The 142,988-nt window shown below is 39.8% G+C and overlaps 18 protein-coding genes across 24 annotated transcripts in view; 11 read left to right on the top strand and 7 right to left on the bottom strand.

The window, feature by feature from the left end:
- Nucleotides 1–10,757: 10,757 nt before the first annotated feature.
- RB195_016820 (uncharacterized protein) lies at nt 10,758–14,677 on the top strand (the record flags this gene model as incomplete). The annotated part of the gene is made up of 3 exons (XM_064183530.1): nt 10,758–10,964; nt 13,989–14,261; nt 14,318–14,677. The coding sequence occupies 3 exons, from the start codon at nt 10,758–10,760 to the stop codon at nt 14,675–14,677; spliced, it is 840 nt and encodes a 279-aa protein (XP_064039411.1).
- A 4,575-nt stretch (nt 14,678–19,252) lies between these two features.
- Nucleotides 19,253–20,351, top strand: RB195_016819 (uncharacterized protein; the record flags this gene model as incomplete). Of its 2 annotated transcripts, none has more annotated exons than XM_064183529.1 (3): nt 19,253–19,480; nt 19,621–19,902; nt 19,992–20,351. In XM_064183529.1, the coding sequence occupies 3 exons, from the start codon at nt 19,253–19,255 to the stop codon at nt 20,349–20,351; spliced, it is 870 nt and encodes a 289-aa protein (XP_064039409.1). The 2 variants fall into 2 exon arrangements, with proteins under 2 accessions (XP_064039409.1, XP_064039410.1); XM_064183528.1 differs by having other exon boundaries at nt 19,274–19,480.
- Nucleotides 20,352–23,421: 3,070 nt separating this feature from the next.
- On the top strand, nt 23,422–23,685 carry RB195_016818 (uncharacterized protein; the record flags this gene model as incomplete). Its single annotated transcript, XM_064183527.1, has 1 exon — nt 23,422–23,685. One exon carries the CDS (start codon nt 23,422–23,424, stop codon nt 23,683–23,685), a length of 264 nt encoding a protein of 87 aa, XP_064039408.1.
- Nucleotides 23,686–29,332: 5,647 nt separating this feature from the next.
- Nucleotides 29,333–29,753, top strand: RB195_016817 (uncharacterized protein; the record flags this gene model as incomplete). The annotated part of the gene is made up of 2 exons (XM_064183526.1): nt 29,333–29,462; nt 29,533–29,753. 2 exons carry the CDS (start codon nt 29,333–29,335, stop codon nt 29,751–29,753), a joined length of 351 nt encoding a protein of 116 aa, XP_064039407.1.
- A 4,320-nt stretch (nt 29,754–34,073) lies between these two features.
- On the top strand, nt 34,074–35,016 carry RB195_016816 (uncharacterized protein; the record flags this gene model as incomplete). The annotated part of the gene is made up of 2 exons (XM_013449859.2): nt 34,074–34,280; nt 34,372–35,016. The coding sequence occupies 2 exons, from the start codon at nt 34,074–34,076 to the stop codon at nt 35,014–35,016; spliced, it is 852 nt and encodes a 283-aa protein (XP_013305313.1).
- A 5,864-nt stretch (nt 35,017–40,880) lies between these two features.
- Nucleotides 40,881–47,622, bottom strand: RB195_016815 (uncharacterized protein; the record flags this gene model as incomplete). Its single annotated transcript, XM_013449861.2, has 12 exons — nt 40,881–41,111; nt 41,642–41,783; nt 41,845–41,948; nt 44,037–44,163; nt 44,220–44,347; nt 44,418–44,547; nt 44,653–44,783; nt 45,461–45,541; nt 45,835–45,989; nt 46,068–46,152; nt 46,211–46,277; nt 47,504–47,622. 12 exons carry the CDS (start codon nt 47,620–47,622, stop codon nt 40,881–40,883), a joined length of 1,500 nt encoding a protein of 499 aa, XP_013305315.2.
- An 8,638-nt stretch (nt 47,623–56,260) lies between these two features.
- Nucleotides 56,261–56,593, top strand: RB195_016814 (uncharacterized protein; the record flags this gene model as incomplete). Its single annotated transcript, XM_064183525.1, has 1 exon — nt 56,261–56,593. One exon carries the CDS (start codon nt 56,261–56,263, stop codon nt 56,591–56,593), a length of 333 nt encoding a protein of 110 aa, XP_064039406.1.
- Nucleotides 56,594–59,990: 3,397 nt separating this feature from the next.
- RB195_016813 (uncharacterized protein) lies at nt 59,991–60,958 on the top strand (the record flags this gene model as incomplete). The annotated part of the gene is made up of 3 exons (XM_064183524.1): nt 59,991–60,090; nt 60,769–60,869; nt 60,920–60,958. The coding sequence occupies 3 exons, from the start codon at nt 59,991–59,993 to the stop codon at nt 60,956–60,958; spliced, it is 240 nt and encodes a 79-aa protein (XP_064039405.1).
- A 220-nt stretch (nt 60,959–61,178) lies between these two features.
- RB195_016812 (uncharacterized protein) lies at nt 61,179–61,502 on the top strand (the record flags this gene model as incomplete). The annotated part of the gene is made up of 1 exon (XM_064183523.1): nt 61,179–61,502. One exon carries the CDS (start codon nt 61,179–61,181, stop codon nt 61,500–61,502), a length of 324 nt encoding a protein of 107 aa, XP_064039404.1.
- Nucleotides 61,503–65,831: 4,329 nt separating this feature from the next.
- RB195_016811 (uncharacterized protein) lies at nt 65,832–79,662 on the bottom strand (the record flags this gene model as incomplete). 3 transcript variants are annotated; one of them, XM_064183522.1, is made up of 15 exons in its annotated part: nt 65,832–65,855; nt 66,500–66,522; nt 66,573–66,582; nt 66,719–66,796; nt 67,039–67,086; nt 67,198–67,271; nt 67,348–67,484; nt 70,008–70,061; nt 70,238–70,283; nt 70,365–70,421; nt 71,715–71,735; nt 72,411–72,842; nt 72,930–74,897; nt 79,505–79,547; nt 79,606–79,662. In XM_064183522.1, 15 exons carry the CDS (start codon nt 79,660–79,662, stop codon nt 65,832–65,834), a joined length of 3,072 nt encoding a protein of 1,023 aa, XP_064039401.1. The 3 variants fall into 3 exon arrangements, with proteins under 3 accessions (XP_064039401.1, XP_064039402.1, XP_064039403.1); XM_064183521.1 differs by lacking the exon at nt 71,715–71,735; XM_064183520.1 differs by lacking the exons at nt 65,832–65,855; nt 71,715–71,735 and having other exon boundaries at nt 66,508–66,582; nt 72,411–74,897.
- A 1,271-nt stretch (nt 79,663–80,933) lies between these two features.
- RB195_016810 (uncharacterized protein) lies at nt 80,934–81,860 on the bottom strand (the record flags this gene model as incomplete). Its single annotated transcript, XM_064183519.1, has 4 exons — nt 80,934–81,062; nt 81,129–81,254; nt 81,510–81,614; nt 81,693–81,860. 4 exons carry the CDS (start codon nt 81,858–81,860, stop codon nt 80,934–80,936), a joined length of 528 nt encoding a protein of 175 aa, XP_064039400.1.
- A 4,740-nt stretch (nt 81,861–86,600) lies between these two features.
- On the bottom strand, nt 86,601–92,857 carry RB195_016809 (uncharacterized protein; the record flags this gene model as incomplete). Its single annotated transcript, XM_064183518.1, has 10 exons — nt 86,601–86,675; nt 86,803–86,880; nt 87,123–87,170; nt 87,280–87,311; nt 87,388–87,524; nt 87,648–87,707; nt 88,112–88,157; nt 89,941–91,665; nt 92,700–92,742; nt 92,801–92,857. 10 exons carry the CDS (start codon nt 92,855–92,857, stop codon nt 86,601–86,603), a joined length of 2,301 nt encoding a protein of 766 aa, XP_064039399.1.
- A 1,271-nt stretch (nt 92,858–94,128) lies between these two features.
- Nucleotides 94,129–95,040, bottom strand: RB195_016808 (uncharacterized protein; the record flags this gene model as incomplete). The annotated part of the gene is made up of 4 exons (XM_064183517.1): nt 94,129–94,257; nt 94,324–94,449; nt 94,705–94,809; nt 94,873–95,040. The coding sequence occupies 4 exons, from the start codon at nt 95,038–95,040 to the stop codon at nt 94,129–94,131; spliced, it is 528 nt and encodes a 175-aa protein (XP_064039398.1).
- Nucleotides 95,041–95,100: 60 nt separating this feature from the next.
- RB195_016807 (uncharacterized protein) lies at nt 95,101–95,463 on the bottom strand (the record flags this gene model as incomplete). Its single annotated transcript, XM_064183516.1, has 1 exon — nt 95,101–95,463. One exon carries the CDS (start codon nt 95,461–95,463, stop codon nt 95,101–95,103), a length of 363 nt encoding a protein of 120 aa, XP_064039397.1.
- Nucleotides 95,464–95,685: 222 nt separating this feature from the next.
- Nucleotides 95,686–96,959, top strand: RB195_016806 (uncharacterized protein; the record flags this gene model as incomplete). Its single annotated transcript, XM_064183515.1, has 2 exons — nt 95,686–95,893; nt 96,865–96,959. The coding sequence occupies 2 exons, from the start codon at nt 95,686–95,688 to the stop codon at nt 96,957–96,959; spliced, it is 303 nt and encodes a 100-aa protein (XP_064039396.1).
- A 1,148-nt stretch (nt 96,960–98,107) lies between these two features.
- On the bottom strand, nt 98,108–112,683 carry RB195_016805 (uncharacterized protein; the record flags this gene model as incomplete). 2 transcript variants are annotated; one of them, XM_064183514.1, is made up of 37 exons in its annotated part: nt 98,108–98,288; nt 98,593–98,690; nt 98,780–98,944; nt 99,010–99,112; nt 99,203–99,318; nt 99,378–99,502; nt 99,604–99,705; nt 99,759–99,891; nt 99,949–100,034; nt 100,087–100,207; nt 100,262–100,339; nt 100,504–100,602; nt 100,718–100,811; nt 101,365–101,510; nt 101,683–101,856; nt 101,969–102,052; nt 102,125–102,292; nt 102,355–102,439; nt 102,523–102,667; nt 102,727–102,855; nt 102,923–103,024; nt 103,267–103,483; nt 103,548–103,670; nt 103,727–103,822; nt 104,066–104,245; nt 104,367–104,479; nt 105,371–105,455; nt 105,553–105,709; nt 105,806–105,931; nt 105,992–106,123; nt 106,187–106,287; nt 106,394–106,483; nt 106,548–106,718; nt 107,656–107,742; nt 109,948–110,073; nt 111,698–111,819; nt 112,623–112,683. In XM_064183514.1, 37 exons carry the CDS (start codon nt 112,681–112,683, stop codon nt 98,108–98,110), a joined length of 4,521 nt encoding a protein of 1,506 aa, XP_064039394.1. The 2 variants fall into 2 exon arrangements, with proteins under 2 accessions (XP_064039394.1, XP_064039395.1); XM_064183513.1 differs by lacking the exon at nt 107,656–107,742.
- A 306-nt stretch (nt 112,684–112,989) lies between these two features.
- RB195_016804 (uncharacterized protein) lies at nt 112,990–123,773 on the top strand (the record flags this gene model as incomplete). Of its 3 annotated transcripts, XM_064183512.1 has the most annotated exons (22): nt 112,990–113,010; nt 113,880–113,918; nt 114,241–114,344; nt 114,415–114,550; nt 114,648–114,830; nt 114,968–115,118; nt 115,576–115,728; nt 115,883–115,950; nt 116,025–116,143; nt 116,204–116,286; nt 116,584–116,735; nt 117,226–117,315; nt 117,653–117,807; nt 117,898–118,054; nt 118,384–118,544; nt 118,599–118,744; nt 118,808–118,939; nt 119,014–119,177; nt 119,242–119,366; nt 119,469–119,595; nt 120,226–120,307; nt 123,688–123,773. In XM_064183512.1, the coding sequence occupies 22 exons, from the start codon at nt 112,990–112,992 to the stop codon at nt 123,771–123,773; spliced, it is 2,634 nt and encodes an 877-aa protein (XP_064039392.1). The 3 variants fall into 3 exon arrangements, with proteins under 3 accessions (XP_064039392.1, XP_064039393.1, XP_013300320.2); XM_013444866.2 differs by lacking the exons at nt 112,990–113,010; nt 113,880–113,918; nt 114,241–114,344; ... (7 more) ...; nt 116,584–116,735; nt 123,688–123,773 and having other exon boundaries at nt 120,226–120,381; XM_064183511.1 differs by lacking the exons at nt 112,990–113,010; nt 113,880–113,918; nt 117,226–117,315; ... (8 more) ...; nt 120,226–120,307; nt 123,688–123,773 and having other exon boundaries at nt 114,256–114,344; nt 116,584–116,759.
- Nucleotides 123,774–142,023: 18,250 nt separating this feature from the next.
- RB195_016803 (uncharacterized protein) overlaps nt 142,024–142,988 on the top strand; it is a gene marked incomplete at both ends in the record, with an annotated part of 5,409 nt that continues 4,444 nt past the window's right edge. The window contains one exon of the mRNA XM_064183510.1: nt 142,024–142,360. Within this exon, the coding sequence (XP_064039391.1) occupies nt 142,024–142,360 (337 nt within the window). The remainder of the gene's footprint in view (nt 142,361–142,988) is intronic.

The following is a 142,988-nucleotide window of genomic DNA, read 5'->3' as shown; positions in this document are numbered from 1 at the left end:
TCCCAAGCGGATTGATTAACGCCAAATACTGTATACTTAATATTTTATGTCATACTATATCAGTTTCGGTCCAGTTTGTGTTTGTCTAATCCTCTATACTTGGAAGGCAATTGTTGAGCAATGACAAGAGGTTTTCACAGTGTCGATGGTTAGTCCGGAAGGATAAGAAACTGTCCGCCAGCCAAGTTTTTTATCGCCCGATGCTAACCAAGTTTTCTATCCTTCCGGACTCAACAAGCTGCTATCAGACTCATATAAGAGGTAAAGAGCACTTATCGGTGGCGGGGACATCGTTACTAGTTACTACTAGCGGCGCAGCTTTAAAAACTGGTGGTCCGCTAACATCACGATTTTGCGGCTATCAAGGTGAGCGCTATGGTGGTCTGCTTTTCTGACGTTGCCTTTGAATAATCTGTTTGCTAAGTCATATCTTGTGGGTTGACGAGGCGTTTGAGAGAGTTGATCACAACGCTGAAACGTTAGCCAGAACAAGGATCAATAACAATCTTGGTTCTACTCAAAAAGTAGTACACAATCAAACTCTACAATGCCAAGATTCAAAGAAGGTTGAACTTGGGACCTACTTATCTGATACATCTGATACCTCGGTTGGTAATGGCAGATCCTTTCACAGTCGTGACCATAGAACATCCAAAATAGAGGAGCAAGATCTAGTGCACTCTTGCTTTAGAATGTTTAGGCAGAGATCAGTCGAATAACGAACAATCTGGAAGAGTTGCACTCTCGCGCAGTTGGCACATCTCCTGTACAAAAATGGAAGAGTTGTGTTTTGCCGAGTGCCGAGTTCAGACAAAGAAGTTTGGACAGTATTGAAGCAGTCTAACAGTGTTTAATCCTCATTCAGAGCATTCTCGTGCATCGATGCTCCTAACATCAGCGTTCCATTTCACCATTTCAGTTTGTACTCGATCTTAACGTGTTAACTTATCTTTGTCTTAACTTATCCTCTCGTTACTCTGTACTCACTTATATTTATTACGTGTTTATGTTAGCACTGTATTTAGTACTGTATTACTGTACTGTACTGTATCCGTGCAGTTTCAATAAGGTTTAATCACTCAAGTTTGAGGCATTCTTGCGTGGGTAAATCGTTTACATGTTCCAAAACCTCTACGTTTCTGAATTGATGCCGGACGTATTGGTGCATCCTAAGGATTCGTCAACAGCAAGTACTCCATTTTTTTGTCTTCCCTACCACTAAGGGCGGGTGTAGTGTAGCGGTTAGAGGTTCCTCCCCCTGCACGATCAGAGGTTCGAATCCGCCCTAGTGCTCACCAAGCCTTTCATCTCTCCGGGATCTGTAAATCGGTACCAGACTTGTCTGGAAGGACAAAAACACTGACTTGACACATCGGCTAGCCACTGCAAGTCACTGTATGGGCCAGTTACACGTTCGTGAACCCCAAACGATTCTGAATCGAAGTGAACGTGGGTGCGCATTCCAAGCGGATTGATTAACGCCAGGAACTTTATCCTTTATCCTTATCCTACCACTAATGTTATGTAGCTGAAAACGTGAATGACTATAGTTCCTAAGGATTTCTGTTCCACAAAAATCTAAGCGACAAGAACAGAAAGAAAAAAAACTAGGGCAGTGATATCAAGCAAAAAAAAGAGGAGAAACGTCCTAACTTTACCAACTCTTAAGTGCCCCAATCTTATTCGCAGCTCCGTTAATGAGCTGCCTGATCAATGTATGCAGGATCAGTGCACATAAACAATAAGTAACTCCGTATCTGATGAAAAATATGACCTATTGATTGTTTCTAAAGAATCTCTATACATTTTGCACAAACTATGGAGTAGGTGCAGTTATTGAAACCATTTGAAAGTCTCTTTAAAGTCTCTGGCGTATAAATCCACTTGGGATGCGCCGACTCCTTTTACTGTAATTCCTATTCGTTTTGGAACCCGTGTTGGCCTATACAATGACTTACAGGGGCTAACCGGTGTGTCAAGTCAATGTTTTTATCCTCGCAAACAGATCTAGTAGCAATTTAGCGACGTAGAAAGGATGAAAGGTTTAGTTGGTACTGAGGCGGTTTCGAACCATCGACGATGCGGCTAAAGCGAACCTCTCATCGATTGCGCTATACCTGCCTCTCGAAAGCTATCCTCCAAAACCTTTGAGTGCCCAAAAATACGTGATTATAGGTGGATACGAGAATTATTCATATCATACACTTCACTTTTCAATTCTTCTACCTGTTTTATTGTTTTTACCAATAAAAATGGGGTTTACTAAAAGTTTCAGGAGAATTAAAAAATCTCCTAATATCAAAAATTGCCAAATTTTGGCAAAATTTAATTTCATTCAATCTAAACATCAATCTGCAATCAGATGCGGCTTACGTAAAGAAGTTTTTTCTTTGAAGAAAAGAAAATGCTTTACGGAAGCTGCATCTGAAAAGAAAGAAAAAAAAGAAGAAAAAGAAGATGCTCTCCCCATTACCCCACATGATATCTCACTCTTACCAACTTCAAACTTGAACTATGCTTCAAAATTGATAAATTTCAGAGCGAGCGACTCTTTTTTTTTCGAAAGCGAATAAATCTCGAATCTCGCAGTTTCCGCACATACAACTTGCGAATTTCAAACGAACTGAAATCGAATAGAGGCCACACATGCGGTTGTCTTTTTCTATAAAACTTTCGAACTTTCAAAGCAACATTGCGATTTTCTCGATTTTTCATAGCTTATGACGGTGATTTTGAATCGGCAGTTGAACAATGACTGGAACGGATTGAAGCTAGAAATTCGAGTTTCTCGTCGCTATTTTCCCGGGTACAATGGACAACCAGAACATTCCGTTCGCTAATTTGCAAACGGGTGAAAGTACGAGAAATTTTGATGCAGGGATTTGATTTGCGTTAACGGCACGAACATCGGGGTAGGCGCCCTTCATCACAGAAAATGCGATCGAGACCGTAAAATGATGCACTTCGCGTTCAGATAGATGGCAAGGTCATCGAACGCGTGTCACTTGTCAATTTTTTTTCTGTTTGCCAGTTATGCAACCTCTTTTGCGGTGACTTATGGAAATTATCCGCAATGGAATCCCGTTAAACACTGAATTTAAAGAATTAAAATGGAAGAAATCCGCAAAGTTGTACATTTTGACGACCTTGAAGTCATTCCTTCTCCGGATCAGTGGTGCTAAACAAATTTTCCAAGAAAAAAAAGTAAGCAACCAAGTGAAACGTATATTTATTCACCCTCCCTAGCTTTTTTTTCTTCATTTTCTTTTTTCTTTCTTTGGTTTCTGGGTTTGTACTCTTCCTTCCTTTAGTTTCCGGGTTTTATACTCGTCTTTTACTTCATTTTGCGTCATTTCACCTTTCTTTCGAGAAATAATAACTTTGCTGAGAAAAGCAACCTAATTTTGGTTAAAAAAAAACAGAAAGAACAGCTCAATTTTATTGTAAAGTATTAACTTATTAGCAAAACCTAATTTCCTTGAATTAGCAGGTTCACATTACAGCTGAACATTCCTTCTAATACACGTAATTATTCTAAAAAAGAAAACTAATTAGCATAGATATAATTAGAAATATAATTAGAATTATAAGCGTAATTGTCCTGAAAAAGAAATTTATACTAATCGTAAAAAAGGTGGATTTTGCCACAGCATGCCACAGAAAGATTTTTTTTCCAAAACTCACCACTTTTTATTTGTAACGAGAAAAAATGGCACTACGCTCTGATCTACTTTTAAAGGGCGATCTCAGGTACAGTGCTAGCACAAATTGCAACATTTGTGGAACTGCCACCTTCTTGGTGGCCTTTGAATCTACAAGGAATTAGAAATTCATCGTTTTTTGAAAATATCAACTTCTTTTCAATGCATACTAAAAAAACTGCATGCTAAAAAAAAGCTCAAACACTACTTTCCACGCCAACATAAAATTAAATACAAAGTCGAAATTTACAAAAAAATGTAAGCAATTAAGTAAAAAATAGTAATTAAGTACATATAGATTGAAGATATCCTGAAAAGATATGAGACCAATATTCTTATAGATAATCGTTCCACGTACATCCTCGGGCAGCTATAAAGGACAGTGTTTGACGTCAATCAATCCGCTTGGGATGCGCCATCGCGTTCATTTCAATTCAGAATCGTTTGAGGTTTATAAATGCGTAACTTGCCTGTACAATAACTTGCAAAGACTATTTCCAGTGTTTTTATCCTCCAGGACAAGTTTTTTTTCACCAATGTATCGACCCGGGAGGATAAAAGGCTTGTTTCTCAAATGGAGGAAGCGAACCTCGGAATCAATCGGATTTCATCCAAACTGGAACCGACTGCGCAATCGTTTCGTTTAGATCCTAGATAAAGCTACATGATATCAAAATCTTCAGTTTTTCCAATGTTGATTTTTTTCTAGGAATTGAATTTGCTTGCGAAAATTTGGGTGTAGTCTTTTGAGATGAAATTGTCGATAAAATTTCCTTTTTTTTCAATTTTCAAAAGAATTTTCGGACGCTTAATTAGTTCACACATAATTAACTAAAAATAAAAATTAACTAATCAACAAAGTAACAAATAATCATAATAGTAGTATAATTAACACAAAAATCCTTACCATAAACTAACATGCGTTTCATATGAGATTGAACAATGGAAATAAGAGAAATGACGTATCCATTCTTCTATCGATCATTGAACTCACCTATTAAGGTTCTTTTCAGGAGGAATCCGAACCAGAGAAGAGCAGAAAGAGAGGAAAACGTCCGGATATGTGAAATTTATAGAAATTTTAAGTTAAAATGCAAAATATTGCTCTAAAGACAGAGACTATGGTGACATAAACCTTTTTTCACAAAATACAGCTAGGTATACATCCATGCATGCAGGCGGAAAGTGAGATATACGTCGGATACAGAGATCAGAACGATGTAGAGTACTGTAGCGGCTGGAACCTAAGTCAAAAATTATATACACCTACACAGCGGTGCAGGAATTCAGTCTGTTCCAGGGAATAAATTCAAACATATAGAGTTAAACTATATTATTGTTTTAATTTTGACAACGACAACCGTAAGAGTCGTGGATAAATCCTTCTTGGTGATCGTGTGAAAGATCGAAGCGTTGCGATCAATCAATGGCAGTGAGACTCACTGCTGGATGCGACGAGTACTCATTACAAAGCGTCGGTGGCATTGAAAAGAGAGTTTTTCCGAATTTTCTTTCAAATTCATCCACTATATCCAGTAATGTCTCTTATCCACACTTTTCTTAGCTTTCCTCATTAAGAAAAGTTTTATTATTACTTGTTTCCGACAATTAATTTCCCTCAGAATTTTTTCCATTCTTTTTTCTTCCCTCTATTCGTTCTATTTATTTGCGGATAAAAATTTCTCATTTCGATTTCTGAGTCGTCTGAGCTGGAGCTCTATTACTCTCATTTCTTTCATGTTCTATGCCCCATTTTTTGGTAATGCTTCTTTTCCGCCTTGTTTTTTTTTATTTTCTTATTTATTTCTAATTTCTTTTTAATTTGTTCGAAATCTCATCCTGTATTGTCCAGCAACAACTATAACGATATGATACCTGTTTTTTTGAAGAATGGATTTGCTGCGCGGATTGGCATAAAGCTATGAGCATGAAGAAAAATTAATCATTTCGTTTTCCTGAGAATTATTTCGAAGGCAACATTTTGTGACTATCAAAAAGCGCTTAATGCCTCATAAATTGATGTCATAAAACTCTTCCCATTCCTCAGCAACCGACAATTTCCTGAATCCAAGGCATTCCTTAGAGCCTTGCAGGGTTTTGTCATTAGAGAAAAAAATCTCAAGGTAGTGCTTATGGGAAAAATGATGTAAATTTGCTTATTTTCTAAGCTTTAATGATCTTGCGTCTCTTTTTCCTTCTTTTTCTTCTTTTTTTGGATATATACATACCTGCAGTTCGTTCTCTCAATTAGGCATATTAGGATTCCATAGTATCCAGAGAAATTTTCCTTAAAACTTGTGGCACAGAGGATAAGAAAATTCCGGAGAAACCAAAATGAAAATTCCACAAGTGAGTTTTATGACTGAATTTACGGCAACGGATGGATTTAAAGGCATCACCCCACGAATCTGAGGTGGTACGGATTTCAGGTGGAGTATTCGTATACGGGATAGCAGATAGGAGAGGGGGGATGATTCCGTTCATTTCTTCCTAATCGCCGCAGAAAACGGCCCGGAAGACGCCGCACAAGGCTGGCGCGCTCCAGTCGAACTCCTTGTAAAAAATAGTGCGCCAGAACGCCGAAGCCGTATCTTCCGGGCCGTTTTTACGGCAAGAATTAGGAAGAAATGGACGGAATCACCTCCCTCGCCTTAATCTACGATCCCGTATACGAAAACTCCACCTGAAATCCGTACCAACTCAGATTCGTGGAGTGATGCCTTTAAAGCTTGTAAAGGTTTGAAGGATGGGTTAAAGGATAAACTTATATTTTTCTTTGGAATCAGACGACTCAGATTTAGGGATATTTTATATGGGCGTGCATGCTTTGTTGGGAAAATTTCGAGGCTAACTACAAACCCTGATAATGTTGAGGTGAAACGAGTCGCATAAACTTCCCTCTACATTCTCTTCGAAGTGAAATTAAGAAAATGCATCAAGAGTGTCTTCATTTAACGGAGTACATCAAACGAACGCATTCGAGTGCATTCATTTGAAACCACGTATGATTGACTTGGGAAAGTGTTAACGAGAAGCAGGTTTTAGAAGAGAACGTAAGCGTAAATGACCTCCTGGAAAAAAAAGAGAAACCTGGCATTTCGCCATCGTAAACGTGCCACAATCATCTTACAACCGTTTTTATTTCCCTGCTGATCTTGTAACCTAATGTCTTCTTTTATAGACGACATAAAACGTATGTTTTCTGGAAACGATACAGAAGTTTGAAGCCAAAACACAATTTAATGTAAAAGCGTAAAATTTAACATACAAATTACGTTAAAATAGACTACTTTACTACCTGAATAGGAAGTTTGTTTTATTCAGAAATGCATAGAAAATAATGTTGGATAAGGTACATTTTTTCTCTAAGTAATACAGTCTTCAATTTTTCCCAGTGGACGCGAAAAAATAGTGCCTCCTTGTAATTATGTGCGACCTCAAAACACATAAACAGTTCTGAGTGTTGAAAAGTGAGCCAGAATCACATAGTGCATCTGTTCACAGCTTATAATCTGTATGATTTCTGGAAAGGCGATTTTTTTTAGGAGTTTTAGGCTTTCTTCTACAACTTCAGCATATTCTCACGGTAAAATCCTCGATCTTGCTTGTTTCCGTCTTTCTCAATGGGAAAATGAAATCATTTTGCTGCCCAAAGACTTCCAGGATAACATCGAGGATGGTCATCCATGGCTGGGACCTGTATAGCCTTTTAGACTTTTTGCAGTCTTGCATTTTGAAATTATTAGTTATGATTTGTTCTGAGACCAAGAGTAGCAAATAATTATTCGGGTCTCCTATAATAATAGCTCACATGAGGTCGACGAAATTGGCAATAATTAAAGATCAAAAACATCAAAAAAAAGAAAGAGCAAAGAAGAAAAGAAGAGAAAAAGAGAAAAAGAACATTGTACGATGGAACCACATGAGAAGTGTGGATAGTGCTAGTGAAATGGAAATGTTCTGATACAAAAAATGCAAAGAATTCACAAATTTATTCTAAGAAAGAAGAAAGAAGAATGAAGGAGTTTTCTTTTTATGTTTACGTTGACGAGCGACCTTTATGCAAGTGATTTGATTACGTACTGCGAAGTACAGTGCGCCGATACGAAAGGCTGTTGGTACGAAACACGAATAGATTGTTGAAACATCATCGAGTATTCACATTTAGTTTCCCATTTTTTAAATAGACTACAAGTAGATATCACTTTCTTGCTGTATCCTAACGTTTCCTGGTTGTAAATCCAGTGGTGCAATCCATTTGGAATGCAGAAGAACAAGAGAAGGTCCCGCACCGCGATCGCTACCACATATATTGCGTTGTTTCGAGCGCTGTCGCCTATGCACCAGTACCAGGCTTCAGGTCGTTTTGACCTGATTATGGCAGCACTGTGAGGTCTAACTGGAACGAAAATGAATCCACAAGGTCTTCGCATGCTTGTCATCTTATGTGTCTTGTTGCTAATAATGCTGAGAATGCCTTGAGGCCGCTGATTGCTACCTGCTCACAGTGTAATAAGGCATTTGAGTACACGCTCTGGGCACGTACGAGCTATATAATTTGCATGGTTATGTGGCAGAAGTTACTCAAATATTGTGAAAACGTGCTAACATCAGTATCGTTCAGATACAGTACCATAGCGTGGCACAAATGGATCACATTCCCACAGGGAGTGTGGTATCTTTGGTAACAACGATCCGTTTCGTTACGCTAAACTGCCGGACATTGTTGTCCTAAGGTATTTGAGTCACTCAATGTCGGGTGGCTGTGGCGCATTCGGTTAGAGGTCCGTTGTAGCAATATGGTCGCCCTAGTGCAAACCAAGCCTTTCATCCCTCCGGGGTCGGTGAATTGGTACCAGACTTGTCTGGGAGGATAGAAACACTGACTTGATGATCGGCTGGCCCCCGCAAGTCATTAGGCCAACACGCGTTCCAAAACCTCAACGATTACGAATTCGAGTAAAACGCGTTGGTGCATCCCAAGTGGATTGATACGCCAGTGACTTTATCCTTTATCCTTTTAATGTCGGTAGCACAAATTTCGCAGGATATCGAACAGTGACAAGTGGATGGATTCTGTGCGAGCTCTTTTTGTAGATCGAGCAAGTTGGGTAGAGCTGTGTTCAAGGACGACACGCCTCAGCGAAGATGCATGCAACAGCGTCAGGCAATAGTACTGCCGATTAGGTCAGGGAAGTCATGACTTTATACATTAGTCAGACACGTTCACATACCTCAGACGATTCTGAATGAAGTTGAACGCGAAGGCACATCTCTGTATGAAACGATCAGCGCCGTGCAATCCATCTCTTCAAACATTAATGCCTAGTTACTCAGAATTAACCGAAAGGCCACAATAGTTCATTCAGAGGAGGGAGCGCTCACAAAAGGTTGACGGCAGACGGATCATAAAACACACATTGTTAGTCATAAGGAACCCCACCACCTACCAATGATTTTGTACTAAGTTAGTCACAGCAGTACTTTTGTATTTCACACCATATTCATTTTCTGAAATGAATACACTCTCTTAATCTTGGTGAAAAATCTATGCGGTATTCTGTGCTGCAGTCAGTTTGAAACGACTCGAAGCTGAATGCTGTTAGGGGAGCGGCTTCACTCAAAGTAAACAAGAAGAAAGTAAATAAAATAAGATTTGAGGTGGAACCATCGTTTACTTTACTAGAACTAGAGCTGTGAGCACTGACCTTCAGGTCATTTTCACACCAACTACGGTGAGCCTATCGCACACATCTATGGTTTAAGACGTCTTCTTAAATTCTTCACTCGAATCTTTTGTCAACAATCACGGCTGTTCGGGACTGTACAAACGGCATGCGAATACGAGAAAAAAACCTTCAGGATGCACAAGGCTCCACGGGTTATATGTTCATTTCATATTTCTGCTATCTTGTTATGCCGACGAGGTTTGGGTGCTTGAGAATGAAGCACGATGAGAAGCATGATGGAAATGAGTTTGAAAGAGAGTGTACGATTTTACAGAAAAGAGAAAGAAATATGTGCTAGGAAGGCATCGGAAGCATTCTGGATTTCCGTCCGGATTCCAGTTACGAATAACAAAAATGAGCGCTTAACAATTACAAATCACTTCGTTTCGTTCGTGGCGCTCTGTGAGCTTGTGGTTGTCCCGCATGCAGTTCCTTAACGTTAACAAGACATCAGTACTCAAGAATACTGCATAGTGCGTAGATCTCATTCGCCTTGGCGACAATCTCTAAGAACGCGGTGGCTCAGCAGTCCCGGTAATCGGTAAGACTGGTCAGTTTGCTTTCCTTTTGGAGGTCTTACGTGGCGTACTTAGAACCATATCGAGCCTTGGCAAGGAGAAAGGAGGGCTTTGATGAGATAACATGACAAAGCATGACAGCAAAGACCTCGAACGGTTTTTAGGCGTTTGATAAAGAAGAAGTTGTCGAATAATAAATAATAAAGTTTCATTAAAACCTCGTTGGCATAGCAAGAATTTATAAATACAATTCCCAATGCTGGGGTCTGAAGAAGAGATTCATTCTTCGGTTATATTTGCTCAAACTGTATTGATTTGAATTTACATGCTATAATTTCGGTAATCGGTCTTTAGTTGTAGCTATTTATTCCATTTTTGTTCTCTTGGTTAAGATGCACCTTTTTAATCCACGATTAGCACAAACGAGCAATAGCGATTCTGTGAGTTGTGATCCTGTGAGTGACTGAGAGTTATTATGATGACCTATGGTGAGACTGACGTTAATGTTCCGTAAAATGAGATTCAACTGATCGGCAGCACATCATGGTAAGTGCGTTATTTTGCAAGAAATTACGTAAGAAAAATTTCGTTTAAACTGTTGCAGTTTTTATTCGTGACGGCCTTTTCATCGATTTCTGCATCATTTTTTATGCAAAAAAAGTATCGCCGTAGAAGTTACGCCCACATCTTCCGTCTCGCAAAATTGTTTGCCTATAAAAGTGGCAGCTAACAAGAACAGAAGAACAGTCAGTTCATCTTCACTATCCTTCCGTCTGACGTTGAGTCGTTTTTGACATAGGCACGGAACAATGGACGAGAAACGGAAGTTGCTCGAAGCCGAACAGCTCAGACGATTCGCCTTTTTCGGAATCGCTGTGACGACGAGTGCAATAATGACGGCCGTGTTTGCGGTACCAATGCTCTGCGTCTATATGCAAAACGTTCAGTCTGGGATTGAAGAGGAACTGAATTATTGTCGGACAAAAACCGAGGGGATACGTGGACAATTCGTAAAGGTACGAGCTGCTCTTACAATTTGCTGTTATTTGAAATCAGAAATTTTAAAATTCGACTTTTCTCTGGGTAGCCAGTTGTCACAGAAAATGAGTTCGGAATTCGAAGTGAGTTTAGATTTTTCCAATCTCATCAAGGGTGTACCTTGAAAGTAGTGATAGTGTTCAGTTAGGCCTTGATATGAGGAGAGTTGAGTCAACAGCATAAAAGGAAAAGATCTGTAGAAATCTGGTGTAAACTGCATTGAAAATTTTCAACAAAAAGCACCTGATAGTGCTGTTGCAATTTTTAACCGTTTTCAGTGGACACCAGAAATAGCATTCTAAATATTACCATGAAAAGACAACTGCAGTTTTTCATATTTTGCCTTAATTTCATCCTTATTGATATTTATGAGCATTGAGCGTTGAGCAATCTCCATTTAGATACGCCCACGCATCTGACTTCAATTCGGAATAAGTTGAAATTGTATGCATTTGTGTGCAGGCTATACAGTGCTAGCCAATGTTTTCATTGAAGTCGGTGTTTTTCTCGAACCAGATATGTCTGGTACCAATTTATTGACCGGTGATAGGCTTGATCACCATTAGGGTGGTCCCAAACCATCGACAGTCCACTCAAAATCGAATGTCTTACCGACTGCCCCACAGCCGTCCTTCGTTTGAACTTTCTACTAAGGTACTTAGTAATCATAGCGCGTGGTTACGTACCAACAGGGCTAAGTCCCATATAGTTGGACTGTAAAGAAAAATGATTCTTGACGTGAATCGGTTGCTTGAAGAGTAAAGAATAATATATTACATTCTTAATGTAAATACTGTTGCGAATATTTTTACAACTCTCGCAGCTATTTTTCTGGAACTTTGGAGAAATTGAAACCTTGACTGCAATGTGGTTGAGTCAAAACGCTGTGATCCTCGAAGCGGTGCGGTGGAGCGTAGCGTACCGATTTGAAAATGAGACGCTTGCTAGCTCCACACATCTCCACAGATCTACTCGACACCGCAACAGCTAGCTTCATGGAGCCGCTTCGAAGGCTGCTGCTTACGCAACTTCAGATAGTTTTGACCCGATTAGGCCATATTCCAATTTCATTAATGACTGGCATTAGTAGCTGAGAAATCTTTTGAAGTTTTCGTTTCTGGTTCTTCAGAGTTCTAGTTGCAGAGGATCTTCTGCTTCTTCCGTCTCAATCTTTAGCTTCGGTGTTTCTTATTATTTAGTGCGATTTTTGGAAACTTGCACACGATAAAGGAATGAGATATGCCTTTTGGCAGTTCCTATGCATTTTAGATCCAGTGGTTGTGGCTGAAGTGGCTGTAGATTAGTTCTGGGAATTTGTAACAGAATAATTCCCATATTAAATTCTCCGTTTTGTTTTCTCTGAATTTTGTTTGGGAAGAGTAAAGTCCTTTTTGCCAAATGATTCAAGCCACCATTTGAGTTATTTTTGCGACTGATCTGTGTCAAGGTCACGAAATAATACTTCAAGTCTCAAGTTTTTTTTTGGATGGGGGAGAATAAATGAAAAAATATCAATTCGAACGACAACACGAAATTATAGTCAAGAAAGGCATCTCGTACACAATATCAGTGCACACAACAATAGCGCTATTAAATACGAAATGTAATAGATTTCATTTGTTGCAATGACCAGAAATTATTTGTAAGATCACGGTGAAATCCTTGTCACTGTATAAGAGTGAAGGGTGGGTATAGCGCAGTCGGTGAGAGTTTCGCTGTGGCCGCACAGTCGATGGTTCGCAACTGCCCCAGTGCCAACCAAGCCTTTCATCCGCTCGGGATCGATAAATTGGGACCAGACTTGTCTGAAAAGATAAAAACACTGAGTTGATCATCGGCTGGCCACGCAAGTCATTGTATAGGCCAACACTCATTCCTAAAATCACAACAATTCTGAATTTCTGTCAAACACGCTGGCACATCGCAAGCGGATTGATGCGCCAGAGGTTTAGATTTTCGCATGGGACCGTGGAAAACCCATATCCATCGTTTAAATAAATTTTCACATACGTCTCTCTTCTTCCTATAGCGGTCTTAGTCTTTAAAAGCAGCATACCACTAAATTGATAGTGTTGAGACCTCTCCACGAATAGACAAGGCTAAAGGTGTACGCGTTATCGTTATCGATCCATTGGTTGTCCGCTCGCTCGCAAACGCGGCGCGTACGCTTGCTCTTACATACGCTTCACGTTATTAGGTGCCTTGTAGTGGGATTCGACGCGACCAGGTCGTTCCCTAAGCAGTTTTTCTGGATAAAAAAGCGTGAGCATGCTTACACTAGTGATCTACACACTTAGTCCTATCTAATCCTAGAGAGGCACTCTCAATTTCGTTGTATGCAGCCTTTAAGGATCGTGGGCGATGATCACCGTTTGAGCAGCATAGCCGCGTGATTGACCACGTGTACTAACCAAGAACTAGCAACAGTTGTAATTGTTGTAGTCGACCACCTTCACCGAAAAATGAAAAATGGGTGGATTTGAGGACCTCTTAGATGAACCGACCGGTGGAACCTTGAAAAAAATATACGATCTCTGAATCTTAAGAAACCAGAAAAAATCCCATATGTTTCATGCTTTTTCACTACGCCGTTTTGAAACCGATCAAAAGTTGACAAACAATGAATACATTCACAACACTATGGTACCTTTACCAAAATCTGAGAAAAATTTATCTAATTCATGAACTTGTGTTGCAGTGTAATGTGTAAAACAGATTTTTAGCGTAGCTATTTGTAAAAAGCCACTTTTTTCTACGAATCCCTAACACAAAGGAGAGAAATTTATAGTTTGCGACAGAAAAATGTTTTCCAGATATCCAAAGTCATCCCAGAAACCGGTAATCCTTTTTTAAATCATTTCAAACATTGGTTACATCTACCTTTCACTACGATGAGCCTAGAAGTGAATTATCGGATTGTGCTTAGATGATAATAATGAAGAAATCAGAAGAGTAATCCGTTATGTAGCAAAAGAAGTTGCGCAGAAGAAAAAAAAATTTAGATGGAGAAGGACCGAATCAAGCGCCAAGTTGCTTACTCCTGTTGTTCTTGTGGAGCAGGAGGTCCTGGTCCAATGGGTCCACCTGGTCCTGATGGCGATCCAGGTCCCGATGGAGCGCCAGGCAGGCCTGGACGACCTGGCATTGATGCAGGAGATCAGCTACTAATCCCCAGTGAGGACGATTTCTGCTTCACATGTGAGCCTTCTCTTCCCGGACCGCCAGGATTACCTGGTCCCAAAGGTCCGCCTGGTCTGACAGGTAAAATCGGAGAGGTAAGCGTTAACAACCATAAAATAAACGAAAGATGCAACTTTGCAACTAATTCCAGCCGGGACCAATGGGACAAGCTGGTTCCAAAGGACCACCAGGATTGAAAGGGCCACCTGGTCGTGATGGGGAGACGGGTCAACCAGGACAGCGAGGACAACCTGGAACGTCACGAACGCTGCCTTCCCCGAAAGGTGAACAAGGTCCACGAGGTCCAGCAGGACCACCTGGTCCACCTGGAAGCGCTGGCGCACTGGGAAAACCAGGACATCCAGGGCCACCTGGGCCTGACGGTGACCCAGGATCAGACGGAATTCCTGGACGGGATGGAGAAATAGGAGCTCCCGGCAAACCTGGAATCGATGGTATGAGGGGGTCATGTGATCATTGCCCTCCTGCACGCACGCCACCTGGATATTAGCCTTCTTCATATTCAATAAATTTTTATTCCGCTTTCAACTGAATGAACCTTTACTGCTCCCGGAAAAAATGAGATGTTTTTGCAAAGTTAGAACGGACTGGTCCGCTGCTTCTAATATATCAAGCAGTACTCTTTATGATTTAATGTTGTATGTACTAACGACAGCTTTATATTCTTACATGATCGTTACTACAAAATGTTAGACTAAAAACAAAACGAAACAAACTCTACGAGAACTCAATTGATGGCGAGCTGGAAGCTGTGATAAAATAAAAGTAAATAAAAGTAGTAGAAGTAAATGCGCAAATAAAATATTCCCATCGGTTCTCATGAAGAGACATTGAAAACCCTTTCGCAACATATTTGGCGAAAATCAGTGCAAAGAATATGTTCCAAACCTCCGCTGGATATCCTTATTTGGAAAAAAGAACGAAAAAGTTAACAATAACTAACATCTTAAATAGACTACGTCTTAGTCAAGAAATACGAGTTGATTACTGTAGCTCATATTACGTTTCAGAATATATTGTCAATTCCGGTGTTCTTTACCAAAAACCATCGATGTATGGGCCCGCTCCGAGTAGGAGCGGCGGGCATCGGTAGTAGGACCCGGGGAAAACATCCCGGATCCGGAGGGACTTGCGCTGGGCTAGCCACCGAATAGCGGCCTAGCCCATGCGAACCCTGCGGGTTCGCGACTAGGGTCCCATTTCCCTGCCCCGATTCCCCTTCGGGGGCCTCGGGACTGCCCACTGACCCCGCCCGCAACCTAATCTCTTGTAGTTCTCTTGCGATAGAAGTGGTTACATACGTGGTTTATCCTTATAACGACACTACACGGCAATGCACAAATATACGACATAAATGGCGAAATAATATGTGGGCCTGTCAGCTGCTCAATGGTTGCGGTTCTCGGCGGCAGATAGTATGTGGTTGGGGTTCGGGCCCAGGGGCAGCCAGCCAGGGTTAGATGGCGCGAGATGGCATAATGCAGATGAGTGGCGACGTGGCTATCGATCGAAAAACACGAGCATAAAACATGACACCATAAAAACGGAGAAAAGGAAAGGACTGGAACACCGAGTAATCGGTGTACAGCTCTTATATATGCGGCGGCGTGGGAGCGTTACCGTAATACATTGCCAGTGGCAATGTTCCCCGCACGCCGCGTGAGAAAGGGTGCCGGCTGGCTGAGAAGGTCGTGCCGGCACTACAATTTCTCCCTTTTTACTCTTAGTGAGCACTCGGTGATTATTTGCCTATTAACAAATATTACTGCCCCTGAATCACTATCACTCCATAGGCATAAGCCCAATCACACTACCATTAGTGCAAAAATAAGAAGTTAATCTTTCTTATGCGCCACTATAATTGATCACTAGGAATATTCCTGAATCGGAGATGCAAAGGCCGTCCTGATGTTGGCGCACTGATCACGCTCCAAAAAGTATTCTTTAAACTCTCTATGAGTGGTGAGCAATGTTTCAGAAGCGTAGAAGTTCGACCTTTTGACCTTCGTTGAATCTTGACGTAAGGATACGACTTGTTGACTACCAAATTGAAGCCTACATCACGGCAACGCGACTACTTAGGTAAGGACTTGGGGTAAGGATCTCATAAGGATTTGAGTTCTTTTGGTTTGGAATGTAGTAGTATCTTATGGAATGATGACTTGTTCTGGATGAGGCATTTAAGGGGGTATGTTACAAATGATCTGACTCTCCAGCCTTTGACCAAAACAACGACACCGGAATATTAGTCGGAATGGAGTGCGTCAACATTCTTGGCTCTTGCTTAAGTTGGTATCAACCTATAATATAACATATTATATATAATATGTAAACATATTTTGACATTGGATTTCTTGAGATTGCCCTCCCTGCCATACTGAGGAGCCTCAAGGGAGGCTAACCTAAAGTGGATCGACTAGCTTGAGGCGAAACGATCCACCTTTGCATTTTAGTCTCTATCTTCTTTTATTTTCTGATCCATAGGACTAGGCGGTAGCGCCACCGTTGCGTAGCTCTCCAATGCGTAGCAAAATGCTGAAAGGGCTGTGGAGTCAAACTTATGAGAGTGGTAACTTTCCTCATAGCATCAAAAACAAGTCTCATTCCTCCGCAGTACCTCCGCTTAATAATTTTTCGAGAACATTCTTCATGTTAGCAGATGCACATGAAGGATGAAACCTCTATTATTCGAAAATCACCAAGATCTTTTCCTTTCTAACGATTTTTTCATCATGCGACAACGTTCTGTCCATTCGCAGTGTTGTTTTCTTTCCTGCTTCGTTAATTTCTAAGATCATCATTTCTGCTTCAAGATTCACAAATGAAACCGTCGACTAAGCTAATTTCTAAGACGGATATTCGAATGAACGGTCTTTTGCTCCCAAGCTGAAATAAAAACTGTAAAACGGATTGACGGGAAAATCAAGAGAGTCAAACATTCTCGACATCTGGAGGATCCTTAGGAATATTGCAAAGAGAACAGAGATGAGTTTTTCACCACCATCACAGTGAAGCTCTTCCAGAGTATTGTTCCTTGTGTCATTTAAGTGCTAAGGTATTCGGTTCACTCGGCTATATTTGAGCTGAATGCAAAGATTTGCATTCGCAATGAAGCAAAGACAGAATACAAGTACATTTTAAGGGTTTAGAATGATCCCGGAATGATCATCTATAAGGGTCAACATCGGGTGTACACACTGTCTCTAAGCAACACAGTACGGCAAAGTATCTCGGCAAACTCTTAGATTCGGGTCTGACAAGGTGAGATTCTTTATACATGATAGAGTATAGAGGATAATTTTATAAACAGTTTCATTCCATTTGCATTTTTTCGTCTCATTACCATCGTATTTCCTTACAGAAGTTTTTAAGAAGTTTACTAGTACTAGTTTACTAGTATTTTCTAAACGTTTATGGTCAACTACTTGACGACGCACTGAGAGTATTTCAGCCGACGAGCTTAATGCGGAAAATTCTAAAAACGCCCAAACTAGACGAGCGTTCTGGACTGGGGGAACAGATGTAACAAGGGGATTGTTCACTTTCTGTCGCAGGAGACCAATATGTTCGACATCTTCTTATCCGCCAAAAACAGGATTGCTCCAGCTTCCACTGTCAATAACTTGGATTCAAATATCTTTTCAAAACGTTGTAGCATACAGAGATTCTTTTTTTCTCTGTTGCACCATTGCTTCAAGTAAAAATAAATAAATAAATGGAAATAAATGGAAATAAAATGAAAAATAAAGGTGAATAAGTTAAAAAAGTAAACTAGCCATGAAATTCATAGTAACAAAAAATCAAACGGAATTTATCAGTCTACGAACTCCGGGACTTTTCGTGCAGAGAATCATTCAGTTTCTATTTTTTATTCTGTCAAAAATTTCTATCGTCTAAAATATCAGCTCCGGGACCAAGGATTTATTTGTTAGGAAGATAAATGATAATCATCAGTGCTATGGATTCACTCATGGATATCAAAGCAACACTCATTATTTCGCCAGCAGTTGGTGGATTGTTAATCCAAACCTTAGGGTTAACCATGCACCCAGGTTGACCTTGTTGACAATACAAATAAACAATAGTAAAAAAGAAAGAAAATTTTTAAAATAGATTTTAATAAATGAATAAATACATACAAAAGTAAAATAGTACAATTTGGTAAACAATTTCCTTCGGCAGCTCAGATGTGTACTTCTAAATATTTTGGGGAAATTTTCTGAATTATGTATGTGCTTTAATCGATTTGTTTTCTATTTTACTATCGTGCCGAGATTCTGTGAGGTTGTCTCGGGCATTTCTTATTCTATTAAATCGAATTTCGCGTATCATTTTCTCATTTTTATGATGAAAAGATACTTTTCTAGCCACAATAAAAGATCTCGTGGTGTGTTTTCATGTTTCCCTTCTCTCTAAATGTGAGAAATTCCTCAGTTTTTTATTCCTATTTCATCAACCACGTATCAGCAAGTTCCCGAACTTGTTGTCTAGCAGCAAAAAACTTCTTCCTCTTGCAAAGATTCACTGTAAAATCTCAAAGTATAAATCGTCCTTTAGTCGATAATATTGCTGGTTATCACAGCAATCGTCGTCTGCAATTGCAAGAGAACTCCTCTTTTTTTTTGAAAAATGATCAATCAGCTAAAAACTGAAAGAACTGTTTTAAAATACATTATCCCATTACCGCATCTATCACTTTTTTTTTGAAAAAGTAAAAGCGATACGAGCGTCGTCCGCCAAAATGCCAAGCTGTGTGTCCCTGACACTTCAATAAACACATCAAATTGCGTAGAATTGGTCGTTTTCGCTGGGACAGGCGATATCGAACCCTGAAAATATCGCTCATAAGTATGAACTCTAGAATTAAGCTTTTAGGTGGATTTCACATGTGTTCCGGAGTTCTGGATTGAAATACTTGGTTAGCAGTATTACTACTATAATAATAGGCATGAAAGAATATGTTCCACCCTAAGGTTTTTTTCGCAACGAGATTCTCATTCGTCCAGCGAGACTTAGTTGGTCACACTGTGACCCAACGATATAAAAGTGAACGTCATTGAAGTGGATGTTACTCTCGTTGTGCTACATGGACGAGAAGCAGAAGTTAGTATACGCAGAAGATCTGAAACGATTCGTCTTCTGCGGTATTACCGTATCAACTGTGGCCGCATTCACTGCTATAATTGCTGTTCCTTTGCTATGTCTTTACCTACAAAATGTTCATTCTAATGTACAAGAAGAGATTCTCTATTGTCACACGAGATCCAGTGGATTAAGAGGAGAATACGTTAAGGTGAGAGCAAATTATTTCCATTTTAAAATTGTAACGTTTATTAAAATACCATCGACATTTTTACAAACGTTCATTCCTAGCAGAAGTTTTTGATTTATTCACTAGAAAATTTCATAATTCCTGAACGTTCCCCGTTTTAGATTGAGAATAACCAGATAAGAAGAGCTAAACGTCAAGAACCTAGTCTCTGCTGCTCATGTGGAATCGGTTCGGCAGGGCCTCCCGGACCTCCGGGCGAAGACGGTGAACCAGGTGCAGATGGTCATCCGGGAAAACATGGCGCTCCTGGAGCGGACGCTCCTAGCGGCGTAACTGTACCTAAGGCTAGTGACTTCTGTTTCGAATGCGAGCCATCGCCACCGGGCCCACCAGGTGCACCTGGACCAATGGGTCCTATGGGTCCGCCAGGATCAGTAGGAGAGGTGAATGCTAAAGTACCATTATTATTCTACTTTTATAATTTTTCCCATGAACAAATCTGAGATTACAAGCTATTTCCTATGTTTTCTAGGCTGGACCAATAGGCTCTCAAGGACCACCTGGAAGCGTTGGACCACCAGGACGTCCGGGAAAAGACGGAGAATCAGGCGAGCGAGGACCTGCTGGAATGAGAGGACTTTCGCGGACAATGCCATCACCACCTGGAACTCCAGGTGAACAAGGACCTATGGGACCTCCAGGTCCACCTGGGCCAGCCGGGAATCCCGGTCGCGACGGAAGTCCGGGTATGCCTGGCCCTCAAGGAGATGACGGACCCGATGCTCCTCCTGGCAAGGATGGTGAGAACGGTGCACCCGGAGCACCAGGACAGGATGGACGTAGGGGATCGTGTGATCATTGTCCTCCACCTCGTACTCCTCCCGGTTATTAGCGTGAATTTTGTATAGACGGACTGCCCTAATTCTTATCCTCTTGATCACTATTTTTGCACACTGCCACTTTTTGTTGTTGGAAGTATTATTGTACTAAAAAAACTCTTCGTTAACGCCGATTTACGCAGTAAAGATGAACGGTGGTGTTGTCCTCCGCACTGTGCCGTTTTTGAACAATTTGAAAATTCAGGTTATAGAGTTTTTGAGTTCCCTAAAATGTCACAGGCTGAAGAGTACACGTTAAATTATCTTCTGAAGATCAGAATTCCTCCTTTTTCGGTTTTTAACGGCCAAATATTAACTTGCTTAAGATGTTAACAAGAAAACGTTGGCAAATAATAGTGACATGGACTCTCCCTACTTAAAGAGGTCTGCGTTGATCGAATAAATGACAAAGTTACTTCTTCTGTTATGTTACTATTGCTGTCCTACAACTAGGCTAAATTTTAATTAATTTCATAAAAGAAAATTAATAAAATGAAGAATATTAATAGAGAATTAGTAGAGAACAAAAGAGAATTAATTTAATGAAAGAAAAATAAAAGAGGTAATTATTTATTTAATAACACCTTAAGAGGTAGCTATACCTATAATTGCACAATTAAACGAATATTTTCTCTTAGCTATATCTATAATTGCCCAATTAAAAGAATATTTTCACTAAAATTATGTATATCATAGATTTTTATAATTCTTTATGCTGTCATAGACTGAACTGTACACATTAAACAGTCGCTTTCTTTTCAAAATGAGAAAATGTACTTTGAAATAAAGATGAAATACTCTTCATGGCAAATCCGTTGTGTAAACAGTTAAGACGCAGTTAAGTTACGCGATAATTTTTCTACTCGAATACGAACAAAAGCAAAAAAAGCAAGAAGAGTCGAGTTCTGGTTTGATGCTTGTGTACGACCAATCTTATTACAGTAACATCCTTGTTTTTTTTTTCTCCAAACAATAAACGAGTATGCTTGGAAAGTTCTCGTTGCCATTTGTCATAGCGCAGCAGTCTGTTCTCTTGTTATTATCATTTGTGAACAGTTTGGAGAACACAGTAATTGAATTTCGTTTGCAAGTTGAACGAAATATGTATTTCAGAAACTACGTAACATTTATTAGATTCGCGGCAAATAATACCAAGAGATTTTTGATCACGTAGATGCTCTTTTATTCCAGGAAAAAGGAAAGTGCAAACGAGGCGATGATCCGTTCTTTCTTGAAAGAAAATCGTCCGTGTCCGATTTAAGAATTAAGACATTAGATTCGACTTTGTTCATATCATTACACTACATTCGCAACATTAGGAATTATTACTTTATTGAGACCTGCTTTTTTTTTCAACAATCAAACAAAAATAAATCTGGTTCCGTCTGACTGGTCACGAATAGATTTGATCAGTGATGCCGGAAATCGACTAGCCTCCCTCAACTCATTGTTTACGTTTGACACTCCACCGTTAACCCGAAACAGAAGTTTCCTCTACAGAAGTCGAACGCGTTTATGCTATCCTGAAGGGATTAACAAACTTTGGGTTTTCGTCTAATCCTTTAAAGATAGCTCACGAAATTGTCGTGCTTGGTGCGTAAGTCTGATGGAAGACATAGAGGTCGAAGTGCAGATTACGAAAACGAGCATGGCCGCACTCAATTCTCTTTAATCGAACCTAAAAAACGGTGTGGAAATGGCGTTTATTACTGCGAGGTACGTTACAACGCGCTTTTTTGTACACGCTATGATTGTGGCCTGGCGGGATGCATGTATTCAGTAGAGGTTGGTTAGAGACTTGGTAACAACTTGACGATCGGGACATGCTTTCAATTGTTCGCTGAAGGAATACATTTTAAACATTATTATTATTATTATTATTATTATTATTGTTATTATTATTATTATTATTATTATTATTATTATTATTATTATTATTATTATTACATTATTATACATACATCATTACATCACCTCACGAATCTGGCGTAGCATGGATTTCCGGTGGAGTATATCTATATCGGGTCGTAGATTATGAATACAGAGGTGGTTCCGCTCGTCTCTCTCTGCATCACTGTAAAGAGATGGCTTCGAATTGCGGTTTCCTACGACGTCCTCTATTGCAACACGCCACCCTTTTGCCCCGCCCTCGCTTACGGTTTGTGGAATGAAATGAACTGCATATCAGGGCGTCCGAATGGACCTTCGGCGAATCGCAGGCGGGGCGAGGCACAAGGGTCGGGTGTTGCAATAGAGGAGGTCTTAAGAAAGTAAACATTCCGAAGCCGTCTATTTACAGTGACGCAGGGAGAGATGAGCGGGCGGAACTATCCTCATATTCATAATCTACGACTCGATGTAGGAATACTCCAACAAAAATGCATACCACGCCAGATTCGTGGAGTGATGCCTTTAAACGATTTATTTTTTCATTACAAATTGCACTACAGCTAGACATGGTTAGGAGATATGGTTCGATTTATCTCGGAGAGACGAAGGAAAAAAGTTAGGTGCCCAGAGCCAGTCTTGAGCCTCGAGAGATCAGCCGGCGCTAGAGAGCTCCTCATGTCTTTTCGATGTAAAGCTGCAAAGATCTGATAAGCTGCGCGACCGCAACATTCTTGTCCTTTCAATTTTCCATGGAAGTGGAATATCACATATTTATTATTTACTGGAACTGAATACAATGCTCACGAACAAATCATACATATACTATATTCAGTACTAGATTGAACCAATACCTGCAACGTAACAATAAACAAAAAATATCTCTTTCTGGTGGAGTTTGGTGGTCATTAAACTCCGCAGTACCCTTGGATTAATTGGTTTTCTAAAGTTCTGCGAGCCACACTTTCAAATTCCTGTGACAGGATCGTAGCAGCTGTACAGAAAAAACCATTTTCACAGCATTGTCGGCGATGAGCTCCAAAAGGGTTCGCTGTTTCCTTTTCTTGGTGAACTTGAAGTAGATGTTCGAATCCCTTTCTGGATCTTCTTGAGACGTCACATCTCTTACAATGTCTCTTCTAGCAAATTTGTTCTGATGAAATGTTACTTAAAACAATTATGAATTACTAGAGCGTAATGCGGATGCTGAGGTGGACGATAGGTGTAACGCTAAAGGACAAAGTATCCAACGACACTGTACGCTCCATCTATCTCGGCGTCGTCCCGATAACTGAGAAGATGAAGGAGGCGCGACTGAGATGGTTTGGTCATGTCTTGCGGCGAGAGGAAAATTCTGTTGCCAAAACCGCTCTGAAGCTCGACGTTTTAGACGGGAGGTCAACGATTCGCTGGCTGGGCTATGTGAAGTTGGATACGATAGATGCGCGTTTCGAAGGCTGATGCAATGGATAGAACCAAATGGAAGACAAGAAGCGGAAAGGCGGACCCTGCAACAACGCGGGACAAACGCTAGGAAGAAGAAGAAGAGTGTAAAATAAACAAAAACAGCGACAGTATTGGAAAATATCATTTGACATTTGACGTACAGCTTGGAATCAATATAATAAATCTAGGGTTACTGGGCGCGATTTCTAACGGAAACATTCCTTATTCAACAATTAGGGTGGAACTAACCGCATCGTGAAAAGCACTTCCGAGGATAATTCAGAAATGTCAATTTTTGCTCATTTTTCATAAGCGATGATCTAAGTACAGGGATATGAGGTATGTAGTTTGAGAAGGCGCTTTTTTGAGGATTAATAAGGAGTTGTTGTTGGAATTGTTCAGTAAATCTCAACAAACAACTGGTTTGGAATAGAATTTACGATAATTCCGCCTAATTTTAAGATATCAAAGTATCGCAGTTATGCTCATTCAGCAAAGAAGGTGACTTAGTGGTTTCCTATGTGGTTTATCTAGTACCATATGTGACATATGAAGGATAGCAGAACTAAAACGAAACCAAAGTCAAAATCCCTTGAGTCACTCCTTTGAGTTCACAGCACATTAAAGAACAACTATGTGAAATGAGAAATGTGGACGTTACGGCCCTTCTCCGGGATCGTCGTGGAAAATGTCATGAAAGCTCTTTCCAATACAAAAGGCATGATTCTATCGTACGAATCAGAAGTACTGGATGACAAAACTTCAAAAAATTCTGAATAATTGCGAAAGGTTCAAAAGAAAAAGAATAGAATGGAGGAGTGAGTAGCAGTGACTAGGAGTTGGTTGTGTATGAAAGCCAATGCAGTTTTTGATCTACGGGATCATATGTGGGTTGAGTGTTAACTGCTGCGGAACCAGAATATTTGATGTGATCTTGATAGATAAGATAATTTTTTGTAAGGTAAAGAATAAGGAAAAATATCAGTGATATGTATGTATTTGATGCGGAGATGTGATGATTTTGCATTTATAAAAAGGATAAAGGATGAAGTCACGGGCATGTCAATCCACTTGAGATGCGCCAATGCGTTTTATTGAGATTCGTAATCGTTGAATGTTTTGGAACACGTATTGGCCTATACAATGACTTGTGGGGGCCAGCCGATAATCAAGTCAGTGTTTTTATCCTCCCAAACTAGTCTGGTACCAATTTGTCGACCCCGGAGGGATGAAAGGCTTCGTTTGCACTAGGGCGGTTTCGAACCCTCGACCGTGTGGTTACAAGGAACCTTTTGCCCCACACCCGCCCCATTTTTACCTATATGATAATAAGGAATACACAGGTGTCATCACATAAGAAGAGTTCTAGCTCCAGTTTTGCTGATATTACTATAACTTTTGAAAACAAAAAAAAAAACAGTTCAGAAAGTGCTTAAACAGATCACCCCACGAATTTGAGGTGGCACGGATTTCAGGTGGAGTATTCCTATATGGGATCGTAGATTATGGAGAGAGGGATGATTCCGTCTCATTTCTTCCTGTAATTGCCGTAAAAAACGGCCCGGAAGATGCGGCCCGTGCACAAGGATGACGCGCTCCAATCGAACTCCTTGTAGAAAATGGCGCGCCGGAACGCCCAAAGCCGTATCTTCCGGGCCGTTTTTTACGGCAATTAGGGAGAAATGGACGAGATCACCCCCCTCTCCATAATCTACGATCAACTAACATTTATATTTGCCATTTCTATAACGAAGCGTAAACTTTGCTCTGCTCAGCACTGAACCAGAGGCAAAAGATAGGAGGGGATGAATTTCATACTATTACAAAGTTTTTGGACATCTTTTCAAACGTAAAAAATCTTTAAAATCTAGTATTTATACGATTATGTGGATTGCCCTTCTCCAAGTGCCATAAAATTTCATCGGCGAGGTGCAGGCACCTTGTGGATGCCATCTAGCCACAGCGATGGAATTAAGCGAGGCAAAACATGGTCTCAGTAGTTCAGTTCCGAATCGTGGACTTGTGTTAAGTCCATTAATGCCATGTAACAAATGAACATCCGAGGAAATGAGGTAATCCGATGGAGCCAGTGGTCTGAGGTGTGGGAGTGACGGGAGAGAACAGTCCAGGTGTATTCTTTGAGTTTTGAATTCATTTCTCTTTTTTTTTTTTCGTGATCGGTGCCAACTTGCTTCGACTAGTGTAGGACATACCGATCCATCTTTACCATTCCCAGCTTATGGGATTTGTTTCGTTAGTGCCTTGAACGGTCCAAACGGTGTTTTCCCTCCACCTCGTAGATTGAAACGTATCTGCTTTCATTACACACCGCCAATGTGAAATTCGGTAGATGACAGAATCGAAGAAACGCCAAGCTGTAGAGGAAACAAATTTGTTGAGATAATTTTGAAATATTGGCTTATCGCTTCAAACTTCAACTAAATATGGATACGTCGGATCAAAAAGCCGATCTAGCATTGCTGTCCATTATTATTTATTATTTATTATTTATTATTTATTATTCATTAGTATGTTTTGCGATCTTACTATTACAGAACATTATCTGCGGTTGTCTTATTGTAGTCTCATACTCGTTCTTATGTGAAAAATGCTTATGAAACGAGAGGAGTAGTGATTTCGCAGTAATTTTTATATTATTTAGTTTACTGTAGACCCTTTTTAGGAGGAATTTTATGTATTACAGTTTGATTTATTTCCTCAAACAGTAGGTTCATATTTGTGCTGGCTGCACTGAATTCCACATGGTTCTCGTTTTCTCTTTACCGGGAAAAATATTTAAGGACATCACTTTCCTTGAAAAAAAAAAAATTATACAAAAATACATATCACCAGTGAAATGCGAAAGACCAACCTAGATGATTGCTAGATGACTTTTCCAAAGTGTCTTGGAATTTTTGTCATGTCATGAAAAAAATTTGTAACGTGTACGTGGAGAACTAAGGATGAGGAGTAGGTCACTTTGTGGAGGAAAAAAATGACAAACGTTGAAAATTTCCTCATGTTTTCTTCTTTTTTTCTCAGACAACCTCGTGGAAATATTTTATTGCGTCAATGTTGATTACATCAACATGAACGGACGCTTGCAGCACTAAACCCTTTCCCTCTCTTGTCGCTATCTCTTAGAACATACTCCATTGGTAGACCTTGACCAACAGCACTTTCACCTGCAGAAATGAAAATCGGCCACGAGAAAGAACGAGACTATCATGATGATTCTATGAAATTAGCGATAAATTAAGGATCTATAAAGGGTCTCATAAAATGAATTAGTGAACGCAGTTCTCATCGTTTCGCTATTTATGTAGAGGTAAGAAGTAATAATTATTTTTACTCTTCATTTCGTATTGAAATTTTTCTCTAAATTCCTACTGTTTCATATCGGCTTAACCTATTTTCTTTTCTACCATTTTATTCTACATATTTTCATCACTGTTTTATGTCTCTTCAAAGGGTTCATAGGAGTCCAAGGAGTGTTTTTGAGCGCTCATTGGGTTCCGCCCTTAGGATCTAAGAATCTAAGAATCTGCGATGAACAGTTCGTATCCATAAATCATGAATGATCAGGCCATATGCCTAAATTCACCTTTGTACCAGGTCATTTCTGGGACCACTCCGCCGATTTCAACCTGGTTGCATTGTCAGAAAATTTCTTTAGAATATTGTCGTGATTAGTAGCGAAGTTTAAGTGTTTTAATGGTAATGAGGTTACTCTCCAAGTAACGGTTGCACTTAATCAAAAGACTTTCACGCAATGTTGATAATGTACACATGTAGACTCAGGAAAATCCCGAATACCGAGTCCTCCGCTTGCTCTAATCCCGTTCAGTGCAGTTTTTTTTCGTCTCATGTCTAAAAAAGTCTCATATCACCTGAGATTTGCCAGTGTTAACTTTAAAAAACGATTTTCAGGCTTCACTTCTATAGCTAATTCACACTGATTTTTATAATTAAACTCACACCATCTCTATATTTTTAACCCTTCGCACTCGGTTGTCGCCTCATGTGCGACTTTGAAAATATCTATATACTTTAAAACCACCGTCGCCGTAGCTTAACTTATTTCAGCACTTCCAGATTAAAAAAAAATGAAATTCTTTCTTGCGATTTTCTGCAATGCATTTTCACCTTTCTACTTTTTTTTACATCGTATATTACGGAAAGGAACAAAAAGAGACTGTGTCGTATCCTCAAACAGGCAAGAAAAGGGAAAACTACGCGAGACACGCGAGTTTTGTGACGATCGTCCTAAGAATCCTCGAAGTTGTTTGGTTGACTGCTTCCAAAAGTATCATAATTTTAGAAATTTTAAGAAATTATTTATTTGTTACTGTTTTATATATTTAAATAAGCTAGTGTTGATGTTTACAACAAATAAGTAGCATTGCAATAACTAAATTTTCTGACTTAGAAACAGGGATCAATCAGGATTTCCAACATTTGTAACGAACGAATCCTGAAGTTGCTGGTGTTCCATGTTTCGAAAAAAATCCTCTCTGCTTTGAAGTACGAATAAAACATCCTGAAGGAAAGACCGTTGACTAAGCTTTTTTATATTTTATGTCTTCATTATCATTTTTTTTGGATATATTGCCACCACTATAAATGTGCTTGCTTGGCTAGATTGCAGCGCAATGAGTTAAATATTGTTCACCATTTTAAAATATGTGGAGTTTTACTTTTTTAAATTTAGTAACTTTAATAATTACTTTATCTTTATCTTTTTCTAGTAATTACTACTTTATTTTTGTCTTATCATTTACTACTCTATTTTTGTCTAACGGTAAGGGAAAAGGCAAATCCCTTACCGTTATCAATCATAAGGAAGCTGAAAATTAATTTTTACTCGGATTCTGGTGATCGACATTATCTCAAAATCATCTCTTTTTTACCTATTCGGTCTGTTGTTGCTCTTGAAAATATTATGCACTCACAAATGTGCGCTGAGGACCAGATTATCGTTTTAAAACTATCTTAAAGGCTGCTGCCTCCATCTTGAAATAAATCCCGTAAATAAAGTACTTTTAATAACCACTGTGGATGGATGGATTCAGGAAGAAAAGCTTTCACCTACAATATTCTATGCGTTTTATGGCAAACGAACGTTTTAATAGTAGGTATACGAATGTGCATTTATCGTGATATTATCCAGAGAAAAGAAATATCCGATGGGAAAAAGTGCATCCATTGAACATTTCAGAATGAAACATGATCTGATATAGTTGCAAATGCGCCTATTTCACCTGTCACATTAGTGTAAAGTACAGGTTTTATAGAAATCCATGACTATTTAACTCCATGACTAGTAAGTGTACTGTAAAGTGAATTTGAAGAAAAAAAAACTGCTGAAAGCGAGTACGATTTCGTATTTAACGGGTATGTTTTATTCTTTATAATAATATAAACTTCTCTATCTCTTTTTTTTTACTCCTCTACTCGGAATATCTCTTGAAACGAGTATGATAGCTTATGAAGAGAGTTTTCATTGAAATAGAATTTTTTTTCCTCTCATAGGAAAAAAAATTGAAGGATTCCAATCTGTGACTGTCGGCTGTGATTGTAGTGATGATATGGCTTCGGTGAAATCTTCTCCAGATAGTAACCAGATCATAATTTTTTAAATAATGACCTATTTCTATCTCAAATGTCAGTTCATCTTGTCTTGTCAGTAATCATCGATAGCGACATCATCCAGACAAGCGAGAAAGTTCTCTCGTTTATGTTACGCGTACGATTACGGTCTTTGAAGGACGAAATCTTGAAATTACAACATGGTAATCGTCTGGCGTCGAGCCGTTTGATAACCTTGACGTTCCCTGTCATTTTATGTCGTTACGAACGAAGCTGAGGAGGACGATAATGGTGGACGATCACCGACGAAGCGTCTGAGCGCTGACCGCATCGACCGCAACTCGCATGAAAAACTCGCTGTGGCCGGCGGCGGCGGTGGTGGCGCGGAATCCATTGGGTTTGATGCCGGAAAACTGGAAATGCTTCGCCGTCGTCGTCCTCGTCGTCGTCATGAGAAACGATTCGATACGAGAAGCTGCCGCATAGATGGATGAACGGATGGGTACCCACAATCGGAATGCAAATAGTTGAGGGTGTGGCGATTCAGTTTAAATGGTCAGTGATCCCCTAAGCTGAATCAGTGGAAAAAGAACGAATGGCAAGGATAGAACACATTCACGATGAAAACTAAACCTACACCACGGATCTAATAAACAAAATAAGTAAACAAATTCGAAAAAATGGGAACTAACACTGATTGATTACCGATAATTTCACGGATAAAGTCTTGGAGCATTGCTTCTGGTCTATCCATACTCGTGTCAGATTTTATCGTTTAGTCCCCGTAACGATACGCGAAATTTATCCGATTCGCGTAGAATCGCTAGCAATTGAGTAGAACTATCGTCGCAGAAAAGAAATAAACACTCTCGGCATCAAACACTGCTAATTATAATGATCAACCCGTTGAATCACTAAAATTCCCATGAATTTCAATGGAACTAATTAGTTGAAATCTAAAATTCTTAGGAATGTATGGAAAAATATCTTGAGAAAAATACTCACTGTACGTAACTAAATGCTTTATTTCTTAATTGTGTTCATATGTTGTTCCTTTTATCGATTGCCTTTACATTGTAGTAGTAACAATATATCCAGAAAAAAAAGATAATGAAAATATAAAATCGCTTAGTTAACGAGTTTTTTCGTCAGATTCTTTTATTCATACTTTAAAGCAGCCAGTACTTTTTTTTTTGAAAAAAAGTAGCATATAAAAAGAGTGTAGCTAAGCATTAAATGAGTATGTATTAACGGGAGCGGGATCGTATTCCAGCCCAGATTCCAGTCATGATGCCTATTAGTAAGAATAATGCACAGCAGTAGTGTGAATCCGGTCAATGGTTCAAAACCGCCCGAGTGCCAACCAAACCTTTCATCCTGGGATCGATAAATTGCTACCAGAGTCGTCTGGAAGGACGAAAACACTGATCTGGTCATCCGCTGACCCTCGCAAGTCATTGTATAGGCCAACACGCGTTCCAAAACCTCAACGATTACGAAGTGCAGTAAAATGCGTTGGCGCATCCCAAGCGGATTGGTACCCCGGAAAATCTATCCCTTATCCTTCTAATGGTGTGGATCTACTGTAGTCGGTTCCGAATATGTTTAACCAGGTGGACGCGATGCGTTTTTGATTGAGGCAGTACAGTGGGAGAGAGTGTGTGCTAAGAAGAGAGTCAGAGAGCGCACGCTGCAGCAGACGTGTCGCTCAGGCTCAGTTGAACATATTCGACATCGACTATACTAACTATAGTTGGTTCAAAACGACCTGAAGCTCGGTGCATTTGCGTAGGCGACTGCGCTCGAAGCGACGCGATGGAGCGTAGCAGTAAAGGGAGGGGAGAGTCTTGTTGGCACCATCCCCGACTGTCCCACCTCGATCCGAACCGCTAGCTCCACACCAGGTCGCTTCGAGGGCAGCCGCCGACGCAACGATAGCGAGGTTCTAGTCGTTTCGACCCGACTGGAACGATTACTGAACGAGTGTCGAGATAAACAAATGTACTAAAAATCGTCAAATATCCAAGAGAAGACTAGCTGAATTTTTTAAAAACATTTCTCCCCAAATACTATACGCGATTTCCTTTCTCTTCATTGGATCGGGTAATCAATTACCTAATAGTTCCGGTCTATGATTATTCACATATATGATACATAGAGTGTAGAGTGCGAATCATATAATATAATTCAATTATATTATGTAAGAGTGAGAGAGAACACGTTTGAAGTGCAATTATTTGAAAGTAGCGCAAAAACAAAAAGCGATTCTTATTTTTGCTGATCACATTCCCGTTCAACAAATGATCAGGAAAATTCACACTTTTAGCTGAAGTAGATAATAAACTCTCCGAAATAAACAAATAAATAAATAGTTCTACATAAATATTCGTTAAATAGAGGGTTAAACGAACAGGAAGAACACTCCTCATACAGTAACCATGCTAATTTGTGGTCAAAAATGAAAAATTTTAACTTTTCTAGAGTTCAAGATAAGCTAAATAACTGAAAGCGGTCATCAGAAAAACCAGAGAAAAAAGTCAGAGAGAAAAAGAAAAATAATTTGCTCATCATAAACGCTAGATCATCATCATCATCATCATCATTCTTGAAAATTTTGAATAAACTGAAGAAGATCATTCATTCTTTTTCTTCTAATGCGACAAATCTACAACAGTGCTACTGTAAAGCTAACAATAAAGCTAATAATAAAATAATAAGTGTAGTAAACTAAAAATAAGAATAACGAATAATAATGTAAAGCTGAAGAAAAATAACTTCAGCAATAAAATGAAGTGAAACAGAAGTTTCCGCCGATTTACAACGCGACGACTGCAACGTCGCATCGCGGCGCATGCGGCGGCGGACGAGTTGATGCGGCGAATGCGGAACTTCGGCTGGAGAATGAAATTATGCCAACACGGTCAGCGACCGCGAAATGTAAAGAGTAATGAGCTGGCGGTTAAGAGGTTTTTTCCGACAAGTTAATCTATGAAAACCGCCAATGACCTTGTTTTCAGTTTGCAGACAACAACAACAACAACAATGATGATGTAAACAAATATCAGGTCTAGAATAGCTATGTATTTCCTGCAAGGATCGATCAATAATTATGACCTGATGCCGTTAATGTTGTACTATCAGTTGTGTGCTAACAAAAATTACATGGGCCACTTTTATTTGTTTATTATTTACTAGTTATTTTTATTAATTTTTATCATTAATTACTAATTACTAATTATTACTTATATTTTACTATTAATACTCTTATTTTAGACCTACAGAAACTTAGGGTGGTTCAGGAAAGTCACGAATAAAGCCTGAATAAAGAAAAAATGGGACCTTTAGGATAGTGTCGACTGTGGATGACGTCAAGGAAATATGGAAAATCCTTGGATAAAATCTACAGACGTGGATGTTTATAGGAATGTTTAGGATTGCCCAATGAAGTAAAAATAAAAATTTTCCATAATGTTTCCAACAATGACTCTTTGTTTCAGGTGTGGACTGGCGAATTTCAATTCTTATCTCATCAATTTGTGTGTCTTTGAGTTTCTGAGTGAGTTTTAAATCCATGATTGTCCCGTAAATGTCTCAAGTTCGCGTGTTTATCAAAAATGTTTAATATTTTCTTTGCTTCTCTTTCTCTCTTTTTCTCTCAAATTTTTATAGGTTTTAGGCAAAATCCTGTAGAGTACAGTAGGTCTTAAATCATGCAAATTAATCGAGTCCAAATGATTGAGGGTGCGATCGCAGAAAAACGAAAAATTCCCACCAAATAAAGGAAAAGGAGAGTAAAAAAAAAGTGTTTGGAAACACTTCGAAGAATAAAAACTATTTTAGACGTGTTTTTCAGCTTTTTAGCTCCTCCAGAGCGATTCTCTTGGAATTTGTTAGAGTCGTACCTATTCAGGTATGTGCCTACTCCTTGGTCTCTCTATAAATCCCTGGAATCCTGAATTTATTCTTTGGTTAGCGCTTTAACCATTAAATACTACCTATATACTTTACAAAAGTGCAACAAGGGAATAAAAAGTGATCCTCAATGATCAAATCCAAAAAAATTTGGGATCAGAGAATCTTTTTCTCTAATCTCTCTTCATTTAGCAAAGCAATGTCATTATTCTGTTGCGCTCTTGTCCTCTTTTTTTCCGGAAACCGTTTAAGATCGCCACGAACGCATTGAAAACGCAAACTTTCACACATATAAGAAATTTTGTGCGAACATAGGGAAAAAACCAGAAAACTGCAATGATAATCCGTTTGGGGTTTCAGCGAAATTCTCCTGAATGTCCTTCCAATACTCTAAATATTGATTAGAATCCTTAAACCATAAACCTCGCTACGAAATCTACTAATTATGCCATCCTCCATATTACTGATTTATTGGAGTTTTGTAGAGTAACATAGTGTGTATGGGTCTCTTTGAAAAGTGTACTATATCGTAGTTGTCTAACCATATGCTACGCGACGGCGCAGGCGGGAGGGATCTCGTTGGCGCGAGTGGGCGTCGACGGTCAGCTCAGCGCGCAGAAAAAATGACTACGTCACTCGTGATTCGTATAAAAGGTGGCTTCTTTCCCACAAAGAACCATACACAACAATCTCAATCGCTTCTTCTTTTCATCACTACTTATCCTATCCAAAGCCTATCTCATCTGATCTCTTCTCGAAAATAAATCCGATCCAATCATTCCGGATAGCTTCATGAAAAGATGTTAATAGTACAGTTCGGATTGGGATTTTTTTCTCTGTAGTCGTGATTACCCGCTAAATTCTTTTATTCACACCTTTCTAACACCTCCACCTTGTTTTAGATGGAGGACAAGCTCAAGCTCGTCGAAGCCGAGTCGGTAAAGAAGTTCGCCTTCTTCGGCGTTGCCGTCTCAACTGTAGCCACATTAACAGCTATTGTGGCTGTACCAATGCTCTGCATGTACATGCAGAACGTACAGTCCGGTCTACAGGACGAGATCAACTTCTGCCGTACTCGTGCCGAGGGTCTGCGCGGCGAGTACACTAAGGTGAGTCCTACCGCTCCTCTTTATTAGTATTTTATTTTTCTTTTTTCCTTCCAACTTCATCACTCTCCCATTTTATTCCTGTCCCATTCAGATCGAGTCGTTCCGCAAAGTTGAAGCTCGTGAAAAGAGGCAAACATACCAATGTTGCTCTTGTGGAATGGGACCTGCTGGACCAGTAGGAAATCCTGGCCAAGACGGAGCCCCAGGAAACGACGGACGACCTGGAGCCCCAGGAGCCCCTGGACCCGATGCCCCCAACGACCATATTATTCCTCGTCCCGAGGACTTCTGCTTCGAATGCCCACCAGGACCCGCTGGTACCCCAGGTCAACCCGGACCCAAGGGACCTCCCGGAAACGCAGGAGCACCCGGAGAACAAGGACCCAATGGACGACCAGGATCTCCAGGAGCTCCTGGACCCCAAGGACCTCCCGGACCCAACGGAAACGATGGTCAACCAGGACAGCCTGGAGCACCAGGACAAGTCCGCACCGTTCCCTCACCACCTGGACCCCCAGGACAGCCCGGAGACCCAGGACCACAAGGACCACCTGGACCCGACGGACGCCCTGGAAATCCTGGAACATCTGGATCACCTGGAGCACAAGGAGACCCAGGACAGGATGGACCTCCTGGAAATCCTGGAGCACCTGGACAGCCCGGAGCACCTGGAAAAGACGGACTCAAGGGATCTTGCGATCACTGCCCACCACCTCGTACTGCGCCCGGATATTAAACGGGTGTTGAATTCTCCTCAAACGATCATTTGCATATCTGACCTCTTTGTGCGATTTAATTTATTTACTTTACTACCTGTCATTTTCTCATGTGGATGTAGATACAACAAAAAGTAAAAATACTATTTTCAACTATTTTTTTTACATGGATATTTGGAATTTCTGCAAAAACGAATTCCTCTCTAGAGAAGAATGTACTGTAACACTATAATCTTGGTCTTTAAGCAAGTGAAGGTGCTAGAAATGCGCTGAGTTCCTGCTAACCGTATTTGGTGAGTTTGAAAAATGTTCTCTGAAACTCAAGATCGTATAGAACTAGTCCTGCGAAATTTTAAAAATCAATAACGGCTTTTAGAAACCAAATTAATGTTGTGGATGCCAGAAAAGTTCTTGGCGCTTCCTCTAACATAAGTAGTCCATAATAACGAGTTGTCCATAAATCTAATACCAATTCTTATTCGCAACAACGTTCGTAGCTTGCCCTCCTCGCCTCCATTCTCATTCTCTCATCATCCGTTTGTTTCCTGCTTAACTGCGCTTAGATGATTTGAAGTTTTCCGGACTTTCTATCGCCATTAACATATAATCACCACCATCACCACCACCTCGGCGGCGCGAATCTTATCTCAATACGAACAATTTCCGGATAAAGACACTAGTGAGCTGATAGCAAAATCCTTCTCGAATATGACGAGAAAAAAACAGCGGGTTCATCCTAATGTACTTGGGCTAACTTTTCTTTTAGAAAAAAAATTTGAAATAGTCTTGATTGATTTGCCTGAGGTGTAGCCAAGATTGGTATTTATCTTCTTTATTCCTAAGGTTATAAAGAATTCCTTAAAGTGTTATACCCTTCACCAAAGCCTGTAAGAATCATGACCATCTGTGAACGATCCTTACAAACGCCTCATCATCCTCCAGAAAGCATTTAGACATTTTTTGCCTACAAAATAGCCAACATATCGGCTAGTGTTTACCTAATTTGTTGAAATTTTGTAACGTAACAGATCACCAAGTACCATAACTATGAATCAAAAGGGTTTTTCTTTATAGGACCCAATAGATCAAAACCGTAGAATTTCAAAATATATGTTACATAATCTAGGTTGAAGATTGTCACGGCCTTTCATTTATTAGCTCATCATAACCTGCTGTTTTTAAAATATATACAAGTATTCGGTTGTTAGTATGCGCAGAAATATGAGCTTGTAGGATCTCTGGACGAATATAACGAGTAGGAGACTGTGAGCCACCAGATAAGCAAGTCAACACGGTTTTCCTTTAAATCCACGGAGAAAGGAGAGTATTAAATGTATCTACGAAAAGGTTAAAGTTATCCATCTAAAGTAGCTCGTTTAAAGATAAACTAATGCACTTTCCTGAGAATTTTAAGCTGTGGATAAGGAGCATATGCGCAACAGGTTACTGGACAAATAATTTTTTGAAAATAATATGTAGCCGGCATCGGATGTGGCGCAGTCTGCAAGAGGTTCAGATATGACTTCACAACTTTCTATGATTCGGAACCACCCTAATTCCAACCTAGCCTTTCATCACTCCAGAGTTGATATATATTGGTACCAGACTTGTCTGGAAGGATAAAAACACTCAACTTGATAGAACACATCGGCTAACCCGCGTAGGTCAATGTAGACATGCGTTCATAAAATCCTCAGAGTTTCCGAACTGCACTCGCAAACTCATTAGCACATCCCCAGCGGATTGGAATGCAACAGACTCTATGCCTTGTACTACGATGAAAAACTTGAGATCATCACCTCTGCGCCCGGCGGATCCACAGTCAGTGTTTCCGAAGTGGGACTATGTGAAACTATTGCTAAATTCCGCTGCTAGGCTCGAAACCAAAACTTTGACTCCTTCAGGGTTGTAGTTCCCAATACCAGTTTCGTTTTTCAAATTCGTTACGAAAAAATTCCTGGAATCTGTGTTTAACACTACAAAGTTCACTACTACGTGAGATGAGCGATGGTATTCCGTTGTAATCAGACGATCTAGTGACCTTCAGCATTATGTGAAATAATATTGTCGAAAGTACGAAATGTGTACTTGTTAAGACGTCGAAAAATCTATTACTCAGTGAAAATAAGACACACACACACAAGTAAACTAGTTGATCGTACTGCAGTAAAATGTCATATTAGGGGAAGGAGCAGAAGATTTTCTTTAAAAGAATTTTAATTTTGGAAAAACTAAGCTTTGATATTATGTACACGTCCTATGTTATACTCCAAATAATTTATTTATTGTAATTACTGAGTTGTGCCGAGAAATTCTCTGTACTTTTAAAGGATAAAGGATAAAGTTGCTGGCGTTAATCAATCCGCTTGGGATACGCCCCCATGTTCACTTCAATTCAAGGATCGTTTGAGGCTCACGAACGTGTAACTGACCTATACAATGACTTGCGGTGGCTAGCCGATGTGTCAAGTCAGTATATTTATCCTCCTAGACAAGTCTGGTACCAATTTATCGACCCCGAAGGGATGAGAGGCTTGGTGAGCACTAGGGCGAATTCGAACCTCCGATCGATCGTGCCGGAAGCAGAACCCTTAACCGACTGCGCTACACCCGTCTATGTACTTCTAAACATCTTGAAATTAACATGGACCCAAATAGATGTGAATTAATGCACGAATTCTGCGCCTAAAAGCATCACTCCACAAATCTGGGGTGGTACGGATTTCCTGTGGAGTATTCGTGTACGGGATCGTAGATTATTGAGAGAAGGGTGATTCCGTCCATTTCTTCCTAATTGCCGTACGAAACGGCCCGGAAGATAGGCTTTAAGCGCTCCGGCGCACTATTTTCCACAAGGAGTTCGATTGGAGCGCGCCAGCCATGTGCACGAGCGCATCTTCCGGGCCGTTTTTTTTACGGCAATTAGGAGGAAGTAGACGGAATCACACTCCAGTCTCCATAATCTACGATCCCGTATACGAATACTCCACCTGAAATCCGTACCACCTCAGATTCGTGGTATGCTGTCTTTAACTTTCTAGTTACCAATACTCTACGAGTAAAACAACATGAGACGTAAGATTTTATTGTAAAAGAGCCTTGAAAGTTGCCCGGTAAACGACTAGCACATATATAATGCGTGCACAGATCTCCCTTTTGAAAAACTGAAAAGTATAAGATGAAGTGAAAACAAATGGAACTACAGCAGCCGAAATGTTAAATGAATGATATGACCAGTTTCTACAGACCTTCTATACAAATAAATTAAATAAGTCATAAATTTTTAGCTAACAAATGCGAAATTTCGTTTTTGTTATAATCAAAATAGCCAACAATTTGCAGAAACGAACTAATGCGTCACTGGATCCGGCGAGCAATTAGTTCTTGATTCTATGACGTCGTACTGTTGTACTTTTACTGACGATATCCTACGTATCAAACGGAAATTTAAATACATCACCCCACGAAACTGGAGTGGCACGGGTTTCAGATGGGTTATGCATATACGGGGTCGTAGATTGTGGGGGAACTTCAACTTCAGTTCACTTCAATTCAGGGATCGTTTGAGGTTTACGAGCGTGTATCTGGCCGATACAATAACTTGCGATGGCTAGTCGATGTGTCAAGTCAGTGTTTTTTTCTTCCCAGACAGGTCTGGTACCACTTCATCGACCCCGGAGGCATGAAAGGCATGGTGGAACTAGGGCGGATTCGAACCTCCGATCGATCGTGCAGGAAGATAGAACAGAGTAGAAACCATTAGCTGTATTTACACCAGTGTTGCACCATTTTTTTACACCACACCACTGACAGCAAATCTTCACCTTATGAGGAGCGTTTGGTGGTTGTCCCGCAAAATCACATCAAGATTTGAATACCAATTTGTTATCAGCTAAGGGATATTCACGTTTCCGATTCGTTTTAGCATTCTTTGCATGGAATTTCTTTGTCTCCAGGGATTTTCGAACAAACCTTTTAGATTCGCCCGCCACGATTTGGACTCTGCTTTCAAAATTGGCTCCGCCGTGTTTTCTTGTTGTCCTCGAAAATTCTGTGGCCATCTAAGCGTGTCGATTCCCGTGACCAATCCTTTCCATGGGTGTTCATGTTTGGTGAGAATATGTAGCGATCCAGACGTTCCACCTACATATTCATCGCTATAGCTCCATAGTGCAAGAAATCAAGTAGATTACATCGGATTTCAAGCAGTCGGTGGGAATGAATGCAAGATTGATTCTAACAAGGATATGCTATCAAATGTTTCTCGAGTGACAATATTAGAAACTTTAAGCTTTCTAAGAATCAGTTTTATCAGTTAGTACAGGTTAGTAAACTTGACCTCCTTGAGATGTGCGCTACAATCACACTCAGCTAATAGTTTCAGCTTATGTTGGCCTGTAGTATAAAAATTCATTCATTCCGCATGAGATCCAGGTACCATATACCATAAGATTCGGCTCATAGGGGAATTGTATGGTGTTGAATGTATTTGCAGGGGAAATGTTAAGAGGTTTACCGTTAGCCCCACCACAGTGGTTTCCAGACCAGTGAGAACGTGAAGGGGATTAGGATGAGGTGATCGTGAGTCAGTCACGGACTATGAGGTATTTATAGTCATCGAGTCCCTGAATACTACAAATACAGAAGGAAATCTATATGTGTACCCAACTCTAACTCTTTCTTCTTTTCTCTGCCAAATTTATTGTTATTGTACTTAAAGGCATCATCCCACGAATCTGAGGTGGTACGGATTTCAGGTGGAGTATTCGTATGCGGGATCGTAGATTAAGGAGAGTCCTCCTCACTATTTTCTACAAGGAGTTCGATTGGAGCGCGTCAGCCCTGTGCGGAGCCGCATCTTCCGGGCCGTTTGTTACGGTAATTAGGAAGAAGTGGACGGAATCACACCGTTCCCCATAATCTACGATTCCGTATACGAATACTCCACCTGAAATCCGTACCACCTCAGATTCGTGGAGTGATGCCGTTAAATTCAGCCAACATTTCTTCTGTTACAGTTCAGAACGTTATTTCTGCTAATCTTTTTTTTTTACTTTGTCCACCATTTTCTTCCCGATAACGCCGTCTAACCCTATTAAGCAGAAGATAACAAAAACAGTGACATTTTTCAATGATTCCAAAGAAAATTGAGTTGTTATGGAACCTGCAGCGAAAACAAAAGTTGCTTTAGAAGCGACAAACACTTGAATTTGCAGGAGAAAAAATTCATTCTAAAAGTGATAGGAGATATGTGTGGATCGGATCGATAAACTACTGTACAACAACAGAGAATGAGAAGCGTTTTTTTCTCACCAAAATGGCTTCGTTGTTTCAAATTGTACCGTACAATTAAACGACTAAAAATATGCTATATGAAAAGAAAACACGGAACAGATCAATAAAAATCGATCGTCAGTTATTTCATGAATTAATCTCATGAAAGTCATTTAGCTAAAATTTACTGCTAAGAATCAATCCCATTAAAACTCTAATTCACCAGTATAAAATAAAATGAACAATATGACGAAGAAGAACCTCTCCATGTCTTAACCAACGTTGGTTAATTCGGGGATGGATACCAGTAAAAACGTACAAATCACATATGTCAACATAGGAAAATGTAGGGGAAAAAATCCATAGAAAAAAAATCACATCTCCGCATCTGGCAGAATGTAAAAATGTCTAAGAAAAGAACAGTCATAAGTGTACATTAAAACTGTGAAATGATGATCTATCCACATGGGATCTCGTCGGCCGAATACGTTGCGCATTTGTTGATTGCGCAAAAACAGCAGTAAGACACCCCCCATCGAAAACCTCCACCGCTCCCGCTCACTCGTTATTTCAGCTGCACAAAGTGTGTGTATCGATCGGTGTACATCGCTCATTGCACAACTGAATTCGATGATTGTGTCGCAAAAATTTGATAGCCGCTTCGAACTCGTTGCGTGCAGTCTTCATCCTTAAGCGGTGACTTTTTTGCTTTCTTCAGCATCTCTTCGATAATTCCTTCAATCTCTTTTCCTTTTGATTCAGGTAGGTACAAGTAGACGAAGATGAGCGATAGAAAAGATGGAATTGTGAAGAGTCCCACGAAAATGATAGCACCGAATTTCTGAAAGTAAACAAAGTCTCAATTCCTAAAATTTCTAAGGGTCATAATTAAATACAGCATACCACGAATCTGAGGTGGTACGGATTTCAGGTGGAGTATCCGCATACGAGGTCGTAGATTATGGAGACTGGGGTGGTTCCGCTCATCTCCCCCTGAATCACTCTAAGCATCCGGCCCCTGAATGCTGTTTTTTTACGATGCCTTCTATTGCAGCGCACGCACCACCTTTGCACGCGTAGCGTCCCTTACAGCCTATCGGGGCAGTCCGAATTGATTTTCGACGAATCGCAGGGCGGAGGCGGGGCAAGTGGTGGAGCGTTGCAATAAATGACGTCGTACAAAACAGCATTCTGAAGGCGGCTGTTTGCAGTGATACAGGGAGAGATGAGGAGATACCTCCTTCTCCACAATCTACGACCCCGTATACGGATACCCCACCTGAAAATCGCACCACCTCAGATTCGTGGTATGCTGAACGTAGAGAATAATAAAACTGATTATGAATGACGTAAGAAAAAATAGATAAGAACCTGGAAGAGGAAGATCGCCAGAAAATCCGTGGCTGCTATGAATACGTTGTTAGCGCCGAAACACAATGAAAACACTAACGATTTGTGTTTCAACGGCACAAGCTCCGGTGCTACGAACCAAGAGACTGGTCCAAGTACCATACTGAATATAACACCTATTAGTGAATTTTCATCTCTTCATTCTCTACATTCTGGAAACATACCCAAATGATATACAATATAATACTGCCGATGCGATACATGCGTATTTTATATAAGGATGTGTGTATGCTAGCATTGAAAATACTGCGAATAACAGCAAAAAGATCTAAATAAAAGATGTTTGCCTTATTTTCGCCAGAGAAGTATATAAAATATAGCGTATTTTTACTGTAGATTCATTAAATCCGTTTAAATCACTATCACTGTAGCCTAGGGCGGGTGTAGTGTAGCGGCTAGAGGTTCCGCTTCCTGCACGATCGATCGGAGGTTCGAATTTGCACTAGTGCTCACCAAGGCTTTCATCCTTCCGGGGTCAATAAATTGGTACCAGACTTGTCCGGAAGGATAAGAGCACTGACTTGACACATCGGCTAGCCACCGCAAGGCATTGTATGGTCCAGTTACACGTTCGTGAACCTCAAACGATTCTCAGGTACAAGAGGTACACACTAGGGTTGATACAGAGGACCATGAGGACTGGTTCCACTAAATCTTTTCTCTGACAGTGGGACGTCTTTAAATCACTGCTGTTCATCTTTTAGTGTGTTCCGAACATTTGAAATATGACGTTTCTGTATTTGGTTTCTTTAATTGAGCCGAAACTATGATCCTTTTTTTCGTGGCTGATGTTTCGGCAATTTTACCTTCTTCAGTGCCTGAAATGGTGAAACCGAACCTAATTTCGCTCTGAAGAAGGCGATATTGACGAAACGTTAGCCATAAATAAACGATTATAACAAGCTCGTGTCCGCTCCAATTAAAGAAAGCAAATACTTAAACATCACCATGTCGAGGTTTACTGGAAGTCGTACATGGAGACTTCCTCGCAACAAATTATGACCGTTTACGATGTTTATGTTCTTGTCTACTCTCTGTATCCGATAGTATTGCAAGAAGGCGGCTCGACTGTTGGCCATCTTGTTGTTTTTGGCATACATCGCAGATGATCGGTATTTGTGAAACCTTTCTTGGTTTATCCAATAAAGTTGAACCATTAAACCACTCGCTACACTTCTATTGGGTTGAACACCCAAATGTCGTGAGCTCACACGCACACAACGCAGTTTCCACTGACTGCCTTTTCTATGTCCTTCCCACACCCTATACCTTACATCTGCTCAGCCTAGGTACAGTAGCACACATTTTAGGTCCCACAACGCACACTCGTGTAAGTATAAGCTCTAGTGAACTACCGCAAAAGTACGGTGTCAGTTTTGATGGATCACCTTGACGAATTTTATTCCTTTTGCTATCTCTGTCTCTTTAATGGACTTTGTTAACGGCATTCTGGATGTGACGGGTGGCTAAACTCCACTTCATCAGTGCACTGTGAGGAGAAAGTAGGTCCCCTATTCAGGAAGCAGCTCCCAGTAAAAAAAAAAACAATGCACTGGATTGTGTCAGAAAATCAGGCAAAGATGTAAGTAAGACAAATTACTAAATGAGAAAAATAATCTATTAAGAGAGAGGGGAGAGAGAAGGGAGGTACGGGGGGTGGGGCTTATGGCGGTGGTCCTGCTTGGATTAAATGCAAGCAGACATTTGAGCATACCCTCAGGGCACGTACGAGCTGTACAACTTGCACAGCTTTATAGGAGAAGTTTCCCAGCAATACAGGATCGTCCTATCGTCCAGCACTCTTCTAGATCCCACCCAAATAGGTCAACTACATGGAGAAAGTGTGGAATCTTTGGTAACAATTTGTTGTTGTTAAGCTGAACTGCCGGACATTGTCGCCCTGATGGTAGTCGGGTCAGCCAATGCCGATAGGCAGTTTAGGCAAGATTCCAATTCTCTGAGGTTACGGAATAGTTTGAATCTGTGCGGCCTCTTGCTGCAAATCAGGAAGGTTGGGATGGAGTTTAAGGACGACACGTCTTGACGACGAATATGCGAGCAACCGCGTCAGACGATGGTACCAGTCCGCCGATAAAGTTAAGTAAGGATCAAGAAGCCGCTCGAAGGGGAAGAAATGTAGGAGGAGTATGAGGAAAAGGTGATGATCCTAGAAGAGGCACCGGTGGGCGCTTGAAAGGTGGCGTAGAGCCCAATTTCACCATACTTACCTTTTAAACAGCAAAACTAGACTACTAAAAACTTAACTATGAGCTTTATGAGGTAGAAGACAAGGTAAGACTCCCTTTCGGTAAAGCAACGCATAAATAACTTCTTAAAATAAAATCTCTACACATACGTTACTTAGGATTCCCGAGAAAATAACGAGGAATCGTCGAGGATACTTGTCAACGAATGTCGCACCAATAACGGACGAGATCGTAAAAACAACCATCAATACAGCAGACATTAGTTCTGCTAGAAAACTAGAAAAAAAACAATAAAAATAAAACAATAATTGAGAAAATATACGCAGACGTACGGATGAATGTTGGAATCCTTGAAAAAGGAAGTGGATGAAGTTAACATAGGGTAAAATGACCAAGTCAGAAATAACACCGAACTGGCTAAATACACAGCTTGTCTGAGATTCCATGTACTAAAGATTTCCTGAAGTCGAGTAGTGTGTTAGAGAATTTTTTTTTCTGATAAATTATTCCGAACTCCGCCAAATAATTACCTTCAAGGACGACCGTTCCTGATTTATTTCTTGTAATTTCTCACGTTCATAATCATCCAGTAGACGTTCGTTCTCCTTTTCTTTTCCACGAAAGAATTCCAGAGAACGTAAAGCTTTCTCACGATCACCTCTGTGGAAAAATCAATAGTTATAATAGAAATGAATAAGAAATTGTAGTGAGTCTAATTATTGTTTAAATTAGAGATCTACACTTAACAACATTTGAGATCAATACCTCATAATCATTAGGAACTTTGGTGTTTCCGGGATAAACATTAAAAAGACCAGGGACAAAGTGAGTGGGACAAGCGGTACTAGCATAAGAATATCGAGTGCTGATCCAAGCACAGCTCTCATTCCGAGAACCTACAAAAAAATAAATTATGATTTGTATTTTATAATTTAACAGAACAAATCTGATTTTATGCTTACTTACACCAAGATTGAACACACGGGTACCGTAACACTTATAACAACGTTCTTAAAGGGATCATCCCACGAATCTGAGGTGGTACGGATTTCAGGTGGAGTATTTCTATATTTCATATATATACTCAAATATATGTCATATTATATTATATTCATATATATTTATATGTACTATTTTTATATTTTTATATTATATTAATTTTTTATTATTATTTATTTTTATTTATTTCTTCATTTATTTTTTTATATTACATATATATATATATATATATATATATATATATATATATTACATATGTTATATTCATATTCATACATTCAAATATTGATTATATATCTCGCCCATTTTTTCCTAAAAAACGGTCCAAAAGATACGGTTTCGAGCGTTCCGGGGCTATTTTCTACAACGAGTTCGATTGGAGCGCGCCAGCCTCGCTCCGCATTTTCTGGGCCCTTTTTTGCGGCGATTAGGAAGAAATGGACGGAATCACTCGCCTCTCCATAATCTACGATCCCGTACACGAATACTCCACTTGAAATCCGCACCACCTCAGATTCCTGGGGTGATGCCTTTAAACTTTAGGGGCTAAGGTAGCTCACTACTAAAAACCTACCATCCCAAGCACAACCATTGCACCGTATCCAATTTCACACAGGAATGATGCCATACCACGAATAGAAAGTGGAGAAACTTCCTGAAATTATTATTATTATTATTATTTTCCCGGAATTATAACTGGAGTAATTTCTTCTCTAACTACTTCAGTGAGAAAAATAGGATGTGCATCTACGTGATTCAGGAAAACTAACGGCACTGCTTGAAAATCAACTTGATCGCGGTGATTGATACTCGTAAGATGTCATTATTTGGTTATTTTCTTCACACTTTCAAATTCTCTCGTTTCGGAATTTCTCTTTCAAACGGAAAAGAATGAAAAATCAATAAAGTAAGAAAAAAAAACATACTGAGAAAATTATAACAACGAACCTGCAAATATAGTAAAAGACAAGCATCAGCCAATGGACTACAAAATGCAGTCATTGATCTACCCAAGATAAATATTTCAGGTAAATGAAATAGAACCGATAGATACTGTACGATAGCAGCTACAATAGCTACAACAACAGCAACTATGTATCCAACTAAAATCAGAATTGATAACAGATCAACGAATAGCGAACGAATACGGGTCCTACGATGAACTTAACTTAAAAACTTACTCTTTCTTCCAAATTTGTCAGTTACATACGGAGTGCATGCTGCTCCAATTACCATCACAATAAACCAGCAGTTGATCACAACACCCTGAGGAAACGTTTCGCCGTAAAAAAAATACGAATATTTTGCTATCAAAATTGCTCACCTTCACCAAAGCAACACCATCGTCTGTGATGTTTTGTCCACGAATATGATAAGAATCTCGAATATATCTGAATAGAGTTTCTACTAGAATTATGGATGTTCACTAGGATGATTTGGTGCAATAGTTGCTTGGTTCTTTCCTTCTTTTGGGTGAAACTTAATTATTTTTAATTATTTAATTATTTTTCAACGATTTGCGCACAACAATGTGAGTCCAGGGAATATATTAAGAATGTTCGGATGGAAATGCGGTTCTCGTCGTAGTCCTCAGCAGGAAATTTTTCGGAAAGATCCCGCGATAGTGTGTAGTGTTCTTTTTTCATCATCGCCTTTGTCGTGTTTATTTTCCTTTTTTCGCTTACTAAAATTCATTTTTGAAAAAAAAAATTGGAAAAAAAATTCGGTGAAATTTCTGCCTTAGAAAATGATGAAAAAACGTCGTGTGCGCGAACTTGCTTTAATCCTCGGATGTTCCAACTCCGAACACCTTCACTCACTTTGAAAGACCGATCGTTGAGGTAAACGGTCGCGTAGCAGCTGAGTGACGCGAACAACTTGCCCGCATATTGTGAAAAGATGAAGATGTGAAGATTGAGGAAATGGGATGGACGGTAGTGTCGCATCCGCCATACACTCCGGACCTTGCGCTTTTGGGTTACTACGTTCTCGACGCAATACGCGTTGGTAGAAAAGAAGTTCAACAACGTCGATAAAGTGCGCTGCTGGACGGTCAAAAGCTGTGACTCTCACTCAAAGGTTCAGCTCTGCAGTGAGGGCATCCACTCTCTACGTGGAGGTCAATACAGTGTTGCTGGTAGTTGTGTAGAATGTTAGTACTGACGTAAACATGACTTTATTCCACGGAATCACGGAATTTGCGATTTCTTGCAGGCTAGAAATCGAATTATCCGTCATACCATTAAAGGCATCACTCCACGAATCTGAGGTGGTACGGATTTCAGGCGGAGTATTCATATACGGGATCGTAAAGTATGGAAAGAAGGGTGATTCCGTCAATTTCTTTCTAATTTCCCTAATGAACGGCCCGGAAGATACGGCTTGGAGCGTTCCGGCGCGCTATTTTCCACAATGAGTTCGATTGGAGCGCGCCAGCCGTGTGCACGCGCCGCATCTTCCGGCCCGTTTTTTACTGCAATTATGGGGAGAAATGGACGGAATCACCTTCTTCCCCATAATCTACGAGGCATGACCCACCTGAAACCCGTACCGCCTCAGATTCGTGAGGTGATGTCATTAAAGCAAATAAAGTACTTTTCGAAGAAAAAACACTCACTTTTCAACTGATGTGACGGCGGTGTTCACTGTTGCATTTGTGTACCCGGATGGAAAGTTGGTTATTAATGATAGTACTGTACAGATTACAATAAGACTAAGGTTTGAACGTTTGGCCATATCTGAAAAGAAAACTGCTTGTAGGAATTCTATGAGAAAAATTTGCTCCTCCTTCAGCAATTTCCCGAACCCAAATCAACGCGTTCTTATGAAAGTAATGAAAAAGAGGCAGGTGGAAATCTGTACAACAATTTAAAGACAGACAGACGATTAATTTCCCCAAGGAATGAGTGACGGGAGGATGGAGGTGTCTTTATAGTAGGTCTAAAGTTCAGAACGGAATCGATGAATGCTACCAGGTACAGTAGTTTCAGAGAAAAAAAAAGAACAAAGAAAAAAAAAAGAAAAGGAAGGAACAAACAAGGACTAATGTATCTACACATAAACTAAGATATTTGTATAAAAAAAGAATTCCATAAGAAATATTTTGTTGACTTCTAATGCCATTGTTGTGGTTTTCAACGACATGAAAACCGGCGTCGCGTTCCGTTCTCGGTTATATTCTGCCGGAACTACCACTTTTTCGATTCGATGTCTCCCTTACTCGAAGACAGACACTGGTAAGGGAATGGTCTTGGATTACCCGTCCCTTTCACCAGAGCTTGACGACCGATTCTACTGGGAAATTATTGCATCTCTGCTTCATCATTTCCAGATATTTCCAGCTTTTTAGCTATAATTCCCAAATCCCTTATCTTAGGAGTCTAGAAGTCTCTCCACAGCAAAAATTATAATTTTCCCTGGAATAAGTTTCTAGAGCGGAGACAAATTTTAATCATGTATCACATTTAGTAGAAATCGTTTGAAGCATCATCGTTTTCAACGAAAACGCTTTTTTTTTTTGGTGTTTTTGGCCTGGTTTTTGATAATTCCCAAGACATGTTCTTAAATTTTCTACAAAATTTTCAACGACAGACCCATAGACAGTAAATGTGGCCTGAACCAACGGTGATTCACACTTGAGAGGATATATTAAAACCATCCAAGAAATACATTTAACGAAACTCCTGGATCCACATCTTTTCTAAACAAGTTGACTTCAACTGCTCAAATAAAACACATTTGCGAACGTCACTACTTTTGAAAATCATTTCTTTGCATCACAGTGGCAGCTGACGAGTGAAAAAAGAGCAAAATGAAAGAATTTGTTCTGTTGATGCGAAAAATCATTGATCGGTACTAACAACTGGTCTGACACCCTTCGTTTCATGGCACGTACGATTAAGGATTCAGTAGGATGCTGGCAATCTTGAAGGAAAAAAAAACAACGTAGGCTGATGACGTCGGAAAAAAGAATGCATTGTAGCGTAAGAAATTTGTTTCAGCAAGAAAAAAATTTAGACCGAATTACTTCCAAAATATCTGTTATAAACAATGTTCACATCCTAACATAAGTCTCGACGACTCCACAATATATAAGATATGGCGGGGAATCAGACCAAAAACAAAAACATATAAAAATTCATAAGGAATATATAAAAATATATAAAATAAATATAAGTATTACTTCACACAGAAATAAAACTGGGTGGGTTAAAAAGTTATGAATTCACAGGGGGCCAATCCACTCGGGACGCGCCAACGCGTTTCACTGCAATTCGTAATCGTTGAGGTTCTGGAACGTGTGTTAGCCTTCACAATGATTTCCGGGGTCCAGCCGACAATGAAATCAATGCTTTTATCCTCCCAGACAAATCTGGTGCCAATTTATCGACCCCAGAGGGAAGAAAGGCTTGGTCGGCACTAGTGCGTTTTCGAACCATCGACCGTGTGGCTACAACCGACTTCTAACCGACTGCGCGCAGCCGGGTGAAATACTTAGATAAATAGTAGTTGCAGGTTCGTTTCACACGAAGCCCTTAAGCCTCAAAAATTAAGTAAAAATGATCAGAATCATTTCTTCTCCTGCTACAGAAAAAAAGAAATGGAATGGACTAGACGTTTTCATGCGAAGAGTGATGCCTCAAGCTGCAAAAAGACTCAGTTCACCAAATAGGCTGTAGAGGTTCTTCCTGGATGAAACAGTACCGCAGAAGCTACCAGAGCTAGAGACAAAGGAAACTAAACACGATGTCGTCATGGGAGTTTCATATCTGTTTCTCAAAAATTTATCCGTTGACGTTTTTTTTTCGGCCCGAGAAGGGTACAGCTGGTAAAAGGCTCCCCAGCTTCTACACGGCTGTCGTGGGTCGTCGAAGCTTTCGGTCAGGCTTTCATCCCTCCGTGGTCGATAAATAGGTCCCAGAGTTTCCCGAAGCAAAAAAGCGCTGACTCGACTTTTTGGCTAGCTCCGGGAAGTCATTGTATAGGCTAGACATGCCTTCGTAAACCTCAAACGATTTTAAATTGGAGTGAACGCGTTGGCGCATCCTTGCCTCATTCTTCACCACCATGAGACTTCTACAGATATAGTTTCAGATAGTTTTATATAAATAGATGGAAAAATTTTAGTGATTATCTGAATGTGTTTGGAATTTTGGCTGGGGATCGTAAGAAAAGTAAATCGTAATCGAGAAGAAAAAAATAACAGACGCTTTTCCTTGCGTTCTAAAGGTCCCAAGCGAACCATAAATAATTCGTAAGACGCCTAGCCACGTATGTAATGAGCTTGTGTACTTGTTTTTTGTCCTATTACACTGCCACCAACTGCTTTGCATTGAAAATTAGGGCAGGAAGCGTTGAGCTAAGTCCCGAGGCAATAAAACTTCGTCTTGAAATCCCGGAATATGCTAAAAATTTTCACAAAATGCTGCGAAATGAAATGGTACAAAATCAATCAAATACATGACTATTTTTTCAAAAAAAACTACACGAAAAAATAAAAAAATATAAAATAAAATACAAAATACAACAAGAACATGTAAAATATACAAAAATATATTAAAAATATATAAAATATATAAAATATAAATATAAAATAAAATATAAATATATAAAAAATATAAATATTATAAAGCATAAAAACAATTTTTAACTTTTTTTATCGCCCAAAAACCTGCATAGCATAATATATATATAGAAAAACAGACCAACATCTAAAACATTGGTTCTAAAGGCAAACAATATATATCGATCGGTCGCAAAAAAAAAGTTAAAAATCGCGAGGTGAATGAGAGATTTCGTGAGTTGGGGAAAGACTACAGTATTCGAATTCAGCCGCGAAAAAAAATTGAAAGAACGATGCTTTAAATTAAATGACGCAGCTGTTGAAGCAAGCAGTAAAGTAAGTGGAGTGAAGTAATGGAACAAAGATGTGCTTACTATCGAAAGAAACGCATCACATCAACGATTAATTATAGTCATTTTACGTTTTTTCAAGGATTTCATTTTTAAATTCAATTTTAATGATTTTTATCTGAGAATTTCAGCTGAACATTGTCTTACACTGTCAAAATTCCACCCCTGAACTTCACACTCTGCAAAAAAAAATTCATGGAAGAGATCGGTTGAAAAACACGATGAAAACTGTCGTCTCAAGGAAATCAAGTTTTTTTTTCCGGATCTACACAACAGAAAAAAATTGTTTCTCTAAAAAAAATGAATGGAAAATTAAAACCGGTACAAATTCACGGTAGACGTTTAAAGCAGACGTTAAGGTAGACGAGAGTTATGGTAATTTAGAGGAAATTCGTAGCGTTTAAAGTACAAATTTAAATCTTTCAGCACAAATCAATGCATTAGTCAACAGATTATGTATATTTTAAAGAAGAAAAACATCATTTGACGGTGGATTTAAAACCCGCCCATTGCTCTCGTTTCGAGAAATCAATCTTTTGAAAAAAAAAGAAAACACCCGCCACCTGCTCATTTAGATACAGTAGAACATTGGATTTACTAAGCATTACTGCATCTCTTTGGTTTTCGATCCACGCAAATTACAGTGACCGAAAGGTTCGCGACAGAACCAGTACTCCACACTTATTTACGCTGCTTATTATTTATTTTTTATGGCGGAGATCAAAAAGAAATAATTTTGAGCATAAAAACACACGAAACAACATGTAACAGTATTTTGTTGTGGATATGAGAGAAGGGAAGTTAGTGAAATTTTCGCAAACACTCCAAAATACACGTGAATAATTCCTTTCTACAGTACTGCTGGCCAAAAATGTGAAGATACGTCTTATAAGTGGATATTTCTTCATGTATTCCTTATTTTTTACACACACATATTCTGTAATTTTATACCATGTAGAAACTTTTTTTTTAAAATTCATTCACTATGTTTTATTCACGTATTCCTAATCTTCTACATGTTCTCTTTGAGCTTAAACAAACCGCAAGGCAGTGAGGATTTTTTCGTGAATAAAATAAATAAAAATTATAAAATCAATTTTTTATGCGATAATTTACTCCTGCTGTTATGCGTGAATGTCGTATGATTCTGGGGGAATGTCTTGTTATCTCCACTTTTTTTTCTTATTTTCGGTGTACATGACGTTTTCTAATCACCTTTTGTTGTCCACAAAAATTATTATGGATGTCTTTCTTTTTACTGCCTTAGAAATTTCCAGTTTTCATTTCGAATCACATGGAGATGAGAATAAGACTAAAGTGCAAAAACTGCTCTGTAAAAAATCAATGAAATTTGAAATGCTTGCTCATTTCAAATCAATCAATTTTTCATGTGGACCATATAATCTGTCATGGAGGGAAAAACCCGATAAAGTTAGGGAATTCCACGTCCACTCAGCTAATTCGTCACTGAGTCGGGTGCCTACGCTCCCCTCACACAGTTAATCGAGCCGCATGTTTGCGGGAAATGGAGAAAGAAGTGATAATTTTTCCATCCACAATGATATCCTGTCATCATCGTCAAAGCTTATGTTATCGCTGATAAGATCTATTACTCTTTATCTTCCAGGATTAAACTTCTAGGATATTCTAGGATTTCTAGGGAAAAAGAAACCTAATTACAGTAACTGAGAAACACAAAATGCTCAGACAATATGCGTTTTACAAACTTTCGTAAACAAGGACAAGCAGGAGGGAATTTTCGATGATCTACAGGCATTCAAAACAATATTTCGGAGGAAAAAGTAGATGATCTTGGTAGGACAAAACCTAGCCAAAAAATCCGCTTCGTTGCTCGCTGCATAAAATTCTCAGCTAACGATGCTATGAGTAAACAAGAGAATCCATGTTGAAAAAAAAACACCAACGTCCATTTTCTGTTCTAATGATTTCATTTGTGCTCTTTTTCATTCAATTTGTTCTCTTTCGCAAAAATTGAAAAGCTCTCGAAATGAGGAAAATGGAAAGAAAGAGTTAATTAAAACCATGGTCATAGATGAAAATGATATCATTTCTGAGCTAAGCTCTGAATATACTCGTTTTTTTTTCATTCACGGCCAAGAGAGCAGAAATTCGTTAGGAACGTTCTCAGGAAGAATCCCAGTTGTTTGTCGTCTCACTTATTTGATGAAATAAATCTGGTTTTATTACACATTCCATTCACAGACCAGCTTCATTTATCACTTTTGAGAAAAAAAAACTTGTTGATATTGCTTTAGTTCAAACGAGAAGCCTTAGATTAGAAGATTGTTTTGAAAAGAAAATCTACCGTAAAAAAAAAACAAAGAGACACTTTTCGAAAGAAAAAGCAGATTAAACTAAGTTACTAATTTACGTCTTTGCCAATAATTTTTTTTTGTTCCTTGTTTTTCAGGAAGAAAAATCAGGGGAAAAAAACGTGATGTAAACTAAGAAGAGAAAACTAAAGCAGGACAGCACTGCAACGCTGTGAAATGTTGTCGCATTCGTTCAAATTAAGTGTTCACTGTTCAGAGCGAAGGCAGAGAGAGCAAGAAAACAGAAATAAAACCAAAACAACCCTTAGAGAGGGATAAACCTTCTAAACACTACGAAATAAGAGAAAAATGGATAGAATATTTAAGCGGAGTAAGGACAAATCAGTGGACGGGGAACAATTCTCGCAGGATTTGATGATTCGCCCACATTGCCTGTTCTTTTTCTGAATGATGAAATGAAAAAACATGATTTATAAAATAACCCTGAAGTAATAGGAGTGGTGTTGTTGATTCACGGCAAAATACAGTAACCGCTGATAGGAATCATTGTGTTTAAGCGGTGCTGAACTATGATGTCCAGAAATTAAAACCTTCGAGCACGCGCCGAAATAGATTTGTCCCGGGGAAGGGAGAAAAAAGCTCCAGTTCCAGAAGTCAGCATCATCCATAACGTATTGTTTGTCGCATTGGCTGCTTATCTAACGTATTTCTTGGACAACACCTATTCTATCAGCACTATTAAAATTCGTATAGCAACGAAATCGAGGTGGTTTTTCGAAGCGGCGAAAACGTGACATCCGAAAAAAAACCCCTCGCTACCAACATAACCCCGCTGATAAGATTCAGTAGAAACGATTAAACTAGGAGGAAACGGGGCAGTAAGAAAAAAAAAACATATTTTGATTTGATGAAAAGTGCATGAACGCACGCACAAAGCACAGCGTCGACACATCGTCGATCGACGACGAAAATGAGGAGGAGGAGGAGGAGGCATGCCTTCCCAATCCTCATAAACATTCCATGAACAACCAGGTGCAGTTTATGGTTTCCTTAAACTTAAATCACTTGAACTCAAAGAGAATCCCTTCAAAAATACAACTAAATCAAAATTTAAAATCACATTTTTTAACAAATATTAAAAGATCTTGCACTGGAACCGAGTTGCCCCGTGGATAATCGACTGCGGAAGTGGATCGATAGGGATTCATATTTAAGAAGCAGCAAAATCTCCATGAAAAGAGTCCAGAGAAGAAAAAAAAAGAAAAAAGGTAAAAAAAGAAAGCTGAGGGCACAGGCCACCCACCCATGGTGTGAATGGGAACATCTGTGAATAAGGCAGTCAATTGTTAGTAGATCAAAGAAACAAGGTCAATACTGGTAGATCACTCAGTCAGTGGAATTTCAACTTTTTTCACTTTTTCACTTTTTCAATTTCAATTTCAGTGGTGGTTTCCCCTTTTTCTTCTTCGGATTTCTAGGAATTTCTTGGAAAATAAATTTACTTGTAATCCTCTACTATTTTGAACTGATATGTTATAGGATTATAGATATAGGTATCATATTATATATATTATTATATAACATTGTATTATAGGTATAGGTATTATAGATTTGTTATTGGGACGTATTCAGCACTATTTTATAAACTAACAAATAACAAATAAAGCAATAAATAAAGAGAAAATTACATAAGAAAGAGAAATAATAAGAAGAAATAACAACAAATAGATGAGAAAAATAGAAAAAAATAACAAAAAGAATTAAGAATAATAGGAAAATGAGAAGATGGTAGAATATAAATATGAAGATGAAAAATGATTGATCTGAAGCGTTCAAGTTAATTTCACAGCTCTACCAGCTCTCAGAATAGTCAGCTCACTTCACCCGTGTTCTTTTTTTTGTTGTTGCACGGATGCGTTGATGATCCCAGAGTGCATTGGCTCAGCATGTGCTTATTTACACATTACATCAAAGCGGCATATGGCAGGATTTTCCTACGTTTGAACCGAATCCAACGTTGGGAAGCTCAATTTTATGATTTTTTCTGATTGGGTTTCTCGGATATGTCTTTCGTTCCTTGTTAAGGTTCATTTCGGGCGCATAAGAGCGTTCAACGTCTGTCTTTTGCGCAATCCACGGCGATACATTTTTGATTATGAAGGAAATAGAGCATGTATAATATAATTTTTTTTTAGTTTTGCATTTAAATATACAAGCAAGATCCTCTAACAGAAGAAAATAGGTTTAGAAAAAAGCTAAGGGAGATTTGCAGCGATATTTGTGATACCTTAGTGACGGTGCACATTTTCACGTGTTTCAAGGTCCCAAGAAATATGTGCTTGCCATGTACCAGTACAATTAAGAAAAGAAAAGAGAGAAAATGAGAGAAAAATCACTAATCCTTTCCTGTTTTGCGGTTGTGCGTTCGGGCATGCGCACCGGGACCGGAGTCAGTAAGTATAAACGGGAGTCGGTAAGTATAAACACCCTCGATGGTAGGCGTGTAATTGAAATTCAATCATTTTCACAATTTTCTTCTTTGACAACTAATAAAGTGTATTTCTAAACAAAAAAAATCTGTTTACTGTGAGTTTTCAAAGTTAACCACCAATACTTTAAGCTGAAACACAATGGGGAACATAAAGCGTACCATATTCTTGCATTATAAATGTCCAGAATTGAAAAATTTTAGCAACTGAACAATTTAATAAATTTTATAGCACGTTTGCACCTCAATAAAACTCCAACTTTTTCCATTAAAAACTGAACTGAAATTAAATATCAAATGTTTTAAATCTTAAATTTTGAAATTATAAACAAAAAACAATAATATGACTTACAGTACTATCAGAAATTAAGACAAATCAAACCTCCTTTATCGCAAATACCGAGCGATTGTCGCCCAGAAAGAAGCATATTTACTAGAAAAAAACCTTCCCATAAAAATCTCGTGATATTCCATAAACATGACAATTTTAAATTCCAATTTGTTCCACTCTTCTTTTTTCGTTCATTTGATTTCTTTCCATAAATTAGAGATAGCTCATGTTTAGCCAACGAAACAACAAATAAAATTATCAGTATATTGATTGACATTTGAGGAAAAGAGAAGCCGTTTCCATGGGTAGACTTTATCTTTGTGGTTATGAATTGTCAATAGAAAAGGAATGATGTGTAATAAAGGGAAAAAGTTTAAATGTTGTGTGTGTGCTCCTACTACACCCACATTTTGCGCTGAGAAAATAGAGAATATATTATTATTATTATTATTATTATTATTATTATTATTATTATTATTATTATTATTATTATTACTATTATTATTATTATTACTATTATTATTATTATTGTTATTATTATTATTATTTATTATTATTATTATTATTATTATCATTATTATTATTATTATTATTATTATTATTATTATTATTATTATTATTATTATTATTATTATTATTATTATTATTATTATTATTATTATTGCCCAGTCGGATCTTTGATTGACCTGATCTTCTTTGACTTTGTACTGAGGGTGAGCATATATGATGTCATTATAACTAACTTATGATAAAAATATTCTTTTATATTTTTTGTGAAGATTATAGTTGTCTGCTTATATGAAGTTATTTATTCATAAAAGGTTGTTCATATGTACCCGCAAATGTCATATCCAATGAAGTCAGGTATAGCGCAGTGGGTAAGTTGTCCGCTGTAGCCGCACAGCGGAAGGTTCGAAACCGCCCTAGTGAAAACCAAGCCTTTCATCCCTCCGGGATCGATAAATTGGTGCCAGACTTGTCTGGTTTGATAAAATCACTGACGTAATCATCGACTGGGACCCACAAGTCATTTGCGTAGGCCAACACTCGTTCAAAAATTACTCAACTATTATGAATTGCAGTAAAACGCGTTGGCGCATCCTAAGTGGATTAATACGCAAGAGAATTTTACCCTTTAGACACTTTCAATCACAGACAAAAAACCGAAATTTAAAATAAAAAATAAAAATAATAAAATAAATAGATGAATAAAATATATTATAATATAACCTCAACCCCTCTCTTCTTCAAACCTCGTCATTATGGGATTAGATAGCGGTAGATAGATAAGGTAATATGTTTAAAAAAAACTATAATGCAATTGTAAATAATTAAGCGATTACAAATGAATTAACTATATTATAGCTCCGAATTTATGTTTTCTTGTTTATATTACAGCTCTGAATTTATGTTTTCTTGTTTTGCAGGCGTGATTTTGGTGATTATTTTTTCTAGAAGACGTTTCATGGTGTTTCAATATGAACACTCGTTTTTATGAAAGATCCGAAAATGATTTGAGGTTTTTAGTGCTATGCATATACCATGAAACTCCTCCTCATTCCTTGCCGAACCTCAATATCTATTCCTTCTCGTTGTCCTTGTCGAGCCTCAATTTCGTTCCAAGTACAACACGCAAGAACTCGAAAATAAACCCGGCCAGTCTCACCGACTATCGGTGAGACTGGTGAACCACTGAGTTCTTACGGTACTGTGCAGTATCCTTATGTATTGGTGTCTGGATAACGCTAAAGAGCTGCATGTGAGGCAATGTCTCAAAGCTCAGAGAGTCTTATGGCATAAGAATGGCATAAGGTCATTGGAAATTGATGAGCACTCATTTCTGTTATTCATGGATGGGGATTCCTGGCGGATTCGTGACGGAAATTTGACAGAGTGCTCCCAGTTCCTTTTCAACGTGATGGTTCACCAGCATTGCTAGTCGATTAGAGTGGTCAATTTGTTTTTTTTCCTGCTTGGAATTCTTTCGTGGTGCAATCCGGACGATATTGAGTTTCGACAAGGAATGAGGAGGAGTTTGATGGGATATGCATAGTCTGAAAAACCTCAAATCATTTTCGGGTCTTTCATAAAGATGAGGTTGTTGAAATATGGAACGAAACGTCATTTTTTGAGAAAAAAAACCACCAAAACCTCGTCTGCAAAACAAGAAAACATAAATTCAAAGCTATAAACATAGTTAATTCATTTGTAATCGCTTAATTATTTACTTTAATTGCATTAAAGTTTTTCTTAACGTATTATCTTATCTTTCTATCGCTATCTAAACAGGACAAGTAATAGGTGATTACAGTCCAGATATACTCCGGTGATAGATCTCCAGCAGTGATAATATGACCATAAAATTCAGAAAAAAAAGAAAGTTTGCTGCAAAACGTTCGCGCATCATCGCATCAAATTCGAATATTCGAGACCATTCAACTAATCGTTTTCAACTCAAATTTTGAAATTTAATTTTAATTGTTTACTATTTTTCATTCTTTTTATTTTTTTTTATTTGGTAATTTTGCGCACTCATGAATCGCTCAACAATTTTGATGGAAGAGATTCCCTTTCCTTTAAAATAATTTTCCTTCAAAAATCAAAAAATTTGCTTTTATCAGAATTATATAAATTATTCAAGGTGGATATTTAAGCGAAACTAACCCCAGGTCCTCTCTCTCTCCGTGTTTTTTCAATTACGTAATTTCTTTTCTTTTCAAATTTTTCGGTTCTTTCTTGGCATTCCTTTTTTCACCTTATACAAAAGAACTAAAAATTCAAAAAAACATGACTTGAAATTTAAAAATCGACCATAAAATTGACAACACCTCTTTGCTCTTGCATTTGCTAACATTATGGATATTTTATCATTGTTCTACCGTAGAGAACAAAGAAACAAATTTTCCGGAGATATCAGTGAATCGTTTTTTGCATTCCGGCACTTATGTACACATTTAAAAGTGTCATTACAGCACGTTTATGTCAATCTGAAGGTAGTTAATTATTTTCAAGGACAAACGAGGACGAAACGGACAAAAATCAATCCGATAACTATCCTTGATTTTCTGGGAAATGAGGAAATTTATTACTTACGGTGAAACAATGCACGATTAGGTCCTTATATAAAATCACACACTTATATCTACCGTAACTTACATACTCCGTATGATTTTTGCTTCAGTTTATCTCTCAATTTATTAGCAACGAAACTGAGTAAGAAATCGTGTGAAAACATGATTTTTTTTTTTCGTATTTTCTTATTCATTCGATTTTTTTCATCAAAATTTTGCATTCAATTTTTCTCCGATGGTTATCCTGTCCACTCAAAACTCCAGGGAGATTCAAAACTTGACTCTTTTTGAGGCCAAATCCATAATTTCCACAGTAATAAGAAATTACCCAATACAGTGTAAGTTTTCAGTTCATATATCCATGAGCAAACCGAACTGAGGTAAAGAATTATGCTGACAAAAATGAGGAAAGTAGAACAGCTGAAAACTAATCGATAGAACTGATAAAATTGTCATATAACATATAAAACGTGCTCATCTATCACCATTTATTGTGTTCGAGAACAAATTTCAAAAAAAAAATTATTGACCGCTTTCAGATGAAGGCATGCGTTATTTCCATGAAAACGCTTTCCATGAAAAATTACCTATTTTATGGCTTAATGATAACAGTTTTCCAAGAAGCAAACATTTTGAATGAATTTAATTGGAATTCTATTCTCAGTAGCTTTTATGCCAACCCTGTGAGCAGAAAGAATAAATCGTTAGAAAATTATGCCTTCTGTTTAGTATTCTATTTAAAATTCTATTTTATTATTCTATTTACGCTCATTTTTTGGGGAGAAAATAACAATTTATGAAGGAATAAAGAAACTGTGACGTGCCGTGAATAAATCCACTCGGGATGCACCTACTGACCTGTGATCGACTTCAAAGCGGAATCGTTTGAGGTTTATTAACGAGTGTGCAACCAATAAAATGACTTCCGGGGGCTAGCCGATCAATTAAATCACTATTTTTAATCAACCAGACCTTTTTCTGATACCAACTCGTCCGGTCCTAGATGAATGAAAGCTTTGGTTGGTTTCGACCGAATTAGAACCATCGACTGTGCTGTTACAGCGAAACCTCCTAGTAACTTTACAAAGAAAACGATGACGAGGAATGGTACAGGTCCAACGACGTCCACATGGTACGTTTAGAAGACGGAGCAGATTTCAGAAGGGCGTCTTTTTCCACATAATAGAAAAATGAATGTTTGATTGCTAATTGGCTCTGCTAGAGTCTATTTAAAGGCCAACCAACGGGAATTCTTTGCTTCTTCTCAAGAATAATGTCGTCAATTCAACGATGATTAGTAGAAGAAATGCAAATTAGCCCATTTGTAGTCCATTTGTTCTTGCATTTCAAAGAAAATCCAACAAAAAACGCACGCTTTCCATTGCACCGTTCAAAAGACCACAAGAATTTTTCTCATTCCTTGACACAATTAATCATTGAATAAGAGGCACGTATTTAGTTCGACGAGGGAAAATTATCGGACTTGGTCAGTTAAAATATGAATAGTGTCTAATTTTCTCTGTGAACATGACCCGCTTCTGATTATTCTTGATACTTCTAGCAGTTCTTGCAGTTGTTGCCACTGAAATTCCACAAATTCTTCTCCCATCCCTTCCAGAATAAGAGCCATGTATACAGGGTGCGCTACAATCATAACGAAAGCATGTGCGCGGACAATTTGACGTCCTGTACGGAGCTTCTGCTTTTTTCTGTGCTTTTCTTGTTTTTATTGCGTTAACTTGATCATGTTTATCTCATTCAAGCATGAAAATATGTCATTTTCAGGGTGGTCCAACATCCAGATCCGTTCAGATCGATCATTTCCGGTTCTCAAGTTCTCCTGCCACCGCTCTTTAATCGCTGAGCTTCATCGCCAAAGTTTTTCGGCACGTGAGATTCATCAGTGTCTTGGAGTACATCAAAGTGTTACTTGTAGATCCATGAGCCGCTACAAGAACTTAAGAACCGAAGATGATCGATCTGGACGAGGAAGAGTTGTATCCGTGACCACTACGAGCGAGCTCAGACAGGTACGCGAATTCGCACGGAGCCGGCGCGCTCGGTCCGCCCAGTGTCACGAGAAATAGGCATCAGGCAGACTTTTGAAGGATAGATTGCTACCTTGAGCTAAAGCTCACTCTGGAATCCGTCCTTGGATCCACCAGCAGGACGGAGCCCCTGCTTACAAGACAAGAATGGTGCAGAACTGGTGCAAGGCAAACTTTCCCGACTTCATCAGCTTTGACGAGTGGCCGGGCAACTTTTCGGGTTTGATTGCGATAGAATACAGTGTCTGGTCGATTTTGGAAGCGAAACGTTGCTCGAAACCTCACCAATCTGTGGATTATCTAAAGAAACCTCTCCAGAGGGAATGGGACGAGCTCAACGCGCCATTCTTGCGTGTCACAGTCGATGCCTTCTCGAACCGCCTCAAGGCCTGTATCCATACCAATGGAGGTATTCTCAAAATTAAAATGTTCCTTTTGATTTACAATAAAGCAATAAATGTTGATACATAGTTGGTTTCTCAAAATTGTTACATTTTCGCTCCAGACAGTTGGAATATCTTTTCGCTATAAATATGGCGCATCCCGCACAGAAAAATAGAAAGTTTAATTTTTTATTTTTAAATTCCCTCAAATTCAAGAACATACACATTTTATCTCTAAGTTTCTGTAAGAATTCCTGAATAAGCGCTAGGACCATTAAAAAGAAAGAAGAAAGAAACAGAGCTTTACACAGGTTTTAGTATTTCAATTTGCAGAAATTGAAATAAAAAAACTTAGAATCATATAAATAAAATTTTTAAAAAAACCTTCTCACGAAAGATTATCAGTCAAAGAAGGGTTACTTCACAAAATATCTCCAACAGGTGGCCTCCACGACTTAGTTCAGACCGCAAATTTATGACTGCACTCTTTTTTGGTTTTCCTGGAAAAGCTTTTACTTCATTACTACTCCACCACTACTATTTTTTATTCAAATATACAAACAAATATAAGTAGAAATAAATAAAGGTACGTAAAATAAAACTGAACATTACAACAAAATTGTCCTAAAAACATAGCTATCTGATCGATACTGAGTTCAAGAAAAAGATCAAGAAGTCAAAAAATATGTATGTAGGAAAGGAATGAATTAGTACGGTGAAAAAAAAGGAAAAAGAAGTATTAATGTTTCAAATTTAAATGTAGAGCTAGTAGAAGAAGAAGAAGCAGGTTTTGTGGTGGAATGCCCAAAGACATGAATGATTATCTTCGCTTTACACAGTACACATAAAACATAGGACGATGGACTGGGACGATAGTGATCACCGTACATAAATACTATGTGACGAACATGATATGATCCTAACAATTTTCGATCTTTACAGCTCTTTTCCGCCTCGTCAAAACAGCTGAGCGATATTCGACGAACTTCTGTCGTGAATGACGTGTCAAAGTACAACATGATCGAAATTTTTCTAGTGAAATCCATGAAAAAACGAGGAAATGAGAAGTACGTACGAAAAAAAGAGTGATCCTACAGAAAACAAAAATTGTTAAGCATAAACATAATATCACTAAATATCGGGTTTTCGTAGAACTGAATGTATAGCTACATAGTGGAATGGGAAGTTTCTGAAATGAATGCGAATTGCCGCCTGATCGAAGATCATCGATCAATCATTTGACCACTATGTATAGCTTTTCGGATTCTTTTAGGGTAGTAGGTTATGTATGACGAAAATTACGAATAAGATACGAAAATTTGTTTGATCATTTAAAATTTTACCACTTTACCATAATCAATCAACATTTTCTCGCCTTTTTCAGCTTTTTTTTAACTTCGTAGTGAAACCAAAGAAAATATTTTTCAAAAAAAACTTTCACTAAAAAATTGATAGAATAGATCTTGGTAATAATAGGGCGGTAAGTTCAAAGTAGTGGTTTGTTTATGTAGATTTTTATTTTCAAAGGTAAACAGAAAAAATTTCTGGAGAAAAAAAAGGGATAATAAATAAAATTAAAATAAAGATTAAAGAGGAGAAATGTGAATAGAGGATAAGTCTGGGAAGAGGACTGAAGTGTTTGCGACAGTTTAATTACGGTATTGAGCAATATTCAGCATTCTGCCTCTAACTTAACTTCTAATCCAATCCAGGGTCATTTCCCAATCTGGATGCGATTTTTTGGAATTTCGCAAATCGATATCTGGTCTCGTTTAAGAGGAAAACTCTAAGGTTTCAGTAAGACACCAGTAAGTAAAGCTGTAACCTAGTTATTCATTACTAAATATTGAGACTGTATATCGATTTGAAATGCGAAGAAATAGTATCGATTAAGAAATGACCTTGGATTAGATTAAACTGAATTATTAGTTCAATATTCAACATAATGATTATTCACGGATCTATTAAGGAAATAAAGAAAAGTTCTGTTAAAAACCAGGAAAAACGCAAACGACATCTGATCTAACTTTCCACTTTCTTCATCGTTTTTTCTTTTTTTTTTTTGTAAACACATCACACTGACAAGTGTTAACCCCCAATGACGTAAAGAATAGGTCTTTGAAACTTTACATGTGGACAAAACAAGTAGGACGAACACCTACGACAGATGGAAGGCTACTGTAAGATGAATGAGGTCCTAACAAGCGCAATTGTCTGTATATGATAGAACTTTCGCCATTCACCCGACATTTCTGTTGTTCTAAAAATAAAAATAAAAAATAATCATCTCAAATAAACAAATTGCTCATATTACACCATTTGTTTCCATTAATTTGAAACAGTTGTAATATGTCTAAGTGCAGATTGCGAACAGTTTGTTTACTTCTATGTTGACTCATCAAAATATCCATGCTTCTTTCTGAAGATTTTTTGCTTACTTTTTTTGTTGACTTCACCCACCAATCCATCCATGTTTTTTTTAGATGAACTCGTACGAAGTCGTCACTCATTAGAAACTCTTTTTCTTTCTGCAGCATTATGCTTCCTTTGTTCTTTTTTTTTCCCTATTTTTCCTCATTAAATCTTTACTACTTTTTATATCTGTTATTGTACTTATTATTGTTTTATTATCATTTATTATTGTATTCATTGTTTTATAACAGTATCTATTTATTCCTAAAAGAAATAATTCCGCTGTCATTCAAAATTTCCGTTGTTTCATTCCCATTTCTCTGAGAAAAACAGTAAATCACAGCTCTCCATTTTGAAAACTTCGTCGATTTTACTAGTTTTTGGATCTGACATAATGAAAGAGGCGACAGACGATCAAAGCTGAATATGTTCAACCTGTTGACCGCGACGCGTCTACAGTCGTAGCGTCTACCTAAAAAAGAAATGACACAACTTTTTCTATATCTTTTTTTTCGTGCCGCTCGCAGCCGAAGACACTTCGTTTGTGGAAGTTCGTTGCTAATTATAGATGTAGTTATCACCTTCAATTCATGCACATAAAGCGACAATCACAAGAAGGTTTTCTCATATTGTTTATATTTATCTAGGGCAATTAGAGCGCATAAACACATGACATTTATGTTGACCCGTGAGACCGCGACCTGAGATCAAGTTACGCCAAAGTTTCGGGCTGAAAAAGGAGTGCGAATCGCACAACATTTATCAACCATCCTATCGTCGCAAGCGCAACCAATCCAATTAGGAGAATAGAAAATCAGTTATTTTTATTTCACTAACGAGGCCGGTGTGGGCGCAATCGGTTAGAGGTCCGCTGTGGCTTCAGTCCATCGGAGTTTCGAATCCACCGTAGCACAAACCATACCTTTTAGCCCTCTGTGGTCGATAAATTGGTACCATACTTGTGTTGGAGGATAAAAACACTGACGTGATCATCGACTGGGACCCGCAAGTCACTGTATAGGCTAACACGAGTTTAAAGGCATCACTCCACGAATCTGAGGTAGTACGGATTTCAAGTTGAGTATTTTTATAAGGGGTAGTAGACTATGGAGAGGAGGGTGATTCCATCCATTTTTTCCTAATTGTCGTAAAAACGGATCGAAGATACGGCTTCATGCGTTCTGGCGCACTATTTTCTACAGGGAGTTCGACTGGAGCGCGCCGGCCTTGTGCGGCGCCGCATCTTCCGGGTCGTTTTTTTACGGCAATTAGGAAAAAATGAACGGAATCACCTTCCTCTCCAATAATCTACTATCCCTTATAAGAATACTCCACCTGAAATCTGCACCACCTCAGATTCGTTGGGTGATGCCTTTAAAAACCCCAAGGACCAACGAATTCCAGTGCAACGCATTGAACCTCAACGCATTGACCTAATCATTTATTACTTTAAGAGACAAAATACCATAAGCATGATTATTAAGCGACGACCATTGGGTTGTTTGTACATAACTGACATAAACATCTCTTGGCCAAATATACAGTAACAGTACCGAAATTTTCTATGTCTACGTTCCCAGAAACTTTGGGCTTAGTTTTTTTTTTTCTTCGTTATTGAAACTCACCACTTCACGACAAGAGACTATTTTCGATACCAGAACTTCTGTCGAGAAAAACAATACGGAAGTTTTCTGTTGCGTTCTTTACAGAAATTTTATTGACGTTGAAGTAATCAGTAGCGTAGAACAAAGAAAGGGCACAATCATTGAAAGAATCAATGTGTGTGTTAAGCAGACGTCAAAAGGGGGCCAACGTAACCACGGGCGAAAGGAAATTTGGGTACTATAACATGTTATAGCGATGGCATTATTTCTAAGACTTTCTCTAACATATAACTACGGAAGCAACAGACAATTTTAAATGTTTAATATTTTATAAACTCCTATAAACAACTGAGTTAATAAAAACATAAGTATAATGTAACATAAAAACATAAAACTTGTAGCTAAGCTTCATTCTGGTCAGCACACTGAAAAAGAAATAAACAGATGTAAACGTTGTTATCGATGTTAGATAAATTTGCACCATGAGAACTAGGGGATTGGTTTGAAGGTTCGAAGTCGAACGGTTTTATACGAAAAAAAAATGAATAGAAGGCCAGGTGGGAAGAATGCGAAATAATTGCTGAATTTTTCTAGTATAACTTGTTTCAAGTTCAAAAACCAAAATTATTTTGAGATATTTGTATGTAGAGAGGAGGATATCTGGGATTTAGAACCAAATACTAACTCAATTCTAATAGTTTTGTTATCTATAAGTTAATTCACAACTGTGGTGGTGAAGGGATTACTTTAAAAGAGATCCCCCTCATTGTCCTACATCCTACATTAGACTCATCATCATGATGTGGTATCGTTTTTTTTTGTGAACAGGTCCCATTCGGTCCCAAATGTGTTCAACCGGACCAACGTGACGCGGCCGCAGCAAACGCAGGGAGGTGGTACCGTGTCTCTCTGACACACATGGCGATCAAGAGCGAAACACAGGCTCCTCGTGGCAGCCGCGTTCTCGGCAGGCACAAGCGACCCGACTATAAACAGCGCATCCTCAAGTCCCTTCACAACCTCCCTGCGTTTGCTAAACCAAGTAACCACTAACCCAAGTATTTTTTACCTGCATGCTTAACGATGTCTCCTCTTCATTTCAATGAGTGTATTTTCATCGCTGTAAATGTCAGTAGTATTACCATCAGATGCCTGAAATTATGGATAAAATTAAGATGATGTGAAGAACAATGTTAACAACATGACGCTTAAACAATAAAAAAACGAAAAACAAAAAAAAAGCGTTAGAAAAACGAAAAAAAAACAAAAAACATAAACTCCTGACCACCTCAAAAATTATATCCGTATTGCGATCCACGGAAGGCTGTTGGGGTGCAGGTTGAGGAGCAGGGTTGTCAATATCAATCTTAATAAGTTATGTTCTAATGAGAGAAACTTAGCAGATCGCTGAACTACAGTAAGCATCGGGTCCCTTCAATTGAGTTCTGGACCACGGCCGCGCTCATTTCCGCTACGTCAAATAAGCGTTTCGAAACAGAAACGCTGGAGACATTCAGCACCGTAATACAATATGATGAACAAGTGATCTTAACCAACTATGTCTGCCTAAATGGGTAATCGTTGCAATCGTACACTTTAGAAGCTCACCTTTGTGTCTGTTCTCTTTTCATCTTTGCCTTTCGAATCGGGTAAAACCTAAATCTTTTTTTTTTCAGACCTAACTTGGAAATACCTTTCGATTCCGTCATTTCAATTCAATCCAATAAATTCAACATTATCTATTCATCTACTCTTATTCGTGCATACCTTAGGAAATACCAAAAATGGATATTTTGATGGCTTCGGTGATGATGACTGTTGTGCAAAGTATTTCTCTTGCGCTAAAATGAAAATAACGGCTATATATCATTAGTACTTTCTCCTTTCACCATATCTACTCAATAGATCTATGTTTACCGAGCATTTCTTGTCGTAGCGCTTCTTTTCTTCGTCGAGTACGTTTCCTTTCGTTTCTAATTCCAATAAGTATTATGATAAGAACTAGTAGAAGCACAATGAGTACGATAAAGATGACCGTCATTATGATGTCAGATCTAGGTCAGAAAAATTATTTTTAAAAATTTTAACACATACACTTACTTGCACCTTAGTAATGATAGAAGTAGTGTCACATTTATTTGTTATCAGCAGGAACGCCCGGCTAAAGCCGGACTTTGGGCTTTTTTTTATGTTCACTTCGTCCACCTTCACCGTCCAATGAGAAATAACAGTGGCGACATTTTTTGTAAAATTAAAATTGCTTTCTTCTATCAACGCTCTCTTCAATTTTTTTTCCGAAAATTTAAGCGTAGATGTGAGATTTTATGGCTTTTCCCTAAGCGCGTCAGTTCTATATTTGGAAAACAATCAAACTTGATTTTACATCTATGTTTCTCTCAAATCTCCGCAATTTGGAAATATTATTCAAAGTATGAGTTTTCTCGTTCTCAGCTATTAGCAAAGAATGATTTGCTAGCGTGAAATGAGGTGAATATCAATATTGTAGTGATAAAAATAACGTTCTACGTCAGATCGCGTAAACTGTTGGCTACTATGTATTGTATTTGATTTGTTATTATCTCATTTTTTTTATTTGATGAACCGTTCGCACATGTGTTTCCTTTTTTTGAAGAAATGATGTTAGCAGCATGAGGAGACATGCCGCGAAATAGATATGCAAAGGGAAACCCATTCTACCATAGAAATCCATTCCACCTCCTTGGGGCCCCTGCGCTCCAATCCAATGCAGTGGAACCCGTCTCTCCCCACTTTATAAAGTACGATCGGTAATTCTTCGACAGAAGACGAAAAAGACGCGAATCCACGTCTTTTTCGTCTTTTTTCATAACTCGCCTCAATTTGGTCTTTATTACAAGATCTACACATCAATAGATTCGTAAGCGCGAGCTCTCTGAATGTAATCAGAACTTTCAAAACCCACCAGGGAAACATTTTCCGAAAAAATTACCTGCGGGTACATATTAACCAGGCTAAGTCCAAGATAATTGTGCCCCAAGGATATGATTTTTACGTGGAAACGTTTTTACGTTTTTTTATTTTTTACGTTTCGAAAAGTGAAATGATGGTTACATATTCGTAATCTACATAATATTGCGAACAATTTGATATCTTTCACAACTATAACTCCATAACTCTGAATATTTTGTAGATTTGAAATTTGCAAGAAAAGTATTTGTTGTAGGAGGATCTCATCTCTTGTTCCAGCTCAACAGGATTTTCTGTTTTTTACAGCCAAAGTCACGACTTCGGTATTTTGCATTTTTTACTCTGATTTTTGTCTGTTATCTATTTTACTGCGCCGACAAATGGCTAATCTAGTTTCTTGGCGATTAATGAACTGTCAAAAATCAAAGTAAAAAATGCAAAATACCGAAGTCGTAACTTTAGCTGTAAAAAAAAACAGAAAATAATGTTGAGCTGAGAAACCAAGAGATGAGATCCTCCTACAACAAATAGTTTTCTTGCATATTATGTGAGAAAGCTATTTTAAGCTGGTAATGTCGGTCCTTCCTAGAGTTCAAACATGACACTCTAGTCAAATTTACAAAATATTCAGAGTCATGGAGTTATAGCTGTGAAGGATATCAAGTTGTTCGCAATATTATGAAGATTACGAATGTGTAACCATCATTTCACTTTTCGAAAAATGTGTCCACGTCAAAAATCATATATCCTTGGGGCACAATTATCTTGGACTCAGCCTTGTTAATATGTACCCGCAGGTAATTTTTTCGGAAACTGTTTCCTTGATAGGTTTTAAACGTTCTAGTTACATTCAATCGGTTAAGCTCGCGCTCACGAATCTATTTATGTGTAGTTCTTATAATAAAGGTCAAACTGAGGCGGGTTACGAAAAAAAATTCTTCGACAGAAGACGAAAAAGACGCGGATTCGCGTCTTTTTCGTCTTCTGTCGAAGAATTAGCGAGCCTACTGTAACTTTCTGGCATCGGCGCACCATTGGGCCCCCTGGGACCTGTATAACCCCATTTTACAGCTATGTGGCTCCGGGGCACGAATTCGATGCTGTAGGACTCGTCTCACCCAATTTTACCGTGTTGAGGCTCCAGCGCACCAAACCGACGCAATGGATTCCGTCTCCCTCTCTTTTTGGAGTCTTTTGACTGAGACACACGCATACACAGACGCACACATTTGACAGGATAAATTCGTTATTATATAGCCTGATAGTTTGCAAATTTGGAAGTGTACATTCACATAAAAGTTTGCTTACCCTCATTAACATATGAGAGAAACTAATTTGCCTTATCAGAGACAACATTGAGGACTACATAGCTTTGGACAATGGTGTAAAGGTAGAGTGCTCGTCTGTCAGGTACATGGCGATGGCACCTCACCGGTGCAGAGTTTTGCATCATTAATGAGTACTTTCGTGACACACACACACACACACACACACACACACACACACACACACACACACACACACACACACACACACACACACACACACACACACACACACACACACACACGGACTAAGCGCGTTATTATATCGCATGATGATTCCCTATAATCTTTGAACTATCCACTTACGTCATGGAATCATCAAAAAGAAACATCGGTGCTGTTTTGTTCGAGTCACCATGTCTAAAGAAAAGAAATCTGATTCACTTTTATATGTTTTTTCTTTCTCTCAGAACCATTTCAGTTCTACTGAGCAACAGACGCAATCACATATCACGGCGAGTATCGACTGGGGACTAATATTAGTTCTTTTATTTCATTTAGTTGATTTTTCCTTCTTTAATTATTACTTTACCTACCCTGTGCCATATGTCCCGCTTGGACGGAATGTTCTATTACGAGGAGCTGCAAGAAGATGTTTGAAAAGATATCCTACACATTCACTGAATGGTTATATAAGAGAAAAGTCAAAGATCAGATGTATACCAGTTGTCCCATTGATTCTTGTGTTTGGAAAGTGATCAGTTCGACTTATCTTCAACGCTGGAATAACGTTCTACTCAGTTATCGTTATAGAGCCATTCACATAATCACTTAAAGGCATCACCGCACGAATCTGGGACGGTACGGGTTTCAGGCGGTTAATGTCTATACGGGGTCGTAGATTGTGGGAATGTGTCTGCGTTTATCTCTCCCTGTATTAGTTTAAACGGACGACTCCAGAACGCTGTTTCTTACGATGACTTCTGTTGTAATGCGAAACCATTGCGCCCCGCCCGCCTGCGATTCGTCGAAAACCCATTCGGACGAATCGCAGGAGGGGCGGGGCGCAAAGGTTGCGCACTGCAACAGAAACAGTTCTGGGGTCGTCCGTTTACATTGATACAGGGAGGGATGAACGGAATCACCCTCTTCCCCACAATCTACATTACCCGGCTGAAACCCGTACCACCCCAAATTCTGGAGTGGGGTCTGATGTCCTTTTAAACTAAGGGTGGTAATCGAACACATTCCCACAATCTACCCCCGATACATAACCCCTACCAGGGTAGTCATCTTCAGGTGGTGTTTTCGTCCCCTCTTTAAAGTAGTCAGGAAGGTATTACTTCGAGTTACAATAGTACAATACCATGCATGAATACTGAGAAACCGACGATGAGGTGAGTAACGTGCTAACCACAAAATGGAGATTTCAGAACAAATTGTATCTCATTAGATTCCTCCCTTTTAGATGGGTGCGTGTCTTTAGCTACCAGCAGCCTCCGCGACAACCTATCTTCAGGGGAAACGACTGGCAACAGTTATCCTTAATTGCCCTGCGCAGCAGTTAATAGAATCAGCAAAGCATTGCGCTGCCTTCGCCTTACGCCCATCACATCGTCAATCTTCGGCCCTCATCGTCTAATGAAGTGCGAAACATGCCTCGCAGGAGCACGTTATCTCTAGTACTGCTTCTGTACGGAATATCGATTGCTTACTTATAGAGACACATTGAACGACTGCACACGAAATCCCAGTAGAAAATAATACTGCTTTATTTATGCAAAACAAACAAATCGAAACTTTTACATACTACTGCAGTATCTTACAGAATTAAATAGTATGTGTAAACACAAATACAATACAGCTATATCTTCTGCGTAGTTTTTTCAGACACAAATCTACATCTTTCAAAAACCAAGTTCTTGTTTCTACACCTTTCAACTTTTATTTTGGAACGGAATTTTCAGTTTCATTTATGTTTTCTGATGTTGTTTTTTTCTTGTACAAATCTTCTACGTTCTTTCTTCATTTTTAGCATTTTTCTACGTCTTTTTCCACTTGCTACGTTGGTACCTTTTCGTCCTTTGAACGTTCCTAGAAGTCATCTCTATCACTTAAATGCAATACAAACACGGCATATGACCTCAGTGACGTGGTGATGGATGGGCGTGGCTCAGTGATCATAGGTGGACTAAGATATGCCTGCACTGATCTACCGACAGCCTCTTCTGCAGGTACTTACTCGGCTGCCGATAATCGGCTGCGGGTACCCAACGGCCGCCTTCCCTTTTAGATCTATCGAAAAACCGACGTTCGCATAGTAGCAGGATAACGGCAATTGTTCGTCAAAAGGCAATAACTGCCACCTAACGTAGCCTGAGTTAGAGATGAAAAAGCACAAAAAGCTCAAACTTTCATATTTTATCAAAATGTCAAGGAAATTGTTGAACACAACTTCATGAAATTGTTGATTATTGTTTTTTTTCTCATTTTTGCGATTTTGATGATTGTGCAGTGAGCAAGTAAAGAAGTTATCAAAACAACCCAAAAAAATCCCGAATTCCTGAAAGAAAAGAATCCGTATAACGTCAATTTGGCTGCCTTTGATGGCGATTTTTTGAGCTGTCTTCATTACTTCTTTCCTTGCCGGCGGTGCCTTCTCGCCGACAGTGCAGCACCATCACTCACCGTCGTTCTTTCATTATTCATGCAGAGCAGATGGTCTAACTAGCTCAGCCGGTATGGTATCTGTTGAAGTGGTAGTCTTACCTTCGGTTGATCTTTGATTGTTTCCACCATCTACATCTGTGAAATGTCGACGATATATGAAATTAGCCAACCATTTGGGGTTGGTTGAAAGCTTGTATTCATCATTTATTCCAAAAGGATCCAGTTGTCTAGCCGTAGCGGCGGAAGCTCTGTTGTCAGATTCGTCTGAATGCGGATCGTTTATTCCGTACAGATCTGGCTCATCTGAAAACGGATCATTTATTCCAAAAGGATCCAGTTGTTTAGCCGTAGTTGCGGAAGCTCTTTTGTCAGATTCGTCTGAATGCGGATCGTTTATTCCGTACAGATCTGGTTCATCTGAAAACGGATCATTTATTCCAAAAGGATCCAGTCGTTCAGCCGTAGTTGCGGAAGCTCCGGTGTCAGATTCGTCTGAATGCGGACCGTTTATTCCGTACAGATCTGGTTCATCTGAAAACGGGTCATTTATTCCAAAAGGATCCAGTTGTTTAGCCGTAGTTGCGGAAGCTCCGGTGTCAGATTCGTCTGAATGCGGACCGTTTATTCCGTACAGATCTGGCTCATCTGAAAACGGATCATTTATTCCAAAAGGATCCAGTTGTTTTTTCGTAGTTGCGGAAGCTCCGGTGTCAAGAGATTCGTCTGAATGCGGATCGTTTATTCCGTACAGATCTGGCTCATCCGAAAACGGATCATTTATTCCAAAAGGATCCAGTTGTTTTTTCGTAGTTGCGGAAGCTCTTTTGTCAGATTCGTCTGAATGCGGATCGTTTATTCCGTACAGATCTGGCTCATCTGAAAACGGATCATTTATTCCAAAAGGATCCAGTTGTTTTTTCGTAGTTGCGGAAGCTCCGGTGTCAGATTCGTCTGAATGCGGATCGCTTATTCCGTACAGATCTGGTTCATCTGAAAACGGATCATTTATTCCAAAAGGATACAGTTGTTTTTTCGTAGTTGCGGAAGCTCCGGTGTCAGATTCGTCTGAATGCGGACCGTTTATTCCGTACAGATCTGGTTCATCTGAAAACGGATCATTTATTCCAAAAGGATCCAGTTGTTTTTCCGTAGTTGCGGAAGCTCCGGTGTCAGATTCGTCTGAATGCGGACCGTTTATTCCGTACAGATCTGGTTCATCTGAAAACGGATCATTTATTCCAAAAGGATCCAGTCGTTTAGCCGTAGTTGCGGAAGCTCCGGTGTCAGATTCGTCTGAATGCGGACCGTTTATTCCGTACAGATCTGGCTCATCTGAAAACGGATCATTTATTCCAAAAGGATCCAGTTGTTTTTTCGTAGTTGCGGAAGCTCCGGTGTCAGATTCGTCTGAATGCGGATCGCTTATTCCGTACAGATCTGGTTCATCTGAAAACGGATCATTTATTCCAAAAGGATCCAGTCGTTTAGCCGTAGTTGCGGAAGCTCCGGTGTCAGATTCGTCTGAATGCGGATCGCTTATTCCGTACAGATCTGGTTCATCTGAAAACGGATCATTTATTCCAAAAGGATCCAGTCGTTTAGCCGTAGTTGCGGAAGCTCCGGCGTCAGATTCGTCTGAATGCGGACCGTTTATTCCGTACAGATCTGGTTCATCTGAAAACGGATCATTTATTCCAAAAGGATCCAGTCGTTTAGCCGTAGTTGCGGAAGCTCCGGTGTCAGATTCGTCTGAATGCGGATCGTTTATTCCGTACAGATCTGGTTCATCTGAAAACGGATCATTTATTCCAAAAGGATCCAGTTGTTTAGCCGTAGTTGCGGAAGCTCTTTTGTCAGATTCGTCTGAATGCGGATCGTTTATTCCGTACAGATCTGGCTCATCTGAAAACGGATCATTTATTCCAAAAGGATCCAGTTGTTTAGCCGTAGTTGCGGAAGCTCCGGTGTCAGATTCGTCTGAATGCGGATCGTTTATTCCGTACAGATCTGGTTCATCTGAAAACAGATCGTTTATTCCGAAAGGATCTGGTTGCTCTGAAGACAGATCGTTTGTTCCGAACTGATCTGGTTCATCTAAAAACAGATCGTTTATTCCGAAAGGATCTGGTTGCTCTGAAGAAAGATCGTTTGTTCCGAACTGATCTGGTTCATCTAAAAACAGATCGTTTATTCCGAAAGGATCTGGTTGCTCTAAAGACAGATCGTGTGTTCCGAACTGATCTGGTTGTTCTGCAACTGTAGTATCCTCAGTGGTACCTTCGACTTCCGCGAATGTCTGAACATCATCGGTTAGCAGATTTGGTTCTGCTGTTTTGGTGAAGTCAAAATCTGATTTCTGCGGAGACATCCAAGAATTTTCGTCTTGAAAACTTGAGTCTCTTTTAATTCTGAGGAATTCCCGACGATTTCTTGGAGATGTTGAATCAATGGTTGCGTTCAATCGCCTGATATTTTCTAGGGTTACATTGTTGTCGGATGACTCATTGTGAGATTGAAGCGTCGAGTTGACTGGTGTAGGTCTTGTGAATAATGAAGAGATTGCTATTCTTCTGCTATTCCTCCTTTCTGAATAAATTCATTAAAACATGATGAAATCTAACCCCTGTTCCCAATTTTCTTCAATTTTGTGCCAGGATTTTTCGCTCGCTCATCAGAACAAACTTTCAGACAATAAATGCAAGGGCGACCGAAAAGCATGGAGCCTTTATTTTGACACGACAATTCATAATTAATCTCGCACAGCTTGCAGATATAGCGCAGTTGCTAAGAGATTCGGCTGTGAATGCACTGTCGTGGCTCGAAACCGCTCGGGACAAACATCGATGAGAAATCTCAAGAATTATCTCCGAAACTGTGGTGGATAAGCCCAATGCAAAACTTGTGAGAGCGAATGATGACGTCACGCTAAAGGATCGGTGGTCTGAGCAGGAACTACTGACACCAGAAATTGTTCGTGGAATTACGTCCAAGAAACTGTGAAAGACTAGAAATACGATGCTTTTAATATGTTTGGTGTCATTTAAAGGAAAAAATGAAGAGCAAGGAAATCATCCCATCCAAACTTGTAGTGAGTATGAAAAAGCATAGGATCATCTAGCCTAGGCTGCAACTACCCGCGGTGGATTTCGATTCCAGGTTCTCTCTTCTGGATGGTTCTGCAGAATTCAAAATAACATAAGCATTTTGAATAATTTCTTTAAAAAACATTTTTACTCGCTATATTTATTATTTTGTTGCAGTAAAAAAGTTGACGACGCAGGTATCGAGCCCGTGCTTGAAGGCATCATTCCACGAATCTGAGGTGGTAAAGATTTCAGGTGGAGTGTTCTTATATTCCACCTGAAATGCCTCCACAACGGTTTACCGCACCATAGTGGCGTGGAGGTGAATTGCGATGCACAGCGGAGGTTCGTCCTTCGGCAGGGTTTCCCAAGCTGAGAAAGAGTTCGACACATCCGACATTCCGACTTCTCGGAATCGGAAGTCTAGCTAAGAGTAAACCACTGCTAAGATTCACCACCGTTTTTACGAAATGTAGCAAGGTGGGCTCCTTGATCCATATAGGTTGGGCGACAACCTGTGGTGAAAGCTAAGCTCGCCGTGGCATGGCTGCTTAGTTTGGGGAGAAGTCTTTTTGCCACTCCAGCATATTCATTGCCTCATTACCCTGCACAGTGGGCCCTGCCGTCTCAGAGGTCGGACGGTATGGCGACCGGTGAGAGGCGATCAAATCTCAGGTGCTAAGGATCTTTCGTCCGGAATCAATCTCGCCATTGATTCTGGACGAAGGCGACACACGCACGACTCGCCAGGAACACTGTCTCAGATTGTGTACTTACAACGCGAGAACAGTGTCCACAGACGCTGACCTGCATGACCTTCTCGGACCCACAGAGCGTATCAAATTTCACGTGATTGCTCTGCAGGAGACCAAGTGCAGAAGGAGCGACTTACGACAGATGAATGACGGTATACTCGTCATTCGTGGAGGGAAGGTTCCGTCGCGAAACGTAGGCGGTTTTGGTTTTGTTGCGCAGTCGTCGATCTTGTCGATTCTTACGAGATCCTGTCACCTCGTCTGGACATTCTTCGCCTCCGCCTTCTGCGCCCAAAATCCATCAGTATCATCAACTGCTACTCACCAACATCAGTAACTGATGAATCCGAATTGGACGCGTTTTACGAGAAGCTGGAGGAAGTCGTCCGCAACGAGAAGTCCTGCAAATTCGTTGTCGGAAACTTCAACGCAAAACTAGAGAAGGCCACAGAAGAGGAATATAGGATCGGAAGATTTGGACTAGGAGACCGGAATGAAAGTGGCAGTCGTCTCGCCAGGTTGTTGTCCGCCGCTAACCTCTTTCATGGGAACCCTCTTTTCATGAAGAAAGATCATCGTCGGTGGACATGGGAATCGCCCAATGGCGCGACTCGTGCTGGTGTCTACTCGACGTCTGAGTAGTGCCATCCTCTTGTAGCGGTTCTGATCACCGTCTCCTCCGTGCGGAAATACGATTTAGCCACCCGATGGAAAAGAACATCTGCTATCGGTAACGAACGAGAAAAGAAGTCATCTACGACGATTGCGTACTCGAGGACTCCTTGTACCAAGGTCGCTGGCACATCGAAGAGGACCCAAACGTGGACTACGAGATGCTGCTCAGAGGATTACGAGCCTGTGCTAAACGTGCCTTTAAGCCGCGCACGACAAACTTGGATCGAATTTCGAAGATCACCAAGGAATTTCTGGAAAGAAGAAGGCTTTGAGGCATGATCCGAGTGCATCGCACATTGAGCGGTTAGCAGTAAACACTAGCTGCAAACACTAATAAAGAAGAACGAGTCTGAAGAAGTGCCACAGGGATCTCCGCGAATATAATATTCCGCTAGCAGCCTTGCTGAGCGAAGACGGGACTCGCACGTCTTCTCGTCATGAGATGGAAATCATTACGGAGAGGTTCTACTCGAACCTTTTCCGTTCATCAACTCCTGTGTCAAGCCCGATCATCCCCACTGATGAAGCTCCACCGCGGATTCTCTCTTCGGAAATACGAGTCGCTATCAAGAGCATGAAACTTGGTAAAGCCCCCGGACCTGATTTTATATGAGAAGACTTTCTTCGGGCTGGTGGCCATCCACTTCATGTAATCTTTGCAGCGCACATGACATTCTACCTTCAGAAAGAAAGGATCTCAGACCAGTGGAAGACCTCGCGAACCGTCCTTATCCATAAGAAAGGTGACCGAGAGGACCTTCGGAACTACCGTCCGATATGCTTGCTGAGCGTGTTATACAAAGTATTCACCAAGATCATCCTCACACGCATATCTAGGACGCTGGATGAAGCCCAGCCTCAAGAACAAGCTGGATTCCGCCAAGGGTTCAGCTGCTTGGACCACATCCAGACCGTGTCGAGGGTCATAGAGGTTTGCCGGGAATACCGCCTGCCACTTGTTCTAACCTTCGTTCTATGAGAAAGTCTTCGACAGCGTAGAAACGAATGCAGTACTGTCAGCCCTGGTCGATCAAGGTGTGGATGCTTCATATGTGAGGACATTGGCCTATTGCTACGATCGATGCACCACGAACACACAGTTTTTCACCGCTCCTTCACCATACCCATTGGAACGGGGGTATGACAATGCGATAATATATCGCCGAAGCTGTTCACGGCTGCGTTGCAATGGATAATGAAATCACTATCCTGGGAAGAAAGGGGCATACGTGTTGATGGAAGATTTCTTTCGAACCTTCGTTTCGCGGACGACATCGTTCTCTTTCGAGCAGTACCAATGAAGCAGAAACGATGCTCAACGAATTGAACGAAGCAGGGAAGAGAATAGGACTACGAATAAACAGAAAGAAGACACAGTTTATGGAGAACATCTACTGCGAGGACGAAGGAGTACAACTTGAAGGCACCCAAATCGTGGAAACTCCGTCATACGTATACCTCGGACGTTCTATGAACATGGAAAACTACTTGAAGGAAGAACTGGATGGAAGAATGAGAGCAGCATGGGCAGCATTCGCAGCCGTCAGGGACGCTACGGACCAACTGACGGAACAAGATCTTCGTCCCCATCTATTCGACTCGACAGTTATTCCAGCGCTCTGTTACGCAGCGAAGACGTGGGCAGACCCCGCTGCCACGTATAGGAAGTTACTTAACACCCACAGAGCTCTTGAGAGATGCCTTCTAAAGTTTAACCGGCGTACAGAACACTTAGCCGGTCTTCGCCACCCAGCGGAATATATGTCGAAAGCAAAACATAGAGGGACCGGTCACATCATGAGAAGAATCGATATAGGGACCTAAACAACGCTAGAGTGGATCCCAAAAGTTTATAAACGCCCTTGAGGAAGATTGCCAACGAGATGTATTGACGTGTTTGCTACGCAGACGGACTAGCTGAGAGCTCAGCTGGATACGGCTCAAGGGCCCCGTCAAAGTCACTCACGAAACCTGAGAACAACTTGGATGACAATGGCGAGGAAACGAAATGAAAGGAAGAGATGCTGGAACCCGCACGTCCTGTGAAGACGGGCCATCTAAGTATCTAAGTAAGTATTCTTATACGGGATAGTAGATTATGGAGAGGGGGTGATTCCGCCCATTTCTTCCTAATTGCCGTAAAAACGGTCCTGCGCGTGCACAAGGCTGGCGCGCTACACTCCTTGTAGAAAACGCGCCGGGACGCCCGAAGCCATACCTTTCGGGCCGTTTCTTATGGCAATTAGAAAGAAATGGACGAGATCACCCTTCTCTCCATAATCTACGATTCCGTATACGAATGCTCCAAATGAATTCCGTACCACCCCAGGTTCGTAGGGTGATGCCTTTAACAGCCACAATGAGTACTTTATTCGCTGCACGTAACTATAGTCGAAGTCATAACGACATGAAGCTGGACATTGCGCAAGCGGCTGCGCTCGAGATGATGCGATGAAGCTACGAGTAAGGATTAACATTGGACCATCAGGAAATGCAGCGATGAGTGGTGGTAGCGAGGATCCCAAATCGATCCTAACCGCTACGCTCCACCGCACCGCTTCAAGTGCAACTGCAACAAGTTTCATGTCGGTTTACCCGACTGTACGTTCGTTGGACATTCAAGTTTTTTTCTGTTGCATTTCCTTTCTTTAGATCAAACTATTGGAAAAACTTCAAATACCTTCACTGTTCCTTGCACTTCCCAGATTTTCAAAAAGGCAACCCTTTAATTAGAATGTTTCATGAAGATCGGCACACAATAATGATCAAGTTGTAACGAACCTTAAGAAGAACGCTCATCAAGAGAGCATATGTCAACAGCCGCAACCATAGAGCCATAGAACTGTGACCTACCTTACCAATCTTCAAGTTGTTTATTTAGTTTCTGTTCTGAGCATATCAGTTTCCCCATGATAGTGATTAGATTCCATTTTTTCAAGGGTAATTCGAAGGAGGACATGAACAATGAACTCAGCGCTTTTCAAAAAGTTTATGAGGGATGACCGCAGAGAACGTCACTTACTCAGATAGACGGATTTAGGGATTTCTTTTTTTTCTTGAGGAAAAAGATAGGAAACCTCTGTCACTAACTATGTGTTCCCTCACTTCATCAGTCGAAAAACGGATTTCGGAAATAAGACCTCCTAAACCCAGCAACACTTGGATTTCCGCATAACACAAATCCGAAAAACATTTCCACAATAATCCTCGCTAAATTACGACCATCCTTAGTCGTAGATCACATTATCCATCCTAAGAGGCAAGGCAGCCCCAGCACATCCACTTAATCTAATGTCTTTGCCCACAAATATTTTTCTCTTTTTGGTTTTTTTTTAAATCGAATCAATCAAAAAGCTATTAAACGGGGGATTGCTGAAATAACAAAAACTAGTCATCAATATTCGAATCAAAACCATTTCATGCTCGCTTCTACTTCAAGAAGCTGCGGAAACACGAACATGAATTCTAGTGAGTTGGCTTTTCTTCAGACGACGTCAAAGTCAGGGGCTACTTTCTCGGAACTACTCAGGAAACGTCTTGTGAAGCCTTCTGATTCTTCTAAACTATCGACTGGCCACAGGAAAAAGGTGGGAAATCTCCGTCACTAAATCAGCCTGACGATCTCTTTTTGCACGTGAAGCATCTTGGTTTGAAATTACATTTATCGATTCCTAGACTTTCCTTTAAGATTAGAAGTTAGTTCAAGTCTGTTTCCATCTCACTAAGTCCCTGTTCCTCAAAGAGTGAGAACGCTTGCATGTGGTTAGGAAAGCATGTATGCGATGGGCCAAAACTGTGTTTGGTTAGGATTCACAAAAAAATCTCTCCACAGTAGGCCCAGATTACTGGAGTTCCACCAATTATTCATATCTGATGCTTGATTACAAATAATATAGAGGACGATTAAGTGAAACAACGTCACAAATGTGCAATGGTCATGTCGCACTGATGGAACAATAACAATAATAACAGCAACAATAATAGTTGTCCAAAGAAGAATAAAAAAGAAACAAAAAAAAAAAACGCTGAAACATGTAAACGTCGAATGATGAGAGTTTGTAACAATTATTCAATGCCTACAACTGGTACCTAGTCCTTCCATGAAAACGTTATTGCCCATTTAGTAGATCCATATATGCTCCTTCAAGTAGATCTTCATCCAACACGCCAAGTTCCTGCGTTATTTCGTTGGCCACTAGTTCCCCATCGGATACAGATTCGCTATCGCGAAGGCAAACCTACGGTAGGAATACAAGGATAAAGACTCTTCTACTACGTGTTAAATTATGGTCACATATTCTCACCTCAAGTTCCATGAAGTCTCCAAGACCTTCCACGTTATCAATGTGAATGCGTGTCCTTTCGAAAATAAACAAGGATCGAACTTTTTTCACTTCTCCTTTCACGCCCATAGAACACCTCAGCGTTTCCTGGAATTCAACATACTTCATAAGCCCCACGTAGATTTTGGATACTGGGCATCGACCGATGGAATAAGTTTGATTTGAAGGAGAGATTTTTTAGGAAGGTTCGAAATACGGAATACAACTGAAGATTGTTCAAATGTTCTGCGCTTTTGACCACCGGTGAAAAAGTGTGAGCGCCACATGTGAAGACGCGAACCAGCTACAAATTCACAACCTCTCAGATCCTATCATATAATCTCAACTTTATAACTTGCATACCTTAAGTGAACTAAGGACATCTGCTGGAACATCGAACTTGCTGTAGTTGCACAGCTTCGGTCCGGCAACGTCTGGACGATCGTACCAGATTAGTTCAGTACGTACCTAAATAGAGAATTAGAAAATTAGAATTAGAATGTCCAATAGAGGCAAAAATCTACAAACTTCAGAAAAGTACCGTACCACACCGTTCTCTTCAACTGTTCTCATCTTCAGACGACCTTGCGGCGAATTATAAAAAATATCATGTTGTTTCAGAAGAGTTGGATCTTCGTTTGTCAGTTCTTTCGCAAGTTGAATAATTTTCTGACGATCACGCACTTTTGCCTTGATTTCAACGTTTCGAGCCATTGAAACATGAAAAATAACTGTGGAGACAAGCGAAGAGGAAAAAGCAATCAAGTGAAATATTTAGAACCACAAAAAGTGCAATCCAGAAGGTTGCAAGCATATCGTCCAAAGACATTGCGTGAGAAAGAAAACAGGTCGGATCAAACCGAATCCAAGTGCAGCTGCGCAAGCGGCTACGCTCGAAGCGCTCGGCGCGGCAGAGTGCAACGATTGCGGTCGGGTTAAAGGCAGCATTCCACGAATCTGTGGTGGTGCAGATTTCAGGTGGAGTATCCGTATACGGGGTCGTAGATTATAGAGACGGGAGTAGTTCTGCTCATCTCCGCCTCCGCCCTGCGTTTCGTCGAAAAGCAATTCGGACTGCCCCGATAGACGGTAAGGGACCGTACGCGTGCAAGGGTGGCGCGCTGCAATAGAAGGCATCGTACAAAACAGCATTCAGGGGCCGGCTGCTTGCAATGATGCAGTGAGAGATGAGCAGAACCACCCCGGTCTCCACAATCTACGGCTCCGTATACGGATACTCCATCTGAAATCAATACCTCCCCAGATTCGCGGTATGCTGCTTTTAAGCCTGACCGCAGAGTTCACAGCTGCGTGGGCAGCGTAAGACGTTACTTATAGTTCGGTTAAAGTCACATAAGGCATGGACAATTGCGAAAGCGGCTGCGATCGAAGCGCGCGGTTGAGCGTGGCGGTTGGGATCGTGCAAGGATCCTTGTTACTGCCACCCATCTCTAGAGTTCGCCATGGTCCCACCTCGATTCCAACCGCTGTCTTCACCGCACCGCTTCGAGCGCAGCCGGCTATGCAACTGCCCGTGCTTCATGTCGTCTCGACCCAACTATATCTAGGTAGTGCCCTACACCAGCCAGCTTATTTAATACCGGCCCCTTATGCTCTTGATTCGGACTATTTCATCATTAGCTTTGCACGCGAGCCATATTTCCTTCCTCGTTTTTGCGTCATACGCAGTTGTTCAAATTCGCGTCGAATTTGAATGATTGGTTTTGATATCATTCAAAAACTGGCTAGTTCAACCAATAGGACGACATTCGACAAATCACTAACCAACACGCCGAAGTCCACCTAACCACTTATCCAACTTACTAGTCCGGTTGCATAGAATTGTGTATTCCACTTGTATATTTCCATTTATTGCATTATTGCCATAACACCACTTTGGATTGATGCTATAAGGATAGACCACTTCCTTTATCTATTGTTCCGATCTCGGAACATAATGATTTATAATTTCTATGTTAACAAATTGTCCTCTCCCTGTCGGATCATAGTTGTGGCAGGAGTTGCTCTTTTGTTTACGCCTGAGACAGCCGTGTCGCATTCCCGGATGCTAAGTTCCTAGGTCCAGTTTCGGAGACTCATTGATGTGTGGGTCCCGTGAGAAACTGGCACCAAAATCCTAACACCCCTGGGAATGCGATCTGTGCGGGCAGTCGGGGCCGCAGTTAATCCGCACAAGGACATGGTAGACACTGGGCTTGTGTTCGACCTCGATGGTTCACTCACTGCCCCACGGGTCACTACCTTGAGAGGCCCTAAAGGAGACCTCGGGAGACTGCCATACTTCCCTGTACTTTAATCTTACTCTGGCCTCATGCCAGCCTTACAGTAGGCTCTGGCACTTGTGCGACGTCGCTGGCCGCCGGCCTGCGGGCGCTGCGGCCTGGGCTCTTTGAGGTCCTGGCAATACACGTACGTGTGCTTAACGCATAGGTGCGGTTTGCCTAGTCACCTCTTTGTGTCCCCCGTGCACTCCACTGCAATCAGCACACTGAGTACTTACTCACTCTTCATCCCACTCTACACATATATACACAATTACAATACTAAAATTGCGAGGCTAAACCAGCCACTCACTACAGGCCCGGCAAGTACAAATCCCCGGACGTATGAGCGAAGTCCTGGTCGCGGGAGCATGTTCTCCACTCCGCCGGACAGCCTCAGGGACCGCGGCTACCTCTTGCTCGTGCCAGCTCCTCCCCTTTCCTTTTGGCAGATCTTGTTGCTCAAAAGTGGTGCTGATGTTCGATATCAATCGCAACCGCTCCTTGAGTCCGTTCCGGTTACCGCTTGCCAGGTGACATGATAATAGAATGAATTTCGAAACACGGAACGGCTCCTCTTATAGCAGCGAAAGTTTGCGGAGCGAGAAGTGAGCGAAACGGAGGAGAGCTGTGGGACCTTTGTCGCGTACGCGGCAAGCGCGCTTTACATGTTGTGAAAAGAGTCGTGAGCACGACAAGCCGCATTTTTCTGTGCGCTCTTAGCTTCATACCAATAAACTTTATCCACTGAACCACTCTTTATTTTATTGGGTTTAAAACTCCATTTACCGTGAGCTACCCTAACTCATGCGCACATCGATCGTGTTTCAAAGTATGTCTGTAAACCACTTCAGGGCGATCAGGGACTTGGAGACCGGGCAGCCTGAAGAACATCGGAGAGGGATTCGGGCACGGGGATGGGACCATAGCTACGCAGCACCTAGGCTAGCCCGCCATGCGTTTCGAAACAGACCTGTACTACCACAGCTCATAAAACAGTTTCTCCGATTCCGATCACTCATCAGGTTCTTTTACGTACAAATTGAGTCAATGTTGCCAGTAGTAAAACATCTGAAGATGAAGCCCTTCCTAACATTATTTCCGCTTACGTTGAGAAATTTAAGAGATCAGAATGTGAAAAATAAGGCCTAAATAAGGCCTACAGAATGCATTCAGCTGCGAAATAACTCAGCTTGAATAGATAATTAGAATATTAAGTGATCAGTCCATTCACTCACTCCTCAGCAATGAGACATTTCAAGTTTACATAAGCACTGTTCCTGCTTGAAGGAATGTTTTTTTTTATTTTGAGGAGCATTTTGCAATAAGGTAAATTTATATTTATTTTGATATAGCAACTTCGTAGAGGGTTTTCTCGTATTGTTTATGTTTATCTAGGGCAATCAGAGCGCACAAACACACGACATTTATGTTGACGCGCGATGCCACGACGCGAGATCAAGTTACGCCAAAGTTTTGGGTTGAAAAAGAGAGTGTTTGAGAATCGCACACCACTTGTCAACCATTCCATCGTCGCAACCAATCAGGAGAATAGAAAATCAGTTATTTTTTAACTACCGGGGCCGGTGTGGCGCAATCGGTTAGAGGTCCGCTGTGGCTACAGTAGATCGGAGTTTCGAGTCCACCCTAGTGCAAACCAAACCATTTATCCCTCCGTGGTCGATAAATTGGTACCAGACATGTATGGGAGGATACAAACACTGACTTGGTCATCGACTGGGACCCGCAAGTTATTCTATAAGCTAACACGATTCCAAAAAAACTCCAAGGACCAAGGAATCCCACTGAAACAAGTTGAAGCTCACCAACTGGATTGATACGCCTAAGACTTTATCTTTTTTTTTTACTTATTTTACCACCTCGACCTAATCATTTATTACTTTAAGAGAAAAAAATACCACAAGTATGATTATTCAGCAATGACCAATGGGCTGTTTGTGCATAATTCACCTCGACGTCTCTTGGCCAAATATACAGTAACAGTACCGGATTTTTCTGTGTCTAATATTCCCAGAAATTTTTGGGCTTAGTTTTTTTTTTCTTCGTCATTGAAACTCACCATTTCACAACAAGAGACTATTTTCGATACCATAGAATAACAATGATTAAGATGTGATAAATGTGGTGACTGATTCATCAGAACTTCTGTCGAAAAAAACAATACGGAAGTTTTCTGTTGTTTTCTTTACAGAAATTTTATTGACGTTGAAGTAATCAGTAGCGTAGAACAAAGAAAGGGCACAATAATTGAAAGAATCAATGTGTGTGTTAAGCAGACGTCAAAAGGGGGCCAACGTAACCACGGGCGAAAGGAAATTTGGGTACTATAACATATTACAACAATAGCGCTTATTTCTAAGACTTTCTCGAACATATTATTACAGAAGCAGCAAACAATTTAAAGGTTTTTAACATTTTATAAACTCCTGTAAACAACTGCGTTAATAAAAACATAAGTTTTATCCTTGTAGCTAAGCTTCATTCTGGTCAGCACACTGAAAAAGAAATAAACAGATGTAAACATTGTTATCGATGTTAGATAAATTTACACCATGAGAGCTAGGGGATTGGTTTGAAGCACATAGCGAACGGTTTTATACGAAAAAAAAAATGAATAGAAGGCCAGGTGGGAAGAATGCGAAATAATTGCTGAATTTTTCTAGTATAACTGGTTTCAAGTTCATAAACCAAAATTATTTTGAGATATATGTATGTAGAGAGGAGGATATCTGGGACTTAGAACCAAATACTAACTCAATTCTAATAGTTTTGTCATCTATAAGTTAATTCACAACTGTGGTGGTGAAGGGATTACTTTAAAAGAGATCGCCCTCATTTTCCTACATCCTACATTAGACTCATCATCATGATGCAGTATCGTTTTTTTTTTGTGGACAGGTCCCATTCGGTCCCAAATGTGTTCAACCGGACCAACGCGACGCGGCCGCAGCAAACGCAGGGAGGTGGTACCGTGTCTCTCTGACACACATGGCGATCGAGGGCGAAACACAGGCTCCTCGTGGCAGCCGCGTTCTCGGCAGTTGTCGCAACGCATTGGATCGACTGGACACAAGCGGCCCGACTATAAACGGCGCATTCTCGAGTCCCTTCATAACCTCTCTCATAACCCAAGTATTTCTTACCTGCATGCTTAACGAAGTCCCCTCTTCACTTGAATGAGTGTGTTTCCATCATTGTAAATGTCAATAGTATTGCCATCAGGAGTCTGAAATTATGGATAAAATTAGGACGATACTAACAACATGACGCTTAAACAATAAAAAAACGAAAAACAAAAAAAGCGTTAGAAAAACGAAAAAAAAAACGAAAACAAAACATAAACTCCTGACCACCTCAAAAATTATATCCGTATTGCGATCCACGGAAGGCTGTTGGGGTGCAGGTTGAGGAGTCGGGTTGTCAATATCAATCTTAATAGGTTATGTCCTAATGAGAGAAACTTAGCAGATCGCTGAACTACAGTAAGCATCGGGTCCCTTCAATTGAGTTCTGGACCACGGCTGCGCTCATTTCCGCTACGTCAAATAAGCGTTTCGAAACAGAAACGCTGGAGACATTCAGTACCGTAATACAATATGATGAACAAGTGATCTTAACCAACTATGTCTGCCCAAATCAGTAATCGTTGCAGTCGTATACTTTAGAAGCTCACCTTTGTGTCTGTTCTCTTTTCACCTTTACCTTTCGAATCGGGTGAAACCTAAATCTTTTTTTCAAGACCTAACTTCGAAATACCTTTCGATTCGGTCACTTCAATTCAATCCAATAAATTCAACATTATCTATTCATCTACTCTTATTCGTGCATACCTTAGGAAGAACCGGTGGTGATGACTGTTGCCCTAAAATGAAAATAACGACTACATATGATTAGTATTTTCTCCTTTCACCATATCTCCTCAAAAGATCTATGTTTACCGAGCATTTCTTGTCGTAGCGATTCCTTTCTTCGTCGAGTATGTTTCCTTTCGTTTCTAACTCCAATAAGTATTATGATAAGAGCTAGTAGAAGCACAATGAGTACGATAAAGATGACAGCCATTATGATGTCAGATCTAGGCCAGAAAAATTATTTTTAGAAATTTTAAATCATACATTTACTTGCGCCTTACTGATGATAAAAGTAGTGTTACATTTATTTGTTATAATTCACTATAACATTTGAAAATTCCACTTACCTCATGGAAACATCAAAAAGAAACATGCTCGTCGGTGCTGTATTGTTCGAATCACGAAGTCTAAAAAAAGAAATCTGATTCAGTTTTATATGTTTTTTTGTTTCTTTCAGAACCATTTCAATTCTACTGAGCAAAAAGTTCTCTCGTGAAACTTAGTACGTATATGTACACATAGTAGGGTCAGAACGGCGCTAGCGGTCAGGATCGTGGTGGAACCCCTGCTAGTACCATCCATCGCTGCAGTTCGAGATGGTCGACCCGCGATGGTTCCACTGCTGTCTCCACCACCGCACCGCTTCGAGCGCAGCAGCGTTTGCAACTGCACCAAGTTTCACGTCGTCTTGACCCGACTGTACATCACAGACGCATCCGCATACCCCAGCGCTGCAAACGATTGAGGACCAATATTAGTCCTTTTATTTCATTTGATTGATTTTTCCTTCTTTAATAGATAATTGACCTACCCTTTACCATACGCTTCGCTTGGAAGCAATGTTCCATTACCAGCAGCTGTAAGAAGATGTTTGAGAACATATCCTACACATTCATTGAATGGATATATAAGAGAGAAATCAAAGATCATTTGTATACCAGTTGTCCAATTGATTGTTGTGTTTGGAAAGTGATCAGTTGGACTCATATTCAACGCTGGTACAACGTTCTACTCAGTTATCGTTATAGAGCCATTCACTATCACTTAAATCACTCAATCACTTAAAGGCATCACCGCACGAATCTGGGGCGGTACGGGTTTCAGGCGGTTAATGTCTATACGGGGTCGTAGATTGTGGGAATGTGTCTGCGTTTATCTCTCCCTGTATTAGTTTAAACGGACGACTCCAGAACGCTGTTTCTTACGATGACTTCTGTTGTAATGCGAAACCATTGCGCCCCGCCCGCCTGCGATTCGTCGAAAACCCATTCGGACGAATCGCAGGAGGGGCGGGGCGCAAAGGTTGCGCACTGCAACAGAAACAGTTCTGGGGTCGTCCGTTTACATTGATACAGGGAGGGATGAACGGAATCACCCTCTTCCCCACAATCTACATTACCCGGCTGAAACCCGTACCACCCCAGATTCATGGGGTGATGCCTTTGTGGTGGTAGTCGTATCTTCAGGTGGTGTTTTCGTCCCCTCTTTAAAGTAGTCAGGAAAGTATTACTTCGAGTTACAATAGTACAATACCATGCATGAATACTGAGAAACCGACGATGAGGTGAGTGACGTGCTAACCACAAAATGGAGATTTCAGAACAATTTGTATCTCATTAGATTCTTCTCTTTTAGATCTATCAAAAAACCATCATTGAGATAGTAGCAGAATGACGCCAAGTGTTAGCTAAAAGAGAATAACTGCAACCTAACGTGGCCTGAGTTAGAGATGAAAAAGCACAAAAAGCTCAAACTTTCATATTTCATCAAAATTGTTGAATACAACCTCGCGAAATTGTTGATTATTCTTTTCTCCATTTTTGCGATTTTGATGACTGTGCAGTGAGCAAGGAGAGAAGTTATCAAAACAGTCCAAAAAAATCCCGATTAGACGCAGGGAAGGTGTCACGAAATTGACGTGGTACGGAAACCTCTGGCAACACTCGGAGATGTAGGTTATTGCAGATTTGCACAGTGATTGTACAGTATTATAGATTTCTATATAATACTTACGTTGCAGGGTTGAAGGTTACGGAACCCAGTGTGGTCCCGCACAGCCCAAAAAAATGGCCATCAAATGCAGCGGAATTAGCGCAGTACGGAAACCTCAGGGAATTCGTGGAGTTCAGGCTGTAGATTACGGAACCCATCGAGGCCTTGCTCAAATTCGTCTAACCGTCGTAAAGAACAGCGTGGGAACTGTTTGTTTCTGCGAGGCAAGTTAGAACACGTCTCCTTCCATACGCTTCGGTCCTCTCAGCAGCTTATTCATTGGTTTTACTTGAATGAGCTGGTGAAGGCTAATTATTGACTGCTAATTAAAGCAGAACGAGCACAGAGTAGGTGCGTTATAACATACCCCGTTGGGAGCAACGTCTCCCACGCCATTTTTTACAACGATTAGGGGAAGTTATGCGGAACGACGCTAAGTTCCGCAATCTACAACCGAAACTCCATCAGTTCCCTGAGGATTCCGTATAACGTCAATTTCGCTACCTTTGATGGCGAGTTTTTGAGCTGTCGCCGACAGTGCAGCACCATCACTCACCGTCGTTCTTTCATTATTCAAGCAGAACATTGTGTCCTCAGATGATCTACCTAGCTCATCCGGTATGGCATCTGTTGAAGTGGTAGTCTTACCTTCGGTTGATGTTTGATTGTTTTCACCATCTTCATCTGTGAAATGTCGACGATCTATGACATCATCCCCCCATGTGGAGTTGGATGAAAGCTTGTTTTCATTTGAACTGCTTGTTTGTGATGTTAATACTACTTCTGTCTCGTTTGTCTCACGTTCTTCTGTCTTTCCTTCTGTCCTAAAGTCGTTGGTGTTAGGTTCATCTGAGTGCAGATCGGTTGTTCCGAACTGATCTGGTTGTTTTGTCGTAGTTGCGGAAGCTCTGGCGTCAGATTTGTCTGAATGCGGATCGTTTGTTCCGAACTGATCTGTTTGATCTGAAAACAGATCGTATATTCCGAAAGGATCTGTTTGGTCTGAAAACAGATCGTATATTCCGAAAGGATCTGTTTGGTCTGAAAACAGATCGGTTGTTCCGAAGTGATCTGGTTGTTTTGACGTAGTTGCGGAAGCTCTGGTGTCAGGTTTGTCTGAATGCGGATCGTTTGTTCCGAACTGATCTGGTTGTTTTGTCGTAGTTGCGGAAGCTCTGGCGTCAGATTTGTCTGAATGGGGATCGTTTGTTCCGAACTGATCTGTTTGATCTGAAAACAGATCGTATATTCCGAAAGGATCTGTTTGGTCTGAAAACAGATCGTATATTCCGAAAGGATCTGTTTGGTCTGAAAACAGATCGGTTGTTCCGAAGTGATCTGGTTGTTTTGTCGTAGTTGCGGAAGCTCTGGCGTCAGATTTGTCTGAATGCGGATCGTTTGTTCCGAACTGATCTGTTTGATCTGAAAACAGATCGTATATTCCGAAAGGGTCTGTTTGATCTGAAAATAGATCGTATATTCCGAAAGGATCTGTTTGGTCTGAAAACAGATCGGTTGTTCCGAAGTGATCTGGTTCTTTTGTCGTAGTTGCGGAAGCTCTGGTGTTAGGTTTGTCTGAATGCAAATCGTTTGTCTCGAACTGATCTGTTTGATTTGAAAAAAGATCGTATATTCCGAAATGATCTGAATAATTTAAAAACAGATAGTCTATTTCGAACGGATCTGATTGTTCTGTCGTAGTTGCGGGATCTCTGTTGTTGCTTTCGTCTGAATGCGGATCGTTTGTTCCAAACTGATTTGTTTGATCTGAAAACAGATCAGTCGTTCCGAACAGATCTGGTAGTCTTGTCGTAGTTGCGGAAGCTCCGGTGTCAGATTCGTCTGAATGCGGATCGTTTATTCCGTACAGATCTGGTTCATCTGAAAACAGATCGTTTATTCCGAAAGGATCTGGTTGCTCTGAAGACAGATCGTTTGTTCCGAACTGATCTGGTTCATCTAAAAACAGATCGTTTATTCCGAAAGGATCTGGTTGCTCTGAAGACAGATCGTTTATTCCGAACTGATCTGGTTGTTCTGCAACTGTAGTATCCTCAGTGGTACCTTCGACTTCCGCGAATGTCTGAACATCATCGGTTAGCAGATTTGGTTCTGCTGTTTTGGTGAAGTCAAAATCTGATTTCTGCGGAGACATCCAAGAATTTTCGTCTTGAAAACTTGAGTCTCTTTTAATTCTGAGGAATTCCCGACGATTTCTTGGAGATGTTGAATCAATGGTTGCGTTCAATCGTCTGATATTTTCTAGGGTTACATTGTTGTCGGATGACTCATTGTGAGATTGAAGCGTCGAGTTGACTGGTGTAGGTTTTGTGAATAATGAAGAGATTGCTATTCTTCTGCTATTCCTCCTTTCTGAATAAATTCATTAAAACATGATGAAATCTAACCCCTGTTTCCAATTTTCTTCAATTTTGTGCCAGGATTTTTCGCTCGCTCATCAGAACAAACTTTCAGACAATAAATGCAAGGGCGACCGAAAAGCATGGAGCCTTTATTTTGACACGACAATTCATAACTAATCCCGCACAGCTTGCAGATATAGCGCTGTTGGTAAGAGATTCGGCTGCGACTGCACGGTTGTGGCTCGAAACCGCTCGGGACGAACATCGATAAGAAATCTCAAGAATTAAACTCCGAAATACTGGTGGATAAGCCCAATGCAGAACTTGTGAGAGCGAATGATCACGTCACACTAAAGGATCGGTGGTCTGAGCAGGAACTACTGACACCAGAAATTGTTCGTGAAATTACGTCCAAGAAACTGTGAAAGACTAGAAATACGATGCTTTTAATATGTTTGGTGTCATTTAAAAGAGAAAATGAAGAGCAAGGAAATCATACCATCCAAAGTTGTAGTGAGAATGAAAAAGCATAGGATCGTCCAGCTTAGGCTGCAACTACCCGCGTTTCAACTATTCCAGGTCCTCCCTTCTGGATAGTTTTGCAAATAAAAAAAGCATGAGCGTTTTGAATAATTTGTTTAAAAACATTTTTACTCGCTATATTTATTATTTTGTAGCAATAAAAAAGTCAACGCGGGTATCGAGCCCATCCTTAACAGCCACCCTAAGTACTGTATTCGCTGCACGTAACCATAGTCGAAGTCATAACGACATGAAGCTGGACATTGCGCAAGCGGCTGCGCTCGAGATGATGCGATGAAGCTACGAGTTAGGATTAACATTGGACCATCAGGAAATACAGCGATGAGTGGTAGTAGCGAGGATCCCAAATCGATCCTAACCGCTACGCTCCACCGCACCGCTTCAAGTGCAACTGCAACAAGTTTCATGTCGGTTTACCCGACTGTACGTTCGTTGGACATTCAAGTTTTTTCTGTTGCATTTCCTTTCTTTAGATCAAACTATTGGAAAAACTTCAAATACCTTCACTGTTCCTTGCACTTCCCAGATTTTCAAAAAGGCAACCCTTTAATTAGAATGTTTCATGAAGACCGGCACACAATAATAATCAAGTTGTAACGAACCTTAAGAAGAACGCTCATCAAGAGAGCATATGTCAACAGCCGCAACCATAGAGCCATAGAACTAAGAATGTGACCTACCCTACCAATCTTCAACTTGTTTATTTAGTTTCTGCTTTGAGCATATCAGTTTCCCCAAGATAGTGATTAGATTCCATTTTTTCAACGGTAATTCGAGGGAGGACATGAATAATGAATTCAGCGCTTTTCAAAAAGTTCATGAGGGATGACCGCAGAGAACGTCACTTACTCAGATAGACGAATTTAGGGATTTCTTTTTTTTCTTGAGGAAAAAGATAGGAAACATCTGTCACTAACTGTGTGTTCCCTCACTTCATCAGTCGAAAAACGGATTTCGGAAATAAGACCTCCTAAACCCAGCAACACTTGGATTTCCGCATAACACAAATCCGAAAAACATTTTCACAATAATCCTCGCTAAATTATGACCATCCTTAGTCGTAGAGCACATGATCCATCCTAAGAGACAAGGCAGCCCCAGCACATCCAATTAATCTAATGTCTTTGCCCACAAATATTTTTCTCTTTTTGGTTTTTTTAAATCGAATCAATCAAAAAGCTACTAACCGGGGGACTGCTGAAATAACGAAAACTAGTCATCAATATTCGAATCAAAACCATTTCATGCTCGCTTCTACTTCAAGAAGCTGCGGAAACACGAACATGAATTCTAGTGAGTTGGCTTTTATTCAGACGACGTCAAAGTCAGGGGCTACTTTCTCGGAACTACTCAGGAAACGTCTTGTGAAGCCTTCTGATTCTTCTAAACTATCGACTGGCCACAGGAAAAAGGTGGGAAATCTCCGTCACTAAATCAGCCTGACGATCTCTTTTCGCATGTGAAGCATCTTGGTTTGAAATTACATTTATCGAATCCTAGACTTTCCTTTAAGATTAGAAGTTAGTTCAAGTCTGTTTCCATCTCACTAAGTCCCTGTTCCTCAAAGAGTGAGAACGCTTGCGTGTGGTTAGGAAAGCATGCATGCGATGGGCCAAAACTGTGTTTGGTTAGGATTCACAAAAAAATCTCTCCACAGTAGGCCCAGATTACTGGAGTTCCACCAATTATTCATATCTGATGCTTGATTACAAATAATATAGAGGACGATTAAGTGAAACAACGTCACAAATGTGCAATGGTCATGTCGCACTGATGGAACAATAACAATAATAACAGCAACAATAAAAGTTGTCCAAAGAAGAATAAAAAAGAAACAAAAAAAACGCTGAAACATGTAAACGTCGAATGATGAGAGTTTGTAACAATTATTCAATGCCTACAACTGGTACCTAGTCCTTCCATGAAAACGTTATTGCCCATTTAGTAGATCCATATATGCTCCTTCAAGTAGATCTTCATCCAACACGCCAAGTTTCTGCGTTATTTCGTTGGCCACTAGTTCCCCATCGGATACAGATTCGCTATCGCGAAGGCAAACCTACGGTAGGAATACAAGGATAAAGACTCTTCTACTACGTGTTAAATTATGGTCACATATTCTCACCTCGAGTTCCATGAAGTCTCCAAGACCTTCCACGTTATCAATGTGAATGCGTGTCCTTTCGAAAATAAACAAGGATCGAACTTTTTTCACTTCTCCTTTCATGCCCATAGAACACCTCAGCGTTTCCTGGAATTCAACATACTTCATAAGCCCCACGTAGATTTTGGATACTGGGCATCGACCGATGGAATAAGTTTGATTTGAGGGAGAGATTTTTTAGGAAGGTTCGAAATACGGAATACAACTGAAGATTGTTCAAATGTTCTGCGCTTTTGATCACCGGTGAAAAACTGTGAGCGCCACACGTGAAGACGCGAACCAGCTACAAATTCACAACCTCTCAGATCCTATCATATAATCTCAACTTTATAACTTGCATACCTTAAGTGAACTAAGGACATCTGCTGGAACATCGAACTTGCTGTAGTTGCACAGCTTCGGTCCGGCAACGTCTGGACGTTCGTACCAGATTAGTTCAGTACGTACCTAAATAGAGAATTAGATGTCCAATAGGGGCAAAAATCTACAAACTTCAGAAAAGTACCGTACCACACCGTTCTCTTCTACTGTTCTCATCTTCAGACGACCTTGCGGCGAATTATAAAAAATATCATGTTGTTTCAAAAGAGTTGGATCTTCGTTTGTCAGTTCTTTCGCAAGTTGAATAATTTCCTGACGATCACGCACTTTTGCCTTGATTTCAACGTTTCGAGCCATTGAAACATGAAAAATAACTGTGAAGACAAGCGAAGAGGAAAAAGCAATCAAGTGAAATATTTAGAACCACAAAAAGTGCAATCCAGAAGGTTGCAAGCATATCGTCCAAAGACATTGCGTGAGAAAGAAAACAGGTCGGATCAAACCGAATCCAAGTGCAGCTGCGCAAGCGGCTACGCTCGAAGCGCTCGGCGCGGCAGAGTGCAACGATTGCGGTCGGGTTAAAGGCAGCATTCCACGAATCTGTGGTGGTGCAGATTTCAGGTGGAGTATCCGTATACGGGGTCGTAGATTATAGAGACGGGAGTAGTTCTGCTCATCTCCGCCTCCGCCCTGCGTTTCGTCGAAAAGCAATTCGGACTGCCCCGATAGGCGGTAAGGGACCGTACGCGTGCAAGGGTGGCGCGCTGCAATAGAAGGCATCGTACAAGACAGCATTCAGGGGGCGGCTGCTTGCAGTGATGCGGTGAGAGATGAGCAGAACCACCCCGATCTCCATAATCCACGTCCCCGTATACGGATACTCCATCTGAAATCAATACCTCCCCAGATTCGCAGTGTGCTGCTTTTAAGCCTGACCGCAGAGTTCACAGCCGCGCGGGCAGATAAGACGTTACTTATAGTTGGGTTAAAGTCACATAAGGCATGGACAATTGCGAAAGCGGCTGCGATCGAAGTGCGCGGTTGAGCGTAGCGGTTGGGATCGTGCAAGGATCCTTGTTACTGCCACCCATCTCTAGAGTTCGCCATGGTCCCACCTCGATTCCAACCGCTGTCTTCACCGCACCGCTTCGAGCGCAGCCGGCTATGCAACTGCCCGTGCTTCATGTCGTCTCGACCCAACTATATCTAGGTAGTGCCCTACACCAGCCAGCTTATATAATACCGGCCCCTTATGCTCTCGATTCGGACTATTTCATCATTAGCTTTGCACGCGAGCCATATTTCCTTCCTCGTTTTTGCGTCATACGCAGTAGTTCAAATTCGCGTCGAATTTGAATGATTGGTTTTGATATCATTCAAAAACTGGCTAGTTCAATCAATAGGACGACATTCGACAAATCACTAACCAACACGCCGAAATCCACCTAACCACTTATCCAACTTACTAGTCCGGTTGCATAGAATTGTGTATTCCACTTGTATTTTTCCATTTATTGCGTTATTGCCATAATACCACTTTGGATTGATGCTATACCGATAGATCACTTCCTTTATCGATTGTTGCGATCTCGGAACATAATGATTTACAATTTCTATGTTATCATATTGTCCTCTCCTTGTCAGATTATACGGCAAGGAGGCGGCTTAGTTGTGGCACGAGTTTCTCTTTTGTATACCCCGGAGACAGCCACATTTTCTGCGTGTTCCTAGCTTCATCCCAGTAAACCTTATCCACCAAACCACTTTCTGTTTATGTTCAAAACCACATTTACCGCCAGCCACCTTAAAGGCATCATCCCACGAATCTGAGGTGGTACGGACTTAAGGTGGAGTATTTGTACACGGAGGGTGATTCCGTCTATTACTTCCTAATTGCCGTAAAAAAAACGGCCCGGAAGATACCGTTTCGAGCGTTCCGGCGCGCCATTCTCTACAACGAGTTCGATTGGAGCGCACCAGCCCTCTGCGGCGCCGCATCTTCGAGACCGTTTTTTACGGAAAACGGGAAGAAATGGACGGAATCACTCACCTCTCCATAATCTACTTCCCCGTATAGGAACTCTGCACCTAAAATCCGCACCACGACAGATTCGTGAGGTGATGCTTTTAACTCATGCGCGCATCGATCGTGTTTCAAAGTATGTCTGTAAGCCACTTCAGGGCGATCAGGGACTTGGAGACCGGGCAGCCTCAAGGACATCGGAGAGGGATTCGGGCAAGGGGATGGGACCATGGCTACGCAGCACCTAGGCTAGCCCGCCATGCGTTTCGGAACAGACCTGTACTACCACAGCTCATAAAACAGTTTCTCCGATTCCGATCACTCATCAGGTTTTTTTACGTACAAATTGGGTCAATGTTGCCAGTAGTAAAACATCTAAAGATGAAGCCCTTCCTAACATTATTTCCGCTTACGTTGAGAAATTTAAGAGATCAGAATGTGAAAAATAAGGCCTAATGATAATACGGAGCGCATTCAGCTGCGAAATAACTCAGTTTGAATAGATAACTAGAATATTAAGTGATCAGCCCGCAGTCACTCCTCAGCAGTGAGACATTTCAAGTTTACATAAACACTGTTAGTGCTTGGAGGAATGATTTTTTTATTTTATTTCCAGGAGCATTTTGCAATGAGGTAACTTTATATTTATTTTGATATAGCAACTTCCTAGAACTTTTTTTTTCTGGGGAGGGAGGTAAGAACAAGACCGTCAAAGCCATTAGAATGCGAACAATTCCAGAACAGGGAAGTAACACCAACTGTTTCGAAGAAAATCTAAACTGAAGATGAATGACAGGAACAACAAAATGCACAAAAAATACAAGGACAATAAATCCACAGAAAAACTCTACATGACACAGTGTGCACCTCAACGAATTTATGTAGCAATATAGTAACATAACAAATTCAACAACTAAGAAACAGGAAAATATAAATAAAGCTAAACAGAAGGCAGCCTAACTGATCATTTTAACTACCCTAGAAATCAACGTGTAACAATTGAAACAAACAGATAGTACAGGCGAACATCTAAGCGAAAGAAAAACGCATAAGCGCATAACGCAAATAACTCGTATCGAATGAGGAACATTCACAAACATCACTATGGTTTTGGTAGGGCAAAGAGAAAAAAATTCACCCATCATAATTTATCACCAGAACTTTGAAAAAAAAACACACACACACACACAATGAACTACTGCACTATTATACGCCATAGTAACTAAGCATACTTATCACAGATTGCACAGAATATGCACATAGCAATGCTATAATAAGAAACAACCAGTAGTTGAAATCACCTCATATCTCATTTTGAATAAAATTATTTCGCACAGACATTAAACATCATCTTTTACAGCACTATTAAGAACTCTTCTCAATTACTAGTAGAGATCATGACTAGAGAGCATCTTTCGAAAGTGGCATCATGGCACATTTCTCCCGAATAGCAGTGATTTTTCGTAAACGATCCACGCCGGAAGAAACGTACGGTTGTTCGTCGTTATCTTGAACGCTTCTCCAGACGTTAACTGACAGTTGTGATCTTACAATCATCTTACGCAGTAGTCGAACAGCGCACCTGAACATGTTTAATCTATAGAGCCTCTGTCTTCCAATCCTTTTTTTTTTTTTGAAGAAAATCAAGTACTATGAAAATAATGGGATTTGCGACGGATCGCATTAGTGAAATCCAGCAAACTCTATCTATTAAACGTCGATGAAAAGTTTGGTACTGCTTCTGAAGAGGAAAAAGTATTGGAAACTAAATTAGACCAATTAATTATACGCACTATATGATAGTCAGAATATAAGCCACAAAAATTACTTGACTTAAAAAATAATAATGTAATTTATACTCAAGATAGAGTCATGAAAAAACGTACTTATCATTCAGCAATGCTCTGCGAATTGCTAGCCAGCAAGAAATTTCTTGTTTAGCATGAAGTTGCAACAACACATTGTTCTCATCATAGGGGATCACCTACAATTTCAAAGAGTAATACTAATAAACAATATAAACAATATCACTATGATATAAACGAAGGAAATACAATTCGTGTGATCACTCACTTCCAACGCAACATGTACAAATTGGCCACACACAGACCCAAGTTTGAAAGGTGCACCGCTTTCGTTGAATACAATAGACACAAAGTTGTTTGCGATCAATTTTTTCTTCATGTTGCAATGAGGATCATTCTCCGCTTGTGGCATTAGGGTTGCAACAAGAAAGGTCTAAAATATAAGTTATACACTAGGAATCAATAAGTCAGAAATATCTCTAAATGAAAACAATTTACAATTCTGCTCAATTCGTCCTGATACTCGTACGTATAGGAACCGTGCTGTCCAGGTATGAGCCCGCCTGGATGGTTATCCAAAGGAATAGTACTCCCAAGTAACCTTACAAATAAAATATTAAAGCTAAAGCAAGTGATGAAACAATTAAAGCAGTTGCTTCAGGTAATAAAAAGCAAATTACTATCAACATACTTCAGAAACTTCGCGTATCGTTCAGAACCGTAAACGTTAGCTAGAATCTGTGCTTCAGTCTCCTGGTACATCCCCACGTATAATACTCCAACTGCATGGTACTCAATTCCAGGAATCTGAAAAGATGAAACTAGATCTGCTAATCAAAAGAAAGCTGCTTTCAGTATTAAATTACCCGGTCTAGATTACGCAATGAGCGCTGTAATACTTCATCGTTTGGCTTTCTTCCAAGGCGAACCGCACCCGGCTGGTTGGCAAAATGAAGTAGAAGGCTCGAACCTGGCCTTGGGATAGCAGCAGCTAAGAACAAACAAAAAGTACTGATAACTCTCTCTTCACAAATAAAAAAGAACAAAATAACATAAGTACAAAACAATCAGCGAAAACAGTAAGTCGCTTACTCTGTTCGAAATCTGCCGGCCATTCCTCAAAGGCCCGCATAAGCCAGCCGCTTTTCCCGTACATGTGGCGAATAATTAACTGAGTCCAAGAAATTATTGGAACTGAAACCGCTTTCTCATTGTGGAAGCAAAAAAATCCCTCCCCTTCGCCTTACCCTTTGAAACGCTGTTCCTTCGCAAAGAACCTGTAGTTGCATACATGTCATCGACCGTCTTCCTCGGCGTGATCTCATCCATTGATTTATTTGTTGATCGACGGGCTTGTATGGCGGATTGGTGTCTTCTTCTCTACAAAATATTCGGATGAACAAATTACTTGCAATACCACACACAATAACACCTAACCTGCTCATTAAAGTTGCCGGTTTGTTGTTGTGACGTCTCAGTCGGTCCTTTTTGATCAGGATTCGACAGGAAAACATCATCGACATCTATAAACAAATTCTTCATAGCCGTAGACATGAAATGTGTGGAATTTCCTACCACTTTCTTTCAATGCGCCATCAACTTTCACTTTCACCTGTTCCGTGAGTGTTCTAACAGTGATAATGGAGTCATTCACAAAATAATGCTCCTGCGAAACTTCTGTCAGTCGATCTGGTGTCTAAACAGTACCACTCCAAAGCTGTATTTCCGAATATATGATATGGTACATTACCTTCGGATCGCCCCAATCGCTGTCAATCTGTCCAATGTGGAAAAAAGTAGACATTGCGCGCAGAATCTCTCCATGGACCTAGAAAAACACAGAACACTATCTTCTTCGGATGCTTCAAGACTACCATGCCCGTCACGATTGAATAGATGAACGCGAACAACGATGCGACTTTTACCTTATTGAGCAAAATATGACCCATTTAGAACTTCATAATATTAGGAAAACTTTAAAAGTAAACATACCCTATCTGGACCTCGTTCTTCTCTCGAACCAGCACCATCCATAGGAGGTGGAGTTTCTGGCATTCCATTGCCACCTAACATGAATAACGCTCCAGGCACCTACAGGATACTCTTTGTTATAGTCTTCTTTGCTCTTCAAAGATCGCAGCAAACATGATAGATATGACATGATATGCGTAGTAAGACAGAAGTCGATCCCCCAACTCCTACATACCTGACGTCCATCTCCACTCGGTTGCCTACTTACACCGGATGCTACATCAGGTACTGACAAGAACGGTGACATTCGTACTGAAGTCTCAATATGGCTAAAATTTCAGTGCATAAGCATACAGTGCTTTATCACTACTTTTCAGAGATTAAAATTTTTGATGTGTCTGCAGTACAGTTTTCTTCTGCTTGTCAGCTTCCAATTTAATCGCAGTAGTGTATATCTACTGTAGTCCAACCGAATGAGTAAATGGATATTGTTATAAGACTTTCATGGACAAATACTTTACTTTTGACTTTAAAACAGTCACATAAAAAACTTTGAAGCAAGAAAAAGTCTTTTTTTTAGTTTTTTTTTCTGTTGCCCCAACAGGATCGAACTTTGAACACCTAACTATTTAAAAAGAATTAACTTGTACTGGTTCTCTACTCATGGAAAGTAATGAGAGCAGGTTTCTTTCGTAGAAGTAACAGGACAAAATAGGGACACGTTGGCATAGTTACTTACTGCCTCGAAGTCAGCTACATTGTTGCGCCATTAACTAAGTTTAACTTTAACTACTAGCTAAGTAACTAAGTTTGCAGAAAACACATAAAAATCTCGCTCTAAATAATTGATATTTGACTATAAGGGAATGGTTTGATACTCACTTTTGGATACTGTAACGCATTTTCTCCGGAACTCGACTAAACCACCGCATCATCACACGATGAATTGAGGCAACGATGAACGTATTAAATTTGTGGACATTGGTGTATGGCGCTAGAGTATCAACAATAGACCGAAAGTGCTTCTCCTACAATATAAGAAATCAAGAAGACATAACCAATAGAAAACTTCTAACTAGGTTAGGGAAATCTAACCACCTACACATAACCAATACCATAAAACAAATATCGATCTTGTAAAAAATGTCTATATGTCTCTGAGTGTAGACTCCACTATCAGACTTTTTTTTAACTTCTTACCTGGAAAAACTTATGGAACTCTGGGATCTCCGCTGAATCTGACAGTAGCTCCATTATAGGAATAGCTCGCACAGCATTGTAGTGCATTCGTGATAATGCTTCCGTCAAGACTAGAGCCATACCAGCCATAGCAGATGGTGCGAGTTGGATCGCCAAATCACATGCCATTACAGCCTGTTCAATGAACAAGTTTACCGAAGAGTACGAAGAATAAACAAATCTCCAAATTGACGATTGCTAAACATTGTTTCTTCTCAGGACAATGTTAAATGAAAAAAAAACGTACTTCCATACTCTCTTGCGCTACGCAGTCCACCAAAATTTTGCATAGTTCAGTATTCCTCAAATCTTGACGACAAGGATAATTAAGCTAGAAGTAGGGTAATTTAAAATCAGATATTTACATTGGTACAATATTTTAGCGACTAAATAAAACACTGACCAAAGTACAAAGAATAGGAGGAAGAAATTTGGCGACTTGTGCTTTAAGCTGTTTCTCGTCCGTTTGCCCTCGTTCAGGAAGGCTGTCTTCAGAGCTCATATGTAGTGATATTTCGCCAAGTTCAACTCTTTGATAGACGGAGATAAGTGCTTGCGCCAGCTCATCAACCTAATATAAATATGAAAATATGTTTACTGAACATTAAACACAGAAAAAACATCAGCAATCACCTGCTCGGTACCGGCAGTTTTCACAAACGCAATGTGTTCCAGCACTCTCCGTAGTTGCTGGAAAATTGCACGCAGAACAGGCCACCTGGAATAACTCTGAAAGTCCAATTAAGCGGAATTAATTGAAGTGAAATGAAGAAAAAAAAAACAAAACCAAAATACGCCCACCAAGTGTCTTGTTTGGCAGCAAGTGTCACTGCTGAACAGATCGGTGACCAAGAGAATCCGGGAGGCTCTCCTTCTTGCTCCGGAGTTTGCGATCGCCTTGTGTACACGTTGATAAGCGGCCAGTCCTCACCGAAACCATGATAGGCTGAAGAATGCTCCCAAACAATTCTACAACGACTTGGAGTGTTTTTGGAGTATCCTTACTTAGCCTATTGGTTATGGGACAACAATGAATTGATAAAAGCGCCGAAAAGATGCGAAGCCGTACGTCTGCGCCTTGTTCACCAGTCCAACCAGCTGCGTACTGTGCATGAATATGATCTACCATTATACCTGAGAACAGAGGTAATGAGAAGTGGTAAAAATTCGTTCCAATTTCGCATTATTGTAAAATCCTCACCAACAATGATGCCCAACGTATTTAGATTCAGGACTGACCACCTTTCAGATAACAGCTCACACATGCTCTGCGCGACAACCTCAAGATTGTCGAAACTCAGCGCTAAATAGACTTTTCTTGGAGAAAATTCTTTTGCATTCTGTACAAACAATACGTATATTGTATGCCACTAGTTTTCGCAACTTTATTATAATTTTTGTTCGAAATTTTAAAAGGTTTGCGGGAAAAGGTGTCGAAACCTGCGTAGAAAGCCTCTGACAACAAACTTCATGCAAATGTTTTTGTGCAATGACATTCTTTTGTTATATCGATGGTTTTTTTTATATACTTTTCCGGTAACTTACATCCAGCTTTAGCTGCAGGGACACGAGGTGGAGGGCGCGATGGTGCAACCACCGTCTCAGCATCATCCTCATCTTCTATTGCCGTTTCAGCAGTTGTTTGCACGATCGAAGAAATGAACAACTGCCTCACAATTCCCATGACTGATTCAAACAATCGCGCATCATCTCTTAGCGATACAGTTTTCGCTACATCAAAAAGGATATTCAGCATCAAATACTGCAAAAATATCTGTTTTAAAAAGTCTAAGATACTGCATTTAGCTCAACGAAAAGTGAAGCACCTGAATCCTCGAACTCGACTCGTGTTCGGTTTCCTGCAGAATTGGAATCATCAGCTGCGTTACTAGTTCGTGTTCGTATAAAAGACGATATTTGGTGTAGAAAGCATGCAGTTCAGACATTGCCTAGAATAAATAGCATACATTTCTGAAAACATGAACCAATAAAAAAAAACGCGAACTTTGCTTCTCCTTTCTGGTCGCTGTGATTCTCCAGAATATCTCCGGACTAGCTGCAACATGCTCGGGATCCAGTTTGGTGTCAAAGGTGTTAAATTCTGTAAGAACTACGTACTATATTAGTAATTTTCTGGCCTAAAATGTAGATGATTCAGGCGTTTAGGTTAGTTCCTACTGCTGTATTTTACAGCTGACTATATTCAGAAAGAAATGTCAACTAATCAATATAAACAGACGTTCAAACTAAAACTAGAGAATTTTTAAACAGATAAATTGGTAGAAGATTAAAATATGCATGTAACCGGAATATAGAATGAAAATGTTGGGGTACAGCTACTCACCATTGACCTATATTGTATCAACTTTACGACAGATGTATCAGGTCGGCGATCAGCACATTTTTCAATGAGATCATAAAGTAAGTCTGGCGGAGCCGCAAAATGTCCATCAGAATAAAGTTGTTCAGTAAGCAGAAGGATTTGATGGAGGGAGTTCTCGCAATTTTGCGCGTATTCCAATCTCTGCAAAGACAAGACAAACAGACAATGAATAAGCTACGATTTTCTGACACGAATATTTCTCTCAAAACACCACAAAAAAATCAAATGTTATTACAACGTATTCATATTGAAAGAACTCTACCTGCTCGCAAAGGTCGATGACGGTCTCGAAAAGTTCAACGATCTTAATCCATGTCATGTGTTGCAAATCACGGCCGTGCTTTTGAATCAACCGACGGATGTCGAAGAGGACATCTGAACGAATGCTCATAAAAATGACGCCACAAAAGCCTGAGAAATAGATATTATTCAACAAAAAGTAGAATTAAAAGGAACCGAGAGATTGGAAGATGAAATAATACATGAAAGAATAGACGTATAGTATTGTTAAAACGACATGAAACACATGGACCAATCACAAAAGGAGTTGCACTCAAAGCGCCGCGTGGGAAATGGCGGTTGAATCGACATGGGACCATCGCAGACTACAACGACGTATGATGCTAGAAATGGTCTCCATGGACCCTAACCGCTACGCTCCACCGCGCCGCCTCGAGCGCAGACGCTTACGCGATTGCACTGTGTTTCATGTCATTTTGGCCCTACTATAATTGCTCATTATCAAAGCAACGAATAATGGAGGTGTAGGTTCACGCTTAGGAAAAAAAGAGGAAGAAATAAAAAATTGAATAAACAAACTCAGTTAAAAATATGAGAGAACTGTGCTCGAAATATTTAAAGTTCCAAATTAACGAAGAATTCTCCAACGCCGAGAAACTATGCACAAGACTTTTGTCCACAGAATAACCCCCTCGTTCTTCTCCATTTTCCATTCTTCAGGGTTGTTTCATCGTTGTTTTGGCGCTGCATAATGTATAACCAGAAAAATCCCCCACACGTTGACCAAATGAATGATATTCATACAATTGCACTACACCGATTGTAAAATTCGCTAGTCCTATTCCAAATTTTACCACTCCGGTGCAACTACGACTGCATGAACCGACTTCAACGGGGATGACAAGAGTTTATATATTCTTTCAACTCCGTGCTGAAGCTTTTTATAGACAATATGTTTCGATGTTGGTTTGACAAGGTTAAAAGCAAAATGTTGATTTAATAGTGCTTTAATGAAATAGCACTAACCGTAGCAGATCGTTTCGTCAACTTGAACAGCATTTCGCATCGGTTCAATAATACTAGCAAGTGAACAGCGTACAGTGTCTATTTGCTAAAAAAAAAAGTAAGATTAAAAATTTAGTACAAATATCAATATATAACACCGGAACACAGCAACATATCCGAACATCATGGGAAAGGTCTCCTACCGCTGTTCCCCAGTTTGCATTTGCTAGGCAGAATATTGCTCCACGTAACATTCTCTTCATTTTCTTCTCATTTGGTTCATCGTTAGCTCGTCGTTCTCCGTGAAGTCGCTGACCAGTCCCAGTCCCATTGAGTATAGATATAAGCGCCTTTCGCGTTCTGGATACACGCAAAACTTCAAAAGAATCCCAAAAGGTTGCACAGTATTCACAATTCTTCCGAAAAAAAATAATTCTTGGAATTGAAAGATTGCACCTCTGTCCCATTTGTGAGGTAAGCAGAGATCTCGCAAGGGACCAAGCCTGTTCTCTGAACTTATTCTCGCAAACAAGCACGCAGAATGTAGCCACCACAGACATTAACTCACTAGGAGGTAGGTCACTGAATAAAGCGTTGGGTATTATTTATTACGTATGAAAATATTAGAGCGGCACGACGTACCTATATTTCAAAACGCTATCCAGTACTTCCAAACAGTTAGATATGAGTGGATCCATAGTTTTACAGGCTCTAACGCAGACTGCATGCACTATCGTCTTCAAACTTTCATCACCAATAAATGCAGCATTGTGTCTAATATAAGTCAGTCGATAAACGGGCTGTGGTACTGTAACTTTGATAGCACAACTAACTGACTGTATAAGATGTTGAGCTAATTCCAGGACAAGAAGTGTTTGTGGGTGATCCTTAGCTAGAAGAGTTTCTCCGACCCATTTCGCTACGAGAACGTCCATGTCCTGTGAGTTCATGAATGGATAGAAAAAGTAAAGAAGGAATGAAATGATGACTGAACGGATTGGAACAGATATGGTAAAAAAGAATATGTCAACTTAAAAAAAAAACCTTTTCAAACCCGGTAATTGTCTTCCCGTATTCGCTAAGTACGTTGAGCCATTTAAGACTAAGCTCTTCACAACCTATCTGTTGAATGGCCTGCGAATAAGTAACTCAGTAATTTTGGACAAAATCATACTGTAGACGTGGCTAACTGGCTTACTTTGAAAAAAGTGTGCTTTAGAGGTAAACCGAGTTGCGAGTACTGAGTTTCCGTCATTTCAATGAGGACCTTTAACGTTGGTACTTTTGTATCTGGATCGTTCAGCATGTCATTAGAGTCATGCCAAATGCCCTCCAGTGAAGAAAGTTGTAGTGTTCGGGATTTCAGAACCTTAATGAAAAGGAGATTAATAAGCAGATAACCCAGTAGACATTCCTTCAATATGGAAAACCAACTTCCAGCTAATTCGAAAAAGCACTGAACGATCAGTTTAAGTGAATCAGTGTGAAGACACAAAAATCCACCCTCATTGAGGAAAACTTTCAAACAGAGTAACTGGCTATTTTGCACCGCCTATGATAAAAAAAAGTTTGAATCTTGCGAATTTTCAAATTTTTGAGAGCTAATATCAGAAAAATCGGTCAAACGAAGCTTTCACCTCTTAATTTCCAATTTTTATAAAGTTTAGTACTTGTATGTACGCAATTCTTCTACGTTTTGTATTAAAATATTGTGTATGACCCAAAAAAGTTTCCGCACTTTTTTTGCTGAGTTTGAAACTATTTACTTTAGATCAACATCCCGATGAAGTCTGACCGTGTTGTTTTCCTGCCAAATAAATTTTAAAGAAATACATTGAAATAATAATAAAGAAAGAACAACGAAAAAAAAAAAACCCTCAGCGAACAACCCACTCGTATAGTAGGGTCAGAACGAAATGAACCTAGGTGCAGTTGCGTAAGTGGCCGGGCTCGAAGCGGTGCAGTGGAGAAAGCTGGGATCGAGGTGAGACCCTCGCTAACTGCATCGATGAATGGTGCTAGCTTGGGTCCCTCCACGATCCTAACCGCTACACTCTACAGCACCGCCTGTAAACTTACCTAGCCGCTTACCTAACTGCACCGTGTTTCACGCCGTTTTGGCCCTACTCTAACGTAACCTAGATGTGCTAAATATGGATGAGCAACTATGCGTGCATCACGAACTGTTACAAAGCACTGCAAACTTTCTTTTGCATGTAGATCACAGAAGCTACATCTACATGCAAATAACTAGTGCATTACGGCAAAGGTGTAGCAAAGCAAAGTGCATGTAAGGATAAACTTACAGTTGGACGCTTGAAATAGTCACAAATCATCTTCCGCACCATTGTATGATGTCGTGTGAAGGAGTCGTTGCGTTTTCGACTTGACGACTTCATAGATCGGGAATTCCAAAACACACAACACACAAGGATACGTTGGTGACACAGCACACAAGTGACATAAAGGGAAAAGCGTGAACTAGTGCAAAAACAGAGATGCAAGAAGCCGAGTGCAGTGGAGGGTGCGAATGAGATGAGGATAGGAAACTTAGAGGCGGTATGATCTGTTTTTCTAGATATACCTGAAGCAAATTTTATTTCCGTCGGATTCAGAGAAACCGTAGTCGATTAAGTTCAAAATTTTAAAGTGACTGTTGCTGGGAGTAGGGAGAGTTTAAAGCTAAAGAAGGGAAAAGGGTTGAATCTCGTCCTTTAGTTCCAGATCGAAAATCAACATGCATTTTAGACCCAGCGTTCCGGGAAATCTGCGAAATGAGGTTTTCAGACTTCAGTATTTAAGGCTGTCGGAAGTAATTTAGAAGTAGACCACAAAATGCTCTATATCCGTATGTGTAATGAAACTCATTATCATTCAAAATTCATTCCACACATTCTCGTAACTACAGTGATGTTTTTGTATGCTCCTTATCCCAGTGATTATTGGACTTCTGACCTGCATTTCATTTCGCTACATTTTCTTTCTCATAGTTGTAAACTACGTACCGAACTGCTAGTAAAAAGAATCGAATGTCGAAATTTTCTCCCAATGCTGTAGCATACCACGAAGTTGACGTAGCTGTGATACCTATGGGGAAATATAGAGTTCATGGTGCAAATTAGGAGTATGGGCGTGGTCCCACTTTGGTATCCCTGATCGTACTGAAAAATGGCTTGGGAAACTGCGTTGGTTCCTATGAGATGTGGGAAAATGCGCTGCCCTACAGTCCACGATAAGTGGTTGAGGTCTCCTCACGAGCTTATCCAAGAAAAACCAATGAAGAGGCTGCTGAGGCGTCCGAAGAGCGTGCAGGAGGGCACGTTCTAATGTACCGTTTTAATGCAGAACAAAACCTGTTCTCACGCCGTTTTCAAGAGTATTAGGAAACGTTGAGTGGAGCCATGCTCGTGCGTAGATGTGGCTGGTGCACAGAGATAATTGGGGAAATTGAACGGGCTACACTCATTCCCGTATCCCACACCCTGAACTCTATATTTCCCCACAGGTCTCCCATCTACATCAGTTTCGTGACACTTTGCCGCTAAACGACGGTCTTTCCTTCCATCGATACCAATAAAAATTGTTTGTTGCAACAAAAGTACGGCTGAGACAAGAATGGACTAAAGTCTGTTCGGGATTTAAAGGCAGTATACCACTAATCTGATGTGGTGAGAGAATCCCCGGGAAAAGCTAGAGATCGCCGTAAAAAAAACGGCGTGGGAACCGCTTTATTTCCTAAAGGTACGTTAAAACGCATCTCTATGCACATGTTCCGGTCTCCTTAGCAGCCTATTCATTAGTTTCTTTTGAAAAGGCTGGTAGAAGACCACTGATTTTCAATTGCTAGCACATGGATGCAGCGCCGGTGGCGCGTTTCAACTGAAATCGCCGTGAAAAACGGCGTTGAAGGCGCAGTTTTTCACGGCGATTTCAGTTGCGTCTTCAACGCCGTTTTTCTCTGTTAGGAAAGGGGAGCGGAACCACCCCGGATCCCGCAATTTACAACCCCAACACCACCTTTTCCCGCAGCGATTGCGATCGAGTTAAAGGCAGCATACCACGAATCTGAGGTGGTGCTGATTTCAGATGGACTATCCGTATACGGGGTCGTAGATTATGGAGACCGGGGTCTCTCCCTGCATCACTGCAAACAGCCGCCTCCAGAATGCTGTTTTGTGCGATGACATCTATTGCAACGCTCCACCCCTTACGCCGCCTCCGCTCAGCGATTCGTCGAAAATCAATTCGGACTGCCTAAGGGACGCTACACGCCAGATTCGTGGTATGCTGCCTTTAAAAGAGGTTCAAGCAAGATGACTTGCGATTAAAAAAATACACATCTAGGGCTCGATGAGCGAGAAACCTTTTTTTTCTGGGGGGGGGAGGTAGAAGAAATTAGCAGATGTTTTCCAAAGAAGAAAGGTCAACAGAATAGCAGTCAATAGCATGATTCTTTGTAGCTGCATTAGTTTGTGAAGAGATACTATGTATTATGCAAAAACGGGAGAAAATAAAACAAGCTCAAATTTGTAACAGAATCCATAGAGAAGCCAAGAGGCGAAACATATGAAATTAAAAAAAAAAGTTGATGAACCCACATCTTGCAGTTGCATCAAAGTTTTAATGCGGGTCTTTATCGGGCTGTTGCGGCTAATTCCAGCCCACGCACTTTGTGATATAGCACCTTCGACGGTAACAACAGGATTTAGTGGTCGAACAACTTCCTGAAAAGAATCAGAACAGGTCATCTAAAACTAACCATTCTAGAAATTAGTGGAGGAATGGAGATAAAACAATAATTTTAGGTGGGGAATTATTAATAGCCAAACTTATAGGTTATAATCCACCAACAACAATGCAAATTAGTATAAGTAAAGTTCTAAAAATGTTGCTTTTTTTTGTGCGCAACACCAGCACTACTATAAAGTTACAAACCAGGCTACTAAAAATAGCAATTCTGACGCAATGAAGTGGCGGAACGAGGAGCAAACAGTACCCAAACAAGATAATAAAACAAGAAATATTCTAGAGAAATACGCTCAAGACCTCTGTTCAATCACAGCAAACAGGGTCACTACAAATATCGAGTTTTTCTTTTCTTTTTGACATCAATACAGAATTAACCGAGATTGTTGTCGCTATCTATTCACTGAAAATCGTAAAGGAATTTAGGCAACATCAATACGCTTTTATTTAGAAATTTGAATGAATTCATTAGAATTCATTGGCTGAGTAGCTCCAGCACCGTTCCCATTTATTCGTTTCTAGAAGTCGTCATCGTCTTAGACTATACGTTTCAAATCCCATGTTCTCTTGTCACTGAACTAGGGCGTCCTCTGTGCGGAACTAAATTATACTAAAACTCACATTTTGTAAGGCAATTTGTCATTACGCTTTGCGGCTTGACGTTTTGACAAAGGTCTTCTTCAGAGACCTCTAAGGATCTTATGTGCAATTTGTACCACCAAATATCTCATCTCAGGGTCTTATGTGCAATTTGTACCACCAAATATCTCATCTCCTTCTGATAAGCCTACAGAGATCAATTTAAGTTGACACCAGCAGCGAGGAACTCTCAGCATACCATGAAACTGACAGCATACCATGAAACTGATTACTACTTTGATCTCTCCACGAAAAATAGGGTATGAAGCTGAGCGTGATCATGATCAATTCCCCCAATTGTTCCAAAAAACGGCACAAGAAACGGCCGATCGAATTCTCCTACAAGTCACCGAATGACGTGTCACGTATGCGAACATACGCACACACCACGCGTCCGCTGGGGCGAACGGACAGTCAATGGGCTCCTGATGTCGCCTCTCTCGCTCGCTCGAAAGACGAGGCACGTGAGGCTGCTCACGTTGAGACGTTGTAAAGTGCCTTGTAAGAAAATTCGTTCGTGAAAGTTTTTTTCTCACGCCGTTTTCCAAGATAAATAGGTGGAATTCAGTGTGACAGCGCTCATACTCGTAGTGCTACACCTCTAACAAAATCTCTTCTAGACAGAACCCAATCTCAGTTTCGTGGTATGCTGCCTCTAGACATAATTTTTTCCAATGGAGCAGCAACCTTCAACGTCAACGTTTTGTTGCACGATGATCGCACCGACATCGATGCTTATTGCAGTTGCGTGAGTGTTGACCCGCACTCCAGACGCTTACTGGGTTTGGAGCCGTAAATGATCTATAGTTCAAGAAACCCCATACATTAGTCCCTAATATAGCTATTCTGACCAATCTGAGACCCGGTGGCCTTCAGACGGAATCTTACTACGTCTAGGGTACCAAACTATGGAGTTGAAAGGCTGAATACGTTAGTCACAATATGCGGTCAACAGAAACTTACCTTATCTCGGCTGGAACCGAAGATACGACTCATTAATCCGCTCCTCCTCGCTGGAGAGGCACTTGCTTGGACTGGGTGGGAAGTCGAAGGAGAAGAAGAGAACGGAACATTAGATTCACGACCTAAACATAAATGCTGAGTATGGCCAAGAAAGTTGTATTTGGACAAGAACTTCTGAGCAATAATGTCGCCGACTTTGAGGAGCCTAAGACTGTTGAGATATAGTCGAAATCGAAATGACATGAAGCACGGTGCAAGTGGTTGCGCTCGAAACGGTGCCGAGGAGATAGCGGTTGGAATCGAGGTGGGACCATCGCGAAATGCAACGAGAAATGGAGCTAGGAAAGGTCTCCCACGATCCTAACCGCACAGCTTCGAGCGTTTGCTTACGCAATTGCACCGACCTTCATTTCTCTTTGATCCTACTACGCTCAAGATATCCTCCTAAGAAATAATCGATTTTTCAAATTCTTATTTGTTTCATTCGTTACCTTACCACAAAACAAAAACAGTTTCCAACCAATCGGTAAAGAGTGCGATTATTTTCCAGTGGGTGGTTAGGTTTGAGTCTGAGGGCAGGTTAAACATACGTGCGACAGCGCAAATGACTACGGCGACTCCTTGGAAGCACATATTAATGGGATGAAGTGTAGCGGTCGCAACTTTTTTTGTCGTGTTTTCTCCTTACATATATATATATATATATATATATATATATATAATAGTTTCCATGTTTAATGTAAGATCCAAAATCACGACGCAATAGTGCGCGTAGGTCAAAAAAGCGTGTATTAGTGTACCTTCTGTCTTAGGGAAGCCTTCAGAACTGAACTCGGTGGATCCAATTCCAAAGTTGTTGCTGCCATCAGTTCCACCAGTTCCAAGTGAGTGTGTATATCGACTTCAGGAAATTCTAAACACTTACCGAGAGAGCTCTCCGATGCAGCCAAAGACTGAGCATCTGCCACTCCTGGCCTCGTCGACATGATGTAATCCCAAAACAGGGAGTGAGTATCTGAAAAAAGAGGTTGCGATGCCAGAATAGCGAATAGAATAATACGAAATTGATCAATAAGTTGCGAAACGAAACGTTACACTGAGAGCAAATGACACTGAGGACTAATTCTTCCCACTAGATCAAATCAGATTAGACCTCTATGAGAGTTCTGAAGAATTCCACAACCGTCACATACTGCTAGATGTTCGGAACGTAAATAATTAGAAATTACAGTGTTTTCAAACATGAAAAGTGAATGTGAGTCCACTAACGAATAAACTACGCCAATTTTCAGATGCTGTGCGCCAGACTTTGTGTGAGTACACAGATCATCGTTCATTGGACGACATAACAATTTAGAGTGAAGTGTATTAGAGGACGTCCTTCTTCTTTCTGGTTTTCCGGTCCTAGTTCTTCTCTCCGGGAAATTTCCCTGCTAGGAATTTATTGTATTGTCAATTGCGACGAAGCTTGTTGGGAAAGGGCCACTCAACCCTGCTCTGGGGGAATTGTGCTTTGGCGCGCAAGAAAAAAAACGTCCTTAGGGCGAAGAGGTCGGTGTTAACAATCAGATGCAGATTGTGGAGAAGCCATATTTGAGGCCATTTCCGGTTTTTTTTTTTCTGGAAGTACTGCATGATATAACGTAGCCATTCACTTCCAGTAAGCATCTTTGGAGAATTTGGTAAATATGAAGCAGTGGTTGTTCCAGCTCTTCAGCCTACATGTCATGGGCATTCACATTTCCACTGATGAATTACCGATTGATGAGTTGTGACCTTCTCAAATGAGAAAGCAATTTTTCATCAGTTAAGAACGCGAATCCGCCCTAGTGCTCACCAACCTTTCATCCTTCCGCGGTCGATAAATTGGTACCAGACTTATCGGGAGGATAAAAACACTAACTTGACACATCGGCTATCCACCGAAAGTCATTGTATAGGCCAGTTACACATTCGTAAACCTCAGACGATTCTGAATTGAAGTGAACGTGGGGGTGCATCCAAAGCGGATTGATTAACGTCGGGAACTTTATCATTTATAAACTTTTTAAGAAGAGAATTCCCTACTGAATGCTGCTACCTCTAAAAGTTTTAACTTTATCCTCTAAGAACGGTCTTCGCGCTCCAATTATAATTCATTACAGTTCAGGAGCAGGGTAAGATGTCCCCCACTACTTTTTAGACGTACTTCTTCGCCTATGGTCCAGAACTGTGGTTGAAGGTTATTATAGGAGTCCTCATTCATTACTCGATTGCAAACTCTTATGTTGGGTAAAAACGAAGTGAAGCTCGGTGCAGTTACGTAAGCAGTTGCGCTCGAAGCGGTGAAGTATAACGGTTGTAGTTGTGGGGGACTCTCGTTATCACCACTCATCGCTGCAGTGCCACTGAAGTTGTTGATGGTCCCAGCTCGATCCAAAATGGTATCTGTATCGTCCCATCTCGAGCGCAACCGCAACTGCGCGGAGCTCCACGTCGTTTTGACTCGACCGTGCCTCTCTTTTCGTGCAAGATTTCTAAAGCCATTTATTATTTTCTTATAGTTTGTGTATGAAGAAATGATGGAAGTGGATGAAGTAGAGCAGGCGAATGAAATTGTGAAGGAAAATGCAGCTCTCGTCCAACCTGATTGGGATCTTGCTTTGAAGTTAGTGGATTTATTACTGTTTCATTGAATAATTAAATGTAAGGATAATTACTATTTGCGCAATATTCAGGGAAATGCCTAATCCGCAATTTTTCGTTGGACTGCGCAAACACGGTGAAAAATCACTTTTTGCGAATGTAGAGAAACAAGGAGACGAATACATTTGTGCAGATTCCTCAATTCGGGTTTCTGTTCAGCAGTCGTGTGTGGGTACTGTAGCGACGTGTGCTTTCATCTCTTTCGTAGACTCGGCTGTACACCACACAGAATTCCCGAATCCACCGGTAACTGTTCTATTTTCAGAATTCTCTACAATTGGAGTATGCCGGCGCTAAGGCGACGTTCCTTTCTCCTGTGTCTGAAATTCGAGATCTCCACGATTTTGCGATTCAGTCAATGGACATTTCTTGCACTGGAAATCTTATAGTTACTTCTGATACTAATGGATCTCTGATAGTATCCAATGTGATGAATGGAAGCCTTTTGGTGCGACCTTATATTCTGTTGTTTGGTTAATTGATTAGGCTTTAAAGTCTTTTTTTTCAATTTAAAGCTTGTTCAGACAGCTTGAAGGACTCGGCGAGATTTCTTTGCTTTTGTTATTCACCATATCTGTATTTCAGCGTCACTTAAAAGGTCACACTATGGATGTTTATAAATGTCGATTTTTCCCCAGTGGATTGGTAGTTCTCTCAGCTGGTATGGATATGACAGTGAAAGTATGGTCAGTGGAAAATGGACAATGTCCCCGCACATTCAGAGGTCACATAATGGGTACGTTGAAGTCTTTATGCCCCTTTTCATCTATAATTTCTGATAAAGCATTTCTAAGTATTTCTATGCACTGCGAAATGCGGCATACGTGCGTAGAATATCGTAAAATAATTTATGTGTGAATCGATTAACACAACACCACAAATCTATCGAAAATATTCTTTATAACTCATTGGTTTAGACTCACTGACTCATTTGAAGTTATCAGCTGATTTCACGTGCACATAAAATCAAGGGCTCAGTTTGGGTTGACTGTTAAGTTACTTGTAATTTAATCCATTAGTTGTTCTCGAGTACACTAAACGCATTTTCCTTTTTATTTCACGAATTTCTGCTTTCTTGATCGTTTTGAGTGATTTTTTTTTTTGGAATATGTGCGAACGTATATGTTCTACATTGTTTCCATTTTCTTAATTCCACTGTCCCTCATGTTTGTAATCAAGCATTCATGTTTTAGCTGTGACAGACCTTGCCATCATCGGAATCGGTCGTGAAGTACTGTCCTGTTCACATGATGGTACAATAATCAAATGGCTTTGCGCTGATGGCTCTGAACAAGAACGATGGAGACCTGAAGCTGGGCCTTGTAATGCTTTGGCCATTGATCGAAGTAGGTCATCGTAAAAATAATTGGTTCTCACTCTTCAAATAGATTTCATTGAAGAGTTATGTAGGTGTTTCAGTGTATTTCTCAAATTTATAACTCTCTTTTATTTACTCTGAACTCATGGTGTTTCTACAAACTCTAAAGTCAATTGTTACAGAATCAGAAATTTTTGCTGTTGCTTGTGAAGCGAAGAAATGTGTAGTGTATTCCGTAGAAGGGCCTACCGTATGTTTGGCTTGCAGTATTTTTGTAACATATTTTCGTTGTATAACAATATCCAAAAATTATATCTGTTTAAGAGAGCTACAATTGTCACGGATAATGTTCCAACTGCTGTTTGTATAGATCATGAGATGGATAATGTGATTTTTATCGGTGACGAAGGGGGGATGGTATCGGTGTACGATACGAAGTCGAAGTGAGTCACATCCCCGTTTATACCTTGTGGAGCGTCTATTCCCTCTTTTTTTTCCTTCAGATCTTTCATTTACCGCCTTCAAACAAACAGAGGCAGTGTAATGAAGATAATGACAAGAGATGAAGGCGTATTCGTTTCATTCAGTAAGTTTTTGTTGTTGGTGGTCATGTTACCATATTTGAGAAGATTTTTTTTTATTTTGTCTTGAAGTGTTCACATTTCAAATCTTTGCGCATTTCTGAAAAATGTTCTTTTTTATTGTTTAAAGAACTATTGTTTACCAACCAAAAATAGCCTTCCGCTTGTCGAACGAAACTTGTCATGATAATTAGTTTAGTTATAATTAATATAATTGGTAATTTTTGATGGATTCCCTTTTTGTGAATTCGTGGGGTCTTAACACTTCCTTTATTAGAGTTCACATATATCTCTATTTTTAGAAGACGGTTCGATGTGCTGCTATGTTCGCGAAAGTTCATCACCTTCGGTTGCACCGACCCCGCTATACGAATTCACTGGATCTGACTGTGACCCAATTTATGATTTCTGTTTCAATATGAAACATCTCTTCACGGCTAGCAGAGACCGAGTAGTGCGGAAGTACAGGATCCCTTAATATAACATGGAATTATGTTTATGTTGTGCTGTTACCGTATTATGTAGTCCATGTAGTCCTATCTTTTTGTTTTTTTTTTTTCGTGTGGTTGAATAGCTCGCTGTAAATATCGTTTGATATACCGGTATGTACATTTCTGGTGCATTTTTGTATTTGCTTAATAAATTTATTTTACGTTTGAACTGTTGAGACGATGTAACTCTTCTGTTGTAAAACAGCAAATTTTTGCATATTTACAGAATTTGTAGAATTACAATCGGTGTCGTGCGGTAGTAAGCAGTGAAAATGATCGTTTCCCTTGATTGTGCTGTTCGGAAGGCATTGAAGAGGAACAGAAACTTTATCTACTAGTATTGATTTGGGAAACTTAGGATTTGTTCTATAATAGGATGTGTTTGTGTTTTCAAAGTGCATACAGTCAACATGCATCAACAATAATCATAATAAGACTATTTGAAAGATTTAGATGCTAAAAGCACACCAGTTCCTGGACATATATCTTCCAAAACTACAAAAAGTGCAAGTTAGATTCAAAACGGTCAAGTTCAAGCCAAAGGTGAGTTCGATTCAAGTAATGCAGAGGTTCGGTAGCAATAGTCGGGTCAGGGCGACATGAAGCACAGTGCAGTTGCGTATGCGGTTGCGCTCGAAGTGGTGCGGTGGAGCGCAGCGGTTAAGATCGAGTAAGGACACCTGTTACCACCGCTCGTTGCTGCGGTTCGCGATGCTCCTTCCTCGATTCCAATCAGCACCGTACTTCATGTCGCTCAGTTGTTTGCTTTTTTGTCTTGACTCTACTAAATGTTTTATTTATCTCATTAACTGTACTAAGTTCTAAATTCTAAGAGATGAACTTCTTATATATGGTATTCTACTAATTTCTGTCTTTTTAGATTGCCAAGAATCGACCGCTCAAGACACCGTCTGCTGTTGCGCTGGATCATTGCGATTTCTATTATGGACCTATGTTCGGGAAGCGATGGCCCAGCATTAGGTTAGGCTTGCTCACACCGAACAAGTACATTGCGGTGATGAACACATTTTCGAAGTGAGTGTAACAACAATTACAGATGCTGTAACTGTGCTTAAAGGCATTTTTCAATTTTTGAGTTCTTTTTAAGTAAGAGAGAAATCTTAGGAGTTGTGATGCTCATGAAGATATCCTGAAGGATCTGAGCACGTTGGACCTTTTGGCGAGGATCCGAGGGAAAACAGCTGCGGAACGTATCGAAGCGAAGAAACTCCGTGTTGACAGCGTCGCGAAAAAGGAAACAGAACAAGCAATGAAAGAAATGGTAGCACCTACGCAGCATTTTGTTGAAAGTTTTTTTGTGATTCAGGAAGTCCTCAAATTTGAATTTAGAACAGCAAAATAAAAGTTTTCCAATTCCTTCTTACTTAATTCACAATGTGTGCAATGATAATGTGCTAGATATGCTTCAATTTGCTGTTCTAAATTCCGTTTTTGGATATTCCGAGCTGGTAGAAGATGAGGGATTTAAGGATACTGTAGCCGTAACAGAGCAAAAATTAAATCTCTTTGGAAAAAACTTGCACTTTTCACTGACAAGTTATTTGTGCAAAAATCTGTGACTGAGTACTTTGTATGGAATGTTACATTTAGGAAGCATGTGAGCCGGAACGAACCTCATCAAGCTACGAGGATCCACTGATGCGCACTGCAGCTGGCTTGGCGGAGTTCCAACCTCCATCGGAATCCATTAGTCCAGGCGAATTACAAATGGGCAAGAAGAAGCAAAAGAAGGAAAATCTTGAAAATTTCCAGTTAGTTTCAAGAAAAAAAGTGTTGATGGCTCAAAAGAAGCTCCTCTTCTACAGAGTCACAGGGTTCGAAGCCGAGGGAATGGAGATGGTTCGTCGAAATCATTTCATTTATTATCCACGAGAACTGCGCTTGAGATGTTATGATCGTGGCGTATTGTCAGATTTTCCTCCTCCAGTAAAAGACGACAACGGTATACCAAGTAGGTGAAGTGTGTGTGACTATAAGTTTTAGTGAGGATTTCTTTAAAATACATTTTATGTAGGTTGGTGGCTTCTTGACGGAGGATCACTTGTACCAGTGCTTGCTCTTGGACTGGAAAAAGGCGACTCTTTGTTGGATGTTTGCGCCGCACCTGGAGGAAAGAGTCTATTGGCGTTACTGACTAAACTGCCAGGTATTAGATATAGATGAAGACTTCTTTCGGCTTTCGCAACACCAAAAATAGTGATTTTGAATAATTAATTGCAGAAAAAGTAGTTTGCAACGATTTCAAACTGGCGAGACTTGGACAACTGAAAAGAGCTCTATCCACTTACGTTCCGTCAAACGCTGCAGAAGCGGACACGGTGATTTTGAAAAGAAAAGATGCCAGCAATCTAGCCACGTGGGATGAATTGAACACTTATGACAAGGTGAACTATTAGCTGTTCCTGTAAAATCAAACTCTGTTTGTTACTAGTTTTTTTTTCTTCGCAGGTGATAGCAGATGTACCCTGCTCGACTGATCGCCTCGCTGTAAATCAGGACGATGGTAATATGTACTCTCCACAAATGACTAACGAACGACTGAGTTTACCACAATTGCAAACGAAGATATTAATGTGAGAATGTTTAGTGCAAAAATATTTGCTTTTTGCATCACATTTTTATTTCATCTGAAATGCAAAACAAGATTTTAGCTGAGATTCTACCCCTTTTTCTAGAAATGCGTTGCGTTCTGTGAAGGTCGGTGGATCGGTGGTGTATTCCACTTGTACATTATCCTCGATTCAAAATGAATCTGTTGTCGAGAACGGTGTTGCTATAGCGGAACAAAAGTTTGGTGTTCGGGTGAGTTTTCGAGCAGTCACTACCTTAAAGGTATCGCCCAACGAATCTGGGGTGGTACGGGTTTCAGGCGGGTAATGCCTATACGGGGTCGTAGATTGTGGGGAAGAAGTTGATTTCGTTCATCTCTCCCTGTATCAGTATAAACGGTAGACCCGACCGGCTGTTTCTTACAACGGCTTCTGTTGCAATGCGCAACCATGGCGCCCTCCTGCGATTCGTCGAAAACCCATTCGGACGAATCGCAGGAGGTGCGGGGCGCAATGGTCCATGACCCCGTACCCACTCGCCTGAAACCCGTACCACCCCAGATTCACGTGGTGATGCCTTTAAAACAATGCCATTACGTCACAGTTCGGAAGTCTGAGAATGGAATGCGCTTGAATTTGCATCGCTGCGAGAAATGTGATATTGATTGTTGCATGCAATTTATTATATATGCGATAGGTACAACGTAACGCACAATCCTCTAGAACAGTACGACTGCATCACCAGTGTTTTTTTTTTCTCTTCGCTTATTTCTTGAAATTAATTTTAATGCTGTTTGGATATCTGTGAAGGGGTGCAGACATGTACAACTTCTAAGAATACGGTGACTTTTTTATTATCTAGAAGATAACTTGTTTCTTCTAGGTGGTCGAAGAGTCGCTTTCACAACTGGTTACGCATCTCTCATCCTCAGGACTCTATCGTTTCTCTGACCAATGCCGAACGGGTGCGCTAGTACTACCGTTCTTGCCATCTAATTTTGGACCGATGTACATTTGTAAATTAACAAGACTAGTTTAAGTTCATATTGCTGCTATCACATTCCTTTGATCAAATTGCAAAGTATCCACTCTTTAATAGTGTTCATCCGAAGTGAATACTCAGTTAGGAAGTTTTGAACATCGGCACCGTTTCACAAAAGTCAATGTCACTGAAATCCTTCGGAAGCAACAGAGCAATATGTGAAGATTACTGTAGATGGCACATATGTCATTCCGGGTAGCAGGTCACTATAGTAAGGTCAAAACTGCATGAAGCATGGTGCAATTACGTACGCGACTTTTCTCGAGGCGGCGCGGTGGAGCGCAGCGGTTCGGAGCTTACTGGAATCACTGCTGACACCACCCATCGCTGTAGTTTGTGATGGTCCCATTTCGGCTCCAACTGCTTCCTCCACCGTCCCATTTCAAGCGCGTACGCAAATGCACCGTGCTTCATGTTGTTTTGACCCAACTATACCACGTGCACTTTCGTGAAACTGGTCGGTGCCCGCACGGAATCAGTTCTTGTCACGAAAAATGTGCGCACCAATGGGAACAGATAATTGATTGAGCTTTCTATTTTCGACATAAACTGACTAAACAAACTGCCATTCTATGGATTTTCCACAAATAACACAAGTGTTATAGTTCCATTAAACTTCCCTTTACAACGATACTTACATGAGAATGATTCGGTACCTTACTCGCTCTTCGAGCGGAACTCATGCGCACAATTTTTGTACAGTTTTGAGGATAAAAATCCTCAAGTAAATGGGTAGTGTTTTGCATCCTCAGCTCGCGTTCATCTCATTGTTGTATGCTTTTTCCTTGATAGTCGTTTTATGACATATTAGAAGTTCCATGTAGATTTCCGATGTAGAAGACAAATTAGTGGTAAAATACGAACAATTATAAGTGGAGATAGCTTAGAAACAAATACAAGGGCTAGATTTGTATTCTGTTCTTATTGTATATTCATTTTGTGTTCTGCGAGTGCTAGATTTAATGTAATGTCAAAACGGCATGAAGCACAGCGCAGTTCCGTAAGCGACTGCGCTCGAAGCGGCGCGGTGCAGCGTAGCGGTTAGAATCAATGAAGGACCATTGCTAGGAACATTCTTCGCTGCAGTTTCCCATGTTTCCACCTCGATTCCAACTCCATGGCGCCGCTTTTAGCGCACCTGGTTACGAAATTCCATCATGCTTGCTGTCGTTTTGACCCTACAATATGTATTTTGTTGGAAAAAAAGTTAGAAAATTACTAGCGTATGAATTTCGTTGTTGTTGTGTTGAATGCTTCATGTTTATGCATTTGTTGAATTCAAATTGTTATGGTGTTAATATATTAATAAATAATGAATAATTTGTGCAGTCAAATCAGACTGGCTGTCTAAAGGTCTTCATTGACATGTCGATGTATGAAAGAAATAGAAATTGATTCTGTGAGAAGCATTTACTGTTCTTACCAAAATTAAATGAAAGTTACACTTTCAATACTTTTCATTTATTTATTTATTTATTTGAAAACATTTGTAGGTGTGCTATGAAACAAAAACAAGAAAGAAATGAACTCACTAGTTAGGGTTTTGGCTAAGCTTTTCATACCAAAGTCGGCACATTTCTTTTCGACACTAACGGGGTATTCTCCTACTGCAGAAGTTAAGAAATCCACTCGCGAAATCCTTTTCCCAGTACTTAAGCGCTGTAGTAGAACAACGAGCATATGGTAAGATAACTAAGGTGGGAGTGTTATCAAAATTTTCACCTTAGCCTCAATTTTCAATTTATTCCTGAAACTGTTATCATATTTTGCCCCGCTATACCCCGTCTTCTACATATAAAAATGTTAAATATTCTCCAGAATAAGTTCTAAGCATAGGGAATATATGAAATTAGATTTATTATTACTTTCTTGTATGTGAACAAACAAATTATTCCCTGAAACGTTGAACATTCTTAGTACGGAGTCCACTATCCTATAAATATGTTGATACGGTAGTGCTTGAAATACGTAAATGTTTATGACGAGTTACGATTTGCCACTCTACCGTTAAAAACAATTGTTCTTCAATTGTCCTATAAACATGTAGATTTTCAGCAAGCGTAGTGCAATTTGCCACATATTCTCGGTAGGGAAATGGATGTAATTCATGACTACGAGTGTGACCACGCTCACGTTCTTCCTATTAATCCAGAAAAAGGCGTGAGAAAGTGTCCTCGTTGCGCCGGTTTACTCAGCGTCGGCAGCACCATGTGCGTCTTCTCGATGGTGCAACGTTGATTACGCATCTTTGATGTACCGTCTAGCATCCAACTAATATAACTCAAATAAGCAACAGAATCCTCCTCTGCCCTATCGCAGACTCGTTGTGGATTGTTGGAACGTCGTTTTACGATCCGTAACAAGTTGCATCGTTGGGTGTATCGAGTACAAGCAAGGCTTTTTCACGTTCCTTTTTCTGGCCCACTAGGTAGAATTGAGCGTGATCACACTCATATCTTACGTGAACTACACCGCAACACCTATGCGCTCACTTAGAAACCTTAATATAGCTAATTTCGCGATACGCCAACGTTAAAGGAGTAGTACTCTTCAATTCGATTTAATCAATTGAATGATATGAATTAATGATATCGATTGGATGATATATGTAGATAAGGCGGAGTAGTACTCTTCAATTCGATTTAATCAATTGAATGATATGAATTAATGATATCGATTGGATGATATATGTAGATAAGGCGGGTTCACTGTGAAGCGTGGTTTATTGTTCGTTCTAGAGGACTTTGGTTTTTAAAGGAACGAGACGTCCAGGAGGCGTTGATAATTTTTCTATATTTGTGATTTGTAAAAATATCAGTAATCTATTTTTTTAGCAACGGATTGTTGCGGGGGAAACACTTAGAAGCTGGAAGGAAAGGCTCTTAGGGAATTCCGCATTATTTAATGAACATATGAATTATGGAAATGAGTGACATTTCCAGTAAACTCCAACAGCAATTTTGTTCGAGACGGTTACTGTTACTGTTCCTGAACGGTAACAACCGTCTTATACACTAGGAAGGACTAAGCGCTCAGTTTTCATTGAATTAAAATTGAGCGAATTAATTGGATTAAAACGACCAATAGAAGAATTGGAAAGAAATCACCACTCCCAGTTATGGACGTTTCTCCTCGTAACCTTGGAGCTTTCACTACGTTAATCCTGAATTATTTTGCTAATTTAGTTTAGATGTACCTCTATAATAAACTTTTTTTTTGTGAATCCTCCGACATCCGCAACAAACGTGTTAATTACTCAATTATTTATTTGTTTATTTACTTATTTATTCCAAATTTCTACAGGTATCAGAAGAATATTGCACACTGGAGAAGCAGCAGTGCATTGCGATACCGTTGATGTTGGCCTAAATGGATGGCACGTGGATTAGATAGTGCATCAGTGGAATACGGTATGCATAATACTGTATACGGTATAATAGTATTCACATTATGAAGTTGCATGACTCGTAATAGTTTATTCGCTCATTTATTAGCTATATACTATTCACTAAAAAGAAAAAAGTGGCAAAGTACTGAAGTAAATCAAAGTACTCCTTAAAACTAACTCAATCATGAGCATATTAATATGTTCATTTACATCAGGATTAGGGTATTTCATTTCGAGTACAATGCTCTCAATGGTTCCTGAAAATTATTACCAACTCCTTCTCACAGCTCTTAGCTATGTTTTTTTTGTTGTTGAAATTTTTATTCTGGACACATGCGTCACCAAAGTATGATATTCGAGCACATTTCCTCTTTTCATCTGCCGTTGTGGAGATTTTCAGCTGTGTTTTCATATATGTAGATATCCAGACGATTCCCCTGATTAAAATCAGTTTTTATGGAGTATTTGTCGAGAATTCGATGTTGGTCTCTTCACAAACTGATTCTATGTAATTCTGTCATTCCGTTATGAAAATGGGGTTTCATACTGTAATTACACTAATTAATCATTAATTCTATCTACCTACACATATTTTATTTCGTATTCCAGTAATCTATGAAATTATTATAAATTATTGTAAACATTTAAATTATTATATTATTCAATTATTATAAACATAATTGAAATACTAAACTATTATAAAAATAAACTATTATAAAGTAAATGATTGTGAGCCAAAATGTTACAAAAATGAACATATTAATTTAATATTTGCATTCAGAACTGTACGAAATTGCCATCGAGGTGGTGTTTAAAGCCTTCTAAAAGATCGAAAATGAAAGCATATCAGGATTTGAAGTTTTGCTCCAGTTGTGTACACCGATTTATTTGAATTATATAATTAATAAGAGAAATAGAAATACTATACATCAATTAAGAATCAATTTAGTACGTAAGGTACGAATGCGTAGGTCTACCCTTTTTTCTCTGGACACTGCTGCTCAAACTATAATATATACTTTTTCTTATAAAAAAAAAGAAACTAAAAAGGTGGATTTTTCTTTGGAGAAGTCATTTTATATCAGAAAATTGGCAGTACAAATAAAAATATTTTCTATTCAGCAAAATGATAACACAATTTTGCAAGAATTTCTCTCTAATCTTCTTTCCAGAGATAATTGATCAAGGAAAAATTTCGTTAGAAAAAAGTAATTAAAATACTTTGTCGGCACATATGTATGCCCTTTGTTTTTCAAAGTTGGTCTGCTAATTTCCAATTTAGGAACGGAGTTTGCGTAAAAGGTCAGCGTTGCTGTATAAAAACATGAGGCGAAATTCTAGTGAGCTCTGTTCCATCCTGTTTTTGTTTTATGGCGCATTTGTAGGTGCTTTCAAGTAAATAAATCAACCCCATTATTGGGTTTTAGTCATATTATTGTGCTGCTAAAATGCTTTCTACTTTATTATGTTTACAACACCAAACACTCAGCTAGCAGTACTGTTAAGTTAATTCTCACAGTCTAGTTCTCATTTACGTGGATATAAATAACGTTTTTGCTATTAATCTCGCTGGGTCTGTCAACGTTTACACTTCATTAAAGGTGCCTACACTTTAGTCGTAATTTCTGAACGTTTCAAGTCAAACCTCTTATTTTTGTGTGAAATAATAGCCGAAAAAAAAATATACAAATGACTTTAATCGGGGGAAATATTCGTTTCTTTGCGGGGTGAATTTTTAATAAGGGTAATTTAAGAAAAAATAGGTTCATACAACAATGGCGCTAGTCCCTTAATTAGAGGCATCACCCCACGAATCTGAGGTGGTGCGGATTTCAGGTGGATAATGTCTATACGGAGTTGTAGATTATGGAGAGAAGGGTGATTCCGTCTATTTCTTCCTAATTGTCGTGAAAAACGGCCCGGAAGATACGATTTCGAACGTTCCAGCGCGCTATTTTGCACGACGAGTTCGATTGGAGCGCGCCAGCCCTGTGCGGCGCCGCATGTTCTGGGCCGTTTTTTACGCGAATTAGAAAGAAATGGACGGAATCACCCACTTCTCCATAATCTACTTCCTCGTATAGGAACTCTCCACCTGAAATCCGCACCACCACAGATTCGTGGGGTGATGCTTGTAACAACGTTCGTTGGGAAGACAAATGTCAAATTAAAATCACAAGGATAAAGTCACTGGCCTATCAATCCACTTGGGGGGGGGGAGGCGCCACCTGCGTTTTTTACTGGAATTCGTAATCGTTGAGGTTTTTTGGACGAGTGTTGGCCCGTACAATGACTTGCGGGGGACAGGCGATGATCAATTGAGTGATTTTATCCTCTCAGACAGGTCTGGTACCAATTTACCGAATCCGCAGGTATGAAGGGCCTGGTTTGCTTTAGGGCGGCTTCCATCCATCGAACGTGTAGTTACAACGGAAATTTATGAAATGAAACCTTTAAGATAAGCACAGCTGTTCAATTCCTATTCTAAAAGTTTTCTGCTTCTGTTTTTCTTTATTTTTATTCGTTTGTGTACTTCTGTTTCATATTTTTGATTCAATTTTTACTTATTTTTTATTTATTTACAAGTTGCTAGCTTTATGTAACATACTACACGGGAAATACATTGTTCCCGTGGTGTATTTGCCTCTACTCCTTTATTAACCCTATAATACTAGTGCTACCATCTCTATACAGTACTTGAGCGTGGTGAGCCAATATACCCGTTTCTCGAACTGCCGGTGCTGTACCTATAACTCCTATGAAGAGGTCATCCTGCAGGGTGATGTGAATGGATGCTACTAATATCTATAGCCTGCCCACACTTTAATTACTCCTCAAATCTCAAGACCTAACCTCCTGAGTTTTGGTGGCGCTTGAATACTAAATCATTTTGGCTGGAATTTTGAACAGGACTAATAACTGCTAGTGTTCTTTTTCTATTACTATGCCACTGGGGGTTTCAACGTTTCACCAAAGTTCGTGGACAAAACAAAGAATCATAAATCAGAAAAGAATGAAATATATCCTGTGGGGCAGGTGTAGTGTAGCGGCTAAAGGTTCCGCTTTCTGCACGATCAATCCGAGGTTCGAATCTGCCCTAGTGCTCACCAAACCTTTCATCCCTCCGAGGTCGATAAATTGGTACCAGCTTTGTATGGGAGGGTGAAAACACTGACTTCACACATCGGCTGGCCTCCGCAAGTCATTGTATAGGCCAGTTACACGTTCGTGAACATCAAATGATTCCGAATTAAGGTGAACGTGGGGGCGCACGCCAAGCGGATTGATTAACACCAGAAACTTTATCCTTTTATCCTTTATGTCACTGAAGGTAATAAATAAACAAACACCGATGTTATCGAGGGCAGAGACAGGCGCAGGACAGACACAACCTAACCCATCATAGTTTCTGTTAATGACACATTCTTAGGGACTCACTGTATTGTTTCGAAAGTTTTGGTTGATAATTCCCGTTCAGCAACAACATGCCATTCAAATCTCATGCGCCCGGATCTAGGACTACTTGTTGAGGAATCTTGATGTGTTGTCGATTTACTAATTTTTTTTTCTCATTTTCTGTCTTCGCATTCGTAAGGTTTTTGAAAAACGGTACACAGAAATTCTCAATAAGGTGTACTGTATCGACAATCAGAAAATCATTTCTCGCCGACTTTTCGCTTTAAATATAGTTTCGAAATATCTCATTTCGATAGAAGTCTGATGCCATAAAATTTTATTGAAATTTCTTTTTAGAAAAAAAGTTTTACGTTCAACTACATACGTTCATAGTTACCCTCAATCAAATTGTAGTTTTACATGTGAATGTGATTTCCTTGTTGTGTTCAACTCCACCGTCTCAAGACTTTTATTTCAAAGGTTAAGCTATCTTAGGTAATCTTTTAAAAAAAAAATCTTTTCGTAACTTCCTAAATATGATAGATTCTAAAGAATTAATATATCTAATGAAATAATCTTACCGTAGTAACTGCAAAAAATACCTTCGTACAGGGTTTATTTTCTAAGTAGTCAAGGTTTCCTCCAGTATTCAAAGGAATTATGATTATTCCATTAGAGAATATCACTGCAGTCTGCACTGAAGTTCAAGAAAGATTTCTTTTCGCTTATCTTTTACCAGCCCGAACGTCCGGCTAAAGCCGGACTTCAAACCGACTGTGGTGTATGCTTCGCTCGGCTTCACTGATCAACGAAAATTAATATTAGTGCCGTTTTCTAGGAAATTGGACTCGTGTATCTCCAACAATATTTCTTCTTTCTTCATATCATAACTAAAGGGGAAGGATTTCATAGTTCTATTCTTTTCAAAAGCGTCAGTTCTACATTTGGAAAACATTCGAACTTCAGCTTCAAGCACTCCTTATCAATATGTTGCACACAAAATTTAAAACTATCACTTGAAACATGGGTAAATATTCCTCCTGTTTCCCCCCAACAGTTATCAAAGGATGATGTTTTGGCATAAAATGACGTGAAAGACATCATCCTACTGATAAAGATAACGTTCCACGTCAGATTACGTAAACCCTCTGGTACCATTCGAGCATCCGTTCCCGTGCGTGTTTCCATTTTCTGAGAACGCCATGCTACCAAACTTGAGGCGAACGAAGAAGGAAATAGACACGCGTAGGAGTCACAAAGGTGAAAAGCGAAGCGCACTATTTCGACGCTGCGGGAGCCGCCCCACCCCTCGGTGGACCCGTCGCAACCCCTTCTATAGGTATCTGGCGCCGGTGGACCCGTCGCAACCTCTTCTATAGGTATCTGGCGCCGGCGCAGCAATCCGACGCCGGTGGACCCGTCGCAACCCCTTCTATAGGTATCTGGCGCCGGCGCACCAATCCGACGCCGGTGGACCCGTCGCAACCCCTTCTATAGGTATCTGGCGCCGGTGCACCAATCCGACGCCGGTGGACCCGTCGCAACCCCCTTTTCGAATGACCGACACACACACACACACACACACACACACACACACACACACACACACACACACACACACACACACACACACACACACACACACACACACACACACACACACACACACACACGTGACAGAATAAGCCCGTTATTATATATCATGATTCTATTTATTGATTTATTGTTTCATACTTTTCTGAAGTGGATTCTGTTAAGCCTTGAAAGAGAAATATCTAAGATTTTGTTTGAATTTTCCGTGCTTGATCGATGGCTTGGTATCCAATAGACAATTCCTTAAGAGTTCCAAGTTATTGGGATCTTTAATTGCGTTTATCGCATATCCAGAGAACACTCCGACAGTAATCCGAGTTAACTGCATAATAGTTCGCAGGTGCGGTTCGAAACGAATTCTGCGAATAGCAATAACTTGTAATTGCGTTCTCGTCACCTTCCTCCAATTTGTTCATAATCAGCTGTTGGATTGAAGAAATGAGATTAAATGCATAGAATAACTCTTAGCATCTGTATAAAAAAGAAGAAGAAAAGAGTAGAGTTCTTTAATATTGCTGAAATAAAAAAAAAACAAATAAATAAAGTAATGAAATCAACTACAAACGATTTCACTCACTTATCCCTACGTGGGGTATAAAGAATTGCATCGTTCGGTAAATTGATACTTCGTGGGAGCGAAATGTTGGGAAATAATGCACAGAACAACTCTTACCATCTATACTAATAACTAAAAAAAGAAAAGAGAAAAACTCTCTAGAACTGCATGTGCATTGAAATCAACTAAAGACGATTTTACTCGATTATTCCTATGTAGGGTGTAAAAAGTTGCATCGTTCGGTAAATTGATTCCTCGTGGAAGTGGAATGTCGATCGAGAGGTGATGGAGCGTTGTTAAATTTCTAATGATTCCTCGACGACCAGTCAGAACATTTCTAAGCTGCCTTTAAAGGCATCAGCTCACGAATCTGAGGTGATTTCAGGTGGAGTATTCTTATACGGGATAGAAGATTATGGAGAGGGGGTGATTCCGTCCATGATTTCTTCCTACTTCCCGTAAAAAAAACTGTCCGGAGGATGAGGCGCATGCACAAGGCTGGCGCGCTCCAATCAAACTCGTTGTAGAAAATAGCGCGCCGCATCGCTCGAAGCCGTATGGTCCAGGTCGTTTTTTACGGCAGTTAGGAAGAAATGGACGGAATCACTCTTCTCTCCATAATCTACGACTCCGTATAGACATAACCCACCTGAAACTCGCACCACCACAGATTCGTGGGGTGATGCCTTTGCCTTTAAGCCTGACCTTGGTATCCTTGAAGTCTTTCTGCTCTAATCATATTTGTGTCACCCATAGATTAGTAATAACTCATTTTCGAGAACATTCGGAAAACTCAGTCAACAACCTTCTGTTACGTGTAATTTCTAACAAAGAATGCGTATTAACACAATTTACGTAGAGTAGAGAGATTTGGTTTTTTTATACTGCATCTACAGTAACTAATAGGATTCTCGGAATGGAATTGAGGACTTCTTTTTTGCTTATTTCTTTTTTTTCAGTTGTAAATAGATTCATTCTTTTTTTGTGAATCTCGAGTTGAATGAGTCACTGACAGTGAGGCACTTTACTGCACATAAACATCTTTTTTTTTGAGAATGAGATTTTTGATTCAAGCTTAACAAGAATCGAATAAAAGCATTTATCTCTATATTCAATTTTTCAATTACAATTTTTTTTAAAGTTTTAATTATTTGGCTTCCGAGAGATGTGAACAGTTGCACATTGGGACAATTAGGATAAGGGAAACGCTACGGAAAATAGTTTGATGCACTTTCAAAGCATTTAGAGCACTTCGATAACTATTTCGAACATTCAGTAGGTGGATTAGTGGACTGTCACTGCTTTTCCATCATTTGAATCTTTTTCTATGCTTTTTTTCCCATTGCGAATCCTCTTTTTTCTTTATTTTTTAAATATAACTTCGGCGAAATATCATAGGGTTTTGTTTACGGCGCAATTAGGTAGATCAGAAGCAGAACGATGAAAATTGACGAAAAAAGAATCTGCTGAAGAATTCTATTCTTACGACTTGCTTCCTCTATAACGTTTTCATGGATGTCCTCGTTCAAGTATGAGCATCCTTGTTCAAGTATGAGTATGAATTCTTATTCTATTGGAAGAAAAAAAAAAACCGCGTCACTTGAAAAGGGGGAGGGGGAATTGTAAAAATGAATGATCGATTCGTTTTAAAGAAAGCGTATCACGAATTTGTCGTGGTGAGAGAAATCCCGGGGAAACCTGGAGATGGGATGGTAGATTGTAGGATCCGGAACGTTCCCGGTCATTTCTAACTAATCGTCGTAAAAAAAAATCATGGAAGGCGACTGCTGTTGCAACGCGCCACACTTGTGCACGCGGCGCAGCCACGTGCGAGCGGTCGAAAATCAATGAAGTCTTCTCACCATCCTATTCAAGTGTAACCAACGAATAGGATACTGATGGGGACCAGAACGTACACATAGAGGGATGTTCTAGCGTATCCTCGTAGAAAAGAAGTGGTATCCACGCCATTTTTTTTCTTTACGACGATTAGGAAGAGATGAGCGGAACCATTCCGGATTCCGTTAATCTACAACCCTATCTCTAGCTTTTCCAGCGGATTCCCTCACAACGTCAGATTCGTTGTATACTGCTCGTAAGTGCATAATTGGTGAATACTGACACTGATTTAACTAAGAGAGATAAGGCGGATACAGCAACTCATTCGCTAACTCATTCATGCACATTTAACACCTCGATACTGCTCTCTTCATTATCGAGCTAAATGCAAAAAAAAATTCAAATTTTCCAAGCTGAATGAGGTGGAAGTTCCGCGTTTTGCAGCTGAAGTTCTTTGATCGCTTAATTGTTTAGTAGATTGGCGAAACAACCATTAACGGGAGTACACGGTCTGTTCTTGCATGAAATCCCATTCGAAAACGATTTTATTGCTCATGATTACTAAGATGGAGTATGAGCCACTATTTTATGAAGCATTTAAATTTGTATTTTTCATGAAAGCGACCCAATTTAGTTAGTAAAGAAAGTTAAGAAACATTTTTGCAAACAAATTACTACCGTAATCCCAACAATCGCTTGTGTGCTTTTCTGATTTTATCATTTCCTTCATTTCTGCATCTATCCAGTTCTTTCATTTGTCCATCTACCTATCTTTTTTCTAGCTATATTGTTATTTATATTGTTCAATGCTTAATTAATTAAATAATTGGTGTTTTTTTTCTGATTTTATCACTTGCTTCATTTCTGTATCTATCCAGTTCTTTCATTTGTCCATCTACCTATCTTTTTTCTAGCTATATTATTATTTATATTGTTCAATGCTTAATTAATTAAATAATTGATTAGTTCGCATACACTACTCGTGCACTGAAAATCATATTTTGTCCGATTCAAAGCAAAAAAAAAATAAAATTACAAATTAAATTAAAGTCAAATTAAAACAATTAAAAATCCCTTTAAAAAAGTCCCCTATTCTTGAAACCTTGGCACAACAATAAAATATAAATCCCTAGTTTTTTTTGCAAAAAAAAACGTATGCTGTCCTCGTGACACGTAAACAATGCGTTCTCCTCCTACAGAAAGAAATTTACCTTAAAAAAGAAAAAAGAAGAGAAATTTTAAAAAAATCAAGTTAAATTAAATTATACTTTACGGGAACTAATTTTACCTAAATTAAAATTTCTTTCTGATCTTCAACAATTTTTTTGCTGGATTTTCCAGTACTTTTGCTCTCTAGCAAGATTGTTCTTCTGTTTTTCCCTAGTTACCCGCACAGTTCAGTTGATATTGAATTAAAAGCGCCCCTAATTCACATACTCTTTAAATTACTTTAAAAGGTGATTTTGGGATGTAGGACTCTATTTAAAAAAAACTGAAATGTGGAGGTGTACGGTACCTTGGCATCCGAAGCACGAGTGAAATTCCCTCTGTTTGCTCATTCCAGTTAATAGATACGTGGTATCAAACATCGTAAACTTAATCATACTGAAGGGCATTGTTTAGTGTTCAGTTCAGTTCTGAAAAAATGCACTTACATACCGAAGTACGATGTACAATGGTTCGCATTTTTCTTGCTCTACAACATTAACCATAAAAATTTATTTTAAAGACCTAATAAAAGTTTATGAAAGTGTTCTAGCATTTGCAGCTCTTTGATTTCCCTTTGCAATACATATTTAACCATAATGGAGTATTCGTTGATGTTTTTATATGCAGATTTCTCGTAAATAAAGTTGAAGGTCATTTAATTAAAAAATCTCGTTAATAACTAAATAGTAATTGGACTAACTTCTAATGGAACTACAGTGATATGCATGAACGGCTAAGAAAAAAAGTTCGTTGAACAACTTTGCGAGGTCGTTCGGCACTTTCCTCGCTGCTAACTTTTCAAAGAATTAGATTTTAGAAGAAATAGCATACATATTTTGGGTTCTCTGAAATCTATCGAAAAACTGGGATATCGTTGAAAAAAGAGCAAAAAATAAAGCCGAATATTTGCCAAAGCCAAAAGCAATTGGAACGGAACATAGCTTGAGATTATGAAAGTTAGAAAAAGCCGGTAATTGGAACGGAACATACCATGAAATTAATGTTGGAAAAGTGTTCCTGGACCAAAACTCACATTTCATCGGAACCAAGAATCAAAAAATTGTCGGGCACACTAGAATGGTGTGATTTTTGAAACTTGCACTGTCAGTAGTGTATGAAGGGACTTCGTTTGTTCACATACACAAAAAAATCGTAAAAAAAATCTCATGAAATTCAAATATGATTGTGCTTAATTGTATTTTTATTACTGACTGTTCTGATGAATCCTTTCCCTGCAACAAAGTGCTTTTTCAGAACCCCAGTCAAGTATCCTCTGGATTGAGCGGCAAAAGTTCCAAAGAAATGAATTATTCAAACAGAAACTTTCTCCTGAAGGCGTTGATAGAATTTAATTTAATTTTAATTTTAATTTTTTTTTGATTTTTTAGAATTTAGTTTTAATTTCAAATATTTTTGACCCGGCTTTTTTTGACAAATAATTGCAGCAAATTTTCTACTTTTTTCTGTTACACTGTAATTAATCTGCAATTGTTCGGAATGGATTTTGTAATCCCTAAAAAAGAGATGTGGGTGTAAGTCGCGATGACTCATCACGACGCACTTCACCGGAAACTCCCCTGGGAACTTATGTAACATATATCTAATCTATAAATTATATATAAAGGATAAAGGATAAAGTGTACGGCGTTATCAACCCCTATGAGGATGCGTCTACGCATTCCTCTTCTCACTCAGGTTTCGTTTGAGGATCGTGAACGCGAGTGCAGCCTTACGATGACTTGCGGGGGCTATGGCCGATATGTCGAGTCAGTGTTTGTATCCTACCAGACAAGTCTGGTACGAATTTATGGACCCCAGTTTGATGTAAGGCTTGGTATGTGCCAGGGCGGATTTGAATTTCCTGTCGTTGTAACCATAACGGAACCTTTTACCGACTGCGCTACACCTCCACAACGTAAAAAATGTAATACATTTGCAGTTACATTACACTTACATTTATCTTACATATAAAAAGGATAAAGGATAAAGTCACTGGCGTATCAATCCACTCGGGATGCGCCAACGCGTTTTACTGGAATTCGCAATTGTTGAGGTTTTGGAACGCGTGTTGGCCTAAACAATGACTTGCGGGGGCCAGCCGATGACCAAGTCAGTGTTAGACAAGCCTGTTAGTACCAATTTATCGACCCCGGAGGGATGAAAGGCTTGGTGAGCACTAGGGCGGACTCGAACCCTCGACTGTGTGGCTACAACGAACTTCTAACCGACTGCGCCACACCCGCCCTATCTTACATATAATGAAAGATAAATGTAATTGCCCAATTTCCTTATAGTTGCTCATTCGTCCTCGCGGCTGTTCCCTATAAAATAAGTAATTGCACCGCTGCAAAAAAAAAAAATTGTATTTTGCAATACTTAACTGACAACACTAGATCTCCCTTAATCCTATCGTAAATTATGAACCGTTCTCTGATGTTGACGATGTGTTAGGGCAAATATTCATTTGGTTCAATTAATTCAGTACTTTTCAGGTGTTCGTTGATTGATGAATCTGCACTATGATGCAGGGGCGGGTGTAGTGTAGCGGTTAGAGGTTCCGCTTCCTGCACAATCGATCTTAGGTTCGAATCCGCCTTAGTGCTAACCGAGTCCTTCATTCATCCGGGGGTCGATAAATTGGTACCAGACATGTCTGTGAGGATAAAAACACTGACTTGACACATCGGCTAGCCCCCACAAGTCATTGTATGGGCCAGTTACACGTTCGTGAACCTCAAACGATTCCGAAATGAAGTGAACGTGGGGGCGAATCCCAAGCGGATTGATTAACGCTAGACACTTTGTCCTTCACACTTTATTACTTCATCAAATAGAGCTTGAACCATCTTTCTCAGAAGAACACTCATTAGTAATTTTCTTATAAATTCTTCCATGTTTTTTTTCTCAAAAGTTTACCTTCTACAAGCAATGTCTGCAGTCATATCCTGGAAAGATTGGGAATTTTTTCATCAAATATTGCCATATGAATATTTCAAGGGAGTTTTACAATTCTTCTGAAAAAAGTTTATTCTTAAATGTGAATTTTTTTTTTGGAAAAAAAATCTTTCTTCTTTTTTCTTCCTTTTCTTTTTTCGTGAAAAGAATTTCTCTCGTAAAGTTCTCGTCTTTCCTCGTAAAGGTGGACACTTTTTGTGTCGTAATATTTTTTCTATTTTTTTATTACCAATACTAGGATGCGGAGCGTTAGTGAATTCATTGCCAACATCGGGCTTGCGATAACTTCTTCAACGAACGGTGGACGGCAGGAAATTTCTGGAAGAATTGCTTAGTTTTTTTTTACAAACTATAACGAGAACGAGGTGATAAAAACAACAAAGTGCAATTTCGTTAATCTATGTACTTAATCTTTACCGTAACCGCATCGTTGCCATTAATGCCGCAGTTACGTTTCTACACTTTTATTACAGAGATTTATGTCTTTTTATTTCTTCTCTAAATTACATACTGGAGCTAATGTTGATTTCCTTTTTTTCATTTAACATAGAACCGTTTTGCGATCTTTTTTTGTAATTTAATTATTTTCTGAGCATCTGAATTACCTTTTCGAAATCCTGGATAGATTGGTAAAAGGGAAGTACTGATTTTCTCAATAGTTTAATAATGAATAGCAGAATAAAAAATGAGAAAAAACCAAAGTAGGTCAAAAAGTCTCTTTTCCAAGGCAATAAATCTATGTTGAGTTCGAATTTCCATCTCATTCCTTGCTCAGTTTCGTTCGCCTACAATGGAAGAACTGTTACATTCTTACATAGTTTATCAAAATAAAAAAAATAAATGCAAACAAATGCTAATACATGTATAAATAAAAATATAAACGTGAATGTAAATATAAATAAAGGATAAAGGATAAAGTGTCCGGCGTTAATCGATCCCGCTTGGGATGCTCCCCCACGTTCACTTCAATTCAGAGTCGTCTGAGGTTCGCGAACGTGTAACTAGCTCAAATAATGACTTGCTGGGGCTAGCCGATGGGTCAAGTCAGTGTTTTTATCCTCTCAGACAAGTCTGGTACCAATTTATCGACCCCGAGGGGATGAAAGGCTTGGTGAGCACTAGAGCGGATTCGAACCTTTGATCCGATCGTGCAGGGAGCGGAGCCTCTAACCGATACACTACACCTGTCCCTTAAGTCCCCTTAAGTCTTGAATCTTAAGTTATTTATTACTGAACTTACTAAAATATTGCTTAACAAAGTATGTATGGAGTAGGGACGAAGGGGTTGGTGAGCACTAGGGTGGATTCGAACCTCCGATTGATCGCGTAGACAGCGAAACCTCTAACCGACTGCGCTACTCGTATAAATAAAAATAGAAGTGAATATAAATACATAAAAATTCAATATAATACGTTTACAAAAACAAAATGTCGTATCAAGTGCTACAATGTTCTCTTACACTCCAAACCCCTTAGGTGATATTGTACGTCTAGCAGCATTACAATTATCCGAAACAGTTAATTTGGCAGAAATACGATACGGCGATAATTGCATCATATCGTAAAAGTTTATGTGATTTACAGTTGCCCTAATGTAATATAACATTAAATGTATTGTAATAATCGTGAAACATCACAACTTTTAATTAATCAGGAGACCAATTGACTGTTAATGTATACTCCAAATTTCAAATCTCCGGCTGTTCTCATAGCTTGATTTTTGGTCTCAAGAATCGATTAAAATATCATCTAGAAAATTCTTTTACTTCTGTTGATCACATCATATCATTACAAGCACTTGTTCTTGTTTTTATTCAAAAATTCCACTCCACATACATTCACGTAAATTCTTTAATTTTGTCTATACATCTTTATATAACTGATCAATTGTAAAACTTTATTAAATTTTTATTCAATTATTTTTATTATTTGATTATTTAATTATTTAATTTATTAAATTTTCCATAAATTTTCTGTAAATTTGTTCTTTCCTGAGACATAATGTTGCGTGTTTCAATTAAATAGCCATTTTCCTAAGCGTTTAATCTCCCACCTTCTGCTTTTTACAGAAAAAAAATTCAAAACAGTGATTTTCCTTTATAATTATAACTAAAAGCTGAGTGTAAGAGTATTATTATTAAGAGTGTTATTAGAATTATATCCCTATCCGTAAATATGTGATTATAATCATCGGTGATGCAGTCAGAACACTTAGTTTAAAGGGAACAAGAAGCTTCACTAACATTATTTTCTAACATAATCTCCTTATTTCTTAACGGACGTCCTTCACATGCATTACGTTCGCGAAAGTTTTCCTTTTTACGGTACGTGAGAATTTGTTCTTCCTCAGCTTCTCTTTATTGTGCGCAAATGAAATTCATGCTAAATTCACCTCAATTATTATTTGGCCAATCTGAACCTTCGGCCAAACCCGGACATCCGACTTTTCGTGTTGTTCCCCTCGCTCCCTTCCACTGATCAATGAAAAACAATAGTAGTGTCATTTTTCGTGAAATTAGATTTGTGTATCTCTAACATTCTCTCTTCATCTTTTTTATTAGAAGTAAAAACGAAAAATTTCATAATTTTCTTTCTAAACCCGTCAGTTCTATATTTGGAGAACATTCAAAGTTCAGCTTCAAGCACTCCTAACCAATATATTATGGAATAAACTTAAAAGCATTATTCAAAGTATAAAGTATGGGTTTCCTGCTGTTTACTCCCAACAGTTTTCACAGAATGATGTTTTAGCATAAAATGACGTGAAAGACATCATCCTACTGACAGACAGATGACCGACAAACCATGTAAACTGTTTGCTATCACTTAAAGTGCAATCCACGAATCTGAAGTGGTACGGATTTCAGGTGGAGTATTCGTATATGGTATCGTAGATTACGGAGAGAATTGTGATCCAGTCCATTCCTTCCTAATTGCCGTAAAAAACGGAGACGGCTTCGAGCGTTCCGGCGCGGTACTTCCTACAAGGAGTTCGATTGGGGCGCCCCAGCCTTGTGTACGCGCCGCATCCTCCGGGCCGTTTTTTACGGTCATTAGGAAGAATTGGACGGAATCATCCCCCTCTCTATAACCTACTATCCCGTATACGAATACTCCACCTGAAATCCGTATCACACCAGATTCGTGGGGTGATGCCTTTAAGCAGCCGTTTTCATACGTGATTCCACTTTCTGAAGAAGGCATGTTACCAACTTCAGCCAAACGTGCAGTAAAGAATCATAAAGAGCCATAAAAGTGAAACGCAACGCGCGCAGTGGCCATGGTTATTAAACGGCTGCAACGTCCCGTTTGCCCTTTGCGAGATGCGCACGAAGTTGCGCTCCAATCCGACGCCGTGGGATCCGTCCCACCCACTTTTATGACTATCTAGCGCCGGGGCACTAATCCAACGCCGTGGGATCCGTCGCACTCACTTTTCCAGCTATCTGATGTCGGTGCACCAATTCGAAGCCGTGAGACCCGCTGCACCCCCTTTTTGGAATTTCGCGCATCACACACAAACTAATTTCCCCAACAGTTTTTACAGAATGATGTTTAACATAAAATGACGTGAACGACATCATCGTGCTGATAAAGATAACGTTCCTCATCAGATCTGTTGGTTACTATTTAAGCAGCTTGTTCATTCGTGTTTCCACTTTCTGAGGAAGAGGTGAAAAGCAACGCGCGCAGTGGTCACGGTTATGAAACGGTTTCAGTTAACTTTTGAGACTTGTATGCGAACTTACTGCGCCATAGTACTGCACTATGGCGCAACCATTCCATGCCGTTGGATCCGTCGCACCCCATTTTACCACTGTACAACGCCGGCGCACCAATCCGGTACCGCTGGAACCGCGGTACCACTTTTTATAACTTTCTGGCCTCGGCGCACCAACTTGACGCAGTGGGAACCGTCACACCCCATTTTATAGCTATCAGGCGTCAGCACACCAATCCGACGCCGCTGGACCAGTCGGACTCCCTTTTAACGCTCCGCGACGCCAGCGCACCAATTCGACGCTGGTGTTTATTTCGTTTCACACAACAAACACACACACGTGAGAGACTAAGCCCGTTATTATATAGTATGATATCATGATATTGGTTACCCATTGATTACGATTACTTACATTATCTATTACATTAAAAGGATCAGATTCAGATACCTTCTTTTTCTTGAGACAGTTGTCATAATATTTGGTTGAGAAAGAAATCTTGTCAGTTCTGTAATTTTTCTGTTTTGTTTTTTATTCAGCATAAAATGGGGATCAATAAACAATAGAAATACCATTGTAGGTCACTACAGCGCTCCATCTAAACGGTGGGCTAACGACTCCCTTCTCCCTGTCTCAGATCTTGGAAGGCTGGGAGTCGAAAAGGTCGGCGACCACTCGACTAATGTCAGTGTGCTAATGTTAAAGTACCTTCTGATTATCACTCATTACTCCTCCTCGGGGAGCTCTCCTGAGGAGGAGTAATGAGTGATAATCAGAGGGTATAATCAGAAGGTACTATAACAGAAGAATAGAGGGATAGGGTACTGAGGTCCCAGCCTAGCTCTTCGATTTTTGATTGGTCTCCTTTGCTATATAGCAGGGTCTCGCGTCATCATGAAGAAGATGTGTCGTAGCTCGTCTTGGCCGCTTTTCTCGAAATTTCTCTTCCGCAAGTTTCCGCAGCTGAGTGGCGTGAATGAGAGCGGTAGTTGTGTGCCGTTGCGGGAGTAGCTCGTACCAATCTTTCATAGTGGTGAAGCATCCCGACTGGGGCTTCCATCCGAAAATCGTGTCTCCTCCTGGAATGTGAGCGCATCAGCGGCGGACAGTCCTGATGGTGGTGGTGACGTAATTCAGTGCACAGTGAATGTTGCGACTACTCTTGTGGTTCCACTACTTTCTTATCAGCTTAATATTTTCTTAAAGTTTTCGTAAATGTTTCAAGCGCATGATTTCCCGAAATGTAGTTTGCAAAGCGAGCTGCAAAGTTTGCTATTTTATTTTGTTTCGTACTTTGAAAAAAAAGGAGGATTTCGATCCTATACATTCATTGTTGTACTCACTTCAAACGGAATTGTGTTGATCTGACGTGAGAGAAGGCACTCAAAGGGTGCAACGTTAGAAAACGCACAAGAAACGTGTTGTGCAAAACATTGTCTATTCAAGCCCATATAAGAAACACCAAAATATCTGTTATATCTCATTAAAAACAGTGGATGTAGCGCAACAGGTTCCGCTGTCTTTACGATCGATCGGAGGTTCGAATCCGCCTACATCCTAGTTCTCACCAAGCCTTTAATTCCTCCGGGTCGATAAATTGGTACCAGACTTCTCTGGGAGGATAAAAACACTGACTTGACCCATCGGCTAGCCTCCGCATGTCATAGTATAGGGTACAGTTACACGTTCGTGAACCTTGATTGATTCTAATTCAAGTGAACTTGGTCACGTACCCCAAGCGAACTAACTAACGTCGTACACTTTATCCTTTATCGTTTAGCTCACTCTAACCCTCTATCACCGTGTCGATGCTCGCCCTAAACTGTCTTCACGCGATATGATACGAGTTCACTGATATGCCTCTGCAGCTTACCGTTGATTCCGGACTACCGGAGTCAACGGTAGGCTGCATGGACTTGTCGGTTTTTCTAGCGTACACGTAGTAATCCAAGAATTTCCACTTTGCAAGTTAAATTTCATTTTGCACAATTTGCAAGTTAAATTGCATCGTTGCTTAGTTCTTTAAAGCTGGGCAGCTTCGGGACAAAAGCCTGAGATTCGTTTGACTGATCCTTAAGCTAAGCTCACCCAAGGAAAGGAAATTAAGCTCACCCAAGGAAGGACGATTTTCATGTGAGGATCCCATAGCTTCCAACATCTTTACGTGTTGAGCTCTTCGGATGATCTCCGTAGTCGTTGTTGATCCGTGCTTAACGTGAATTTTCCACATCAAAATGGAAGAGCTTCTCCCAGCCTTTTCTGCTAACCGCATACCTCATCGAAACGACTGCTACATATGATCTTGGGTACCCGAAAAATGTAATAATCCTGGAGGAGATTTTCTCGTGGCAAGGATTTTTTTTTCAAATAATAGCCGCTCTTCTATCGTGCTCGATTCTTGGCTTGACCAGCTCGGCTATTTTGAACTTTGTAAAGTCTTCTCGGTATATTTAATTAACTTTACCGCCAATTAATGCCGCCTACCTCCTAATTAAAATATGGCTGGAACTTTAAGTACAATTTATCCGGGTTTTAACGGCACACGCATCTTGTATGGAATTTAATGGAGCAAAAAACGATAAGAACCCTCATATACGCCAGAAAAACATCTCTTTGCCAAAAAAAAATAGAAAGAGATATACTACGAAGAAATTGTGAAATATTTTAGTGTTCAAAATTTGAAAAAATTTAAAATTTAAATTTTAAAGATTATTGACTAAATTATTATTAGTTAAAAAAATTGAAAAATTTTAATTTTTCATTCTTCTTCAAGAGTTGACAAAGTTTTGGCGTCAAAGACTCATTTTAGGAACACATTTCGGATCAATTTCTTTACACTTTAAAAGTTTAAAAGTTTAGCAAACAAATGTTTACTTCCCCTCGACAAATTGACAGCTCTTTTATCATTTTTTTTTACTCAATATCTCGATCTAAAAGAAAAACTAGATGTTTCTATGTACCAATTTCTTCACTTCTTTTATGCTATGTCCCGCCCACCTCTCATTCCCTCTGTGATCCGATTACAACTCGAGGTTTTCGTTGAACGTACTCCACCACCTATGTCATTTATTGTTATGGGGAACTCAGGAGACTTCATGATAACGAATTCTGTTTGCCTATATGTGGATATTTTCCTACTGGTCATCTGTATTCTACAAATTCTCGCCAATTTTGTCGTGTTATTCGTGTGGTGCACGTCAAAACGACTTCTACGAAACGACAGTCTGATCTTGTTGGTATCATTAGCATTTATTGACTTTGTTTATGCTGTGCTACAATTCCCGTATTTAATTATTCTGATTGCTGGTGCAAAGCCTGACGGTTAGTACAGTTTAGTTTTTCTACGTCATATTGATTTTTTAGAAAAGGTTATCGTAATGAATCCAACTTAATTTGTCCGTCTAGACGTTCTTCTGGATATGACATACTCGATTTCACCTTGATTAAGGCTATTTCACAGAAACGTTTGAATGCGGCAAAAGTCAAGAAAAATATTTTATTTTAAGAAGAACTAAATGCTTAGAGAGGGTTTGTTGGCTGTTGAAAAATGAATTTTCATGATAACCACATTCCGATCGAGAACTTTAGGTTGTGTGTTAAATTTAAGAATTAATTGAAAATTTAATTTAAAAACTGAAAACTAAACTACCTCACCTGACTACTGTTTTTTGCTCGTACACTGGCGGAAAGACGGAAAAGAATCATTTTAATTAATTTTTCGGTGATAGCAACAAAATCACAGAACACCATAAGTGGAGTTCGATTCTGTAATCATCTGAAGGGATTCCACAACACGAAAAAAAAAATTCGTCCTTGAATCCTTATTCGAACCTAAACATTATTGATCCTTTGTAGTTATTTACGCCGTAAGTATCTTCCTGAAATTAAAATTCAAGCAGGAGCTCTATTGTGGCTACAACGTAACGTTTATTATCCATTAGTACGTAAA

Source organism: Necator americanus, chromosome II, assembly GCF_031761385.1.
Source record: "Necator americanus strain Aroian chromosome II, whole genome shotgun sequence".
Classification (NCBI taxonomy): domain Eukaryota; kingdom Metazoa; phylum Nematoda; class Chromadorea; order Rhabditida; family Ancylostomatidae; genus Necator; species Necator americanus.
This window is presented reverse-complemented; position numbering and strand designations above follow the sequence as displayed.